At 45.8% G+C, this 144,179-nt stretch overlaps 4 protein-coding genes across 4 annotated transcripts; 1 reads left to right on the top strand and 3 right to left on the bottom strand.

Annotated features, from left to right (window-relative positions):
• Positions 1 to 33,466: 33,466 nt before the first annotated feature.
• On the bottom strand, positions 33,467 to 35,966 carry LOC124670761 (U-box domain-containing protein 52-like). The gene is made up of 2 exons (XM_047207237.1): positions 33,621 to 35,966; positions 33,467 to 33,547 (listed from the first exon to the last, which is right to left on the bottom strand). Exons 1-2 carry the CDS (start codon positions 35,964 to 35,966, stop codon positions 33,467 to 33,469), a joined length of 2,427 nt encoding a protein of 808 aa, XP_047063193.1.
• Positions 35,967 to 56,216: 20,250 nt separating this feature from the next.
• LOC124706506 (probable choline kinase 2) lies at positions 56,217 to 123,210 on the bottom strand. The gene is made up of 7 exons (XM_047238175.1): positions 123,148 to 123,210; positions 57,194 to 57,249; positions 56,863 to 57,058; positions 56,662 to 56,779; positions 56,489 to 56,536; positions 56,330 to 56,344; positions 56,217 to 56,242 (listed from the first exon to the last, which is right to left on the bottom strand). Exons 1-7 carry the CDS (start codon positions 123,208 to 123,210, stop codon positions 56,217 to 56,219), a joined length of 522 nt encoding a protein of 173 aa, XP_047094131.1.
• A 6,348-nt stretch (positions 123,211 to 129,558) lies between these two features.
• On the bottom strand, positions 129,559 to 131,585 carry LOC124670749. Its single transcript, XM_047207230.1, is given in 4 exon segments — positions 129,559 to 129,922; positions 129,989 to 130,600; positions 131,391 to 131,449; positions 131,543 to 131,585. Coding segments are annotated over 3 exon segments (825 nt in total). The 5' UTR covers positions 131,417 to 131,449; positions 131,543 to 131,585; the 3' UTR covers positions 129,559 to 129,735.
• Positions 131,586 to 134,022: 2,437 nt separating this feature from the next.
• On the top strand, positions 134,023 to 137,294 carry LOC124706502 (glutamate receptor 2.8-like). Its single transcript, XM_047238164.1, has 4 exons — positions 134,023 to 135,342; positions 135,424 to 135,736; positions 135,846 to 136,252; positions 136,869 to 137,294. Exons 1-4 carry the CDS (start codon positions 134,023 to 134,025, stop codon positions 137,292 to 137,294), a joined length of 2,466 nt encoding a protein of 821 aa, XP_047094120.1.
• Positions 137,295 to 144,179: the final 6,885 nt, after the last annotated feature.

Here is a 144,179-nt window from a genome sequence, read left to right as displayed (position 1 = left end):
TTGGGGATGCCCAAGGCATCCCCTTCTTCATCGACAACATTATCAGGTTCCTCCCCTGAAACTATATTTTTATTCCGTCACATCTTATGCACTTTGCTTGGAGCGTCGGTTTGTTTTTGTTTTTGTTTTGTTTGAATAAAATGGATCCTAGCATTCACTTTGTGGGAGAGAGACACGCTCCGCTGTAGCATATGGACAAGTATGTCCTTAGGCTCTACTCATAGTATTCATGGCGAAGTTTCTTCTTCGTTAAATTGTTATATGGTTGGAATTGGAAAATGCTACATGTAGTAATTCTAAAATGTCTTGGATAATTTGATACTTGGCAATTGTTGTGCTCATGTTTAAGCTCTTGCATCATATACTTTGCACCCATTAATGAAGAAACACTTAGAGCTTGCTAATTTGGTTTGCATATTTGGTTTCTCTAGAGTCTAGATAATATCTAGTATTGAGTTTTGAACAACAAGGAAGACGGTGTAGAGTCTTATAATGTTTACAATATGTATTTTATGTGAGCTTTGCTGCACCGTTCATCCTTGTGTTTGTTTCAAATAACCTTGCTAGCCTAAACCTTGTATCGAGAGGGAATACTTCTCATGCATCCAAAATACTTGAGCCAACCACTATGCCATTTGTGTCCACCATACCTACCTACTACATGGTATTTATCCGCCATTCCAAAGTAAATTGCTTGAGTGCTACCTTTAAAATTCCATCATTCACCTTGACAATATATAGCTCATGGGACAAATAGCTTAAAAACTATTGTGGTATTGAATATGTACTTATGCACTTTATCTCTTATTAAGTTGCTTGTTGTGCGATAACCATGCTTCTGGGACGCCATCAACTATTCTTTGTTGAATATCATGTGAGTTGCTATGCATGTCCGTCTTGTCTGAAGTAAGAGAGATCTACCACCTTAATGGTTGGAGCATGCATATTGTTAGAGAAGAACATTGGGCCGCTAACTAAAGCCATGATTCATGGTGGAAGTTTCAGTTTTGGACATCTATCCTCAATCTCATATGAGAATAATAATTGTTGCCACATGCTTATGCATTAAAGAGGATTCCATTATCTGTTGTCCATGTTGTCCCGGTATGGATGTCTAAGTTGAGAATAATCAAAAGCGAGAAATCCGAAATGCGAGCTTTCTCCTTAGACCTTTGTACAGGCGGCATGGAGGTACCCCATTGTGACACTTGGTTAAAACATGTGCATTGCAAAGATCCGGTAGTCCAAGCTAATTAGGACAAGGTGCGGGCACTATAAGTATACTATGCATGAGGCTTGCAACTTGTAAGATATAATTTACATAACTCATATGCTTTATTACTACCGTTGACAAAATTGTTTCATGTTTTCAAAATAAAAGCTCTAGCACAAATATAGCAATCGATGCTTTCCTCTTTGAAGGACCATTATTTTTACTTTTATGTTGAGTCAGTTCACCTATCTCTCTCCATCTCAAGAAGCAAACACTTGTGTGAACTATGCATTGATTCCTACATACTTGCATATTGTACTTGTTATATTACTCTATGTTGACAATTATCCATGAGATATACATGTTACAAGTTGAAAGCAACCGCTGAAACTTAATCTTCCTTTGTGTTGCTTCAATACCTTTACTTTGATTTATTGCTTTATGAGTTAACTCTTATGCAAGGCTTATTGATGCTTGTCTTGAAGTTCTATTCATGAAAAGTCTTTGCTTTATGATTCACTTGTTTACTCATGTCATTACCATTGTTTTGATCGCTGCATTCGTTACATATGTTTACAAATAGTATGATCAAGGTTATGATGGCATGTCACTTCAGAAATTATCTTTGTTATCGTTTTACCTGCTCGGGACGAGCAGAACTAAGCTTGGGGATGCTTGATACGCCTCCGACGTATCGATAATTTCTTATGTTCCATGCCATATTATTGATGATACCTACATGTTTTATGCACACTTTATGTCATATTTGTGCATTTTCTGGAACTAACCTATTAACAAGATGCCGAAGTGCCAGTTCCTGTTTTCTGCTGTTTTTGGTTTCAGAAATCCTAGTAACGAAATATTCTCGGAATTGGACGAAATCAAGTCCCAGGGTCCTATTTTGCCACGAACCTTCCAGAAGACCGAAAGGGATACGAAGTGGGGCCACGAGGGGCTGCCACCATAGGGCGGCGCGGCCCAGCCCTTGGCCGCGCCGACCTGTGGTGTGGGGCTCCCGTGTGGCCCCCCACGTTGCCCTTCCGCCTACTTAAAGCCTCCGTCGCGAAACCTCTGATGCGGAAAAACCACGATACGGAAAACCTTCCAGAGACGCCGCCACCGCCAATCCCATCTCGGGGGATTCTGGAGATCTCCTCCGGCACCCTGCCGGAGAGGGGATTCATCTCCCGGAGGACTCTACACCGCCATGGTCGCCTCCGGAGTGATGAGTGAGTAGTTCACCCCTGGACTATGGGTCCATAGCAGTAGCTAGATGGTTGTCTTCTCCTCATTGTGCTTCATTGTTGGATCTTGTGAGCTGCCTAACATGATCAAGATCATCTATCTCGTAATACTCTATGTTGTGTTTGTCGGGATCCGATGGATAGAGAATACCATGTTATGTTAATTATCAAGTTATTACATATGTGTTGTTTATGATCTTGCATGCTCTCCGTTATTAGTAGAGGCTCTGGCCAAGTTTTTGCTCTTAACTCCAAGAGGGAGTATTTATGCTCGATAGTGGGTTCATGCCTCAATTGACACCTGGGACAGTGACAGAAAGTTCTAAGGTTGTATTGTGCTGTTGCCACTAGGGATAAAACATTGGCGCTATGTCCGAGGATGTAGTTGTTGATTACATTACGCACCATACTTAATGCAATTGTCTGTTGCTTTGCAACTTAATACTGGAAGGGGTTCGGATGATAACCTGAAGGTGGACTTTTCAGGCATAGATGCAGTTGGATGGCGGTCTATGTACTTTGTCGTAGGATTGAGCTTCAGTGACTTTGTCAGCCCACAAAGTCACTGACTTTGTGTCACTTACAAGTGGGGCAATATGGGGCACACATAATGAAGGGTTCCACATTGCCCCACTTGTAAGTGACACAAAGTCAGTGACTTTGTGGGCTGGCAAAGTCACTGAAGCTCAATCCTTTGTCGTAATGCCCAATTAAATCTCACTATACTTATCATGACTTGTATGTGCATTGTTATGCTCTCTCTATTTGTCAATTGCCCGACTGTAATTTGTTCACCCAACATGCTTTTATCTTATGGGAGAGACACCTCTAGTGAACTGTGGACCCCGGTCCATTCTTTAATACTGAAATACAAATCTGCTCGCAATACTTGTTTTTACTCGTTTTCTCTGCAAACAATCATCTTCCACACAATACGGTTAATCCTTTGTTACAGCAAGCCGGTGAGATTGACAACCTCACTGTTTCGTTGGGGCAAAGTACTTTGGTTGTGTTGTGCAGGTTCCACGTTGGCGCCGGAATCCCTGGTGTTGCGCCGCACTACATCCCGCCGCCATCAACCTTCAATGTGCTTCTTGGCTCCTCCTGGTTCGATAAACCTTGGTTTCTTTCTGAGGGAAAACTTGCTGCTGTGCGCATCATACCTCCTCTTGGGGTTCCCCAACGAACGTGTGAAATACACGCCATCAGGCGACTCTTTTTAGTTTACAAGTTATCAACCCGAAGTCCCGTTATTTATCAATGGTAATTATAAATAACTACCAACTCTAAAAAGTATTTCATTTAGAATATTTTAGCGAACATTTTTTTATTTTACAAGCTATCAACCTGGTGCCTCGTTATTTATCAACTGTAAATATAAATAAATAATAACCCTAAAAATTATTTCATTTAGAATATTTTAGCGACTCTCTTTTAGTTTACGAGCTATCAACCCGGTGACCCGCTATTTATCAATGGTAAATATAAATAAATATCAACCATATAAATTTAATTTAATTTAAAATATGTAGCGACTCTTTTTTTGTTTACAAGTTATCAACCCGGTGCCCCGTTATTTATCAACGGTAAATATAAATACCTAGCAACCCTAAAAAGTAAATTTCATTTAGAATATTTTAGCAACTTTTGTTAGCTTACAACTTAAAACAATACTTAATTTGAGTAGCAAGTGGTAGTTCATTTGAGTTGCAAGTGGATCTTCCCACCCGTTATTTTCCCGCTTAAAAACCACTGGCCCGAAAAAGGGAATTGCAAAAGAACCCCTTTGAACATGAATTACCGTACGAAAAAAACCCAAAAGGGAATTGCAAAAAGAGAATTGAGAGTCTGTCTCGTGCTGAAGAAAAAGAGTGAGATGCTATGTGTATGCATGCAACAACTTACGAAAGCGTGTTGAAAAGTTGGCTCATTAAATGTAAATCCATGACATGATGCATGTGCATGCATGCAGTGTGAACACTCTTGGCTGCATGCAACTTGCAAAGTAGTAATACAAGCTGTTAGTGTGAACACATGTGAACGCAATTAAACACTAGGTGATGAAAAGGGAATTGATTCGCTGCGCGAGCGCTTCCGCGCCACGGAAAGTGATTGCTCGAGCGATCGATAGCCAGGGAGGGGATTCGTATATTATCTCTATCTCTATCTCTATCTCTACTATATAAAAAGGAGGAACTTCCTCCGTTTTCTGCCATCATCTTTCATCAACCATCGCTAATCCTATCGCTAATCCCGAATGGGATAATGGGCCGCATCGCTACATCCTAATCCTAACGAACCATTCCCGTGTCGTTAGCATACCGGACAGACAAAAAAAATCATATATAGTTCCTCTACACACGATAACCGCAGAAATCTCGCCATCGAGCTCTTTGCCGAGATCCCCATTTTCTTTTTGCCACCCCTTCCCGATTGCGCATCAACCTCAAATTGAGCAGCGCCGCCGTCTGAGGATGGCGTACAACCTGGCCGAACTGGTGGAGGACAAACTGCAAGAACTCGAGAGGAGTTTCCAAATCCTCAGATCGGTAGGCGCCAAAGTGGAGGAGGACAAACTCCAGATCATAGGTGGAGCGGAGGCGCGTAACCGAGCTTCTCGCCGCCGGCAGTGATAAACGAAGTCCTTTTCCCTGTCCTCTACTCATCGCCTAATTCGGGAAGAAGGGTCAGAGGAGATGGGAGATCGCGGCATCCGCCGACGGGGGGAGAGAGAGGCGCCTCAATGGCTCCAGCCGAAAGATCCGGCCTTGGAGATCTCGGATCCAAGCCGGATGGTGCTCGTGATACCGGTGAAGACGCCGGCGCCAGCCCTGCTGTAACCATCACGGTCCCGACCCCACGCGTGCACGTTCCACCCCCATCTGAGCCACTCCGCCGCCGGTCATCCAGTGGCGCGGCTGGTGGTCTCCTGCAAGGGGCTGCAGCTAGCATCGGCGGCCGTCGGAAGCTACGCAGGACATGGTAGTATTCATCGGCTTCACGGTGTGTAATCAATGGTGGAGCTTCTCAGGTGCTAGCTTCGCGGTGATCTGGTAGCATCCATGCATCCAGCCAAGATCCATCGATCCTCCATTTGCGTGCACTGGTTCTCAATGTATTGAAAATTGATTGTATTTCTTGGAGTTCTGCTAAGGGCCGGGCATGTCTCCCTGGAATAGGGAAAGAGCAGGTTTCGCCCAGTAGTGGTCTCGACGTATTTGAATTTTCCAAAGTTATGCTAATCAGTGTGATGGCTTTGCTGGTCAAACACTAGCAGGGAAGTGTTACAGGGTTTACTCTGAATCTGATTTCAGTATGATGGATTCCTGACGCCCTTTCCTGCAGATCGAGATAGTTTCAGTAAATTCAGTCAGATATATTGCTTAATGTGCAATGCAATTTTGGATCCTTCAGCAGGAAGGCAAAATAAGGAAACTCTCAGGGTGCGAGGTATTTTTGTTGGCTGCACCTACAGGCTGATCAAGTTCATGATTTAAGTTTGAGAGAGATTGATTGGTGGTTTCAGTGGATCATCCCGTATGAGCTCAGTCTGGATGTGTATATCATGTTATGCCTTTGAGAAGCCATCTACCATAGTTAGAAAGATGCAGATCATAAAGAGATCGACGGAATATCTCAATGATGGGTATCGTGGTTCAACTTTCTTTTTTCCGAATGTATTTACTTTCTAGGAAAGTATATGAGTACTGGACAGATCACTTCATAAATATAGTCCACCGGGAAACAATTTTTGGATACTAAGTCAGGAGAATTTCAGTAATTCCAATCAAGGGACATACATCAATTTTATCAATAATAAAACATGGAAAATTTGTTGTTAAAATAGGATACATGTCACTAGCGGATGCAGGCGAGGGAATTTTTCTTGAACAGAGCCTTATAATATGGTTATTGAAGTTTGATATTAACTGAATTTTGCCTACTTCATTGGAATTTATTTAGGTAACCATGGGGTAATTACTAATGGTTACTCAATTTGATGTTGGTTCAAGCTACAAATTTTGTGCACTGGTGATATTACCAAATTCTTATTAATTTAATGTTGCTTTTTGTGCCTAGATAGTATAACGAAAATAGGGTTGATTTAGACACACTTTTCTGTAAGTGATATTATGTCACTTGTTTACACTTAGCACTTGCAAATGGCATCCTTCTTCATACATCTTAAGCTAATCATACTGCGATTATTCTCCTCATGAAAAAAGCTACCACATGGTGAATCTCCATGACTAGCTTATGTTGGACGTTAGAGCAATTCCAATAGTGTAGCCAGCTGCGGGCTATAAGCCAAGTGTCATGTTATTTATAGCCAACTTAGAGCCAACATATACAATAGTGAGCTATAAAAATGTAGTACTTTATCAATGTATGACTCACCTTTCACTCTTACAAAGTGCCTAGGAGCACGTGCTAGAGCTGGCTCTTGCATAAGAGCACACTCTCCTTCTCTCTCTAACTTATTGTACTTGCTCTTAGGAAAAAACTCATTCATGCAATCTACATTATATATCCATAGTACTATATGTTCATGGTTTTGGCTTGGACGGATAACTAAGTCTCATAGCAAAGCAAAAGAGACCAACAAGAGGGCAACGAAACGATTAGGACGACCGGGACAAACGGATTTTTTTTGGCTGCGAGTTGCGTTTATATGACTTCGAATAGATCTGCTTCTTTTGTTCGTGCAGGTTCTCAATTTTTTCTGGATTGGTCATGCCCCTTGAGCTTTAGTGCTCCATATGTCATCCTGCTTTTTTCCAACACCTCTGGTCGATCACTTCATGATCTAGCATATGGCAGTTTAGAATTAGGGGAAAATGTGACATTTGTTGAAGATGACATAGAAGAAAAGTGTTATTTTGGATGATTCACTGAAGCGTTCGAATTTTTTCTCCCGGTGCAACGCACGGGCACTTTTGCTAGTATTACAGAATTGCTAAGTTTCAACTAGCTGAGACGTGCGCCACCATTGAATTTTGTTTCTACTTAAAGATTTGTGATTGCTGTTGTTTGCATTTTATTTAGGCCCGATGTAATTTGACTGAGACATAAGCGATTGAGAATTAGAGACACCCATTATATTATATATATAAGCCCTTGGGTAAACAATCAATCCAGAAACTGAAAAAGTTTAACCTAGCAAAGAACTTAATCTCACGAAATAGGGTGCCATTGGCAGAGAGATGGTGATCATTTCCTTACATTTTCACCTACATATTTGTCACTCTCCATGTATTTGTCATTACTAACTAGGACTTTCTTGTGCGGCCGGGAGTTAGCATCTCTAACAGATGCCCAAACACTGGACTAAAAAATCTGTCACATAGGGCAAAAAAGTGGCCCATCACATGCCTTAAGTCGAAAATATGGCCTACACTTTTTCGGGGGCTGCAAAGATACATCACAAACGCGTTCCCGCCTAAGGCGTGGTGCGAAGCTCAACTGGCACCTAAAATTTCCCCCGGACTAGTGCACCTTTCCCGCTGTGACTTGCCGCTGGCAAAATCCCGACACTGGATGACGACTCCAGCCCTCCCCATCCCCTCCAGGCCCTCCCCCGCTCTCCCCGTCCCTCTCGTGCAGCGGCGGACGCGTCTTCATCCCCATCTTGGAAGTGGTGGGGACGCTTGGTTTTCACAACAGACGTCACTGTTAGCTCGTCGAGGGCCATCTGGTGTGTAGAGGAAGGGGTTGGGGAACTAGACCCGCACGCTGTCGCCGGCCAAACCCGTGTCGGAGCCTACAAATCCTAGCTAGAACGAGAGGTGCACAAATCCCAGCGCCTGTGTCAAATTGAATAGCCTAGTGATTCGTCCGATGGAGATGGTAAATTATATAAACATTTAATGGTAAAGTGAAAGTATTAAAATTTGAGTAGTGATAGAATTTTGGTTTTGGCTAAGGTGGCAACATATGTGCATATTTTTTTGCCAGAGTAATGCCCATGTGGATGAACAACATTGAGTTAGTATCGTCAAAACTTTGATGAAAATATCAATAAATTAAGGAATATAGCAGTTGATTCAAAGCAGTAAACAATAGCATCAGATTTTCAGTTTTCACCGGAAGTAGTGATGTGTAACTTTTAGTGGCTAAAGACGTAGGCATGAGGTGATAGCGGGGTGTTGCATGAATGATATTGATCATATAATATAATCCTAATAACATGGCATTCATCTCTAGTTCAGTTGTGTGTAGGTGTGTGATTCAAATATAGTTATGCATACTAACCAAGAGAATTTGCATAACATCTATTTTCCTGCCTGCCCATTTCACCGAGGCCAACTTGGAACTACAAGAAATTAAGATATATCTTGTCGAATAGCCCGGAACAAAGAATTAACATTTCATGAACACACTATATCCTCAAACTATTGTATATTCACATTGTTTTACCTAAGTGCCACTTTAGGGTTCGCATGTTCAACACAATAATAGGCAATACACTTTGCAGATATATACCAAACTCATATATATGATGGGGCAATAGAATCAATACTGATATCATGTCACTTGGGTCCTACCAACAAGCATTAAACATATCAAAGATGTACCAACACTCATACAAGAATATCCTCAAGACAAATACCTCAAATCTCGATATATATGGATGATTACATGATCAATGTCATCCACTCCCTTTCCACCTCACATGCCTACATAGAACTACTCACACATGTTGATGGAGAGTGAGCACATGGTTGTTGGTGATGACGTCAGTGGCGATGATGGTGGAGAAGACCTCGAAACCCCCCTCTCTGGCGTGAAGAGCAGGACCAATCTGACCCCCGAAATGAAGATTGTGGATGTTGTGGCGCTCTGTTTTACGAAAGGGTATGTGATTTTGGATACCTAGTTTTTCCAGGTATATCTGGGGTACACCAAAGAAGAGGCCGAGATGATGCTCCAAGATAGAAAGGGTCTAGGTGGCGCGCCTAGTAGAGGGCACCTGTGCTCTTTGGGCATTGTGGCCCCCTCGTGTGATTCCAAAGCCCTAGGATCCTTGTTTTGGTGAAAAAACCTGCGTGGTATTTTTTCTCGCTTTTATTTCTGGAGAAAACAGACAGAAAGAAGACTTTTGCTAAAAATAGCGTCAGATACACCGTTTTATTCAGGTATGGTGAGATTCGAGAGAAAATCATCGAGCAAAATACTTGGAAAAGTAGATACATTTGAGATGTATTAGTCTAACAATTATTTTATACATGCTATGTTGTTCTATTTGACTACTAGAATGATTAAAGTTTGCAAGTGTAACAGTTGTTGTGCCATTCTATTTATGTGTAGGTACAACTGGTGTTAGCATAGCATCCGTTTATGACATACTTGGTAAGGAAGGCCTCTCAATTTCATCAGGTAATTAACTTGGTGAGGAACTCGTTGGGTAACTTGTAGCTAGTTTGGTTTCTTATTTCATTGTCCATTTCTAATGCAGATAATAGTTGACAAGTTGCGGAACTGATGTCATGGACATTCCCGGAATGGAGCTACGGGGTTATAGTTCATTTTTATTGAAATGTCCATGTTTGAAGCCTTGGGTTGTGCATGGAAAAGTTGACGTGAAATCTGTCATTTTGATACTTGTCTCTCATGTGCATGGACTATTGTTGATGTGTAATCTGTCATTTTAAAACATGTTTGTCATGTGCATGTTGGATTGATTGTGTGAAGTTTGTCATTTTGAAACTTGACTGGAAACTAGTCCTTCATTTTGAATATCCTTGTGAATTCTTAACTTTGTTAGCAAATGTCATGTGCATTTTTCTTTTGTAATTAGTGCTCCAGTTTTCAAATCAAGCTTTCTAAATATTTGCCATCGTTACATACTGTTAAAAATGGTTTGGTCCTAAATAACCAACGGTTAACCATTTAAACCTTTTTCACAAAATGGTTAACCATTTAAACCTTTTTCACAAAATGGTTAAATAGGTTCATATCCAAAAAAAAATGGTTAACCATGTCCCATTTATACTTATAGTCCTCTAGAAAAGGAAAACTCCAAGCAATCTAGACTTAAGAATTAACAGAGCATAGCCTTAGGTACTTTGATATGATGTTTGAATAAAAAAAATGTGCTACCTTGAACAAACAAGATTATCATAGCTGTCACTAAATAATTATAGCACATGCAATCACTTAATCCCTAGTGAGGTAACAAAAGATAGGTCAAAACCATAGTAGATCTCAAATTTCTTGTTACTATTCAATCACTACTACCACCATGTTACTCCAACTAATACACACGTTCCCCCACACATGTTCTATTATAAAAGTTGGATCAAAACAAACACTTAAGAACGGGTACATGATATGCATTTACTCATACATCTTACACATAATTGGGTTCCAATCTCCAATTTCAACTCATAGAATAATCCACAACATAGGAATTACATATATGACCATAATCATGTTGAGCAGCTCATCTGTTACTAGATCGATTAATGATATAACACGAGAGATATAGATCAAGCTACTGCCACAAACCCATAGTCTAGAGGTGGACTACTGATACATGCATTCTACATCATTAATATTGTGACTCATATGATTAGTTTTGAATGATATTTGCCATTATTCATCATTATTTATGCATTTTTAGTTGATTTACGGGACTTTCCTACAAAGTCCCTTTCTTTGGTATTAAATTTTTGGGGGTCAGAAAACCTCCTTTTTCATATTTTGCTATTTCAAGAACCTTCTAGAGACCTAAAAATTGAAGGAAAAATACCTGATCAGGTTTTCACTGGGAGAAGGACCGTGGGCCAAAGAAGCACGTGAGGGGAGTCACGAGGGCCAAACGAGCCTAGGTGGCACTCCCTACATCATTGGGCGCGCCCCCATGCCTGTTTGGGCCTCGAGCATGTCTCGACTCCCCCTTTTTACAGACGTCTCCGTCTCGCCAGAAAACCTAAGCCATATTTTTTCCGAGATTTATTGAGGCGGCGGCGGAGGCGAAAGTCCTCTCCTACTCACGGAGACGGCAGATCCTACCTCACCGGAGCCTCCAGTGAAGGGGAAATCGACGCCATTGTCATCACCACTCCTCCTTGATGTAGGGGGAGGCGTCTCCATCATCATCTCCATAAGCTCCATCATCACCACCATCACCTATTCGAGATCAATTCCATTCCCCCTCATAGTTTGTAATAGATTGAACCCTGGATATTGTTTTAAATGCTATTCCATGATGTGATAGGCATCTTGTCTTTATTTGGTGGAGAGATTACATTTTAAGATTGTGTTGTAATCATTATGCCTCTGGTCCACATCATGTTTGGCACATGTGAGTAGTTCCTTTGTTCATTAGGGCATAGGATGATCTGGCTATGATTCTATATGATGTGCAATGAGTATTTGGTCAAGTTTTTATCTTTTATGTTGTTCTATGATGGTTTTATGCAAACTTCGACTGCATGTTACTTCACCTATATGGACTCACAGGGCTGCACTTTAATGCAATGATGAGGGTTGGAAGGGATGGGATGATAGAAACCGTTTTCCAATACTTTGAGTTGCATTAGAGGTGTTCATGTCGGGGACCCATGAAATTATTGCTATGATGGGACATTTATGTCTTAGTGATTCCTACACTTTCTCAAGAAAATGGCTCTAAGACCCATCATAAGGGATGTATTTTCTCATATCTATGGCTGCACCTAATTTAGGCTCTTCCCCTAATGGAATGAAACTTGACAAGATATTCACCATGTTGTGTAGAAATCTAAATGCTAGTGAATCTGATGTAGCCCGACTGAAAGGACGAGATGTCGCCTAGAGGGGGGGTGAATAGGCGTTTAAAAACTCTTACGGATTTGGCTTGAAAGAATGCGGAATTAAACTAACATTTAGTTTACAAGCACAACCCCTAAATATGCTAGGTTCAACTAAGTGCAACAACAACAACTAGAGCTAAGCAAGATAGGCACAAGATATATGTAGCACAAGTGATAGCAAGATATATGTACTTCAAGCACGATGACTATCACAAGGAAAGAAAGCTCGGGTATAAAAATAACCGAGGCACGCGGAGACGAGGATGTATTCTCGTGTTTCCTTCCTTTGCAAGAAGGTACGTCACGTTTGGAGGAGTGGAGGTCCCACGAAGGATTCCTCAACTCCACGAAGGCTCACCCTATTCTCCGAGCCAAACCCACGAAGGATAATGGCCCTTTCCTTATGGTTAGCTTTTCCTCCACTCCGGAGATGGCAAGCTCTGATGTCTACGGGTGCTTCTATTCTTGTAGACAGTGTTGGGCCTCCAAGAGCAGAGGTTTGTAGAACAGCAGCAAGTTTCCCTTAAGTGGATCACCCAAGGTCTATCGAACTCAGGGAGGAAGAGGTCAAAGATATCCCTCTCATGCAACCCTGCAACCACAAAGCAAGAAGTCTCTTGTGTCCCCAACACACCTAATAGGTGCACTAGTTCGGCGAAGAGATAGTGAAATACAGGTGGTATGAATAAGTATGAGCAGTAGTAATGGCACCAGAAAAGTGCTTGCTGGCGTGTAGTTGATGGTGGTAATATTGCAGGAAGTACAGATGCAGTAAAACAGTAAACAAGCAGCGGTAGCAGTATTTAGGAACAAGGCCTAGGGATCATACTTTCACTAGTGGACACTCTCAACTTTGATCACATAACAGAATAAATAGATAGATGCTAGACTCTACACTCTCTTGTTGGATGATGAACACCACTAACTGTGTAGGATTACACGAACCCTCAATGCCGGAGTTAACAAGCTCCACAATATTCGATGTTCATATTTAAATAACCTTAGAGTGCACGACAGATCAACATAACCAAACCAAGTACTAACATAGCATGCACACTCGTCACCTTCACGCTACGAAAGGAGGCATAGATCACATCAATACCATCATAGCAATAGTTAACTTCATAATCTACAAGAGATCACAATCATAGCCTACGCCAAGTACTACACGATGCACACACTCGTCACCCTTACACCGTGCAGGAGGAATAAACTACTTTAATAACATCACTAGAGTAGCACACGGATAAATTGTGATACAAAACACATTGCAATCATAAAGAGATATAAATAAGCACTTCACTATGCCATTCATAACAGTGAATAAGTATTCCGTGAAATATAGCCTAAGAGACCCACACGGTGCACACACTCGTCACCTTTACACACGTGGGACAAGGAGTCTCCGGAGATCACATAAGTAAAACCCACTTGACTAGCATAATGACATCTAGATTACAAGCATCATCATATGAATCTCAATCATGTAAGGCAGCTCATGAGATTATTGTATTGAAGTACATAGGAGATAGATTAACCACATAGCTACCGGTACAGCCCCGAGCCTCGATGGAGAACTACTCCCTCCTCATGGGAGACAAGCAGCGTTGATGAAGATGGCGGTGGTGTCGATGGAGGAGCCTTCCGGGGGCACTTCCCCGTCCCGGCGGCGTGCCGGAACAGAGACTCCTGTCCCCCAGATTTGGCTTCGCGATGGCGGCGGCTCTGGAAGGTTTCTCGTACCGTGGCTTTTTCGTCTCGATGTTTTAGGTCAGGGACCTTTATATAGGCGAAAAGGCGGCGTCAGAAGGTCAACGAGGCGACGACACAACAGGGGGGCGCGGCCCCCCTTGGCCGCGCCGGCCTACTGTTTGGTGGGCATGTGGCCCCCCTCTGGCGGCTCTCGGGTGTTCTGGAAGCTTCATGCAATCCTAAGATGCTGGGCGTTGATTTCGTCCGATTCCGAGAATATTTCCTTACTAGGATTTCTGAAACCAAAAACAGCAGAAAACAACAACTGGCCCTTCGGCATCTCGTCAATAGGTTAGTTCCGGAAAACGCATAAATATGACATAAAGTGTGTATAAAACATGTAGATATCATCAATAATGTGGCATGGAACATAAGAAATTATCGATACGTCGGAGACGTATCAGCATCCCCAAGCTTAGTTTCTGCTCGTCCCGAGCAGGTAAACGATAACAAAGATAATTTCTGGAGTGACATGCCATCATAACCTTGATCATACTATTGTTAGCATATGAGATGAATGTAGCGATTCGAAGCAATGATGAAGATAATGAGTAAACAAATGAATCATGTAGCAAAGACTTTTCATGAATAGTACTTTCAAGACAAGCATCAATAAGACTTGCATAATAGTTACTCATAAAGCAATAAATTCAAAGTAAAGGCATTGAAGCAACACAAAGGAAGATATAAGTTTCAGCGGTTGCTTTCAACTTCAACATATTTATCTCATGGATAATTGTCAACACAAAGTAATATAACAAGTGCAATAGGTAAACATGTAAGAATCAATGCACACAGTTGACACAAGTGTTTGCTTCTGAGATAGAAAGAATGGGTAAACTGACTCAACAATAAAGTAGAAGATAGGCCCTTCGCAGAGGGAATCAGGGATTAAATCATGTGCTAGAGCTTTGGTTTTGAAAACATAAAGAGAGCATAAAAGTAAAATTTTGAGAGGTGTTTGTTGTTGTCAACGAATGGTAGTGGGCACTCTAACCCCCTTGCCAGACAAACCTTCAAAGAGCGGCTCCCATGAATTATTTTTATTTTTGGGTGACACTCCTTCCAACCTTTCTTTCACAAACCATGGCTAACCGAATCCTCGGGTGCCTGCCAACAATCTCATACCATGAAGGAGTGCCTTTTTATTTTAGTTTTATTATGATGACACTCCTCCCCACCTTTGCTTTCTCAAGCCATGGCTAACCGAATCCTTCGGGTGCCGTCCAACAATCACATACCATGGAGGAGTGTCTATTTAGGTTAATTAATTTGGGACCGGGAATCCCATTGCCAGCTCTTTTTGCAAAATTATTGGATAAGCGGATGAAGCCACTAGTCCATTGGTGAAAGTTGCCCAACAAGAATGAAAGATAAACACCACATACTTCCTCATGAGCTATAAAACATTGACACAAATCAGAGGTGATAGATTTTGAATTATTTAAAGGTAGCACTCAAGCAATTTACTTTGGAATGGCGGAGAAATACCATGTAGTAGGTAGGTATGGTGGACACAAATGGCATAGTGGTTGGCTCAAGGATTTTGGATGCATGAGAAGTATTCCCTCTCGATACAAGGCTTAGGCTAGCAAGGTTATTTGAAACAAACACAAGGATGAACCGGTGCAGCAAAACTCACATAAAATACATATTGTAAACATTATAAGACTCTACACCGTCTTCCTTGTTGTTCAAACTCTTTACTAGAAATTATCTAGACCTTAGAGAGACCAATTATGCAAACCAAATTTTAGCAAGCTCTATGTATTTCTTCATTAATGGGTGCAAAGTATATGATGCAAGAGCTTAAACATGAGCACAACAATTGCCAAGTATCAAATTATCCAAGACATTTTATCAATTACCACATGTAGCATTTCCCGTTTCCAACCATATAACAATTAATGAAGCAGTTTCAACCTTCGCCATGAACATTATGAGCTAAGAACACATGTGTTCATATGCAACAGCGGAGCGTGTCTCTCTCCCACACAAGCATGTATTTATTCAGAGAATGAAAATAAAAAAACAAAAATAAAAGCACACAGACGCTCCAAGTAAAGTACATAAGATGTGACCGAATAAAAATATAGTTTCAAGAGAAGAAACCTGATAAGTTGTCGATGAAGAAGGGGATGCCTTGGGCATCCCCAAGCTTAGACGCTTGAGTCTTCTTGAAATATGCAGGGGTGAACCACCGGGGCATCGGGGCATCCCCAAGCTTAGAGCTTTCACTCTTCTTGGTCATAGTATATCATCCTCCTCTCTTGACCCTTGAAAACTTCCTCCACACCAAACTCAAAACAACTCATTAGAGGGTTAGTGCTCAATTAAAATTTACATGTTCAGAGGTGACATAATCATTCTTAACACTTCTGGACATTGCACAAAGCTACTGAAAGTCAATGGAATAGAAAAATCCATCAAGCATATCAAAACAGGCAATGCGAAATAAAAGGCAGACTCTGTCAAAACAGAACAGTTCGTAAAGACGAATTTTATTGAGGCACCAGACTTGCTCAAATGAAAATGCTCAAATTGAATGAAAGTTTCGTACATATCTGAGGATCACTCACGTAAATAGGCATAATTTTCTGAGTTACCTACAGAGAATTCAGCCCAGATTCGTGACAGACAGAAATCTATTTCTGCGCAGTAATCCAAATCTAGTATCAACCTTTCTATCAAAGACTTTACTTGGCACAACAATGCAATAAAATAAGATAAGGAGAGGTTGCTACAGTAGTAACAACTTCCAAGACTCAAATACAAAATAAAAGTACTGTAACAAAATAAACACATGGGTTATCTCCCAAGAAGTTCTTTCTTTATAGCCATTAAGATGGGCTCAACAGTTTTAATGATGCACTCGCAAGAAATAGTATTTGAAGCAAAAGAGAGCATCAAGAGGCAAATTCAAAAAAAATTTAAGCCTAACATGCTTCCTATGAAAAGGAATCTTGTACACAAATGAATTCATGAAGAACAAAGTGACAAGCATAAGAGGATAAAACACGAGTAACTTCAAGATTCTCAACATAAAGAGGAGAAACTTAATATTATTAAGATGCATATACCCATGTTTCCCTCTCTCATAATAACTTTCAGTAGTATCATGAGCAAACTCAACAATATAACCATCACATAAAGAATTCTTATCATGAGTCTCATGCATAAAATTATTACTCTCCACATAGGCATAGTCAATTTTATTAGTAATAGTGGGAGCAAATTCGACAAAGTAGCTATCATTATTATTCTCATCATCAAATATAGGAGTCATATTGTAATCATAATCAAATTTATCCTCCATAATAGGCGGTACTAAAAGACTACTATCATTAGAATCATCATAAATAGGAGGCAAAGTATCATCAAAGTAAATTTTCTCCTCAATGCTTGGGGGACTAAAAAGATCATGCTCATCAAAACCAGCTTCCCCAAGCTTAGAACTTTCTATATCATTAGCAACAATGGTATTCAAAGTGTTCATACTAATATGTTCCATGGGTTTTTTAATTTTCGCATCAAACCATCCATGTCTTAAATCAGGAAATAGAATAAGAAGCTCATTGTTGTCCATTATGCCAAACTAGTGTAAACAAGAAACAAAAAGATGAAATTGCATGATCTAAAGGAAATATCTTCGAGTACTTACAACGGTGCCGGAAAAGTGCTTAGTAGCCGAGATCCGGAGTGTGAGTACCTTTTACCTTTCCTCCCCGGCAACGGCGCCAGAAAAGTGCTTGAGGTCTACGGGTGCTTCTATTCTTGTAGACAGTGTTGGGCCTTGATGGCGTGTAACTCACACGTTCGTTGGGAACCCCAAGAGGAAGGTATGATGCGCACAGCAGCAAGTTTTCCCTCAGAAAGAAACCAAGGTTTATCGAACCAGGAGGAGCCAAGAAGCACGTTGAAGGTTGATGGCGGCGGGATGTAGTGCGGCGTAACACCAGAGATTCCGGCGCCAACGTGGAACCTGCACAACACAACCATAGTACTTTGCCCCAACGAAACAGTGAGGTTGTCAATCTCACCGGCTTGCTGTAACAAAGGGTTAACCGTATTGTGTGGAAGATGATTGTTTGCAGAGAAAACAGTAAAAAACAAGTATTGCAGCAGATTTGTATTTCGAGTATAAAAGAATGGACCGGGGTCCACAGTTCACTAGAGGTGTCTCTCTCATAAGATAAAAGCATGTTGGGTGAACAAATTACAGTCGGGCAATTGACAAATAGAGAGGGCATAACAATGCACATACATGTCATGATAAGTACAGTGAGATTTAATTGGGCATTACGACAAAGTACATAGACCGCCATCCAACCGCATCTATGCCTAAAAAGTCCACCTTCGAGGTTATCATCCGAACCCCTCCAGTATTAAGTTGCAAACAACGAGACAATTGCATTAAGTATTGCGCGTAATGTAATCAATAACTACATCCTCGGACATAGCATCAATGTTTTATCCCTAGTGGCAACAAGCACATCCATAACCTTAGGGGTTTCGTCACTCCCCGCATTCACGGAGACATGAACCCACTATCGAGCATAAATACTCCCTCTTGGAGTTACTAGCATCAACTTGGCCGGAGCCTCTACTAATAACGGAGAGCATGCAAGATCATAAACAACACATAGGTAATAACTTGATAATTAACATAACATGGTATTCTCTATCCATCGGATCCCGACAAACACAACATAGAGTATTACGGATAGATGATCTTGATCATGTTAGGCAGCTCACAAGATCCAACAATGAAGCACAATGAGGAGAAGACAACCATCTAGCTACTGCTATGGACCCATAGTCCAGGGGTGAACTACTCACTCATCACTCCGGAGGCGACCATGGCGGTGAAGAGTCCTCCGGGAGATGAATCCCCTCTCCGGCAGGGTGCCGGAGGAGATCTCAGAATCCCCCGAGATGGGATTGGCGGCGGCGGCGTCTCTGGAAGGTTTTCCGTATCGTGGTTCTTCGTATCAGGGGTTTCGCGACGGAGGCTTTAAGTAGGCGGAAGGGCAACGTGGGGGGCCACACAAGGGCCCCACACCACAGGTCGTCGCGGCCAAGACCTGGGCCGCGCCGCCCTATGGTGGCGGCCCCTCGTGGCCCCACTTCGACTCCTCTTCGGTCTTCCGGAAGCTTCGTGGCAAAATAGGACCCTGGGTCTTGATTTCGTCCAATTCCGAGAATATTTCGTTACTAGGATTTCTGAAACCAAAAACAGCGAGAAAACAGAATCGGCTCTTCGGCATCTTGTTAATAGGTTAGTTCCGGAAAATGCACGAATATGACATAAAGTGTGCATAAAACATGTAGGTATCATCAATAATATGGCATGGAACATAAGAAATTATCGATACGTCGGAGACGTATCAGCATCCCCAAGCTTAGTTCTGCTCGTCCCGAGCAGGTAAAACGATAACAAAGATAATTTCTGAAGTGACATGCCATCATAACCTTGATCATACTATTTGTAAACATATGTAATGAATGCAGCGATCAAAATAATGGTAATGACATGAGTAAACAAGTGAATCATAAAGCAAAGACTTTTCATGAATAGTACTTCAAGACAAGCATCAATCAGTCTTGCATAAGAGTTAACTCATAAAGCAATAAATCAAAGTAAAGGTATTGAAGCAACACAAAGGAAGATTAAGTTTCAGCGGTTGCTTTCAACTTATAACATGTATATCTCAATGATAGTTTGTCAACATAGAGTAATATAACAAGTGCAATATGCAAGTATGTAGGAATCAATGCACAGTTCACACAAGTGTTTGCTTCTTTAGGTGGAGAGAGATAGGTGAACTGACTCAACATAAAAGTAAAAAAGAATGGTCCTTCAAAGAGGAAAGCATCGATTGCTATATTTGTGCTAGAGCTTTTATTTTGAAAACATGAAACAATTTTGTCAACGGTAGTAATAAAGCATATGAGTTATGAAAATTATATCTTACAAGTTGCAAGCCTCATGCATAGTATACCAATAGTGCCCGCACCTTGTCCTAATTAGCTTGGACTACCGGATCTTTGCAATACACATGTTTTAACCAAGTGTCACAATGGGGTACCTCCATGCCGCCTGTACAAAGGTCTAAGGAGAAAGCTCGCATTTTGGATTTCTCGCTTTTGATTATTCTCAACTTAGACATCCATACCGGGACAACATGGACAATAGATAATGGACTCCTCTTTAATGCATAAGCATGTGGCAATAATTATTATTCTCATATGAGATTGAGGATATATGTCCAAAACTGAAACTTCCACCATGAATCATGGCTTTAGTTAGCGGCCCAATGTTCTTCTCTAACAATATGTATGCTCCAACCATAAAGGTGGTAGATCTCTCTTACTTCGGACAAGACGGACATGCATAGCAACTCACATGATATTCAACAAAGAATAGTTGATGGCGTCCCCGTAAACATGGTTATCGCACAACAAGCAACTTAATAAGAGATAAAGTGCATAAGTACATATTCAATACCACAATAGTTTTTAAGCTATTTGTCCCATGAGCTATATATTGCAAAGGTGAATGATGGAATTTTAAAGGTAGCACTCAAGCAATTTACTTTGGAATGGCGGAGAAATACCATGTAGTAGGTAGGTATGGTGGACACAAATGGCATAGTGGTTGGCTCAAGGATTTTGGATGCATGAGAAGTATTCCCTCTCGATACAAGGTTTAGGCTAGCAAGGTTATTTGAAACAAACACAAGGATGAACGGTACAGACAAAACTCACATAAAAGACATATTGTAAACATTATAAGACTCTACACCGTCTTCCTTGTTGTTCAAAACTCAATACTAGATGTTATCTAGACTCTAGAGAAACCAAATATGCAAACCAAATTAGCAAGCTCCAAGTGTTTCTTCATTAATGGTTGCAAAGTATATGATGCAAGAGCTTAAACATGAGCACAACAATTGCCAAGTATCAAATTATCCAAGACATTTTAGAGTTACTACATGTAGCATTTTCCAATTCCAACCATATAACAATTTAACGAAGAAGAAATTTCGCCATGAATACTATGAGTAAAGCCTAAGGACATACTTGTCCATATGCAACAGCGGAGCGTGTCTCTCTCCCACACAATGAATGCTAGGATCAATTTTATTCAAACAAAACAAAAAACAAAAACAAACCGACGCTCCAAGCAAAGTGCATAAGATGTGACGGAATAAAAATATAGTTTCAGGGGAGGAACCTGATAATATTGTCGATGAAGAAGGGGATGCCTTGGGCATCCCCAAGCTTAGACGCTTGAGACTTCTTAGAATATGCAGGGGTGAACCACCGGGGCATCCCCAAGCTTAGAACTTTCACTCTCCTTGATCATATTGTATCATCCTCCTCTCTTGATCCTTGAAAACTTCCTCCACACCAAACTCGAAACAACTCATTAGAGGGTTAGTGCACAATAAAAATTAACATGTTCAGAGGTGACACAATCATTCTTAACACTTCTGGACATTGCATAAAGCTACTGGACATTAATGGATCAAAGAAATTCATCCAACATAGCAAAAGAGGCAATGCGAAATAAAAGGCAGAATCTGTCAAAACAGAACAGTCCGTAAATATGGATTTTATTAGGGCACCAGACTTGCTCAAATGAAAATACCCAAATTTAATGAAAGTTGCGTACATATCTGAGAATCACTCACGTAAATTGGCTTAATTTTCTGAGTTACCTACAGAGAATTAGACCCAGATTCGTGACAGCAAAGAAATATATTTCTGCGCAGTAATCCAAATCTAGTATTTACTTTACTATCAAAGATTTTACTTGGCACAACAAAACATAAAACTAAGATAAGGAGAGGTTGCTACAGTAGTAAACAACTTCCAAGACTCAAATATAAAACAAAAATACTGTAGTAAAAACATGGGTTGTCTCCCATAAGCGCTTTTCTTTAACGCCTTTCAGCTAGGCGCAGAAAGTGTATATCAAGTAACATCAAGAGATGAAGCATCAACATCATAATTTGTTCTAACAATAGAATCATAAGGTAACTTCATTCTCTTTCTAGGGAAGTGTTCCATACCTTTCTTGAGAGGAAATTGATATTTAATATTACCTTCCTTCATATCAATAGTAGCACCAACGGTTCGAAGAAAAGGTCTTCCCAATATAATGGGGCAAGATGCATTGCATTCAATATCCAAGACAACAAAATCAACGGGGACAAGGTTATTGTTAACCATAATATGAACATTATCAACTTTCCCCAAAGGTTTCTTTTTAGCATTATCAGCGAGATTAACATCCAAATAACAGTTTTTCAATGGTGGCAAGTCAAGCATATCATAAACTTTCTTAGGCATAACAGAAATACTTGCACCAAGATCACATAAAGCATTACAATCAAAATCTTTGACCCTCATTTTAATGATGGGCTCCCAACCATCCTCTAGCTTTCTAGGAATAGAAGTTTCAAGTTTTAGTTTCTCTTCTCTAGCTTTTATGAGAGCATTTGTAATATGTTTTGTGAAAGCCAAGTTTACAGCGCTAGCATTGGGACTCTTAGCAAGTTTTTGTAAGAACTTTATAACTTCAGAGATGTGGAAATCATCAAAATCTAAATCATTACAATCTAAAGCAATGGGATTATCATCCCCAAGGTTGGAAAAAATTTCAGCAGTTTTATCACAGGCAGTTTCAGCGAGTTTTAGCAGTTTCGGGTAATTTTGCGCGCTTTGCACTAGGAGTAGAAACATTGCCAACACCAATTATTTTATTATTGATAGTAGGAGGTGCAGCAACATGTGAATCATTAGCATTGCTAGTGGTGGTAATAGTCCAAACTTTAGCTACATTTTTCTCTTTAGCTAGTTTTTCATTTTCTTCTCTATCCCACCTAGCACGCAGTTCAGCCATTAATCTTATATTCTCATTAATTCTAACTTGGATGGCATTTGCTGTAGCAACAATTTTATTTTCAATATCCCTATTAGGCATAACTTTCGATTTCAAAAGATCAACATCAGAGGCAAGACTATCAACCTTAGAAGCGAGAATATCAATTTTATTGAGCTTTTCCTCAACAGATTTGTTAAAGGCGGTTTGTGTACTAATAAATTGTTTAAGCATAGCTTCAAGTCCAGGGGTGTATTCCTATTATTGTTGTAAGAATTCCCATAAGAATTAGCATAACCATTACCATTATTATAAGGATATGGCCTATAGTTATTACTAGAATTGTTCCGATAAGCATTGTTGTTGAAATTATTATTTTTAATGAAGTTTACATCAACATGTTCTTCTTGGGCAACCAATGAAGCTAACGGAACATTATTAGGATCAACATTAGTCCTATCATTCACAAGCATAGACATAATAGCATCAATCTTATCATTCAAGGAAGAGGATTCTTCAACAGAATTTACCTTCATACCTTGTGGAGCTCTTTCCGTGTGCCATTCAGAGTAATTAACCATCATATTATCAAGAAGCTTTGTTGCTTCACCAAGAGTGATGGACATAAAGGTACCTCTAGCAGCTGAATCCAATAAATTCCGCGAAGAAAAATTTAGGTCTGCATAGAAGGTTTGGATGATCATCCAAGTAGTCAGTCCATGGGTTGGGCAATTTTTAACCAAAGATTTCATTCTTTCCCAAGCTTGAGCAACATGTTCATTATCCAATTGTTTAAAATTCATTATGCTACTCCTCAAAGATATAATTTTAGCAGGGGGATAATATCTACCAATAAAAGCATCCTTGCATTTAGTCCAGGAATCAATACTATTCTTAGGCAGAGATAGCAACCAATCTTTAGCCCTTCCTCTTAATGAGAAAGGAAACAATTTTAATTTTATAATGTCACCATCTACATCTTTATACTTTTGCATTTCACATAGTTCAACAAAATTATTGAGATGGGCAGCAGCATCATCGGAACTAACACTGGAAAATTGCTCTCGCATAACAAGATTCGAGTAAAGCAGGTTTAATTTCAAAGAATTCTGCTGTAGTAGCAGGTGGAGCAATAGGTGTGCATAAGAAATCATTATTATTTGTGCTAGTGAAGTCACACAACTTAGTATTTTCAGGGGTGGCCATTTTAGCAGTAGTAAATAAAGCAAACTAGATAAAATAAATGCAAGTAACTAATTTTTTTGTGTTTTTGATATAGCAAACAAGACAGTAAATAAGGTAAAGCTAGCAACTAATTTTTTTGTGTTTTGATATAATGCAGCAAACAAAGTAGTAAATAAAAAAAGCAAGACAAAAACAAAGTAAAGAGATTGAGAAGTGGAGACTCCCCTTGCAGCGTGTCTTGATCTCCCCGGCAACGGCGCCAGAAAATATGCTTGATGGCGTGTAACTCACACGTTCGTTGGGAACCCCAAGAGGAAGGTATGATGCGCACAGCAGCAAGTTTTCCCTCGAAAGAAACCAAGGTTTATCGAACCAGGAGGAGCCAAGAAGCACGTTGAAGGTTGATGGCGGCGGGATGTAGTGCGGCGCAACACCGGAGATTCCGGCGCCAACGTGGAACCTGCACAACACAACCAAAGTACTTTGCCCCAACGAAACAGTGAGGTTGTCAATCTCACCGGCTTGCTGTAACAAAGGGTTAACCGTATTGTGTGGAAGATGATTGTTTGCAGAGAAAACAGTAAAAAACAAGTATTGCAGCAGATTTGTATTTCAGTATAAAAGAATGGACCGGGGTCCACAGTTCACTAGAGGTGTCTCTCTCATAAGATAAAAGCATGTTGGGTGAACAAATTACAGTCGGGCAATTGACAAATAGAGAGGGCATAACAATGCACATACATGTCATGATAAGTACGAGTGAGATTTAATTGGGCATTATGACAAAGTACATAGACCGCCATCCAACTGCATCTATGCCTAAAAAGTCCACCTTCGAGGTTATCATCCGAACCCCCTCCAGTATTAAGTTGCAAACAACGAGACAATTGCATTAAGTATTGCGCGTAATGTAATCAATAACTACATCCTCGGACATAGCATCAATGTTTTATCCCTAGTGGCAACAACGACATCCATAACCTTAGGGGTTTCGTCACTCCCCGCATTCACGGAGACATGAACCCACTATCGAGCATAAATACTCCTTCTTGGAGTTACTAGCATCAACTTGGCCGAGCCTCTACTAATAACGGAGAGCATGCAAGATCATAAACAACACATAGGTAATAACTTGATAATTAACATAACATGGTATTCTCTATCCATCGGATCCCGACAAACACAACATAGAGTATTACGGATAGATGATCTTGATCATGTTAGGCAGCTCACAAGATCCAACAATGAAGCACAATGAGGAGAAGACAACCATCTAGCTACTGCTATGGACCCATAGTCCAGGGGTGAACTACTCACTCATCACTCCGGAGGCGACCATGGCGGTGAAGAGTCCTCCGGGAGATGAATCCCCTCTCCGGCAGGGTGCCGGAGGAGATCTCCAGAATCCCCCGAGATGGGATTGGCGGCGGCGGCGTCTCTGGAAGGTTTTCCGTATCGTGGTTCTTCGTATCAGGGGTTTCGCGACGGAGGCTTTAAGTAGGCGGAAGGGCAACGTGGGGGGCCACACGAGGGCCCCACACCACAGGTCGGCGCGGCCAAGACCTGGGCCGCGCCGCCCTATGGTGGCGGCCCCTCGTGGCCCCACTTCGACTCCTCTTCGGTCTTCCGGAAGCTTCGTGGCAAAATAGGACCCTGGGTCTTGATTTCGTCCAATTCCGAGAATATTTCGTTACTAGGATTTCTGAAACCAAAAACAGCGAGAAAACAACGAATCGGCTCTTCGGCATCTTGTTAATAGGTTAGTTCCAGAAAATGCACGAATATGACATAAAGTGTGCATAAAACATGTAGGTATCATCAATAATATGGCATGGAACATAAGAAATTATCGATACGTCGGAGACGTATCAGGCCTCCAAGAGCAGAGGTTTGTAGAACAGCAGCAAGTTTCCCTTAAGTGGATCACCCAAGGTTTATCGAACTCAGGGACGAAGAGGTCAAAGATATCTCTCTCATGCAACCCTGCAACCACAAAGCAAGAAGTCTCTTGTGTCCCCAACACACCTAATAGGTGCACTAGTTCGGCGAAGAGATAGTGAAATACAGGTGGTATGAATAAGTATGAGCAGTAGTAACGGCACCGTGAAAAGTGCTTGCCGGCGTGTGGTTGATGGTGGTAATATTGCAGGAGGTACGGATGCGATAAAACAAGTAAACAAGCAGCGGTAGCAATATTTAGGAACAAGGCCTAGGGATCATACTTTCACTAGTGGACACTCTCAACTTTGATCACATAACAGAATAAATAGATAGATGCTAGACTCTACACTCTCTTGTTGGATGATGAACACCACTAACCGTGTAGGATTACACGAACCCTCAATGTCGGAGTTAACAAGCTCCACAATATTCGATGTTCATATTTAAATAACCTTAGAGTGCACGACAGATCAACATAACCAAACCAAGTACTAACATAGCATGCACACTCGTCACCTTCACGCTACGAAAGGAGGCATAGATCACATCAATACCATCATAGCAATAGTTAACTTCATAATCTACAAGAGATCACAATCATAGCCTACGCCAAGTACTACACGATGCACACACTGTCACCATTACACCGTGCAGGAGGAATAAACTACTTTAATAACATCACTAGAGTAGCACACAGATAAATTGTGATACAAAACACATTGCAATCATAAAGAGATATAAATAAGCACTTCACTATGCCATTCATAACAGTGAATAAGTATTCTGTGAAATATAGCCTAAGAGACCCACACGGTGCACACACTCGTCACCTTTACACACGTGGGACAAGGAGTCTCCGGAGATCACATAAGTAAAACCCACTTGACTAGCATAATGACATCTAGATTACAAGCATCATCATATGAATCTCAATCATGTAAGGCAGCTCATGAGATTATTGTATTGAAGTACATAGGAGAGAGATTAACCACATAGCTACCGGTACAGCCCCGAGCCTCGATGGAGAACTACTCCCTCCTCATGGGAGACAGCAGCGTTGATGAAGATGGCGGTGGTGTCGATGGAGGAGCCTTCCGGGGCACTTCCCCGTCCCGGCGGCGTGCCGGAACGGAGACTCCTGTCCCCCGCATCTTGGCTTCGCGATGGCGGCGGCTCTGGAAGGTTTCTCGTACCGTGGCTTTTTCGTCTCGATGTTTTAGGTCAGGGACCTTTATATAGGCGAAAAGGCGGCGTCAGAAGGTCAACGAGGCGACGACACAACAGGGGGGCGCGGGCCCCCCTTGGCCGCGCCGGCCTACTGTTTGGTGGGCCTGTAGCCCTCCTCTGGCGGCTCTCGGGTGTTCTGGAAGCTTCATGCAATCCTAAGATGCTGGGCGTTGATTTCGTTCGATTCCGAGAATATTTCCTTACTAGGATTTCTGAAACCAAAAACAGCAGAAAACAGCAACTGGCCCTTCGGCATCTCGTCAATAGGTTAGTTCCGAAAAACGCATAAATATGACATAAAGTGTATATAAAACATGTAGATATCATCAATAATGTGGCATGGAACATAAGAAATTATCGATACGTCGGAGACGTATCAAGCTCCACAACCACTTCACAAGCTCTACGAAGGAGAAACCCGTGCCTCTTCACAATCTTCCTTGAAGAGATCACCGGAGCACCAACCGCCAAGCCAACTAGGAGGTCTCCCTCCAAGAGTAACAAGCTCACGGTGTCTCACTCGAACTAATCGTGGTGGAGAGCTTAACACTATGCAATGATGCAAAGCAAGAACACTAGAGGTGTTCAAATTCTTCACACTCAAATCTCACCAAAGCAACAAATGCTAGGATGATATTAGAGAGGAAGAACAAAGAGGAAATCAACAAATGACTCCAAAATCTAGATCTAAAGAGTTCCCCTCACTTAGAGGAGAGATGGATTGGTGGGGACTGTAGATCTAGATCTCCTCTCTTAGATCCCTCCAGAATGAGCAAGAATCATGGGGGGAATTAAGAGAGAGGGCAAGTTCTTCAAAGTCAACAATGGAGGAGAGAGAGTGGAAGAACTTATGAAGCCCAAGGTGGAAGAAGGCCTATTTATAGTCTAGGGAGAAATATAGCCGTTGGGTGAGTTTCAGCTCAGCACACTCGAGGAGGTCGATCAACCGGGCCTGGGGCCGGGCCGTCCGGTCTAGGTGCCAGTCAGACCGGGCCACAGGCCGGACCCAGTCGGTCCAAACCGGGCCTATGACCGGGACATGACCGTGACACTTCTGTGTCTTACAGTACATGGCCCGGTTGGCACCAGTCCACGGGCCGGTTTGAACCGGGCCAGCCGGTGGGACGGCCGGTCACGCTGGGCGAGAAACCGGGCCAGCAGGAAAACATGTTATACAAAAACTATGATAACTTTTGTGTCCGGACCCCGATTGACATGAAACCAATTTTGTTGGAAAGATAACGACGAATAGAACCCCACAGGATATTTTTAGATGTTTTTAGAGAGGGAGTCTCCCACCGTCAAGAAACGGTGAAGACGTCCAAACTCGAAAACGCAATAGAAGATGCATGCGGATTCCGTTTTCGATGAACTTGGGCTTGTTGTAAAGCTAGCAACAAGCTCAAGAACCTCTCACAGAGAAACACCAAAAAGCAATATGGATATGAAAAGTATGCAAAGGATTGAGCTCCCTAAGACGATGTGATCAAGTTACCCAACCAAAAGCCCCTCTTGATAGTGTGGCTATCTATCCTATAATCCGGTCTTCCATCAATCACCTTGAGACCGGTAAAAGGAAAACCTATCAAGGCCATACATTTGCCTTGCGCACCCCGCTTGATCTTGATGATAACTCTTCAAGCTCCACTCAAGCCGGAATGCCTCACTTGATCATTGTTGCTTCGTGAAGACTCACAAATGCTCCCCCATACACCATGATGGGAAAGCTCCATTGATGCACATCTTCACATGTCCATTATCACCAAATGGACGGCAAGCTTCAAGCATATGATCCTCTTGAGATGCTCAACTTGAACTTGCCCAACTCAATCTTGATGACGATCACCACTTGACGTCATCCTCTCATGGGCTATATGAGATCTCACTTTTGATGCATGCCCATGGAAAGATACCTAACCCACATAGACAACACAAGGGAGCATATATGATAGGTTAGTTCATAAAGCATGATTGACACGGCTTACCATACCACGTGACTTCTCGTGGCACATTCTTCATGCTTCATGTGTTGACCAATCTTGAATCTATTCTTCACTCTTTGTATTGGTCAACCTTGTATCTTCTCATGCTCTATCATACTATCTTGAGGTGTATAAAGAATTTTTCACTTGGAATCAAGCACTCAAGATCTTGATCATTCGTTGCTTATCACATAAGCTAGAGCATGGCTAATATTGAGTTCCACATAAGAACTATATCTTCATTTCTTCTTCTTGATCATATCACATATATATCTTCAAATCGATGATCTTGATGCCAATATACAAGGTATATCTTTATCTTTATGGCATCCATAATTGAATCCAACACATGGAATACAAGTAGTACCTATGAAATATTCCTTCATATAAACTCAATGAAAACATTAGTCCATAGGGGTTGTCATTAATTACCAAAACCACACATAGGGGCAATATACACTTACACCGACCTTTGGTCTTCACCACATCATGCGCGTCACCGCCGACACGTCACGTAAATGTGAATATTCTCCTTTATGTGTGCCTAAATTTTTCTATGTGGAATGGTATGCTACTTCATACTTCATCTTAGGTCTATCATAGGGACACATCGACAAGTGTAGAGGGAAGGGAGGATGCCAGAAGACTCAAGGCCGAGGTTACGGAAGCATGGAAGAGGATACGGAAGCATGGAAGAGGATACGGAAGAAGACCTTGTCAAACCGGCGCACAAACCGGCGCCGCCGCCCCCCCACGCCAACCCAACCGGCGCACAAACCGGCACGCCGAAACGCTCGCCGAACCAGATCGGCGCCAAGGCCAGCACCGTCGGTCTTATCGCTAGAATGCCCTGAAGGTGCTACTTTATCCCTTTTGTCTTGTACCTAAACTGCCCCTCCTTAGTGGCTCCCTATATATATGCCCCCCTCCCCACCTAGGAACCATAGAGTTGATTGATATGAAACTTGGCTTAGGCCTCCACCATCCCTAGTGGATTAGGCAAACCCCCTCCTCTCTTAGACACAAATCTATGAGTTGTATCAAGGCCCTCTTTATGTGATTGATATCTCACTTATGTGATTCTACTTCGGTCTCTCATATGACTGATTCCATCAATTGCATACCGATCTCTTTCTCGTGCATTCTACCTCGTGTCTTTCCTCGAGAGATTCTATCAGAATGGTGGTTCGGGCCATTGAGAGCAAACCAGATTGTATCGGGTTATTTGTGTGTGCGTTCATTGTGTTCTTGTTTGTTCTTTGTGTTCTTCCCTCTCCCCCTCTTGTTCTAGGTCAAGTTGTGAGATTGGGCCACACATCGAAGGCTTAGCCCTTTTCAGAATCCATTTCGCCCTCGGGAACACTTGTCTCATATAAGTTCGCACACACACTTGAGCTTCTCCTCTTGCTGCATAGAGGATTGTGCTTTCTCTCATTGAGAGCATTTACTTATTGCTATTTACTTTTAGTACTTTATTTCATTACAAACTATACACTCAAAACACTAAAAGTATTGCATACTTTTTATTGTTTACTTGTCAAATCTGCTAACCAATACCTTCAACATTTTTTTGATAGTGTAACCATAGGGAAGCCCCTATGGTGTGATTTTTTTATTTATATTGATATGCACGTAGGTAAAAACAAACAGAATTTTACATCAAGGGGGGTAGAAATGGCCAATACCTTCAGCTCCTTGTGGGTTAAACAACCTTTCTTATTGAAAAGCACTACAATTGATCTCCTGCACTTGGGAGCCATCAAATACTCCCTCTTCATCATAGTGATGATGGTGGAGATGCTGTAAAAGGTAGACATCCCTCCGACGGAGTTTCCCCCTCTAATCTTCGCTGGTCGTGTCTCTGTTTTGGTGTTTTGGTGTTTCTGCGGCTCTCTCCTCCCGAGATGCGCATGGGACCCTTTTATATGCGTTTTTCCTAGAGACGAAGACGAACGGCTAGCAATGCTGGAGGGGGGAAGCGGGCAGGTGGCACGGTCCCCTCTTGGGCCGCGCCACCGGGGTTCTATCGGGCCTTAGGCCCCCTGTCACGAGGATCCAGTGCTCTAGGTCCTTCTCTTCACGAAACATTAAGCCTCGTAAAATCGTAGGTCAATTTAACTTTGTTTAGGTCCCTCAAAGTTAAAAATACACAAAACAAGATTTTCTGTTCTACAGGGGATAATTGGTAAATCCCCATAAATTAATATAAAATATGGTTATAACATTATACAAGATACAATTATGTGGGAATATGTATGAATAAACTAAAAATTTCATGTATGAATTTTACATGCATCAATGCTCGAGGGGGCAAAGAGCATGGGTGCCGCGGTCCCCCTCCTGGGTAGCGCCACCTATCCTACTTTATGCCTCCGAGCCCCGCTCGTGAGGTTCCAGTGCTACGGGTCATCATCTTCGTGAAATATTAACCCTCGAAAAATCTCATGTCAATTTGAATTTGTTTAGATCCCCAAAAGATAAAAATACACAAAATAGAGAATTCCTGGTCTGCGGAGTTATTCCAAAATAAGGGGGATCATTTGCAAATTCCCAAAAGTCAATACAAAACATGGATATAACATTATACAAGATGAAAATATGTGAGAATGTGCATCAATATACTACAAACTTCATGCACAATTCACCTTGAAGAAGTATTCATACTATATTTGGGCTTAGACCGGAATGGAACGAAGTAATCAAACATGGTTTCCCTTCCTTTTACAAAATACCTCCAATTACATTTAGGCATCGGTCCGAATGACACCAATCAAAAATTAGTTTCCATTTCTGTTAAAACAGACCAACTTTAATTAACTTCACATTACATACATATACAATGCCTAATAAAATTGTGAATAACTATACTAAACGTACTCCTTGTTAACGGTAAAGACATTGATGACATCTACGCCATTTCTGGTGTCTAATGCTTTGGCATCACCGACGGCTACGCGCTCTTTGGAGACTGATTCCTCAACATCGTAGGCGAACTTGCCACTAGAGCCTGATGCCTCTGCTCGGTCATCCGCAGCTCCGCAAGCTTGTCGGCGGGAAACTGCGGAACACTCATTGTGCGACTGGCCTTCTTAGCTTTCTTCTTGGTGCGCGACCATGCATGCAGACATTCCTCGTGGAGAGTCTCAAAGGAGGCCTCTACTATGCGATGCTCAACTTCTTGATCATGGCGCGCTGACGCGATGGACTCCTCCATCACTATATGCTCCTCCAAGTCCTCCTCCTGCAACTCGGCCATATCCTACTCCTCTGGAGCGCGTTCCTCCTGCTCTGGAGCTTGCTCCTCTTCCGAGTCAGGCCTCGTGAGGTTGATGATGCTTCCCCCAACACTGTTGTGTTGTGATGAATGCTCCTTCTCCTCATCTAACGGCGTGAGATTGATGCAAACTAGAGGATTTGCAGGGAGGCATGGTACAAATGTGGAGAGGCGGACGAGGTGAAGAGTGAGCAATGCATTTTATGGGTGAGGATGTAAACGGCGTGAATCTTTCGAGTTTGCATTTTGAATAAAAACGGTGAACTTGTGTGAATATTTCATGACCAAAATATTTACAAACGTTTTTCTATAGACTCAATGTTTGTGATACTTATCATTGCATATGGTTCCATATAAGAAAGCGTGTGATCTTCGTGACTTCATCGTCCTCCTAATTCCTTTCCAGGAATAGCAAAATGGGTAAGAAAAATATTAGGCTTTTATTGTTACCTCCCTTTTTTGGTGAAGTGATCAACCTAATAAAAAATTATCAACTGACCAAATGGAACATCATTTGTCAATCTAAGGATCAAATGCTTCTAGGGGTTGAGTATTAAACATAAAGAGCAAATGTTTACTGAAGCTAATGGCTTTTAAATTTTTTAATGAGGAGGGGTGTAACAAGAGTTTCTGCATAATAAATACCTAAGAAATAAAACCTTATCCCAGATTCAAACGAAAAAAAGTACAGATTGTCAGATTCACACATTACAACGCGGGCACACATCAATGGCATACCCACATGGTTCTGTATTAGCAATAGGTTTTACATGAAGAATTTGCACAAATCCTTTTCTAATTAGTGTTAGAAAAAACCCAGCTCCAGCACCCCCCACCCCTCATGCTAGGCAGCTACACTTAAACCAGTAGAATTACCCATCTCAGTTGTATTTTCGGTCCCCTTCCCACCCTGCTTGCACCTGCAATTGCAAGTACTAACAGAATGACGGCAATGGCCAGTTCATCGTCTTGGAGGCATGGGTGATTCGCTCGGTCTTGAGCTGAATACGGACCTCATGGGGTATGAATCGTTCACCACATCCTGCAAAATTTGCAACAGATTACTGTGGTGCCTGTCAAATTAGTTAAGATGTGGTGGGATGACGAAAGCTTACGGCGGCGCGTGACGCTGTGACGTTGCTATGGTACGCCGAGCTGTACATGCCTCCGCCGCCACCTCCCCGGATGGTGCCGCAAAACTCCATGTTGTCCTCGCCGAGAGCGCGCAGGCGGTCGAGCTCAGGGAGCACGACGTTGCCGAGGTCGGGCCGGTCCTTGCGCCGGAGCTCGCAGCACCGGATCGCCATCTCCGCGAGGCACTGCGCCTCCTCCACCGGCCAGTCCGTCACGGCCGGGTCGAGCAGGTCTGCCAGAGAGCCCCGCTCCAGCGCGCGCCCGACGTGGTGCGACAGCCCCATGGGCGGCTTCGCCGTGATGATCTGCAACAGCATCACCCCCAGCGAGTACACGTCCGATTTGGTTCCCAGCATCCCTGTCTGCTGGTACTCCGGGTCGATGTAGCAGAATGTCCCCGCCGTCGATGTCATCCGGTACTGTGTCACGCTGTCCGCCACGTTCGACGGCACCAGCCGCGCCAGCCCGACGTCGCTGATCTTGCTCACGTAGTTCCTGTCGAGCAGGATGTTCCCGGGCTTGAGGTCACGGTGCACAAGCGGCTCCGGCTTCTTCTGGTGCAGGAACAGGAGTCCCGTTGCGATCTCCGCGCAGATGCGGAACCGGTGCTGCCACGGGATGACAGGCCCGCCGGTGGCGCCGCCGCGACGGAAGAGACAGTCGTCCAGGCTTCCGTTCGCCATGTATTCGTACACAAGGCAGCCGTACTCCGGGCAGGCGCCGAGAAGGAGCACCATGTTCGGGTGCCGGATGCAGCTCAGCACCTCCACCTCCTGCTGGAACTGCGACCTCCCCTGCGCCGCGTCGGGCCGGAGCACCTTGATGGCGACCTGCGTGTGGTCGAGATGGCCCCGGTACACGGGACCGTAGCCCCCCTCACCTATCTTGCGCGCGTCGTCGAAGTTCCCCGTCGCGTGCTCAATCTCCTCGATGGTGTACCGGCGGTACCGGATCTCGCCGCCGCCGCCATTGCCGCGGTGCTTGCGGTCCTCGGCTTCCTTGAGCAATTTCTTCTCCGCGCTGATCCGCTTCTGCACCTCCATCTCGGCGATCCGCTGCGACGCCTCGGCCGCCTCCATGGCCGCCTTCGCCTTGGCTTTCTCCCGCTCGATCATCTGAATCGCAGACTCCTCCGTGATGTTCTGGTCCTGCCTCTTCTGCTCCTCCTCCGCCTTCCACCGCTGCAGCTCCGTGGCCTTCTGCTTCGCGTTCAGCGCCTCCTTGCACGCGGTGCTGTACATGTCCATGGTCTGCTTCAGCTCCAGCCGCAGCCGCTTCATCTCGGACTCCACGTCGTCCATGCCGATGGAGGAGAAGGAGGAGGTGCTGGTCTGCGAGAAGGACAATAGGTCGTTGGCGCCACCGCCGGGGAAGGAGTCGCCCCATTTGCTCGGCGTCCGCATTTCGAAGCTGTGGTCGTAGCAGTCGATGGACGAACCGTTGGACATCCGCGGCGCCGACTGCTGGTAATGGTCGACGCTCCGGCGGCCACCGCCACCGCCGCTGCTGCTAATGAAGGATATATCCGACGAGTCTACCGTGCTTCGGCGCCCATTGCTGACGAAGGAAATGTCCGCCGAGTCCGGCATCGGCATGTGGCTCAGGTCGGCGTACGACTTCCTTGTTGGCCCCATGGACCCGCGCGCGAACGGCGAACGGATGTAGCTGTCTACCTTGGGCGTCTCCCCGTGGTCGCTGCCCCTGGACGACGTCGACCACCTCTGGTTCGCTGGCACCGGCAACGCTGGCTCCGGCGGCTTCGCGGCCGCCGCGTTACTGAGGTTCTGGATCTGCGACCGGAGCGGGGACACGCGCGGCGCCTGGCGGATGGAGTTGCGCTGCGACGAGACCTTGTTGCCCTTGTTGATCACGTACACGGTGCAGAAGTCCGGCGCGCCCTTGCAGATGGTGGTCGGGATGTCGGCCTTGAACCGGACGAAGCCGCCGCGCGTGCAGGCGCCGACGACGAGCTTCTCGATGGCGCCGTGGGCGGAGAACTCGATGATGGACTTGGCGACGTCATTGTCGTCGAGCACCACGTCCTTGCACTGGATGTCTTTGCGGGTGCAGAAGCATCGGAACGGGAGGAAGAGCTCCTTGAGGTGAGGGTCGGTGGGCTGCTTGAACCCGGCGGCGTCCTCCACGCCGCCGGAGACGCCCTTGGTGTTGACGTGGACGAGCACGATGGTCTGGCCCTTCCCCACGATGGTGTCGATGGCCCACTTGAGCGCGTTCTGGCTGTTCTTGTCCTTGTCGATGCACACCGCCACCAGCGGGTAACCCAGCTGCGTGTCCGCCGCCTCCTTCCCGCCGTCGTACCTCCCCATCGATCCTCCTCGATCCTAATACCTCCTCCGCCTGATGATTGTGTAGCTCCCCTAGCTAATGTTATGAATGTCTATTTCGCCATCGTCGTCGTCGCGACGACCGTCTACAGGGGAGCCCGGCGAGGAGGGCAACGAGACCGAGGGTTGCCGTGAGCCGAGGCTCTTTAATTTTGGAGATCTCTTAATTCTGCTTCTCTTCCTCGTCATCTCTATTATTAAGCACTGTCTTTTTTTGAAGTGGTGGCTGTTGTTTGAATTGAGCCATGTGTGTTCTGGAGGTCCTCAAGCTCTTTCATCGGGTAACCATTGGATCTTCAATGATGCACGTGCTAAACTAGAAAACATATATGTACATGTACTGTATAAGACTATGTATATGAACATTGAACATCAGAAACTCCCCTTGCAGGCTCAGCTACATGTAACCTTTTTATTTTGAACTTTTCAAAAGTCCGAACAAAATTTTAAAAAATCCTGGGAGCAGAAAATAATATATACTCCGTCCCAACATTCTCACGCCACCGCTTCCTCTGATCCGCTCACGCCGCCATCACCGTACCTCTAACCTATGTGCTCTGCCTCCACCTTGCTCCCACAAGTCGTTGCCGCCGTCATGGAGGTTGTGTCGGTCGAGGCCGATGAAGGGACCTCTTCCGGAGATTATGTTGCCGAGGAGCGACTTGGCTTCCTCCTCGGCGTGCCTCCCTCGCGGTCGAGATCAAAGGCAACGCAGGGAGGAGGGCAACGCGCCGATTTGTCACCGGAATGGGAAGGTGATGTGGGGCCGGCCTTCTGACGGCGATGGTGGGAAGGTGCGGGGGAAGAACAAGGATAAGCAGAGGAAGGGGAAGCTTCTCGCCGGCGACGCACATCGACAGAAGGAGATATCTCCATGATATTCTTCCTTCTAACCTAAGTATTTTTCCTTCGTGATGAATTTGTGAACGATATTGGTAGTTTTTAGAAGAGATGTGAGGAGAATCTGTGATGCATTTTAGAATCGTGTGCACCGGATGAAATCTGAGGATGATGTGTGATGAATTTTAGGAGAAATCTGAGGAGAATATGTGATGAATTTAGTACTCCCATTATAGGACGAAATCTGAGGAAATTCTTGCATAATGTTGTGCATTGGTGGGTCTCCAGCCGGTCGCGGGTACCCATCACGGGGTGGGTAAGGTGGCGTTCTTGACCCGCCGACGGTATGGAGGCGGGTGGCGGTGGCGGGGAGAGGTGGGCGGGGCGGGTATGGAGGAGGCGAACCCGCATCCATACCCGGCGGGTGCCATCCGGACTTGAGGGCATCCAAGCCTAGACATTCTGCACCCCGGTGCATACCACCATTTATTTAAAATGCATTTTAAATGTGTGTAGAAATGTTAAACAGATATAAATATAAATGTCGTGTATATCTTGATATTTTACATGCTCACAAAGTTCAATTCCCATTGGTGGAAGCAGCATTTTGACTCTTTTTTCCGGCTAGACGGTCCACTCAACTCTCTTTTGCATGTGATATGTGATTCCTCGGGCTAACATTTAGTTGGTCGCTTCGGTTAACACTAACTTACCATGCATTATCATGATTTTGAATCATGCCATCCGAGAGGGTCCAGAGAATTTCTATCCCGTCGGAGGGGCAAAATCCTCTCAGTTATTCATATCACGCAGCTTGATTTTCACGTGACCGAACTCTCCTTTATAACTATCCGGCAATGAAACATTGTTAGACATAATCTAAGTTCGCCGATCCACAACTTAGACCATGCAATCACCGCATATCTAAGGATTTCATTGATTGAGATATACAAATAACGACTTTCTCGTTGTATCTCAATATGGTCTTGTGTTTAGTATCATAGATGAGTACGTCATAGAGGGTACCTCACAACATAAAGATAGACAATACGTTGAACCTAGTGAACGTGACTGTAAGACATACGGTTTACCCAGGTTCAAAATCAACGATAGTGGTGGATATCTACTCCTGATATAATTCACTACTGTGGAACAATGACTCGAGTTACAATGAAGATGTGTTATGTCCTAAAAGTCCTTAGGCTCTGGGTTCCTATCTGGTTCCGTTATGGGCTAAGCCTAGCCGGCCTGGTTTTTCCTCCATGGGCTTCATGTCGACGAGTAATTTTAGTGGGCTTCTGTGATCCTCCCTCCATGTGAGCCACCTAGGTCCACTAATACCCATAAAATATATCCACAACAGTTAATATGACTTGCTAAACACTTTATTCGAGTCTGTGTAAATCAGATTGGCATCACCATGTCCATGATAAGTGGAACCGAGTATTCAGCCGAGTTGCATATTAGTCTTAGTCGTGTTTTCAACATAACCGCAACAACTAAGGAAAGTTTAGTATAAACAACATTAATACATAGTTGCATAACCAAACCATATATTCCATGGTACACATAAAATGCTAATACATGGATGACTTAATGTTAATGAATTCAATAGGAAATACATCATCGATGATTGTTTCTAGGGCATATTTCCAATAGTTATATCTTTAGATTATGTTGTAACCATTATGCCACTAATAATATCCATGTTTCAATGTTGTGAGTAGCCCCCATGTTTCTGATGACATAGACGACTTAGCCATGATTTTGTATACAATATGTTCTGGGTATTTGGTGATGTTTTCTACTTTGTTATGGTTCTATGATGGTAATATGTGAACATCGACTGTCGCTCACATATACGGCATCATATGAGTGCACATTAGGGCGAGGGAAAGATAAGGAATAGTTGGAGATGACATAAATTGTATCCCAATTCTTAGACTTGCAATAGGTTTTTTCTAATCTAGGATCGTAAAGTATAAAGCGGTGATTGAACTTTTATCTTAATAAATCTTATGATTGCTCACAATTTTTACCGTAGAATCAATCACTAGTGGTGTGCTTACTCATATGTATGGTTGCACCTACTTCGGGCTCCATCCATTAGGAATAAAACTTCACAATGTATTCACAATGTTCCCTCTAGACATATATGTGCTTCAAATCCATGACATTCGTTTGACTCACATAAGAGCACGCCAAGCTTATATATTCTCCTAATGCGTAAAGTATTGGGTTTTCTCTAAAAATATTTATTTACTTCATTATTTGCATTTTACCTTTCACGTGTTTTACCTTTCAGTAACTTATACACCAAAACTCCAAAACCTATGCATTTTTTTATTGTTTACTATTGTCAAACTAATGAACTAGTTCCTCAGCTCATTTTGGGTTCAACACTCATTACTTATCGAGAGTTACTACACTAATCCCTACACTTGTGAGTTATCAAAACATTTTTCTAATGCTGTTGCTGGAGAGCAGTGCGCTTTTGGTAAGGTTACGAAGCTCTTTTTACTGCTTTCAGTTTTGTTTTATTCGTTTACGTTGATACGCTTCTAGTAGCTCAAACGGAAAAGTAGTCTTCAGAACACAACTTTGATAGTTACGGACTAACACTAGCACTAGTGGACACAGGCCTTCGGTCCCGGCCCATAACAGGCACTGGTTCTAGTTGACCAACCGGGACTATACAGGTGAGACTAAGGGCATCTCCAACTCGGCGATCCATTCCGCGCCCGCGTGTTCGGATGGGTCTAGCCGGACAAAAACGTGACCTAATGCAGCGACGCACCGTAAATGCGGATGGCCACGGCGTCTGGAACGACACACACCCGGCCTAAATCTGGGCCAGGTTTGCGTGGCCGTGGATGTCACGCGCCGTCCGGACGCGTCCGGCTGCTGGGCTGCTCGTCTCCCTTGGGCCCACCTGTCGGGGACCGGGAGGCTTATTAAATGTGGACTGGAGGGATCTGTCCCTCCAGTCCACTCCCCTTTCCACTGTCCACTCCCCGAGCGCAACCGCCGCCATGGCCCCGAAGCGACGGTTCGCTCCCGGAGCCAACGACGAGGAGGCCAGCAGCAGAAGCCGTCCTCCACCGGCGCTGCGGGCCGGAGGAAACCGCGGCGGCCTCCACATCGGAGAGGCCGCCCGCGGCAGCGCGGGATTGGCGCAACCGGCGCCGCTGCTGCTCCAGCCCAAGCCGGAGTCCTCGGAGGAGGACCCCGACCTTCGCGCCGCGCTGCTCATCTCGGCGGCGGAGGAGGAAGCGAAATGGCCGCAACTCCAAGCGGCCATTCGCACCTCCGCGATGGAGGAGGAGGCCCGGCAGGCGGTGGAGGATGCCGAGGCCTGGGAGTTGTTCGCCCAGGCCCGCGCGGCGCGACGACAGGAGGAGGAAGCGGCGCGGCGGCAGGAGGCCAGGCGCCGCGCGGAGGAGGAGCGGCGTGAGGAGCAGATGCGGCAGGATGCCAGGCGCCGCGCGGAGGAGGAGCGGCGCCTCACCTTGCAGGAGAGGGAGACGTAGCTCAGTGCTGACGCGGCGCCGCTTCCGCGGGCGGCTCCGGACCCCCATTCCGCCTGGGAGGAGGTCCTGTGGTCTCCGTGGCCGGAGTCCCCGGCGCGGTCGAGCCACAACAGTGCCTCGCCGCCCGGAGACGTCCTCAACGCCGACGCCGACGACGCCCACAGGGACTAGGCGGCACACCGACGGCCACCGCGTCATCGACCAAACCCTAGCTTAGGGTTTTTTAATTTCTTTTAAATTTTAAGCCCATATAGAGGGCTTCTTTTGTTAGTTATTTGCCCAAAATAGGGTTATGTACAAATTTGCCCAAAATAGGGCATATGCTTAATCAAATATCATTTAAATTTACATTTTAAATTTCTTTTTTATTTTATTCAAATATGCGCTGCGTCCGCGTGTTGGGCGCAGCGTGCGACCCAAACGGACACGCGAACGCGAGCCGCTGTCCGGGTGTCCGCGCGGCCACCCAAACGGTCCAAAACGGACGGCACATCGCGTCTGTTTGGGTCGCATGGTTGGAGATGCCCTAAAGCCTCGGTCCGGTTATCAGCTGGGATAAATGGCACTCCACGTGACCGCGATATAGAGTTTGGGCATGAGAACCTTTATCAAATAATACATGCATATTATGGTCAAATAATTAATATCTTTAAATCGCAATTGGACAAATAATATATGCTATATTATTAGAAAAATGTGAGGAATTTGAATAGGAAATAATTATGTTTTTATTCATTATTATTATTATCAAATAATATATGCATTATTCATATAATATGGCCAAATAATTAATATCTTTAAATTTGTAAATCGCAATTGGACAAATAATATATGATTTATTATTAGAAAAATGTGAGAAATTGAATAAGAAATAATTATGTTTTATTTATTTATTATTATTATCAAATAATATATGCATTATTCATATAATATGGCCAAATAATTAATATCTTTAAATCTGTAAATCGCAAGACAAATAATATATGTTTTATTATTAGATAAATGTGAGGAATTTGAATATAAAATAATTATTTTTATTCATTTTTTATTATTAATATCAAATAATATATGCATTATTTATATAATATGGTCAAATAATTAATATCTTTAAATCTGTAAAGCACAATTAGACTAATATGCTTTATTATTAGAAAAATGTGAGGAATATGGATATGAAATAATTATGTTTTTATTCATTTATTATTATTATTATCAAATAATATATGCATTATTCATTTAATATGCACAAATAATTAATATCTTCAAATATGTAAATTGCAATTAGACAAATAATATATGCTTTATTATTATAAAATGTGCGGAATTTGAATATGAAATAATTATGTTTTTATTCATTTATTATTATTATTATCAAATAATATATGCATTATTCATTTAATATGGAAAAATAATTAATATCTTGAAATCTGTAAATTGCAATTGGACAAATAATATATGCTTTATTATTATAAAAAAGTGAGGATTTTGAATATGAAATAATTATGTTTTTATTCATTCATTCATTCATTCATTATTATCAAATAATATATGCATTATTCATATAATATGGCCAAATAATTAATATATTTTAATCTATAAATCGCAATTGGATAAATAATATATGATTTATTATTAGTAAAATGTGAGGAATTTGAATATGTAATTATGTTTTTATTCATTTATTATTATTATTATTATCAAATCATATATGCCTATAGGTGGAGTGCCGGGTGCAGCCGTCGGTCCTGGGCGCTGGTAGATACTAGACTGATCGCGGAGGAGGAGGGATGGTCGGTGCAGCTAAGGGCTGCTGCATCCAAGGGCATCGCGAGTTACTTGCAGCATGTGAAAATGATACACGCGGCCACTAGGTTGGCAATGGACCGGTATGCGCATATTAGTCGTGTGCCTATATGTGGGAACACTGTGGATATGTTCTGGACACAAGTACAGACGGGTCCTACCTATTAGTCGCGTGCGATACGCTCCGGTGCGCTACCAATGAGGATCCCCTATAGCGTTTTCCCTACTAGTATGTCGAGTGCGCTCCCAAGTTATCTCCATATTCATTTTTTAGATTATGGCCACAATGTCATAACATGGAGTAAAGCATAAACATGCTATCACATGTCACATTTCATACAAATATAGAAGACGATTCATAGAAAGACACAGATTTCATACACATAGTTTGATATATTGAAGATGATTTATAGAAAGACACATAGTTTATACACATAGTTCTTTAAATGTTGAGACGATCAACATGGCTATTGTAGGGAACCAGCTCCCAATAACTCCTAACCATCTCGAAGCCCAGACGAGCGTCCAGAGCGACATAGCACACTTGCTCGTAGCTCAATGGAACATTAGCCCTCCCAAATATCAGTTCATCTTATTTTTCTTCCGCGGCGTCCTTCTTCTTGTACTTCTTCCTCTTCTTCTTCTCAAGATTTGTCCCAATAATAGAATTCGCCAGATCATATAGACTCGGACTGGGATTTTTGGCTCATGAGTATCTTCTGGAGGTACGCAGAAGTAATATGAATAGTGTAGGGACTCAACATTTCCACATCTTTATCGATAGCCGCGCCGCAGGATCTGATGGTATTGTCCTACAAGAACTCCTTGAGAACTTTTGGCACTTCATCAACCTAATAAATCTGGAATACCAAATTCTCGGACGCCACCGAGAGTTGAAAGACGGCGGCACGCTGATCACCCTTGCGAGGGTTGGTGAACTCGTAGTCCAAGCCGACACACTTGATTGGTGCGTTGTCGAGATAGTCCCTCTTGATGGCGCGGATCCACTTGTCCACCCTTCTTGCACGGAGAGCGACCGTGATCTTGAAATACATCCCTTCGGCCATGAGGTGGTATATCCGAGATGGAGGAGCCGGGTCGCGCGCGAGGTGCTCCATTGTGGCCAAAACATCGATGGAGCACTACTAGGAAAAGGCTTAGCCGTAAGACTGCCAGCAGTGGCGCACCATGACTTCCGTGCGCCACTACTACTTAGCAGTGGCGCACCACAAAACGGTGGGCCACTGTTACAAAAGTAGTAGTGGCGCACCTTGATTGTGGTGCGCCATAAGTAAGTGGTGACAGGAGGCCAGCTCCTCCCCCAACCTAGTAGTGGCGCACGTCACAGGGGTGCGCCACTGCTACATTCCTTACCTATGGCGCACGTTGGTGAGGTGCGCCACTGCTAGGAGGTGTCCAGAGCCCGTTTAGAGATGATAGGCTTAGCAATGGCGCACTTCGTCGGTGCGCCACTGCTACATAGGTTACCTATGGCGCATGTCGGTCGGTGCGCCACTGCTAGGGGGTGGCCAGAGCCCATTTAGAGATGAGAGGCTTAGCAGTGGCGCACCACTTAGCAGTGCGCCATTGCTAAGTCACCCTAGCAGTGGCGCACGGCTAGGTGGTGCGCCACTACTAACCTGGGACCATTTCCTGCTTTTAACCCCTCCACTCACACATGTGCCACCCACTTTCCCCAAACACTCTTCCACCACCACCTCGCACCAAATCTGGATCTGGTCGTGTTGCCCCTCCTTCCCACCTCATTTTCACCTCTTCATTCACCAAAATTAAGTTGGTAAACTTAATTTTCTTCATAGGTAAGTAATGGTGAAGCTTTCTTAGCTCAATACCCTACTCAATCTCAATTTTTTACCTCATCCAACACTCTAGGTCTCGCCGTATCGGTAACTTTGTTGGTTTTATGCTTTGTGTGTGACCGGTTCCATCGTCTTGCACACACGTCACGTACACGTGTATGTGCACATATGTTATATGCGAAGCTCGATGATCATGTGTTGTGCGCATGCGCGAAAAGCGTCACGTGCATGTGTGTTGTATGCGAAGCCTCCGGATCCACATGTGTTGCATATGCGAAGCCTCCACACATGTGTTGCATGTGTTTTTGTTTGCAGGGATTTGAAATGCGATGGAGTTGCCAATATTTTGCCGAAACGTTGATTCATTTCCGTTTCGGCGAATGTTGGGCATACTACGCATATACATGTCCTATTTTTAGGGAAGGTCATGCCAAAATTTTCTTTTGGTATGCTAAGATATCCATTTTCTCTATATCCGCGAGCGACCATGGTCCGCATGATGAGCGAAGGCGTTGTGGCTAGGTTTTTGAAAGCCGCGACAGCCGAGATGATTAGAAATAACCAAAAGGAGATAAGATGTCCGTGTCGAAGATGCAAGCTGACGAGCCTTATGGATCCTAAAGCCGATATGGTGCGGGACCATCTTCTCATGCGTGGTTTCATGGATGGCTATCGGTGGGAAGGCGACGAAGATGATTATGAATTTGTCCATGCGAATTCAACAAGAAATAAGGAAGATCCCGGGCATGATCAGGATGTAGAAGATCCCGGAGATGATCATGATCAAAATGTAGGAGATCCTGGACCTGATGATGAGGAAGATCAAGATGGAGGTCATCATGACGATCATGAAGATGAAGACGATGGACCATCGTCGATGGACTGGGTGCAGGACCCTTATCTTCAAGAGCTGCTTCTCAAGCGGACGAGTAACGCAAGAGCTGCCGCCCGAGAGAAAGCCAAGATGGATCAACCGGAGGTAGACGCGGTTACTCCATTGTATGAAGGATGCAGGCCGGAGGATACCCGCCTGAAAGTAACGCTCATGGCTCGGAGATGAAGGTAAAGCACAAAATGACCGACACATCCTTCAACGACAACATGTCATTCGCGCAGGAACGTCTTCCCAAAGGTAACACGTGTCCGACTAGTATCGAGGAGGCCAAGAAAATCGTGTGTCCTCCGGATTTACCGCATGTGAAATACCATGTGTGCTTGAACGATTGCATCATTTATCGGAACGAGCACGCAGAGTGTACCATATGTCCGGAGTGCGGCGTCGGTCGGTACAAGAAGGGGAAGAAAGCTCCTCGGAAGGTGGTGTGGTACTTTCCGATCACTCCTCGTCTGCAGCGGTATTTCGCGGATCCTAAGCAAGCAAAGCTAATGCGCCGGCACGCGGAGATGAGGAAGGGAGAAGATGATGCGAGATGATCCGAAGAAAAAGAAAAAGGACAGGATGTTGAGACACCCTTCGGATGCTAGCCAGTGGAATGCGTTGAACCTCGAGTACCCAGAATTTGGGGACGATCCTAGGAACATAAGGCTGGGCGCGAGCACCGATGGAGTCAATCCGTTTGGCAGCCGAGCAGCACGCATAGCACCTGGCCCGTGTTTGTGTGGATGTACAACCTCCCCCTGGTTGTGCATGAAGAGGAAGTACATTCAAATGAGTATGCTAATTGAAGGGCCGAAACAACCAAGGAACGACATCAATGCTGTATATGGGGCTTCGAAAGAAGAGCTAGCCACGCTATGGGACACGCCCGCCAATACGTGGGACGCCGCCGCGGAAGAATATTTCCCTATGAGAGCCGCACTTGCTCACGACGGTGCACGACTTTCTCGGTTACGGATATGTCGCGGGGCAGGTGGTCCACGGATTCAATGCATGCGTAAGGTGCATGGACGACACAACGTACCGCCGGCTAGATAGAGATCCCGGGTCCTCGAAAACGGTGTTCATGGGACATCGAAGGTGGCTTCGCGAGGACGACGCATGGAGGAAACGCAAGGATCTGTTCGATGGTCAAGACGAACCCCGAAGACGGCCACGTACGAGAAGCGGCGAGCAAATAGACGAGCTATTGAAAAATTGGAAAGAGTGCCCACTGCCGGGAAAGAAGCGAAAGGCGCCGGAGCCGCTGCTTAAGGTATGGAAGACGAGGTCCGTTTTCCGGGACTTGCCATACTTGGAAGATCCTCCGTGTGCCTCACAGCCTTGATGTCATGCACATCACGAAGAACGTGTGCGAGAGTCTGCTTGGTACCCTCCTCAACATGCCAGAGAAGACCAAAGATGGGCCGAAAGCAAGGTACGACTTGCAATCAATTGGGATCAGGGAGGAGCTTCACGCGGGACGCCCTAATGATGATGATGATGACGATGACGATGATGAGGCGGAGGACACGCAAAGTCGTCGCAAGGGCAAAAATGCCAAAAAGATTGAATATTACTACCCCCCGCGTGCTTCACTCTAAGTCAGAAGGAGATCGAGCAGTTTTTCGACTGTCTCCTAGGAGTAAAACTTCCTTACGGTTACGCGGGGAAGATAAGCAGATACCTAGACAAAGCGAAGCAGAGGTTCAGCGGGATGAAGTCTCACGACCGTCACGTGCTGATGACGCAGATACTTCCGGTTGCAATCCGTGGGATCATGGACGCGCACGTCCGTGAAACGCTTTTTGGCCTATGCAACTTTTTCGACGTCATCTCTCGGAAGTCTGTTGGCGTGAGGTGATGACCCACAAGTATAGGGGATCGCAACAGTCTTCGAGGGAAGTAAAACCCAAATTTATTGATTCGACACAAGGGGAGGTAAAGAATACTTATAAGCCTTAACAACTGAGTTGTCAATTCAGATGCACCTGGAAAAGCACTAGTAACAGGGGTGATGTGAAAGTAGCAGTGATATGAGAGCAGTAGTAAAAGTAACACAACAGCAGTAATAGTAACACAGAAGCAATGGCACCAGAAGATAGTTGATACTACTTCCAATGACATGTAGAACGAGTATATAATGATGAAAGATGGACCGGGGTTCCCAGCTATCTACACTAGTGGCAACTCTCCAATAACAAGTGTTGGGTGAACAAATTACGGTCGGGCAATTGATAGGATTGAAATAGCATTAAGACAGAATATCAAGATCATTAATCATGTAGGCATGTTTTCCAATAATAGTCGTACGTGCTCGCAATGAGAAACTTGCACAACATCTTTTGTCCTACCAGCCGGTGGCAGCCGGGCCTCAAGGGAAACTACTTGGATATTAAGGTACTCCTTTTAATAGAGTACCGAGCAAAGCATTAACACTCCGTGAAAACATGTGTCCCTCACATCACCGCCATCCCCTCCGGTTGTCCCGATTTCGTCACTTCGGGGCCTTCGGTTCCGGACGAGTGACATGTGCATACAACTTGTAGATACAATCTAAGCAATAAGTATAGAGCTCAAATCTAAGATCATGCCACTCGGGCCCTAGTGACAAGCATTAAGCATAACAAGATTGCAGCAACAATAACTTCATAAACTTTGTAGATAGACAATCATAATGTAACAATCCATCGGATCCCGACAAACACAACACCAATTACATCAGATGAATCTCAATCATGTAAGGCAGCTCATGAGATCATTGTATTGAAGTACATGGGGGAGAGAATACCAACTAGCTACAGCTAGAACCCGTAGTCCATGGGGGAACTACTCACGAAGCATGATGGAGGCGATGGCGTTGATGGAGATGGCTTCCGGGGCACTTCCCCGTCCCGGCGGAGTGCCGGGACAGAGACTTCGTCCCCCGAGTTGGAGTTTCGCGATGGTGGCGGCGCCCCGGAGTCTTTCCGGAGTTTCGTCAAGAGTTACGGTGTTTTTAGGTCGAAAGGGATTTTATAGGCGAAGAGGCGGCGCGAGGGGGCACACTGGGGCTCCCCACCACGGGCCGGCGCGGGCCCGGGCCGGGCCGCGCCGCCTTATGGTGTGGTGGCCCTCGGCCCCTCTCCGACTCTTCTTCGGTGTTCGGATGCTTCGGGAAAAATAGGAGGTTTGGTCTTCGTTTCGTCGAATTCGAGAATATTGCCCGAACAGCCTTTACGGAACCAAAAACGACGAAAACGAGAACTGGCACTGTGGCATCTTCTTAATAGGTTAGTTCCGAAAAACGCATAAAAACATTATAAAGTGCAAGCAAAACATGTAAGTATTGTCACAAAACAAGCATGGAACGACAGAAATTATGGATACGTCGGGGACGTATCAGCATCCCCAAGCTTAGTTCCTGCTCGTCCCGAGCAGGTAAACGATAAAAGAATAATTTCTGTAGTGACATGCTACTTACATAACCTTGATCATACTATTACAAAGCATATGAAATGAATGAAGTGACTCAAGGCAATGATCTATAGTTGCTAACAAATAGATAACATATAGCAAAACTTTTCATGAATAATACCTTCAAGACTAGTATCAAAAGTCTTGCATAAGAGTTAACTCATAAAGCAATAAGTTCAAAGTAAAGGCATCGAAGCAACGCAAAGGAAGATATAAGTTTCAGCGGTTGCTTTCAACTTGTAACATGCATATCTCATGGATAATTGTCAACATAAAGTAATATGATGAATGCAAATAAGCAAGTATGTAAGAATCAATGCACAGTTGACACAAGTGTTTGCTTCTAAGATGGAAGGAAATAGGTAAAGCTGACTCAACATAAAGTAAAAGAATGGCCCTTCAAAGAGGAAAGCATCGATTGCTATATTTGTGCTAGAGCTTTGGTTTTGAAAACATAAAGAGAGCATAAAAGTAAAGTTTTGAGAGGTGTTTGTTGTTGTCAACGAATGGTAGTGGGCACTCTAACCCCCTTGCCAGACAAACCTTCAAAGAGCGGCTCCCATGGATTATTTTTATTTTTGGGTGGCACTCCTTCCAACCTTTCTTTCACAAACCATGGCTAACCGAATCCTCGGGTGCCTGCCAACAATCTCATACCATGAAGGAGTGCCCTTTTATTTTAGTTTTATTATGATGACACTCCTCCCCACCTTTGCTTACACAAGCCATGGCTAACCGAATCCTTCGGGTTCCGTCCAACAATCACATACCATGGAGGAGTGTCTATTTTTGTTAATTAATTTGGGACTGGGAATCCCATTGCCAGCTCTTTTTGCAAAATTATTGGATAAGCGGATGAAGCCACTAGTCCATTGGTGAAAGTTGCCCAACAAGATTGAAAGATAAACACCACATACTTCCTCATGAGCTATTAAACATTGACACAAATCAGAGGTGATAAATTTTGAATTGTTTAAAGGTAGCACTCAAGCAATTTACTTTGGAATGGCAGGAAATACCACATAGTAGGTAGGTATGGTGGACACAAATGGCATAGTGGTTGGCTCAAGTATTTTGGATGCATGAGAAGTATTCCCTCTCGATACAAGGCTTAGGCTAGCAAGGCTATTTGAAGCAAACACAAGTATGAACTGGTACAGACAAAACTTACATAAGAACATATTGCAAGCATTATAATACTCTACACTGTCTTCCTTGTTGCTCAAACACTTTTACCGAGAAAATATCTAGACCTTAAGAGAGATCAATTATGCAAACCAATTTCAACAAGCTCTACAGTAGTTCTCCACTAATAGGCTTAGACTACATGAAAAAACTTAATCATGATCTACTTGAGAGCTCAAAACAATTGCCAAGTGTCAAATTATCCAAGACATGATGAGGCATTTTCTGTTTTCAACCAAATATAAATAAGTGCAATAGCTTCCAACTTTTATCATTGAACATTAAAAGTAAAACGAAGAACACAAGTGTTCATATGAAAAAGCGGAGCGTGTATCTCTCCCACACAAGGATTGCTAGGATCCGAATTTATTCAAACATAAACAAAATGAAAATAAACACACAGACGCTCCAAGTAAAGCACATAAGATGTGACCAAATAAAAATATAGTTTCAGGGGAGGAACCTGATAAGTTGATGAAGAAGGGGATGCCTTGGGCATCCCCAAGCTTAGACGCTTGAGTCTTCTTGAAATATGCAGGGATGAACCACGGGGGCATCCCCAAGCTTAGACTTTTCACTCTTCTTGATCATATATCATCCTCCTCTCTTGACCCTTGAAAACTTCCTTCACACCAAACTTCTCATAAACTTCATTAGAGGGGTTAGTACTCAAAAAATTTGAATCCACCTTGGTCCTGTAGTGGCACATTGCAAGAACTCAATAAAACATTAGCTACAGCTCTCTACGTCTAGAAAACCTCGCTTAAAGTCCACAAGAGACAATGCAAAAAACAGAGACAGAATCTGCCAAAATAGAACAGCCAGTAAAGACGAATTTTAAATAAATACTTCCGTTGCTCAAATCATAAAACTCAAAACTAATGAAAGCTGTGTACATATCTGAGGAACACGCACGTAAATTGGCATATTTTTCTGAGTTACCTACAGAGAGAACAGCCCAGATTCGTGACAGATAGAAATCTGTTTCTGCGCAGAAATCCAAATCTAGTATCAACCTTCGATTAGAGGCTTCACTTGGCACAACAAAACACAAAACTAAGATAAGGAGAGGTTGCTACAGTAGTAAACAACTTCCAAGACACAAATATAAAACAAAGTACTGTAGCAAAATAACACATGGGTTATCTCCCAAGAAGTTCTTTCTTTACGGCCATTAAGATGGGCTCCGCAGTTTTAATGATGCACTCGCAAGAAATAGTATTCGAAGCAAAAGAGGGCATCAAGAGGCAAATCCAAAACACATTTAAGTCTAACATGCTTCCTATGCAAAGGGATCTTGTACACAAATAAATTCATGAAGAACAAAGTGACAAGCATAAGAAGATAAAACAAGAGTAACTTCAAAATTTTAAGCATATAGAGAGGTGTTTTAGCACCATGAAAATTTCTACAACCATATTTTCCTCTCTCATAATAATTTTCAGTAGCTTCATGAACAAACTCAACAATATAGCTATCACATGCAGCATACTTTTCATGATTTCCAAACACATAATTTTTATCAAGTTCAAGAACAGTGGAATTAAAACTTTCAAACTTACTTTTATTAATAATATAACAAGGTAGGTGATCAATCTCAATAGATATGGGACTCATGGAATAAGTCAAGAACTCTCCAATCCCATTTTCATTAGTAGTACAATTAATATTATCAAGTAACATAGGACCATCATCTAGAGCTTTATCATAGACATTTGCCAAACAAAATTCTTTAGTACCATGCATTTCGACATCAGGCACAAACAAAGCATTATCATAAGATTTATCAAAGTAGCATGGATTATCATATGTAATAGTAGCATAATTATTCTCACAAGTATTACTCATAGGTACTATTTCAAGAGAATCCACAGGAACATAACATTCAACCTCTTCCGGTAAGCATGGAGGACAATCAAATAGTGTAAGAGATAAAGAGTTACTCTCATTAGAAGGTTGACATGGGTAGCTAATCCATTCTTCCTCCTTTTGTTCGTCGCTCTCCTCTTCTTTTTCATCCAATGAGCTTTCAAGTTCATCAATTTCCTCCTCTTTTTCATCCAATGAGCTTTCAGGTTCATCAATTTCTTCTTCCACCGGTTCCTGCAAATTGTGAGTGCATTCTTGTGCATTAATGTGTCTCTCTTTATAATCAAGGATATAAGGATTCCTACTGTAGCATTCTATGCAAGAATTAAGGATAGTGAGACATAATCTTTAAGGCCCTTACAAACAACACAAGTTTCATAATTCTCAACCATGAAGGATTCTATCTCGGAGGCTCCCATAAATAAGACAAATTGTTCTACCTCTTCGAACCCATAATGAATATAGCAATTCCGATTATAGTTCTTAATTAAAAATTCCTCACTAAAGCCACATTGAAATTTAAGATGTTTAGTATCCTGTTGAGAGCAACAGTTTATATTATGGCGTTCAAGCAAGATTTCAGCAATTGTATTCAATTTTTCTATCATAGCACTCATTATTTTACCAGTTCTTGATTCTCTATAATTATTATAACATTCTATAAGCTCCAAGTAGGTTGTAGGTTCTCCCATAACAGCAGTTTTTAATTTTTTGGTTTTTCAAATTTTTATGGATTTTTGGATATATAGGAAAAGTAAAACAAGACAAAAATAAACTAGACAAAAGTAAACTAAGCAAACTAATACTAGATGGAAATAAACTAAGCACAAATAAACTAGACAAAATTAAACTAAGCAAAACAAAATAAAATAAAACAGAGAGAGAGGTAGAGTGTACTCCCCAGGTGAACTTATGAGTAGAGCTATGCCTCCCGGCAACGGCGCCGTGAAAATAGTCTTGATGACCCACAAGTATAGGGGATCGCAACAGTCTTCGAGGGAAGTAAAACCCAAATTTATTGATTCGACACAAGGGGAGGTAAAGAATACTTATAAGCCTTAACAACTGAGTTGTCAATTCAGCTGCACCTGGAAAAGCACTAGTAACAGGGGTGATGTGAAAGTAGAAGTGATATGAGAGCAGTAGTAAAAGTAACACAGCAGCAGTAATAGTAACACAGAAGCAATGGCACCAGAAGATAGTTGATACTACTTCCAATGACATGTAGAACGAGTATATAATGATGAAAGATGGACCGGGGTTCCCAGCTATCTACACTAGTGGCAACTCTCCAATAACAAGTGTTGGGTGAACAAATTACAGTCGGGCAATTGATAGGATTGAAATAGCATTAAGACAGAATATCAAGATCATTAATCATGTAGGCATGTTTTCCAATAATAGTCGTACGTGCTCGCAATGAGAAACTTGCACAACATCTTTTGTCCTACCAGCCGGTGGCAGCCGGGCCTCAAGGGAAACTACTTGGATATTAAGGTACTCCTTTTAATAGAGTACCGGAGCAAAGCATTAACACTCCGTGAAAACATGTGTCCCTCACATCACCGCCATCCCCTCCGGTTGTCCCGATTTACGTCACTTCGGGGCCTTCGGTTCCGGACAGTGACATGTGCATACAACTTGTAGATACAATCTAAGCAATAAGTATAGAGCTCAAATCTAAGATCATGCCACTCGGGCCCTAGTGACAAGCATTAAGCATAACAAGATTGCAGCAACAATAACTTCATAAACTTTGTAGATAGACAATCATAATGTAACAATCCATCGGATCCCGACAAACACAACACCAATTACATCAGATGAATCTAAATCATGTAAGGCAGCTCATGAGATCATTGTATTGAAGTACATGGGGGAGAGAATACCAACTAGCTACAGCTAGAACCCGTAGTCCATGGGGGAACTACTCACGGAGCATGATGGAGGCGATGGCGTTGATGGAGATGGCTTCCGGGGCACTTCCCCGTCCCGGCAGGTGCCGGGACGAGACTTCTGTCCCCGAATTGGAGTTTCGCGATGGTGGCGGCGCCCCGGAGTCTTTCTGGAGTTTCGTCAAGAGTTACGGTGTTTTTAGGTCGAAAGGGATTTTATAAGCGAAGAGGCGGCGCAGGGGGGCACCTGGGGGCTCCCCACCACAGGCCGGCGCGGGCCCAGGCCAGGCCGCGCCGCCTTATGGTGTGGTGGCCCTCTGGCCCCTCTCCGACTCTTCTTCGGTGTTCTGGATGCTTCCGGGAAAAATAGGAGGTTTGGTCTTCGTTTCATCGAATTCCGAGAATATTGCCCGAACAGCCTTTCTGGAACCAAAAACAGCAGAAAACAGGAACTGGCACTGTGGCATCTTGTTAATAGGTTAGTTCCGGAAAACGCATAAAAACATTATAAAGTGCAAGCAAAACATGTAAGTATTGTCACAAAACAAGCATGGAACGACAGAAATTATGGATACGTCGGGGACGTATCATGAGGCAACTTAGAAGGCTACAGGAAGAGATCGTGGTGATACTGTGCGAGCTTGAGATGTACTTCCCGCCCGCATTCTTCGACGTTATGGTGCATCTATTGGTACATATCGTGGAGGATATCATCCAACTGGGGCCGACGTTCCTGCACAGCATGATGCCGTTCGAAAGGATGAATGGTGTCATCAAAGGGTACGTTCGCAACAGGGCATGTCCAGACGGAAGCATAGCCAAGGGCTTTTTGACCGAAGAGTGCATCTCCTTCTGCACGAGTTATCTAGAAATCGAGAACCCCGTTGGCCTGCCCGTAAACAGGCATCTCGGGAAGCTCGCTGGATGGGGTCACCGCGACGGTAGCCGCGAAATGCATGTCGACTTCAAGGGTCGAATCACCGACTTTGAAAGAGCAAACCTAGTCGCGCTACAACACATAGACGTGGTCGATCCTTGGGTGGTAGAGCACAAAACCTTCATCGCAAAGACGTACAGTGATCAGAGCCAACAGAGGACGGACGGAGATATAATCAAAGAGCACAACTCAACCTTCACGCGGTGGTTCAAGGACAAGATGCTGACGTACTCTATAGACGAGGATTCTTCTGCGGAAGAAAAACTCATATTCGCCTTGTCACAGGGCGCCGAACACAACCTGATGACATTTCAGGCGTACGATATCAACGGCTACACATTCTACACCGAGGAAAAGGACACGAAGAGCGATTATCAGAACTCCGGGGTAACGATGGAGTCCTACACCGGTGACGTCAAGCAGAGATACTACGGAAAGATCGAGGAGATCTGGGAGCTGAGCTACGCCGGAGAGAATGTGCCGATGTTCCGTGTCAGGTGGGCCAAGAACGTCGTAAAAGAAGACCGGCATTTCACCACCATGGTTATACCCGAAGCCAAATGCAAGACAGCGGGCGCAAAGGTCACCGCGAAATATGAGCCATGGGTACTAGCTTCCCAAGTGGACCAATGCTTCTTCATTACTGACCCGCAAAAGCCCAGCCGTGTTGTCGTGAGGAGAGGCAAAAGGAGCATCATCGGAATGGATGGAGCCGCCAACGAGCTAGACTTTGACCAGTACGACGATCCGAAGATGGAAGATGACGACGACGATGATGAAGAACCATACACAACAAGAAGAAGCAGGACCACCCTACCTAAAGGCCGTCCATTCAAGAGAAGAAGTCTAGGAGTTCCGGGGCTAAATTATTCAACCGCGAGAAAGAAGGGCAAGAAGATTGTGAAAAGATAATTATGTATCATTTTCTTGTATGAATAATGGATGTCATATTGTTAATCTACACATTGTACCGATCAAAATAGACATATAATTTATATTTTTGGATATTTTCTAGATTCTCTAGTATTTTTAATATTCTACATAATTCTAATTATTTATGCCTTTTATTTTGGTGTATTATGCTATTTTGGATGTTTATTATAGTGTTAAATCAATTTAAAAAGAAAAGGAAAAAAATGGGGCCGCCAGGGTTCGAACCTGGCCGGCAGGGGTTTGGCACAAACCAACCAAGCGACAGAGCCAGTGCGGTACTAAGCGGGATATGTCAATCCCCCCCGCGTTATTGTTTTGACCCAGACATAAAGTGGCAGTGGCGCACCTCTAGAGGTGCGCCATTGTTAAGCCTCATAGTGGCGCACCACTAGAGGTGCGCTATTGCTAAGTGTGTCTGGGGACTTCGCCAAAATTCCCCTTCTCTTCCCCGTCCCGACCAGATCCTCTTCTTCGCCCATTCACTCCTGCGCCCTCCTCTCCGCCGGCGACGCCCTGCGCCCATTCACCACTGCGGCCTCCTCTCCGACGCCACCTCACCGGCGACACGAGCGACGCCCTCCTCTCCTCGCCACCCCGGCGACGCCCTCCACTCCTCGCCACCCCGGCGACGCCCTCCTCTGCATCTCGTCACCGACGACCCCTCGATCTTGATCTCCGACGTCGCGCAGGTACGTCCCCCTCGACGGCGGCCGCCTCCCCCTCGATTCACCTCGATCCCCACCCGCCTCACGTTCTCTCCCCCGCGGAGCAGATCCTCTCAAGCTCGCCGCGGAGCAGATCCTCTCAAGCTCGCCGCGGAGCAGATCCTCTTCGAACTCCGCCCCATCGAGCTGCTGGCCAACCCCGTGCTCACCTGCGCCACCGCGACCGACGCCGGCTACCCCAGCAACTTCGTCGCCAACCTGTTCCTCTACGTGCAGGTGAGCCACCTCCTCCTTCTGTCATTATGCTTCTGCATCAAATGCCTCTCCTTCATAGTTTAGATGAAACAATATAGCTTACTAAATTGACTAGGCAAGATGCTCTGTATATTTTTGAGAGAAAAACACAAACATTTGAGTTTAGCTTAGTTTTCTTTATATGACTTGAGCACTGGCATTCATTGATGCAGTTAGTTAGTGTAATGCACATCTATTTTGCTATGGTGTAACTGAACCCGAAAGTAATTAACATAATTACATCCTGCTACTAATTCTGAAAGTGAAAAATTAAGAGGCAAAAATTAGTCTGAAACATTAACAACAAACTTATAAACATCGGCTAGTTAGTGGCATTCTGAGTACACTGGCATTCGGCTAGTTAGTGGAACAAGAGGATCATGAAAAGCTTTCTGCTTACCTGGAGAGATCAGGTAGGTCTGCACAAACCTCTTCCGCTCATCGAAATCTGTTGACAGCAGGAGCAGTAAGCAACGGTGAATAGACAGTGTAGCCTAATCAACATATCTAAAGATAAAAATTAACAGTGCACAGAAAGCAGTAGCTTTGACAAACAACAGCCATGCAAAATACCTGGATATTTTGTGTAGTCCAGTAGATGAGGCTCTTCTGAATTGTAGTCCGCAGCCATCTCGCAGAAATGGTTTGCGATATCATAGGCAACTGGGTTAAAGCTTGAATACTCGTAGTCCTGTAGATGCACAGAGATAAGCCCGGGAGATGTATTTTCCAGTTAGCAATGACTCAAACATACACCAGTTAGCAATAACTTACAATGATGGTCAGTTCTTTGGTCTCTTCATCAATCATGATGTTGCCATACTGGAGATCATTGTGGCAAAATCCTATGCACTGGTCTTCCCCTGAAAATTCACTCTCCAATGCAGTGATCTCCTTCTCCAAGCTATCCAAACGGAACTCTTTCGCTTCGTCAGAGGGGCACACACCCTTGGCAGTTTTGAGCCAGTTTCTATGAAAGATAAAGATGTGTATTGTCCAGTTAGAACTTAACTTTGATGGTATGTTTAGTTTTAGGAAAAGTGTAATACAAAGATAAGTATGTGAGTTAAGAAAAATAATTGAGTAACTGAAGATTCAGCAGTACCTCAATCTATCCCACAGGATTTTTGCGAATAGTAAAGCAAGGTCATTCTGAGTACACTGCCATGTAAACATTAACAACAAACTTATAAACATCGGCTAGTTAGTGCTTAGCCTTAATGTGGTTGCTTTCTGCTTGCAGTTTGGATATATGCCAAATATTAGCAGTATTAGTTATACTGAAGCAAAATAATGAGGCTCTGTTCTGGAACATTTGATCTCTTTGGATGAATGTTGCTGTTCTGGATGAATGCCTCATATTCTGTGCACTAGATCATAAAGCATTATGTTCTGCTTATGTGTAGCCCTGTAGCCATTTGCCTGACATAAAAATGACAGCACACAAGACAAAGTTTAATTAGCATCAGGTTTCCTTTTGATTTTCTCTATTTGAACTCCACAATACCATGAACAAGCTTACTGAATTTTTATTTTTATGTTTTTCAAGGCAGAGTTGAGCACCTGACCGCCGCCCTCGCATCTTCCTCGACCCGGAGCAACAACTCACCTCTCGGAGACTCCACGCGACTCACGGTGAGCTTGATGCTGCTAGCTACTGCCGCTAGCTGCTAACTGCTACTGCCGCTAGCTGCTAACTGCTGCTGCTTGCTAGCTGCTTGCTGCTGCTGCTAGCTAGCTGCTGCTGCTAGCTGCTGCTGCTAGCTAGCTGCTACTGCTTGCTAGCTGCTTGCTGTTGCTGCTAGCTGCTGCTTGCTGCTGCTGCTTGCTAGCTGCTGCTGCTTGCTAGCTGCTGCTGCTGCTGCTTGCTGCTTGCTAGCTGCTTGCTGCTGCTGCTAGTTGCTGCTTGCTACTTGTTGCTGCTTGCTGCTTGATGTATGCCCATGGTTAGCTGATGCATATAGCTAGCTGATGCATGCTGTTGAGTGCTCAGCTGGTGGAGGATCAATTGTATATGTGCCATGGTGTATATGGAGGAACAATTGTATATGTGCCATGGTGCTCAGCTGGTGGATAGTTTTCCTGGTGTATTTGTGTCATTTTCTTGTGCGGGGATCGACGAGTTGCCCATTATCGCCGAAATGTTGATTCATTTCCGTTTCGGCGAAAATGGGGCACTCATATGTCCATAAATTAGCATAGGTCATGCCCAATTTTTCCGTGAAATCTTGCGCTAACTTTATGCATTTTTTCCTACTTAGTTCGAACATGGCCAACAACGAAGAGGCCGGCGGCAGCGGTAGCAAGCCATTCTGGATGCTAACCGATGAAAGGGAGGTGATGGAGTCACAACCTCGCCGCGACGACAGCGAGGATGATGGCACCGATCCAGAGTACCGAGCGGACGATGCCGCCGAGGATGACATCACTGATGGTGCCGGCGAGGATGACACCACGGATGGTGCCGGCGAGGATGACACCGGCGCACCGAAGAAGCTACGGAGGGAGCGTCGCCCGAATGTGCTCAGCACCGTGAAGCAGGCATTCACCGAAGTGAACGCCACTGGGCTTCCAATGGCGCCCCCTGATTTAGTCAAAGGTTACGCTGCCCAACTCGGGTGCATCCTCCGGAGAACGGTCTCGATCAACACCGAGAACCTCAGGCATCCTGACCGAGCGAATTTGCGCACCCTCCTCTTCAAGAAGCTGCACGAACGATACGAGTTCCCGGTGGACTGCTCAGAAAAGAGGTCTCATGCGGAACAAAGTGCACAATGCCGCCCTCACGAAGATGAGCACCGCCCTCGCTAGTTGGAGGAACCGAGTGAAGAAAATGATTAATAGTGGTGAGAGTTACGAGAAGATCAAGGAGTCAAATCCCTCGATCACCGAGCAAGACTACGCTGATTTCAAGATCAAGTGCGAGAGCGAGTCAACGTCGGATTCTAGTCAGTGGGGGAAGGACATGCGAAAACTGAACTTAGGCACCCACAAACTTGGTCCTGGCGGTTTTAGGGTGGCGCAACCGAAATGGGACGCCGCGGATAAGGAGCGTGTGAAGAACGGCCTCGAGCCCCTCTTGCCGCAATACAAAAACAAGCAAACCAGGAACTTTCTCCTGGCCCGGTACCGTATTGACCCGGAAACAAAGGAGCTCACCACCACTCCGGATGTGAAGGAGTTTGAGGCTCTTCTGGTAAGGAATGCACCCGCTTAATTAGCTCCTTTATGGTTGCATTCTTATTGATGAATCCAAATTTCTAAATGGTTCATGCATGTTCCTCCCGTAGGCTAAGGAGGTTGCTGCGGAAAGTGAAAAGGAAGCTAGTAGCGGCGCGGGGTCCACGAGCTCCTCGCAGTGTGCTCCTTGGGACAACCCTTTAAATAGGGCGTTGAATGCCCACAAGAAGAGGGATCCATTGAGTAAGCCGACGTCGGCTGGTCGTGTGGTCGGCGAAGGATGCTCTATGAAATGGTCAGAATACTATAAGTCGGGAAAAAAGGAGAAAAAGGCCACCATCGATGAGAAGGAGGTCGCACAGCTCAAGGCACAAGTTGCGCAGATCCCGACATTGGTCCAGGAGCAAGTGCGGCAACAAGTGCAACATATCGTGGAGACCCAACAGAGGACGCAACGACAACAAGTGGAGGACCAAGTGGGCACGACGCTTAGCTCCATCATCCCTACCTTGGTTGCCGGTCTGGACGCGTGGTATAGGGGAGGAAAAAAGGGGCCTCCCCCGGTTCCCAGTTTCACGGGCAGCAACTCCCACAACGTGGAGCCATCGGTGAGTCCGCAGGCGGGAACAATGGTGTCTCCGGCGGCGCCAACATTGGTGGCTCCCGCAGCGCCAACCTTGGTGGCTCCCGCGGCGCCAACCTTGGTGGCTCCCGCGGCGCCAACCTTGGTGTCTCCCGCGGCGCCATTACTTCAGCTCAATGCACCCGTCGCTGCGGATAATACGCCGCCCGGCACCGCGCCAACAAGCAGCCACTCCATCAGTGGCACGCCCGCCTCCGGCGGTGCCTCGACCTTAGCCGAGCTGGACGCCATCACGGTAACCAACCCTCGTCTCCGATGACTTCCATATCCTTGCCTTTGACTACGCTAGCCATCCCTAACGCCCTACATGTTTTCCGCAGGGTGCCGCCGCCGACGTCCCATGCACTCTCCTGCATTTTGTGAACGGCGAGTTGATCGATGTTGCCAAGGCCAAAATCGTTCAACCGAGCAACCGCCAGTTACACGGTGTAACCATGGCACCCGACGTGTATAGGATTCAACTGGTTCGGGTGCTTAGTGGCCACGACGATGTGGTACCTCCCTTTCAACCCCATGGCGCCGACGCAGATGAGGTCCTTACCCTCCACCAATGCTTCAATTGGTCCATGGTTTGGCCAAAGAGCCAGATTCGTTTGGGGGCGAGCGACACCACCCCACGGACAGCACCCCAAGCCGTGCCGGCGCCAAGCCATGGCAAGACCACCCCAACGGTGCCGCCATCAGCCGACGAGGACATGCATATGGCACAGGATCCGAACGATGGTCCGGACGAGGACAGTACGATCGCCAACCTGGACTGCAAGTTCGATTTTGGGGTGATGGACTACGATCTCAGTAGCCAACCCTCTCAAGCTGCCGCCGAGGGGAAAACCTATTGCAACAAGCGGCGCATATTCTGTTCTCAGGAGACGCCTCCAGCTGCCGACTTCACCGAGACTCAGCCGATAGCCGAGGTGAGAAGTGTTATCAGTCCTAACACACCGAAGAAGGCTTGCGAAGAGGAGAATGCAGTCCCGGTAAATATAAAGCCGAAGGGACGGAAAAGAAAGAAGAAGGACGACAAGTCCGCCAGCCAGCCGGCACCTATCCGTGCTCGGGACGGGCCACCAGTGCCCAAGAATATCGAGGCGAGGGTGCATGTGTCGGGTGACCGGATGCTAATTCAAAGATTGTACGATGCTGCACCCGGTCCTATGCGATCTCTGGTTGACGGTATTCAGTTTATGGAGGAGCGGCGTCTCAGGGAGAAAGATAATGGATACCCAGTGTATATTGCCAAGGTGCCCTCGGGCCATGGCTTTGTCGATAGTGGCTTCGCGGAGAAGATCTTCCTGCGGTATGATGACATCTTCGCCATGCTGAACAGTTATCCGCTGCACTACACCTTCATTCGCCTATACTCGCTCAGCAAGGCGATGCGGATCATTAGACACAACATCCCGGACATCGCGATAGCCGACCCCTTCTACATGCGTGCCGTCCACTTGGCCACCGCCGGAGACCGGGCAGTCGCGAGTGGATACCTCAAAGACTTCTTTCTAGCGAACCAGAAGAAGTGTAACATCCTCCTGCATGTATTTCCCGAGTAAGTCACCCCCTCATCGTACCGGTCTTAACTCATGATTTTTTTAGATTTCAATCGTCATGTTCTTAAACATTATGTGTTCTACGCAGAGACAAAACCTGCACACTCATCTCCATAACCCCGAAACATTCCGTGGCCACATACCTCGATGCGGACGGTAAGTCAACCACGGACTACACGAATGTCAAGGGCGTACTTGATGATGCTCTCAATGCCTACGTCAAAGCGAAAAGCAACATGCAGAGGCCAAATGTTAGGTACGGGAAGCATGTGTTCAAGCACCAAACAAAGTTTCCCTGCGTCAAGAAGCCGCCTTCTAGTAACAAGGATGCCTACTACACCCTCTATCACATGGATAAGTTCATACGGGACCAGCAGCAGCTTACGCTACCTGAGCATCTCAAAGACTGGGCCAACAAATTGTCGCGGGTCCCTGACGACGGCATCAAGCAAGACTTCTTCCGCATCCAAGTAGAGTTTTGTGAAATCATCCATCAAGATGTCGTTAGAAACGCGGGGGAGTTCTTCGCCGGCTATCAGCCGTCAAACAGTGACATAGACACAATGCTCCAAATGCAGGGTGACGACTACCGCTCATGGATGTGCTTGAAGAAAGGCGGCGGTTTTATCCACGCTCCGAGAAAGTCTTGATGTGCGAGCCTAGTTATGTAGTTGTGAACTAATGACGAGCTTGTGTTGTAATAAACTTTATCCAGCACTTTACTTGCATGTCTGTTTAATTACTAGTTCGGCTATGTTTGTGAACTTATATATATGGCTCTGTCGTTTTCCGCACTTGATTTGGTCCTTAATTTTGTTTGCATATGCCGATGATTAGAATGGTTGGTCACTTGTACACTCGGGGGTGGAGCAAGCGAGCCTGGTGTGATGGCACAAATATCCATGTCTTGTGCATCCTACCCGGCCTCGCTTACTCCATCCCGGAATGTTAAAATTTGTTTTGACCAACAATGTATGAGGCCCTCGTCATTCCATTTGCTTTGGTTTTTCAGAATGCCGATGATTAGAATGGTTGGTCACCTGTACACTCCGTGAAGGCATCAGCGAGCCTGGTGTGATGACACAAATATCAATCTCTTGTGCATCCTACCTGGTCTCGCTGACTCCGTCACGGAATGTTAATATTTGTTTTGACCAACAATGTATGAGGCATATGCTCTTTCTTCCATTTTAGTGCCGATGATTAGAATGTTCGGTCAACTGTACACTCCGGGGTGTCGCCAGTGAGCCTGGTGTGATGGCACAAATATCAATCTCTTGTGCATCCTACCTGGCCCACTGACGCCATCCCGGGATGTTCATATTTGTTTTGACCGACAAAGTATGAGGCCCTTGTCATTCTTCCATTTGCTTTCGTATTTCAAAATGCCGATGATTAGAATGTTTGGTCACCTATACACTTGGGGGAGGGGTCAGTGAACCTGGTGCAATGACACAAGTATCAATCTCTTGTGCATCCTACTTGGTTTCGCTGACCCCTTCCCTAAATGTTAATATTTGTTCCGACCAACAATGTATGAGGCATATGCTCTTTCTTCCATTTTAGTGCCGATGATTAGAATGTTTGGTCAACTGTACACTCCGGGGTGTCGCCGGTGAGCCTGGTGTGATGGCACAAATATCAATCTCTTGTCCATCCTACCTGGCCTCACTGACGCCATCCCGGGATGTTCATATTTGTTTCGACCAACAATGTATGAGGCCCTTGTCATTCCATTTTGCTTTGGTATCTCAAAATGCCGATGATTAGAATGTTGGTCACCTATACACTTGGGGGAGGGGTCAGTGAACCTGGTGCGATGACACAAGTATCAATCTCTTGTGCATCCTACTTGGTTTCACTGACTCTGTCCCTAAATGTTAGTATTTGTTCCGACCAACAATGTATGAGGCATGCCTTTTAGTTCATACTACTTGGATCGTTTTTGAGTTTGCTCTTATTCGTTGCAAACATCTATGAGCGTGCACTAATGTTTCTTTGGCTTGTGCATATGTACGCAGATATGACGTGGTATGTCGTGTACAAGGGCAAGGTTCCCGGAGTCTACAACGACTGGGAGGAGTGTCGGAGACAGGTTCACCATTTTAGCGGTAACAGCTACAAAGGGTACACCACTAGAGCGGAGGCCGAAGACAGATACGCACGCTATTTGGCGGGAGAGAGGAGGGAGCGGAGGAGGAACCGGATGAAGACCACTTTCATCGGGACGGTGCTAGTAGTGACTCTAGCTCTCTTCTATGTGATTGTACTTTAGATGATCGATCTTGTGTAACCACTAGCTCATTTGCGACTTTGTAACCCCGTAACTTGCATTGTAACCTCGTAACTTCTCTAATGTGAAATCTTGTGAATCATGTGGGGCTAATGTGAAGAACTATGTATGGATAAGTTGTGCTGTTGTTTATATGTGTTATATATCCTGTTTATATGTGCTCATGTGTTATATATCCTGTGTTATATAGTACCTGCCAGGATAAAAAAAATCGAAATCGTAGCAGTGGCGCACTAGTGGCCCATCAGTGGCGCACGTCCACTAAGTAGTAGTGGCGCACTATGCTGGATCCAGTGGCGCACTGCCCTGTGATCCCCTCCGAGACTAGAGTGGCGCACCAGGAACCTCAGCAGTGGCGCATGTCCTGGAGACAGCAGTGGCGCACGTCCACACGCAGCAGTGGCGCACCACCTGGCTGAAACAGTGGCGCACGCAAAACGGTAGCAGTGGCGCACCTCGTCTAGACAGTTGTGGCGCACGCCGCGACCAACGGTGGCGCAGCACTTTGGAGTAATAGTGGCGCACTGCTGGACATGTCAATGGCGCACCATGCGGTGCGCCACGCGGTATCCAGGCTAGTAGTGGCGCACCCCTAGTGCGCCACTACTAGGAGTTAGCAGTGGCGTGATAGCAGTGGCGCACCACCAGTGCGCCACTGAAGGCTATATGTGGTGCGCCACTGATTGCCTTTTTCCTAGTAGTGGAGAGAGAGCTTTTTGGTAGAGGAGATGATGGAGATGTGAAGAATGTGTGTGGCAATGGTGGAGAAGATGTGAGGCATATAAAGGAAATGAAGATGAAGATGAATAGGCCAGCCACTGGGTGATCAATTCCCGTGGCTGGCTACCAGCACCGGTGGCCCATATTCCCGTGGCGACGCTCGATTTCGACACCAGTAATGGCGATGCGACGATTAGCGTCCACATGGGGAACAAACCATTTGACTTTAAGTCCATGCTCGTCTCACAAGCCGGGTCTAAAGGGTGTACCGCAGGAGCAGCGGGCCGCAAAACCCTTTAGCCCCGGTTTGGGATACAAACCGGGACAAATGTGTCTTCACAAACCGGGACCAATGGGTGCCGTATATGTGGCCAGGTCTTTATTCCCGACCCAGGACACGGCTGGGACCAAAGAGGCCTGACGAAATGCCTGTTTTCTACTAGTGTCACTTTCATGTGAATATTGCGATACAAAATTTTATTACTCCGATCCAAATTAATTTTCTGTAATATAGATATATTATTTTAGTTCTAAAAACTGTAAATGTATTGTTTTGATTTAACCTATATGGCCATAAACTATGTAAGGTACGTCGTGGATGTCAGAGCACCCCCACCGGCGACCCCTAATTACTAGCCAACATCACACATGTCAGCTCCGCATTGGGGTTGCCGGCACAAAACGCCGGTCAAAAGAATTAGAGTGTCCACACCGGTTATCCCTCATAGCATATGTGCCGATAGTAACGGCATTGTAGAGATAGTATTTGAATGGTAGGTGGGGAATTAAAATGGGAGAGAGGGGTAGGTGGGGGGAGAGAGAGGTTGATCGTGGGCTGGCGGGAATCTTCCACGTGGAGTTGTCGTGGAGTTGCTTTCGGCGCGCTAGATAGCCTCCATTTCTGCTGGGATCCTTTGGGGTTTTCCAGCGTTTTTATTGAGCTCGAGCTGGCGTGGATTTTCTATTGAGAGCATGGCGTGAGCTTTTTTTTTTTTTTTGCCCCAGTAACCGTTTGGGGGTTGCGGGTGGGGGCGTTATTGGAGTCAGTGGTGGAGGTGCTCTCAATTGTATATTATGCACGGTTCATGGTCAACAGTCAACAGATGAGTTGTCTTATCAGCTATTGTGGGATATGTTTATTTGCAGGACTTGTATGAAACATAATGAAGTTCACAGATTCCTTCCACGGGCAGTAGACCGTCTCGCGGTGGCCTGATGTGGTTTTCCTTCTGGCCTGAAGCCAAGGTCGCCAACTTAGCCATCATGCTTACCCTGAGACTGCTATGGATGGAACGGAATTGCTCGGTGTTTAACGACACCCGACTTTTGCCTCTAGAGTTCTGTTATCACCAGAATTTGACTGGATTAGAGGTGGGCCGCGATTAAGATGGACTTGAAGAATACACGTGCAAGAAATACATGAATCGGCCTTGTTACAAAGTTTGGGCTAGTTTGCCCGTGTATCTGTAAATATAGTAGGATATGTGTCGGTTAGATAGAATTTGGCTCGTACACGGTTGGGATTATTCCCACGTTAGAAAGTCTACGGACTATAAATATGTATCTAGGGTTACTGAAATAAACAACAATCGACGTTCACCACAAACCAATCTAGGCGAATCGCCAACTCCCTTGTCTCGAGGGTTTCTTCCGGGTAGGCATCATGCTGCCTAGATCGCATCTTGCGATCTAGGCAGTACACGTTTATTCGCTGTTCATGCGTTGCTCGTGCTGAAGCCTTGTTGATGGCGAGCAACGTGGTTATCATAGATGTGTTAGGGTTAGCATTGTTTCATCGTATCATATGCTTTCGTCCGTGCAACCCTTAGACGTCTAGCCGCCCTTACACCTATCTTAGGTGTAAGGGCGGCACCCCGCTTGATCATTATTTAGTAGATCCGATCCGTTATGATTGCTCCTTGTTCTTCAAGAATTAGTTTAATATCTGCATAGTTAGGCCTTACAAACGGGTTGAAGGATCCAGTGGCACGTAGGGTGTAGTTTGCTAGCCCTAGACAGGATGTTCCGGGGATCAACTTCATGTTGGTTTTTAGGCCTTGTCTAGGGTCGGTTTATGATCACCGTGCGTGGCCGCCAGGCTCAATCACGCGTAGGATGTTCCGATTATGTGGTGAAAACCCTAAATCGTAGTAGGTCGTTTTAGCTTTATTTCGATCAAGCAGGATGATACGTCTCCGACGTATCGATAATTTCTTATGTTCCATGCCACATTATTGATGATATCTACATGTTTTATGCACACTTTATGTCATATTCGTGCATTTTCTGGAACTAACCTATTAACAAGATGCCGAAGAGCCAGTTGCTGTTTTCTGCTGTTTTTGGTTTCAGAAATCCTAGTAACAAAATATTCTCGGCATTGGACGAAATCAACGCAGGGTCCTATTTTGCCACGAAGCTTCCGGAAGACCGAAGAGGAGTCGAAGTGGGGCCACGAGGCGCCGCCACCATAGGGCGGCGCGGCCCAGGCCCTGGCCGCGCCGACCTGTGGTGTGGGGCCCTCGTGTGGGCCCCCACGTTGCCCTTCCGCCTACTTAAAGCCTCTGTCGCGAAACCCCCAGTACGAAGAACCACGATACGGAAAACCTTCCAGAGACGCCGCCGCCGCCAATCCCATCTCGGGGGATTCTGGAGATCTCCTCCGGCACCCTGCCGGAGAGGGGATTCATCTCCCGGAGGACTCTTCACCGCCATGGTCGCCTCCGGAGTGATGAGTGAGTAGTTCACCCCTGGACTATGGGTCCATAGCAGTAGCTAGATGGTTGTCTTCTCCTCATTGTGCTTCATTGTTGGATCTTGTGAGCTGCCTAACATGATCAAGATCATCTATCCGTAATGCTATATGTTGTGTTTGTCGGGATCCGATGGATAGAGAATACCATGTTATGTTAATTATCAAGTTATTACCTATGTGTTGTTTATGATCTTGCATGCTCTCCGTTATTAGTAGAGGCTCGGCCAAGTTGATGCTAGTAACTCCAAGAGGGAGTATTTATGCTCGATAGTGGGTTCATGCCTCCATTGATATCCGGGGAGTGACGAAACCCCTAAGGTTGTGTTGTGCTTGTTGCCACTAGGGATAAAACATTGATGCTATGTCTAAGGATGTAGTTGTTGATTAGATTATGCACCATACTTAATGCAATTGTACTGTTGCTTTGCAACTTAATGCTGGAGGGGTTCGGATGATAACTCTGAAAGTGGACTTTTTAGGCATAGATGCGGTTGGATGGCGGTCTATGTACTTTGTCGTAATGCCCAATTAAATCTCACTTGTACTTATCATGACATGTATGTGCATTGTTATGCCCTCTCTATTTGTCAATTGCACGACTGTAATTTGTTCACCCAACATGCTTTTATCTTATGGGAGAGACACCTCTAGTGAGCTGTGGACCCCGGTCCATTCTTTTATACTTGAAATACAAATCTGCTGCAATACTTGTTCTTTACTTGTTTTCTTGCAAACAATCATCTTCCACACAATACGGTTAACCCTTTGTTACAGCAAGCCGGTGAGATTGACAACCTCACTTGTTTCGTTGGGGCAAAGTACTTTGGTTGGGTTGTGCAGGTTCCACGTTGGCGCCGGAATCTCCGGTGTTGCGCCGCACTACATCCCGCCGCCATCAACCTTCAACGTGCTTCTTGACTCCTACTGGTTCGATTAAACCTTGGTTTCTAACCGAGGGAAACTTGCCGCTGTGCGCATCACAGCTTCCTCTTGGGGTTCCCAACGGACGTGTCAATTACACGCATCAAGCAAATTTACGGCGCCGTTGCCGGGAGATCAAGACACGCTGCAAGGGGAGTCTCCACTTCCCAATCTCTTTACTTTGTTTTTGTCTTGCTTTATTTTATTTACTACTTTGTTTGCTGCATTATATCAAAACACAAAAAAAATTAGTTGCTAGCTTTACTTTATTTACTGTCTTGCACGCTATATCAAAAACACAAAAAAATTAGTTACTCGCATTTACTTTATTATCATGTCTAGTCCCGTAGTTGTTACTCTATCACCTGAGGAATCAATCTTCACTTTTAAACAAGGAGGTGAAGAGAATTTTAAAGAAGCATGGTCTAGAATTTTTGATTCTTATAGTAAAACTGAACCTAAAATGACCTTAAGCTTGCTCCTTAGTAATTTCTATTTTGGACTTATTCTTCGTTATAGATATGCCTTAGATGCTGTAGTGGGAGGAGATTTCCTTCATTGTGATGGGGATCAAGCTTTTAATGCTATAAGGAAATTGATTACATCATTTAGCTCGATAATAATTTTGATCCATCTCATGCTAGTATGCATAATAGATTAAACACTATTGAAACAAATATATCTTTTTTAAAAGAAGTGTATAACCGAATTCGCGAATACTATGATTATGTTCCATTAAGCTTCGAACCTTCAATGTGGGTGCCTACCATTAAAGCTACTATTGGTGGTGAAATTTTTCTGCTCGTTGTGATATTATGTCTGAGTTTTGCCTTATGCCTGAAAATATTTATAAATCTTTGACACTTTGGGAACTTACTGAAGGAGGAGAGGAAATAACTCTTACGGATAACTCTATTGTAATTCCTAAGGGTATAGCTGAAGGTGTTTTCACAACCTTTCTTGGAAGGACGGTATCCACTGATTATCTCGTTATTGAATGTGTGGGAACGGGACAAATCACGTTTGGAAGATCCCTGCTGAAACTCATGGGAGCAGTCATAGATGTTGGGAAAGGCACTCTAAATTTTACCTCTACACCCGGATGCGGTCATGTATTCCCTAGACCAAAGAGTAAGAATAAGAGTAAGAAAGGTAAGAGCAACACCCCTGGTAAGGATGCCGATGCACCACCCTTTGATAATACTTGATATACACTTTCTGCGCCTAGCTGAAAGGCGTTAAAGAAAAGCGCTTATGGGAGACAACCCATGTTTTTACTACAGTATTTTTGTTTTATATTTGAGTCTTGGAAGTTTTTTACTACTGTAGCAACCTCTCCTTATCTTAGTTTTATGTTTTGTTGTGCCAAGTAAAGTCTTTGATAGTAAAGTAAATACTAGATTTGGATTACTGCGCAGAAACAGATTTCTTTGTCTGTCACGAATCTGGGTCTAATTCTCTGTAGGTAACTCAGAAAATTAAGCCAATTTACGTGAGTGATCCCCAGATATGTACGCAACTTTCATTCAGTTTGGGCATTTTCATTTGAGCAAGTCTGGTGCCCTAATAAAATCCATCTTTACGGACTGTTCTGTTTTGACAGATTCTACCTTTTATTTCGCATTGTCTCTTTTGCTATGTTGGATGAATTTCTTTGATCCATTAATGTCCAGTAGCTTTATGCAATGTCCAGTAGTGTTAAGAATGATTGTGTCACCTCTGAACATGTTAATTTTTATTGTGCACTAACCCTCTAATGAGTTGTTTCGAGTTTGGTGTGGAGGAAGTTTTCAAGGATCAAGAGAGGAGTATGATACAATATGATCAAGGAGAGTGAAAGCTCTAAGCTTGGGGATGCCCCGGTGGTTCACCCCTGCATATTCTAAGAAGACTCAAGCGTCTAAGCTTGGGGATGCCCAAGGCATCCCCTTCTTCATCGACAACATTATCAGGTTCCTCCCGTGAAACTATATTTTTATTCCGTCACATCTTATGCACTTTGCTTGGAGCGTCGGTTTGTTTTTGTTTTTTGTTTTGTTTGAATAAAATGGATCCTAGCATTCACTTTGTGGGAGAGAGACACGCTCCGCTGTAGCATATGGAAAAGTATGTCCTTAGGCTCTACTCATAGTATTCATGGCGAAGTTTCTTCTTCGTTAAATTGTTATATGGTTGGAATTGGAAAATGTTACATGTAGTAACTCTAAAATGCCTTGGATAATTTGATACTTGGCAATTGTTGTGCTCATGTTTAAGCTCTTGCATCATATACTTTGCACCCATTAATGAAGAAACACTTAGAGCTTGCTAATTTGGTTTGCATATTTGGTTTCTCTAGAGTCTAGATAATATCTAGTATTGAGTTTTGAACAACAAGGAAGATAGTGTAGAGTCTTATAATGTTTACAATATGTCTTTTATGTGAGTTTTGCTGCACCGTTCATCCTTGTGTTTGTTTCAAATAATCTTGCTAGCCTAAACCTTGTATCGAGAGGGAATACTTCTCATGCATCCAAAATCCTTGAGCCAACCACTATGCCATTTGTGTCCACCATACCTACCTACTACATGGTATTTATCCACCATTCCAAAGTAAATTGCTTGAGTGCTACCTTTAAAATTCCATCATTCACCTTTGCAATATATAGCTCATGGGACAAATAGCTTAAAAACTATTGTGGTATTGAATATGTACTTATGCACTTTATCTCTTATTAAGTTGCTTGTTGTGCGATAACCATGCTTCTGGGGACGCCATCAACTACTCTTTGTTGAATATCATGTGAGTAGCTATGCATGTCCGTCTTGTCTGAAGTAAGAGAGATCTACCACCTTTATGGTTGGAGCATGCATATTGTTAGAGAAGAACATTGGGCCGCTAACTAAAGCCATGATTCATGGTGGAAGTTTCAGTTTTGGACATATATCCTCAATCTCATATGAGAATAATAATTGTTGCCACATGCTTATGCATTAAAGAGGATTCCATTATCTGTTGTCCATGTTGTCCCGGTATGGATGTCTAAGTTGAGAATAATCAAAAGCGAGAAATCCAAAATGCGAGCTTTCTCCTTAGACCTTTGTACAGGCGGCATGGAGGTACCCCATTGTGACACTTGGTTAAAACATGTGTATTGCGATGATCCGGTAGTCCAAGCTAATTAGGACAAGGTGCGGGCACTATTAGTATACTATGCATGAGGCTTGCAACTTGTAAGATATAATTTTCATAACTCATATGCTTTATTACTACCGTTGACAAAATTGTTTCATGTTTTCAAAATAAAAGCTCTAGCACAAATATAGCAATCGATGCTTTCCTCTTTGAAGGACCATTCTTTTTACATTTATGTTGAGTCAGTTCACCTATCTCTCTCCACCTCAAGAAGCAAACACTTGTGTGAACTGTGCATTGATTCCTACATACTTGCATATTGCACTTGTTATATTACTCTATGTTGACAATTATCCATGAGATATACATGTTACAAGTTGAAAGCAACCGCTGAAACTTAATCTTCCTTTGTGTTGCTTCAATACCTTTACTTTGATTTATTGCTTTATGAGTTAACTCTTATGCAAGACTTATTGATGCTTGTCTTGAAGTACTATTCATGAAAAGTCTTTGCTTTATGATTCACTTGTTTACTCATGTCATTACCATTGTTTTGATCGCTGCATTCATTACATATGTTTACAAATAGTATGATCAAGGTTATGATGGCATGTCACTTCAGAAATTATCTTTGTTATCGTTTTACCCGCTCGGGACGAGCGAGAACTAAGCTTGGGATGCTGATACGTCTCCGACGTATCGATAATTTCTTATGTTCCATGCCACATTATTGATGATATCTACATGTTTTATGCACACTTTATGTCATATTCGTGCATTTTCTGGAACTAACCTATTAACAAGATGCCGAAGAGCTAGTTGTTGTTTTCTGCTGTTTTTGGTTTCAGAAATCCTAGTAACGAAATATTCTCGGAATTGGACGAAATCAACGCCCAGGGTCCTATTTTTCCACGAAGCTTCCGGAAGACCGAAGAGGAGTCGAAGTGGGGCCACGAGGCGCCGCCACCATAGGGCGGCGCGGCCCGGGCCCTGGCCGCGCCGACCTGTGGTGTGGGGCCCTCGTGTGGCCCCCCACGTTGCCCTTCCGCCTACTTAAAGCCTCCGTCGCGAAACCCCCAGTACGAAGAACCACGATACGGAAAACCTTCCAGAGATGCCGCCGCCGCCAATCCCATCTCGGGGGATTCTGGAGATCTCCTCCGGCACCCTGCCGGAGAGGGGATTCATCTCCCGGAGGACTCTTCACCGCCATGGTCGCCTCCGGAGTGATGAGTGAGTAGTTCACCCCTGGACTATGGGTCCATAGCAGTAGCTAGATGGTTGTCTTCTCCTCATTGTGCTTCATTGTTGGATCTTGTGAGCTGCCTAACATGATCAATATCATCTATCTGTAATGCTATATGTTGTGTTTGTCGGGATCCGATGGATAGAGAATACCATGTTATGTTAATTATCAAGTTATTACCTATGTGTTGTTTATGATCTTGCATGCTCTCCGTTATTAGTAGAGGCTCGGCCAAGTTGATGCTAGTAACTCCAAGAGGGAGTATTTATGCTCGATAGTGGGTTCATGTCTCCGTGAATCGGAGGAGTGACAAGAACCTCTAAGGTTATGGATGTGCTGTTGCCACTAGGGATAAAACATTGATGCTATGTCCGAGGATGTAGTTATTGATTACATTACGCGCAATACTTAATGCAATTGTCTGTTGTTAGCAACTTAATACTGGAGGGGGTTCGGATGATAACCTGAAAGTGGACTTTTTAGGCATAGATGCAGTTGGATGGCGGTCTATGTACTTTGTCGTAATGCCCAATTAAATCTCACTGTACTTATCATGACATGTATGTGCATTGTTATGCCCTCTCTATTTGTCAATTGCCCGACTGTAATTTGTTCACCCAACATGCTTTTATCTTATGGGAGAGACACCTCTAGTGAACTGTGGACCCCGGTCCATTCTTTTATACTCGAAATACAAATCTGCTGCAATACTTGTTCTTTACTCGTTTTCTTGTAAACAATCATCTTCCACACAATACGGTTAACCCTTTGTTACAGCAAGCCGGTGAGATTGACAACCTCACCTGTTTCGTTGGGGCAAAGTACTTTGGTTGTGTTGTGCAGGTTCCACGTTGGCGCCGGAATCTCCGGTGTTGCGCCGCACTACATCCCGCCGCCATCAACCTTCAACGTGCTTCTTGACTCCTACTGGTTCGATTAAACCTTGGTTTCTAACTGAGGGAAACTTGCCGCTGTGCGCATCACACCTTCCTCTTGGGGTTCCCAACGGACGTGTCAATTACACGCATCACAGGACCACCATATGATCGTACACCTCGTACGAATCATGGGTGGATCGGCTCTTTGAGCCGATCCACAGGACAACCTGAGAGCCGATCGAGGCTCGTATTTAATGTTTACGTGTATGCCATGCAGGAAACTAAGCGAGGCAAATCCATCACCTTCCTGACCAGGTATAGGTCAGGTGGCACGCCCTTGCACCAGCATCGGACGTGCGTGCCGAAGTCTTTGCGGGCCGTCGCTCGAGGGACCAGGGCCAGCCGCAGTCCTGGGAGCCTCTCGGCTCTACTGTGTTGCCCGTCGCTGCTCGCCGGTGGGTTTCTGACCGCAACACATTCTGGCACGCCCGGTGGGACAGTCTTCGACATCAACCGCATCGCCATCTACATCTGAGATGGCGGAAGGCACTCCGGTCACGTACGAGGATCTGACCGAGGAGCTCAAGAAGAAGTATGACGAGGTCAAAGCGATCCTCGAAGCCGACCTCATCGGCTCTTTCCGGAGAACCCGCTCACACGGCATCGGGTGGAAAGGGTTCTCACCTGAAGGCGCGCTCGATGGAGTGTACCTGTCCGCCCCGTCGGAAGAACGCACCGGGTCTCGCGTCAGGAGATTAATTTCATGGTAGCTCATTCGCTGCACCGCCATTCTGAGAGCCTGGTGAACACTTTGGAGCGTGTCGCTCTTCGGGTGATCCAGGAAATCATGAGGCATCAGTACTCTCCGACAGGACCAGCTCTAGGGATTCACCAAGGAGAGATGCCACTCCAGTCCCGACCACCGCTGCCATTCGCGTTGGCAGCACCAGAAGTGCCGAGTTCACCGGCATACGTCAACTACAAGATCGGTGGTGACCCTAGTGATTACCAGTTCTTGCATGAGGCGCCTAAGGAGATCCCTCACGGATACACGTGCACATACGTGCCGGACTGCAGTAACTGGGCACTCACAAACCAGGACCGCAACGAGCAGGGACTTCGGAACGGCAGGAGGAACTTCGGGAACAGATCTTGAGAAGCGGACGTGGCTAGCTAAGTATGCCACTCCGATAAACCTCCGAGCCCAACTCCTGCAGTTGGCTCGGAGCTTGAGAAGCAAGCATGGCTGGCTAAGTATGCCACTCCGGCAAATCTTCGGAGTTCGACTCCTGCAGCCGGCACCGCGGATCAGATCAGTACAATCTTGAGAGACCAGTTCGGCATGGTGCCGAAAAGGAGGGCAATCGGCTATTCCAAGCCGTACCCCAACGAGTACGAGTTGATCCCACTACCACCCAAATGTCGGCTCCCTGAATTCTCCAAATTTAGCGGATCAGATGGTTCCAGCTCAATCGAGCATGTGAGCCGATATTTGGCACAGCTGGGCACGATCTCAGCATCGGATGAGCTGCGTGTGAGGTTCTTCGCACGGTCCCTCACGGGATCGGCTTTCGGGTGGTACACATCGCTGCCACCGGACTCAATCCGGACTTGGAAGCAGTTGGAGGAGCAGTTCCACATGCGGTATCACTCGGAGGCTTCCGAGGCCGGCATTGCCGATCTAGCACAAGTACGACGAAGCGCGGAGAAACGAGTGTCGGAATACATCCGGCGCTTCAGGACTATTAGGAACCGATGCTATTCGGCTCGTGTGACCGAAAAAGAAGCGATCGAGTTGGCGGTGGTGGGTCTCGCATCACCGATCAAGGACGTGGCCTCCCAAGCAGACTACCCTTCACTGGCGCACATGGTGCAGAAGCTGTCATTATATGAACAGCGCCACCCAGATGTATACCAGGATAAATTCAAGCGTGCGGTGGTCCTGGTTGAGGCAGATGAAGATGAAGGCTCCGTGGGAGATCAAGAGGTAGCAGTGGCTGAATGGACTCGGGGGGTAAGCCCCGTGTCCTGCAAGTGGGTTAAGCCACAAGGTCCTCCAAGAGGGTTTGACTTCGACGTGACCAAGGCTGAGCAAATTTTTGACCTCTTACTTAAGGAGAAGCAGCTAAAGGTACCCGAAGGCCACAAGATCCCCACGGCGCAGGAGCTGAATGGAAAGCCATACTGCAAGTGGCATAACACGTTCACCCATGCCACCAACGACTGCAGGGTGTGGCGTCAGCAGATCCAAATGGCGATAGAAGAAGGGCGTCTAATTTTCAGCCAGTACGCCATGAAAGTCGACACACACCCCTTCCCCGCCGTTAACATGGTGGAGTACACTTACCCTGGGAGGTGCCAGCCAAGTTTCTCGTTCAACATCAACATGGTAGGACCTGGGCACCACTCTGGTAAGGACAGAGACGAGGGCAGCTGCTCTCATAACGAGGACAAGGAGGAAGCCGTTCCACGCGATCGGCTCCGGCACGATGGCAAGCGCTACGTCACGGAGGGAGAAGTGGAGAATGTGAGATATCAGCGACCTCTCTCTGATCACCTCCTCAACAAATACGTGAGTCAATACGACCAACGCCGACGATACGACAACGATGACGAAAGAGATCGTCTGGCTAGGGACGCCAGGAGACATCGTCGGCATGATCGCGACGAGGAGAGATATGAGCGCCACGCCAAGGAAAAGTCAAGAGAGCAAGACGACGTGGATAGGCACTGGGACTGTCCCTTCTTCAGACACTGCTGGGATTCAGGAATGAGCCGATTGCCTACAATCGGCAACTGCCCAGAATGTAGACAGAAGAAGAAGGATGCAGCTAACGTGTCCGTGTTCAAACGTCTAGGGCCTCTCCCGCCTCGGAACAGGCACGCTGAGTCCTCTCGGGTGGAAGATCTCGAGGAACTAGAGGACGATGATGAAGAAGAAGAAGATAAGTACCACCGGCCAAGGTGGTGCCCTGATGGACTCAGCCGTTCCCAAAAGCGTAGGGTTCAGCGACTACGTGGTTTGGAGGAAGCCGAAAGGTTATACCTGCACACGTTAAGGAAGGCGCGGCCGAATCTGGCCGCGAAAATTCAGCGAACTCTGGACGAAGAAGGACGGCCACAAAAGAAAGAGTGGCGCCCCGGACAAAAGAAAGCCGATGATGAGACATCGGCTGGCACAAACATGGTGTTCATCCTTCCGACGGAGTTTAGTGCTCCGAGATTAGACGAAGCACCTGTGGCACAACTTGACTGCGGCCCACGGCCAGTTATCTTTGAGAAGCCACGAGAAAGAAGCTACATACATCTGAAGGCCCTGTACTTGCGAGGTTATATCAATGGGCAGCCTGTCAACAAGATGCTGGTGGACACTGGAGCGGCAGTCAACATTATGACATACTCCATGCTACGTCGGTTGGGACGCTCTAGCTCGGATCTGATCAAGACCAACGTTACACTGAGCGATTTCAACGGCCAAGCATCTGATGCACAAGGTGTTCTGAACGTGGATCTGACCGTAGGAAGGAAAACCATCCCTACGACGTTCTTTATTGTCGATAGCAAGAGCACCTATGCTGTCCTGCTAGGGAGAGATTGGATCCACGCCAACTGTTGCATTCCATCCACGATGCACCAATGCTTAATACGATGGGATGGAGATGAAGTAGAGGTCGTCCACACGGATGACTCAGCCGAGATTTCAACGGCTGGCATGAACGTTTGGGAGACGACAGGCCCGGAGCCACTCTCGGGCATCAATTTGGACGACTGCGAGCGCATCGACGTGACGAAGGACGGGGTTAGGCTGGTCTTATCCACCGGCCTGACCGTATAGCAAGAACAAATCTATGGACGAACGTGGCGAGGCCGATCCTTGTGATCGGCCCCAAAGATCTATGGGCGAACGTTGCAAAACCCTCATTGAGCGATTCAATCAACATGGAGGCCGATTCCAGCAATCGGCCAAAATTATCCTCACCATACGTTCTGCCTATGTTCAATGTCGATCTAACGGGCAACGGGTTTACGTCGGCTGATGAGCTGGAAGAAATCAACATTGGTCCTAACGGAGCCGACGTTCAGATACAGTGCCTTGGCTAACTACAGAGCCGATATCCGCAGTTACTCGGCGGATTCGGCTCGGGGGCACCTAATCAGATGAACATGTGCGATACATGTGCAGTAAAATATTGGGGGCCGATAGAAAAATAGGCCAGTAAAAAAAAATTCTCACGATGTACAGCCGATGCACAGACATCGACTTTAGAGCTAAGAAACAAAGCCGATGCACAGACATCGACTCTAGTACAAATTACACAGGTTCTACCAGCTGCGTGTTCAAGGCGCAGATTTCGACCAAGTCGTTCTTCAGCTCAGTTTTGTTGCCCGAACCTTCTCTTCGAGGACCTCCAACCCTTTGCGCAAGGTCGCCAGTTCAGCAGTGCTGCCAGAGGTGTCAGTTTTGGCGTACAAGGCAGCCTTTTGCTCATTAAGCCGTTGGTATTTCGTCCGCAATATCGGCTTTCAATGGAAGAAAAGGTGATCGGCTCTGGTGTGTCTACTGTCGGCTTGGCCAAGTGGGCCATCTTCTCAGCTACACTCATAGGAATTGCTGGGACCAGAGTGGCGGACCTTCTCTGGGAGGCCGATGATGGCAAGTTTGGCTGGCTCTGCGTGGTGTTTCTCTCAGATTTGCTCGAGCTCGGGTCCATTTGTCTGAATTGTGTGTCCTCACCGCCGTTCTCGCCTTGACTGAGGCTCGGGGGGCAGCTGACCTGGTAGATACTCTGTTTTTAGAAGCCGATTGGGGTTTCATCGGCTGACCCTGCATCATAACCTGCTTCAAAAGCGGTGAGTTGTTGCAGAAGAAGACCACCAGAGCTGCTGAAAGGAATCCGAAAGGGAAGCCGTCATCATCTACAGGGTCAGGGCCGTTTCTGTTGATGCAAAAAGATAGAGCAAGGCGCTATGTTCGAACAGCAAGGAGTGGTTAAGGATCACCTTCAGGCCTGAGACTATAGCGTGGGCGTTGGATGATGTTGCCTTTGGGTCCGTTGCAGTTGCGAACCTGCGCGATTGACATCTGAGGTTCATATGGCCGTGGGTTGGATCTGTTCAAGCGGCGATTTGGGGATTTGAGTTTTTCTCTTTCGGATAAGTCGCAGGTTACCATTTGAATAGACAATAGAGTTGGCCTTGCTCGCGTTTTATGGCAAGGGTCGATGCAATGCCATCGGCTCTTAATGTGTTGACTCACTTTAACAATCGGCAAAGTTGGAGAAGGGACAGAATCAGCTGAGAAATGTCTTCTTCATTAATAAGAGGGGTCTTTTACAATGAAGAGTCGATTGCTCAAGAAAGGAAGAACAAAAGAGGAGCCGATTGCTCAGGGGCTACTAATCCTACATTACTAATCTTCGCTGGCCTCGTCGTCGGCATCATAGCTGCCGTCGGCGCTGCTTCCGGAGAGTTCCTCGTCGCTGCTGCCCCAGCCCTCGGCCGGAGCCTCTTCTTCCTCGTCATCATCATCGTCCTCGCTGTCCGCCCAAGCGCGGAAGCGCTTCGCCGGCGGATACCCAGCGGAGGAGGAGGAATCATCCTCCTCCTCTTCCTCCTCTTCCTCCGCTTCTTCTTCTTCCTCCTCCTCGTCGGAGGAGGTGGAGTTCGCCCAGGAGTGGAGGTCGTCTTCGCTCTCGCTCTTCAGCTCCCCTTCGATGAGGAACTGGAGGTCGTCCTCCCCATCGGTCAGAGGTAAGTCACCATCTGACCCGACGAGTGCCTCGGGTGGGCCATCTGGCACGTGGTCAAAGTTCCACTCCTGCTCGCTCGAGGAAGAAGATTGGAAAGAGAGGCCTGATGAGATGGAGGAAGAGGAAGACATTGCTACAGGGAAAGAGGGTTTTTTAGGTGCCGATGGCCAGAACAGAGCAAGGGGATGAAGTGGCAAACCGTTCGGCACAGTTAAATAAAGGGGGTATAGTGGAGATTTAATGCCATTACAGTTTCCGAGGAAGTGATGTTAAAGCTATCAAATCTTGCAAAGAAGTTGTGAGGGCACGGCATCATTGTCGTCGTGGTGAACGAGCAGATGCCATAGGATGGCTTAAGTTGGGGCCGAATGGACGTATGAGGATTCGGGGGAGGGTTTGCGATTAGATGGGAAGAACTTCCGGATGCTTTCCTCAAGAACACTACCAAAGGCCGGTATGCAAGAAGAGAGACAAGAGGAAGAACTCTTTACTAGATCGCTAGCTTCATTGATCTCAACATGGTTACAAGTTTCTCGGTACACAGATCTCTCTCTCTAACTTGTAGATCGCGCCCGTATAGAGGGCTGCCCCCTCTCCTTATATAGGGGAGAGGGTGGCTTACACTCGGAAGAAACCCTAATGGCATCTTTGACTAGACACACTACTTTACAAAGCTACTTTAATCATAGATGACACCGGAGTCCTCTTTAATCGGGGCGCCGACGTCCTCCGGCTTCTTTGACCGTCACCCTTCTCTTTATCGTCGACCCTTCGTCAAAAGTCACTTTGCTTAGCTCATCTTGTCTTCTAGCTCCGGAGAGAATCTTTGACCAGTCCTGCCGACGAGCTCTCCTTTCCGGTATCTTCTTTACCGGATTCCGGTATACCCCTCTTGGGGATTCCGGCTTAGCTCCACTTAGCTAAACTCTTAACCTCGGGCTCCGGTATAAACATTAAACCGGTATTCTGATGGCACAAGCCATCCGGTTTGGCATGCCTTTGGCATACCGGGGGTCATCCCCCCAACATTAGTCCCCGAAGCTGGTATAGCCTGGAGGATTCTATCCTACAGGCCATGCCAGGTTCTCATTTTCCTCGGATACCGGTTTGAGTACTCATGTCTCGAGCCTAGTTCCGGCACCTTTACCCTTGTTCTTTTCCTTTCTTTGCAAAGCTTGTTCCGGCATCTCTTTTGTCCGGTATCATGTATCTTTATTGCTTCCTCGGCGAAGTCGAGAATATCTTGGGCCTCGCGCCTGACAGAGACATGCGCACTGTGACTGACGCGCCAGTGTCAGGGGTCACTTCCCTTCGACTCTCGCGCGCTCATTTAATGCACCGCAGCTGATCCCACTACCTGTTCGCAGTCCCGTGTGCGCCTCCGTGTGGCTCCGTGCTTCTTCGCGTGTACTCCCTCGCCACGTGGCGGCCCAAGGCGCGAACCGTCGTGGGCCGCGAGGCGAACCGCCGCGGCCCAGCGGTTCCCTGCTCACTTTCTTTCTCTTATATAAACGCAACTGCCCGTTCCTCTTCATCTTCTTCGCATTCTCCTCCCTCGCGCACAGAGCCCCAAGCCTTTGCGCCACCGCCGTTTTCCGTTCGCCGTCGCCCGTTCAAGCTTAGGCGCCCGGCGAGCTCGCGCCGCTCCCCCGTTGGACTTCGTCGTGCGGAGATCTTCTGCAGCAACTCTGTTGTGCCCGCCGCATTCGCGTTTCTTTGCGAGCTTCTCCGCCTCGCCGTCGACGGTGGTCTCCGGCGGTCACAGGTCCACTCCGCCGCCAGCAAACGACTCCTTCAGCGACTCCGCCGCTTAAGGTAGGTACCAATCTTGCTTCACTTGTCCTCTGGTTGCCTTCCAGATCTTGGGCGTTTGGTGTTCTTATTTCCTCTTTTTCCTTGATTTTCTTCTTACTCGTAGATCTTCACGCGGGGTCCAAGTCTGGGATTCGTGTTTTTTCGCTTCTCTTCGCAATGTCTGGCGAGGAGTCCACCTCTGCATCTTCTTCTTCCCTTTCTCACAAGCGCCGTAGACCCTCTTCCGGCGAATCCACGGCCTCTGACCCGATGGAAACCAATTCCGGCAACCAGCAGGAATCCGGTAGCCACCAAGAGTCCGGTGGCCCCCTAGAATCCGGTAGCTTTAGCCAAGCTTCCGGTAGCGCAACCTCCAGCAGCTCTAGCCACTCTTCCGGTGAGGAGCCTTCCCCAATTACCCGCGGAGCCTGGATGGGTTCCAGTGTCACCCAATTCGAAATTGACTGGTTGTACCGGTCTCGACGGATTCCGGAAGGAGTTTCTTGCCGGATTCCGGATGACGAAATCGAACCGGATCCCGAAGATGACGAATATGTTGTCTTTTTAGCTCACTTTGAGCGTGGCTTCGGCCTTCCTGCCTCTCCCTTTTTTCGCTCCTTTTTAGATTTTTACAAACTCCAACCTCACCACCTTCCTGGCAACGCCATTTTCTACCTCTCTTGCTACGCCACCTTCATGGAGGCCTATATCGGCATTCGTCCCATTCGTGAGACGTTTGCTCGCTTCTTTGGTCTTCGGATTAACTCCGTTCAGGGCATAGATATTCCTAAACCCAAGCCCCCCGTTCAGTGCGGGTCTTGCATTGTCGGCTCCCGTCAAGGGAGCCCCTTTTTTAAGTTCTCCGGCCTCGAATCTTGCCGGTTGTGGCAAGGGACTTTCTTCTATGTGAAGAATACCGGCCGCGCCGACCTCATCGATCTTCCTCCCTACGAAGCCGGGCCCCCCAGCAGGACCAACTGGAGCTACAACCCGAAGTCTGGTCATGCTGAAACCAGCCGGGTGGTACGCTTCTTGGCCTCTTTGAGGAAGGAGACCAAGATCTGCTCGGATGACATCATCCGCACCTTCATTTCGCGCCGGGTGCTTCCTCTACAGCGCCGCGCTCATAGGATGAGCGAGATGTACGGCCCAGGCGATCCTACCAAGATCACAGGCCGTCCTCTTAGCAAAAGGGATGTTGTTCGCAAGGCTAAGCAGATTTGCCAAACTGCTATGCCCTCTGATTGGGAATGGGGCCTCCTTCCCCTCTGCACTGATAATCCTCCGACCCAAGAAGTAAGGGATTACACGACAGGGGTTGTCTCTGATCGGTAGCTTTCTGCTCTTGCTAATCTTGCTTTTTCCTGTTTCAGGCCAAGGACCGCTTCCCCCTCATCGAGGCAGAGCGACGCGGACCTTGCCGGCCTCGCGCCCTCGACTCCTTCGACCCGGATCCTTACGTCTTCTGGAAAGACTTGAAGATGGGTAAGACCCCGGCAGCGCGCCTTGGCCGGTCTCCGCCGAAGCCAACCGGGTCCGCCGACGACCTGGTCACGCTTGAGGTATTTTCTCTTCCGGTTTCTTTTATTTATCCGCTACCGCTTTTCTGCGAACCGCTTCTTAGCCAAACTTAACTCACAGATCCACGAGCGCGTGCCGCCCCTGCGCGCTGAGGCCGGCTCCGAGTTCGTGGACAAGCTCATGGCCCAGGGCCAGAAGAACAAGCAACCGGCACCTGATGCCGGTACCAGCCAGGCCCGCCCCTCCAAGCGCTTCCGGACCGAGCCCGTGGGGGAGAAGCAGGTGGGCATGCGTCGCTACGGGCGCAAGGCGATGCCAACCTCTTCCGGGTAAGTTACTCATTTTCCGGCTTGCCTCTTTTTCGCCAAGTTCTTTTTCCGGTTTCTCTTTTCCAACCGCTTTTCTTTCTTTTTCTCAGCCCTGCGCTCAAGCTTGGCCCAAGGCCATCGGGCTCTGAGGGTTCCGCAAGGACCTCAACCCCTCCTCCTCGCTCAAGCCCGGCATCACCTGGTGCCGGCAACATCTCTGCCTCCCTTTCGGGGGCACAACAAATTCGGGGCGTGCGGCCCCTTCATCATCGGATCACCGCACGGAGGAGGATCCTTCCTTCCCTCCGGAACACCAGGACACCGGCGCCAGCAACATCGGCGCCGGAGAAGAAGAAGCTGCCGGGCGGGCGGAGCCTCCTGCTCCTCCCGTCCTTGAAAAGACAACTTCCGCGCCGGAATCTTCCGCGCCGGAAGGCTCCAACACGGGTGACGCTCCTAGCGCTCCCCCTTCTCCACGCACCATCCTCATGCCTCCGCCAGACGCTCCTCGCACCAAGCCCCTCGGGGCCGCTTCCAATGCGCCGCCGCCCAAGCCCTCCAAGCTTATCAAGGGGAAGGCGACGGCGCCCAGCGCCTCCTCCGGCGGCCAGCAGCCCTTGGTGCTGCATGTCTCCAAGGCCGCCAAAGATGCCGCCATGAAGCCCACCGGCCTCCTTGGCCGTATCACAGAGTTCAAGCGCCAAGGCCGGGACCCGGGGCACCTCCCTGCCCTATGCCCAAAAGTGGAACGCCGCGGACATAAGTCCGGCGACCCGCGGCTTGGGCAAGGACAGAGCTACCGGCTCCCGATCCGGCTGGGGATCGGTCGTCCGAGGAGCACTTTATGCGGCTCCGCAATGCCGTGAAAGAGCTTGACAGTGCGTGGTATGATGCCACAAACAACTTGATGGTATGTTTTGCTAACTTTTCTCAATCCTTACCGGTTTCTTTATTTCCGGCTTGGTTTTATCTTTTCTTTGGTTTCATGCCGGTTTCTCTCTTGTCTATCCTCCCAGTCCCCGAGTTTTGTGGTGAGAGCGCAGCTCTTAGTACAAAACTTAACTTAAAAATTCAGCATGAAACCGGCACTGCCAATCCCGAGTTTCGGGTTAAGAACTTTGTTCTTAGCGCAAAACTCAACTTAAAACTTAGCGCGAAACCGGCACCGCCAGCCCCCGAGTTTCGGGTTAAGAACTTTGTTCTTAGCGCAAAACTCAACTTAAAACTTAGCGCGAAACCGGCACTGCCAGTCCCCGAGTTTCGGGTTAAGAACTTTGTTCTTAGCGCAAAACTCAACTTAAAACTTAGCGCGAAACCGGCACTGCCAGTCCCCGAGTTTCGGGTTAAGAACTTTGTTCTTAGCGCAAAACTTAACTTAAAACTTAGCGCGAAACCGGCACTGCCAGTCCCCGAGTTTCGGGTTAAGAACTTTGTTCTTAGCGCAAAATTTTACTTAAAACTTAACGCAAAACCGGCACTGCCAGTCCCCGAGTTTCGGGTTAAGAACTTTGTTCTTAGCGCAACACTTTACTTAAAACTTAGCGCGAAACCGGCACTGCCAGTCCCCGAGTTTCGGGTTAAGAACTTTGTTCTTAGCGCAAAACTCAACTTAAAACTTAGCGCGAAACCGGCACTGCCAGTCCCCGAGTTTCGGGTTAAGAACTTTGTTCTTAGCGCAAAACTTAACTTAAAACTTAGCGCGAAACCGGCACTGCCAGTCCCCGAGTTTCGGGTTAAGAACTTTGTTCTTAGCGCAAAACTTAACTTAAAACTTAGCGCGAAACCGGCACTGCCAGTCCCCGAGTTTCGGGTTAAGAACTTTGTTCTTAGCGCAAAATTTTACTTAAAACTTAACGCAAAACCGGCACTGCCAGTCCCCGAGTTTCGGGTTAAGAACTTTGTTCTTAGCGCAAAACTTTACTTAAAACTTCTTTTTGTTGAACAGGTCACGGCTGACGCTCGGAAGGCCCTCTTCGAGGAGCTTTTATGGGAGCATCGGGAGCTCGCTGAGGCACACGATAAGTGCCAAGGTAAATTTTCATTTTGCCGGCATCCTTCTTTCCGGAAACCTTTCCCTCCTAACATTTTCAATTTCTGCTTAACAGTGGTTCCGGAAGCTTCCATCGATGCTCTCAAGGAGCAGCTGGCTACCGCCCAACGTATGATTCTCTCCTTGGTTTCTTTTCCATTTTTTACCAGTATAACCTTGTTAACACTTTTCCGGTTACAGGGGAGAAGGACCAGCTCATCCGGCAGCACAAAGAGGAGTTGGACGCCCTCCAGACCAGCCACCGGGAGCTCAAGACTCAGCTCATCCAACTGGGGCTTGACCATGCCAACGCCCTCAAGGCCGCTGAAGCTGACGCGGCGGCCAAGATGGAGGAGGCACTGGAGGATGCCAGTAACGCCAACGTGGTGCTGCTGGCTGAGCTGGAGGAGGCGGCCAAGGGCCGGAAGGCTGCCGAGGAGAAGGCCGCGCGGCTAGAGGAGGAGCATAAGGAATGCGACCAGTTGATCCTGCAGACCGACGCCCTCGCCTATCGTAAGTTCTTTTATTTTTTTCTTCCGGACTATTTTCCTTCCGGTCTCTTTTTCTTCCGGACTCTTTCCTTTTCAGTCTCGTTTTCTTCCAAATTCTCTTCCTTAACCTTTTTCTTTCTTCACACAGGCCTCTTTCCGGACTCGCAAAGGTACGCCGTCAAGAAGGTTGACGCACCGCGCACGGACAAAGGCCAAGCGGATCTTGCCGTGCCATGGACGCCCAAGGACCATCCGGTCGCGCTTAACGCGCGGGTGTCCCATATGCGCTGCATAGACCGCAACCTCTCGGACATCCCTGATGTAGCTACCCAGCTATACAGGACTTTATGGCCTCGGCGAGGAGGTGCCGGACACCTTCTCCCTCATCGGCGATCGCCTCAAGGGTGCTGGCCGGAGGATCCGTGAGTGGCGGTGCTCCGCTGCCCGCGCCGGAGCCGACTCCGCCCTCCGCGTCGCCTGCTCCTGGTACCCGGAGCTCGATCCGGACGCCCTCACCGGCGTGCGTGAAGACGCGAAACCGATCCGGACCCGATCCTTTCCGCTAAGCGGCAGGATTGCGCGTACCGCATCGCGGAGTATGCCGACATGCGCACCTTCATCCCTCCCCCTCCCGGCGTCAAGGATTATCTCGACGAGGAGGAGGATGAAGCCGAAGAAGAGCTCCTGGGCGATGCTGGTGTCGGCGATGCTCCTCCGGAAGCCCTCGCTGCATGATGATTTCCTTTGAAGTGTTTGCTCATTATATCCGTTGGTCCTGTTGCTTTAAGACAATATCTCGTTAAATTCTGCCCCGGAATGCCGGGGCTTATGATGTAAAACTTAAGTTTGCCTGTGGTTGTGCTACAACATTTCCTGCCGGTAAGTTATACCGGTAGCTAAGTATTTATGAGCTTGCCTTAGCATAATTTGCTTTTGGTTTTGATTTTATCCTGCACTGCAAAGATTTCTCCATTGCTCCCGCATCCAATTTGATGCGTACTTGGTTCTTTTGCCTTGGCTCTGCCTGCCTTCTCTGGGCGTTCTTTGGCGTGTGAGCACAAGGTTCTTTCACCAAACAAGCATCTTCTTGAACTTAGAAATAACTTTGAAATTTTGCAAAAAACCGGTCTAACCGGGGTTAGTTAAACTTTCCGGATTGTTCTTTCCTGCTCTCCCTTTTCGCAGTTCATGTGCTTATCTCCTACCGGTTTATCTTGCTTGCCATGAAGCCGGTTTGCGGACAGCAGCGAGTCGAAGACTCCGGTAGGATTTAGCACACTACTAAACCGGAAAGAAAAAACATTCAATAAGCAACCGGTAAACTGAAAAAATAGACAAGTTACATGCAACTTAAGTTGGGGTAGTCCCCGAGATTCATTCCAGGTTCCGACATCTTTTATTCATAGCATATAAGGTACAAAAAAGGAACTTCTTACACCACCACTTCAAGAGTAGAAAGGACGCAACAGAGCTACGTTCCATGGACGCTTGCTCTCCTCTCCTGACTTGTCCGCCTTTCCTTTTTTCCACTCCTGTGCATCAATTAGGTAATATGCATCATTGTGAAGCACCTTGCTTACAATGAAGGGACCTTCCCAAGGTGGCAAAAGTTTATGCCGGCCTTCAGTGCGCTGCACTAGGCGAAGCACAAGATCTCCTTCCCGGAAAACTCTTGGATTGACTTTCCGGTCATGATAGCGTCTTAGGTTTTGCTGATAAATGGCTGTTCTTGCCAACGCTAGCTCTCTTGCTTCTTCTAGCAAGTCCACATCATTTTCTCTGGCCTCTTTGACCTCTTGCTCAGTATAGAGCTGTACCCTTGGTGAATCATGGATGATGTCGGTTGGTATCACCGCTTCTGCCCCATAAACCATGAAGAAGGGAGTGTACCCGGTAGACCGGTTTGGGGTTGTCCTTATGCTCCACAGCACTGATGGTATCTCATCAAGCCAACACCCCGGTGCTCTCTCCACTGCGTCAATGAGTCTTGGTTTGATACCGGATAATACCAAGGCATTCATTCTTTCCACCTGGCCATTGCCTTGCGGGTGTGCCACTGAGCACAAATCCAACCGGATATTCTTATCCTCGCAGAATCTTTTGAACTCCCCTTGAGCAAAGTTGGTTCCATTGTCGGTGATGATGTCTGTGCGGGTATCCATACCGCAAGATGATATCCTTCAAGAATTTCACAGCTGTATGCCCATCACACTTTGCGATAGGTTTTACTTCTAGCCATTTGGTGAACTTATCCACCATGACCAAGATGTGAGTCATGCTGCTCCTTGCGAGTCTTGAATGGGCCAACCATGTCCAGGCACCAAACAGCAAATGGCCATGTCGGCGGTATTGTCTTTAAACCGGACGCTGGGGTATGATTCTGCTTGGCGTACCTCTGGCACCCGTTGCATTTCCTTACCAAATCCTCAGCGTTCGCCAAAGCAGTGGGCCAATAAAACCCATGCCGGAACACTTTTGCCACCAGCGCCCTTGACGAGGCATGGTGCCCACATTCTCCTTGGTGAATTTCCTCAAGCATTTCCTTCCCTTCCTCCGGTTCCACACATCTTTGAAGGACACCGGTAACGCTTCTCTTGTACACCTCACCATTGATGAATGTGTAAGCTTTGGACCTTCTCTGTATCCTCCTTGATTCATTTTCGTCAGCCGGCAAAGTGCCGTTGATCAGGAATTCCTTAATAGGTTTAACCCAAGATGGTATTTCCCGAACCAAAAATACGGGTGCATCTATCTCCATGTTATCCACCTGCATCATCTCTTCCGGCACGGTAGTCCCCGAGCTTGCCGGAATAGTCCCCGGGTTCGCCGGAGCAACCCCCGGGTTCGCTCCATCGATATCCATTGGCACAATGTGTAACTCCGGAACAAAAATTGATTCCGACTCAGGACTTGGCTTGATTGATGGTACTCTCAGGTGCGCGAGAGCTATCCCGGGAGGAATTTCTTGTCGGGATGAGCCTATCTTGGACAAAGCATCCGCAGCTTCATTTTCTGCACGCGGTACATGGTGAAACTCACAACCTTCGAAGAATCCGGCAATCTTTTGTACGTGAAACCGGTACGAGGCCATGTTGGCATCTTTTGCATCCCAATCTCCGGAACACTGCTGTACCACAAGATCTGAATCTCCATAGCAAATGATCCGGTGTGCACCGATTTCTTTTGCGACCTTAAGCCCATGGATCAAAGCTTCATATTCAGCGACATTGTTTGATGCCCTGAAATGTACTTGCAAAACATACCGGAGGTGATCTCCTTTTGGTGAAGTAAGCACCACACCGGCACCCAGACCCTCCTTGAGCTTGGATCCATCAAAGTGCATTTTCCAGTACTCTATCTTCTGATCCGGCGGTTTGTATTGCATCTCCGCCCAATCAACAAGGAAATCAGCCAGAGCTTGTGATTTTATGGCATCTCTCCTTTCGTACACTGGTACGTATGGTGATATCTGAATTGCCCATTTCGCAATCCGGCCGCTAGCGTCTTTGTTGCACATGATGTCTGAGATGGGTGCTTCACTCACCACCTTCATAGGATGTTCCTCGAAGTAGTGCTTGAGCTTGGTGGCGGCCATAAACACGCCATAGGTCATTTTCCGGAAGTGCGGGTAGTTTTGTTTTGAGAGGGAGAGCACCTCGCTCAGGTAGTATACCGGCCTCCGGACGGTTTTTCCTTCCTCTTCTCTTTCTACTACCACAACAACACTTACGACCCGGTTGGTTGCTGCTATGTACAACAACATGGGTTCTCTTTCCAACGGCGAAGCCAATATTGGCGCGGTAGCTAACATTGTTTTCAGCTCTTTGAACGCTGCATCTGCCTGAGGGGTCCAGATGAACTTATCGGATTTTCTCATTAAGGCATACAACGGCAAGGCCTTTTCTCCCAACCTGCTTATGAACCGGCTCAGTGATGCTAAGCTCCCGGTAAACTTTTGTATATCCTTCAAATCCTGTGGTATTGTCATTCTTTCGATTGCCCGGATCTTTACCGGATTGACTTCAATGCCTCGGCTCGAGACAAGGAAACCCAGCAGCTTGCCGGCAGGGACACCGAAAGTACATTTTGCCGGATTGAGTTTCATCCGGAACCTCCTTAGGTTATCGAATGTTTGCCGGAGATCATCGATTAGGGTATCTTTTACCTTAGTTTTTATCACGATGTCGTCCACATACACCTGCACATTCTTTCCTATCTGATCAAACAAGCATTTTTGCATACAGCGCTGGTACGTTGCACCAGCGTTGCGCAAACCAAAAGGCATAGTGATATAACAATAAGCCCCGTGCGGGGTAATGAACGCAGTTTTTATTTGATCTTCCTTTTTCAAGGGAATCTGGTGGAAGCCGGAATAGGCATCCAGGAAGGACAACAATTCACACCCAGCAGTTGAATCAATCACTTGATCGATTCGTGGCAAAGGAAAAGGGTCTCTTGGGCAAGCTTTGTTGAGGTTAGTGTAGTCGATGCACATGCGCCACACCTTCGGAGCTTTTGCCTCCAGGTTCTCATCTTTTTTCTTTTCAACCATTACCGGATTGGCCAGCCATTCTGTGTGCGTGACCTCCACAATGAATTTGGCAACAAGCAGTTTGGTTACCTCTTCTCCTATGATCTTTCTTCTATCTTCAGCGAACCGGCGCAAAGGTTGTCGCACCGGCTTGGCATCTTTGCGAACGTTTAAGGAGTGCTCAGCCAGCTCCCTCGGAACACCTACCAAGTCTTCAGTTGACCAGGCAAAGATATTCCGATTCTCACGGAGGAAGCTGACGAGCGCGCTTTCCTATGCTTGATCAAGGCCGGCACCGATACGAACGGTGCGGTCTGGGTAGGCCGGATCCAGCACAATGTCCTTTGTCTCATTTGTTGGCTTGAATGCCGGGGCACTCGGACTTGCACTCATTGCCGCTAAACTCAGCTGTGAGGACTGAGCCAGCGCAACGGCTGTTTGCATCCTTCTCTTCTCCTCCGCGATCACCAGCGATTCCGCTAAGTTCGATCCGGCAGATGCTGTTTCCAGCGAGACTTTGTAGTTTCCCACCACAGTTAGTGGTCCACCAGGTCCCGGCATCTTCATCTTGAGGTAAGCCGTATGGGTTGAGGCCATGAAAGCTGCCAATGCCGGTCTTCCCAGCAATGCATGGTAGGGACTGTCTAGATCCACCACCTCAAACTCTAGATTTTCCACCCGGCAATTGTCACGTCCTCCAAATGCCACGTCCACCCGGACCTTTCCAACCGGTGCGCAGGACAACCCCGGAACGATTCCATGGAAGGTTGTGCGCGTTGGCTGAAGCATGTTTTCTGTTATGCCCAGCGTATGCATGGTATGCTTGTACATGATGTTGATGCTACTGCCATTGTCTATCAGCACCTTGCTGAACTTCACTCGAGTTTGTGGCCCTTTCATGATTGGGTCCACAACAAGAGCATATCCACCCGGATTCGGCATGATCTTGGGGTGATCCTTGATTGACCAAGTAATTTCCTGGTTGGACCACTGCATGTACTTGGGCACTGCCGGCATCACGGCATTTACTTCCATGGAGCGGCGATGTAGGCTTTGCCTGTCTGTCGGCTCAGTGACAAAAACAACACAGCATACATGTGGGTCTTCGTAAACATTCCGGCCTAAAGGTGGCGGTGGAGGTAGCTGGTTACCATCTTGTTCCACCCGGTTAACTTGCTGGTACTGCTGTCGGTTTGGCTGCACCGGTAGAGCGTTTGGCCCGGTAAGCGGCGGTGGTGGAGGCATCTGCTGCTGCCGCGGCACGTCTGGAGGTGGCATCATTGCATTGCCTCCTCGCCCTTGGGCATCTTTTACTGTCCCTTTTTCCATCAAGTACTTGGTCCAGGTACAATCCTTCGTCAGATGGTTTGACGGGTGCGCCGGATTCGGTGTGTGCCACCCGCAAGGTTGGTCCATGGCCGCTTCCATGGTGTATTTTGCGGGTTCTTGCCAGTTTCTTTTCTGGACCCAGGGTTTCTTTTCCACCCATTGTTTCTTTGGACCCGCCCATGGCTGCGATCCGGTTCTCTGCCTCTGGCTGCCACTGGCATCAGAGTCCTCCTGCACAGCAGCAACTTGCTGCGGACCGTACCTTCGATCCGGAAAGTCTTCTCTCCTCTTGTTGTTCCGGTTGTCCCGGTGTTGCTCTTGGCGTAGCTGTTCCGGTTCAGGCTGCAGTGCCGGCTGCGTTGGGTCTCCCAACGCATAGTTATCCGCCACACGTATCATCTCTGCCAACGTTGTCGGCATGTTCCGCTGCAGCCTTTGCCACAACGGCGAACCTCTTTTGCAGCCACTGCTGAACCAAGCAATGGCCTGCGCCTCGATTATTCCTTCGCAAGAGTTCCTTATGGTGTTCCACCGGGCCAGATAATCCCGGGCTGTTTCGTTCGGGCGCTGCAGACACAGAGCAAGTTGCTGCGGCCTGTTCGGCCTCCGATAGGTACTTGCTGAAATTGCTCACAAAAGCTTCCTCAAAATCCAGCCAGCCGTTTATGCTTCCTGCCGGCAAGTTGTTTAGCCGATTCTTGCTGGCCCAACCGGAAACGACGGTATGATCCTTACGGCCCAGCGCCGGTTTCCTCCTCCGGCTACGGTTCCTCCGCCTCCAGCGACATACACCGCGGTCACGTAATCCGCGAGCCAATCTTCCGGCTTCGTAGTGCCATCGTATGTTTTCGTGTCACGGGGCAACGTGAAGTTGCGAACTGGTGGTTTTTCTCTCATGATTCTTGGGCCGAAGCACTTTGGACCCGGAGGACCTTCCTCCTCGATCATTTCGACAAGTATACTCTATCCGGACGGTGCCTCGCATCCCGTTCCGGTAAGTATCTCTCTCCCAAGCGTTCTCCCAGAGGGTTCCGGTATGCTGCCGGTCTGTTAGAATCAGCTTCATCGTAACGTTCCGGTGCCGCGGCCCTTGCCTGCCGGTACCTTGGTGGAGGCATTTCTTCCTCATCTTCATCATACGCTGCCCTTGCAGCCGGATAGTTTTGCCCGGTTTCATGTTTACCGGCATGTTTGTTTCCGGCATAGCCTTCTTTGGCGTAGCCTCGCTCTGCCCCTTGGCTTTTTCTTCCGGCATCGTGTTGCCCGGCTTTCTTTTCCCGGCAAGGACCGGATCATACACGATCATCCGCCGTGCGTTCACTTCTTTTTCTTTTCTTCTGTCCGGATGGGGGGACGAGGCCTGCCCCCGGGACTTGCTTCCGGCATTCTTTGTTGAACGCGCGGATTTCGAGGCTATTGCTTTGTTCAGCCTAGCCAGCTGCTCTGCGTTCTGCTGCTCTACAGCGTCAAGCAGCTCTCTGACACGCTCTTGTTGTTTTGCCAGAGCCTCTCCGGTAAGCGAATCACACAGATCTACGGCAGCCTTAGCAGCTTTTATTGTTTTATCCGGACTGCTGTACTTAGGTTTCTCTACAATGCTAACGGATGCGGAGGTACTCTTGCCGGTAAGAATCTCTTTACGCAAATCTCGATCTAGATTGCGAGCCTTAAGCCGGTTTTCCGGTATCCTAGCAGCATGAGCGCTAACGAAGCAAAGCCATGGGCAGCGTTATACTCACGTACGGTTAGGTTCAGCTCGCGCTGCGCCTTGACAACATCTTTGCCGCTCTCGAGTATCCTCAGGCGCTGCGCCTCCAGCTCCGCTTGAGCCGCAGCCGGGTCGATGTTCTGCGCGATGGGGGTTGCCAGCGCGTTCATCGCCGTTTGGAGAGGCGTTGCCGGTGGCGCGGATGATGCTCCTGCTGCGCCTGCGTCGCGCTCCAGCGGTGGCTTAGCCGCACGGGTCGAAACCGCGCGACCAGCACCTTCAGCCTCCACCTCCTTTCCTGCACCAGCCACACCGGTCATCATTACCTCGACGCTGCCGGGCGCGCGACCAGCACAGAGCCATCTTGGCGGGTCCGGCGCCACCAGCACCGGCGAGAGGCGCTGGCGCACGGGGACGGTGCCGAAGTAGATGCGGTGGCTGCCGATCTCGATGATGCGGCCGTTCTTGGGGAAGATGCCGCCGTTGGCGAAGCAGCCCGCGTTGTCGTTGATGAAATCGACGGAGTAGAAGTTCTGCACCAGCGCAGACACCGTCCGCTCACCAGCGAACTCGAGGAGGCCCGCCCGAATGTGAACTCCAGCATGCGCCACTTCATGCCCCACGGTGGGCGCCAACTGTCGTCGTGGTGAACGAGCAGATGCCATAGGATGGCTTAAGTTGGGGCCGAATGGACGTATGAGGATTCGGGAGAGGGTTTGCGATTAGATGGGAAGAACTTCCGGATGCTTTCCTCAAGAACACTACCAAAGGCCGGTATGCAAGAAGAGAGACAAGAGGAAGAACTCTTTACTAGATCGCTAGCTTCATTGATCTCAACATGGTTACAAGTTTCTCAGTACACAGATCTCTCTCTCTAACTTGTAGATCGCGCCCGTATAGAGGGCTGCCCCCTCTCCTTATATAGGGGAGAGGGTGGCTTACACTGGAAGAAACCCTAATGGCATCTTTGACTAGACAAACTACTTTACAAAGCTACTTTAATCATAGATGACACCGGAGTCCTCTTTAATCAGGGGCGCTGACGTCCTCCGGCTTCTTTGACCGTCACCCTTCTCTTTATCGTCAGCCCTTCGTCAAAAGTCACTTTGCTTAGCTCATCTTGTCTTCTAGCTCTGGAGAGAATCTTTGACCAGTCCTGCCGACAGGCTCTCCTTTCCGGTATCTTCTTTACCGGATTCCGGTATACCCCTCTTGGGGATTCCGGCTTAGCTCCACTTAGCTAAACTCTTAACCTCGGGCTCCGGTATAAACATTAAACCGGTATCCTGATGGCACAAGCCATCCGGTTTGGCATGCCTTTGGCATACCGGGGGTCATCCCCCCAACAATCATGATGAAGGATACTGCGGCGGTTCTGCTCTGCCACGCCATGACCCGACGAAGAAAAAGCAGAGTGATTTTGGAATTGTCATTTCCAAAACCAGGGGGGCATGTGTTATCACCAGAATTTGACTGGATTAGAGGTGGGCCGCGATTAAGATGGGCTTGAAGAATACACGTGGAAGAAATACATGAATCGGCCTTGTTACAAAGTTTGGGCTAGTTTGCCCGTGTATCTGTAAATATAGTAGGATACGTGTCGGTTAGATAGAGTTTGGCTCGTACACGGTTGGGATTATTCCCACGTTAGAAAGTCTACGGACTATAAATATGTATCTAGGGTTACTGAAATAAACAACAATCGACGTTCACCACAAACCAATCTAGGCGCATCGCCAACTCCCTTGTCTCGAGGGTTTCTTTCGGGTAGGCATCATGCTGCCTAGATCGCATCTTGCGATCTAGGCAGTACACGTTTATTCGCTGTTCATGTGTTGCTCGAGCTGAAGCCTTGTTGATGGCGAGCAACGTGGTTATCATAGATGTGTTAGGGTTAGCATTGTTTCATCGTATCATATGCTTTCGTCTGTGCAACCCTTAGACGTCTAGCCGCCCTTACACCTATCTTAGGTGTAAGGGCGACACCCCGCTTGATCATTATTTAGTAGATCCGATCCGTTATGATTGCTTCTTGTTCTTCAAGGATTAGTTTAATATCTGCATAGTTAGGCCTTACAAACGGGTTGAAGGATCCAGTGGCACGTAGGGTGTAGTTTGCTAGCCCTAGACAGGATGTTCCGGGGATCAACTTCATGTTGGTTTTTAGGCCTTGTCTAGGGTCGGTTTATGATCACCGTGCGTGGCCGCCAGGCTCAATCACGCGTAGGATGTTCCGATTATGTGGTGAAAACCCTAAATCGTAGTAGGTCGTTTTAGCTTTATTTCGATCAAGCAGGACCACCATATGATCGTACACCTCGTACGAATCATGGGTGGATCGGCTCTTTGATCCGATCCATAGGACAACCTGAGAGCCGATCGAGGCTCGTATCTAATGTTTACGTGTATGCCATGCAGGAAACTAAGCGAGGCAAATCCATCACCTTCCTGACCAGGTATAGGTCAGGTGGCACGCCCTTGCACCAGCATCGGACGTGCGTGCCGAAGTCTTTGCGGGCCGTCGCTCGAGGGACCAGGGCCAGCCGCAGTCCTGGGAGCCTCCTGGCTCTACTGTGTTGCCCGTCGCTGCTCGCCGGTGGGTTTCTGACTGCAACGAGTTCTTGACGACGTTGTCGAAGAATGGAGCCTTTGGCTATCGTGTGGATTTTTTCTATAAAAAAATATATTAATATTAAGGTCATAGCAGTTACATGCAGCATTTGCAACGACATACTGTGTCGAGCAAGTCTAGACACTAGGGATGCACACTGCCGAAGAAGAAGAACAAACCCTGCCGACTTGAAGCAGCAAAAGCACCACCAATGGTGATGACACCTATACTTCAAAAAAGGTTCTCCGAAAAACGACACATCCAGGAAGGTAATAGTGGACAACCACCACTCTCGCCTGGTCTAACAAGCATGATCATATGTTTTCATCTGAAAAAGGTACAATCTCCAGACAATGCCTTCAACAAGGAAACAGTTAGTAAACCCTCATTGTCAAGACAACCATCAAAGTCCAACCTGGAGGTTTTCACCCTGAAAACTGAGACCGCCATGAACGAAGTCTAGTGGCACGCCCCACTGGCCGAGAACACTTCTGCAAAACGCCGATCTTCCGACATACATCCTTCTTCGATCTGGTCCGCTGCAAGTATTGTCTGGAACCTTCACCAGCTCTCGACTCTAATTGAACATGCGAGATGGGACCTCCAGAGCTATCCAGTCTTCTTCAAACACGACCATATGATGACCCCCAACAACACCTTGAAAACCGCTGCAACGAAGGTGCCAAAGCTGATCCAAAGTGAATAGGATTCCCACAAGCCACGGGAACATGTATCATCTAATCACCATCGAAAGGCAGTGGCAGACTGGCCGATCTTCCATGGCGGAAGCATTTTTAGAACCAAGCATGCACGACACCTGGCGATTTGTGGTGCGGTTCCCGAACGAAGCAGTCAACAATGTGGGGTGTCTGGGAGACATCGATATCCAAGTGGCGATTTGCACAAAAATAATCCAAAAGTGAAAGAAAAGCACAGACTGATCCTCTGGCGAAACTATTTCACCCATCTAACCCTTTTGTGTGGCGCCCCTCCCACGGGCGCCACACATGCCCATGTGGCGCCCCTGCTGCCGGCGCCGCAAACCCATCCGACATAGCCCGTCGACGCTGAGCTGGCTAGCCGATCCGACATGGCAGGACGTGTGGCGCCGCTCTCGCCGGCGCCACACTTTGAAAGTGTGGCACCCGTGGCAAGGGCGCCACACGTCCACTTAAGTTTGGCCGCGCGCGCCCAGCCAGCCCGACCCTTCTTCTTTCTTTCTCCCTCTGTTCTTCTTCACTCCTCACAGAGGCGGTCGGCTCTCTCTCTCCCCCCCTCTCCCCCCACCAAATCCACCACCAAATCACCAGATCTGTCCATGGAGATCGTTCCCCATCCATTTCTCAAGGTAATCCCCTTCGAATCTTCTCCATTCATCCACTAATTTCATAGATCTTGCTAGATTTGCACATGAACCCTAGACATGGAATTTTGTTTGTGCACTCTATATTGTAGTGTTTGTGTTGGAGATGGTAGCCTCATGTATGCATGTGTTTGAACCATAGATTTGTTGAAACCTAGATATGAAATTTCACATGTATGTGTATGAACCCTATGTATGTATGTGTTGAAATGTGTAATATTTACCTAGGAAATGCATTCAAATGTGTTACATATGCCTAGTATTTGTGATGGAGTAACTCATATTTGTTAGTGGAATGGGTCATAATATGGTTCAAACATGTAAACATGTAGGATGGCCGGTCCCGGTGGCCGGCGAGGCGGTCGAGGCCGCGGCCCTGGGCACCCCCGGGGCCGGGGAAGGGGCCGCCGCGGTGGAGCAGCAACGGCTCCACGCTCACCGTCAACTGCATCCTCCTCGTCTTCGCATGAGGAACGTTGCTTCGAGTTCCTCCTCCGCATCGACGACGACCCACTCGGCATCAAGCGGCTACCGGACAAGTTCGCCGAGTTCGTCGATGGCGTCGAGCCGGCGCAGTTGCAGCTACGGGAGGCTAGCTGCAACTTCTGCCGCTGGCCCGTGGAGGTCCTGTTCGACGGGCAGGGCAAGATGTACCTGCACACGGGGTGGGACAAGTTCGCCCGTGACCTCGCGCTCGAGCCCGGCTGCCAGCTCACCTTCCTCTACGAGGGGGACGGCGAGATGATCGTCAAGGTGTTCGACGACACAGCCTGCCGCGTGCACTACCACACCGGCGAATCCGGCTCGGACACCGATAGTTAGAACTTAGAGTGTTGTGAACTCTATCTTCATTGCTACGTGTTGTTTGAATTCTATCTTACATTGTATGAAACTATGTGCTACGATGTTAGCTATGATGATGTTATGTCTATGATGTGTGTACGAAATTGCTGTTGATATGATGTGTGTATGAAATAGTTGTTGACATGATGGCAGTTTTGCTGGAATATGGTAGGATTTTTCATGGTTTTACACAAGTCAATGTGTGGCGCCCTTCCCACTGGCGCCACACTGCACTGTGTGGCGTCCCTCCCATCGGCGCCACACATCCCGACACATCCATTTGTAATTGCCCAAAACATACTGTAAGACAAATCGTCTGGGACTTAGCCGTTTTGGCGAGGCTCTATGTGTGGCGCCGATGCCACGGGCGCCACACTAGCATGTGTGGCGCCGATGCCACGGGCGCCACACAAAGAGGCTCGCCAAAACGGCTAAGGACTAATCGTCCGGAGCCCCTGGATGTTTTCGACCCAAAAGTTGATATATGTTGGCATGTGTGGCGCCGATGCCACGGGCGCCACACAATGCAGTGTGGCGCCAGTGGGAAGGGCGCCACACATTGACTTGTGTTAAAACCATGAAAAATCCTACCATATTCTGACAGTTTTGACTACAACATTGCACATATGTACGACACAACATAATGGTTCAAACGACAAATAAGGTTCGACGACATCAAGGTTCCAATTACAATAAGGTTCAACGACATGAAGGTTCGAGAAGATCAAGGTTCACACAACATCATGGTTCGACAACATAAAAGGTTCGACAACAAGAACATAGCCAAAGGGACATCACTGCGTGTGATACGTCTCCGACGTATCGATAATTTCTTATGTTCCATGCCACATTATTGATGATATCTACATGTTTTATGCATACTTTATGTCATATTTATGCGTTTTCCGGAACTAACCTATTGACGAGATGCCGAAGGGCCGCTTCGTTGTTTTCGCTGTTTTTGGTTTCAGAAATCCTAGTAAGGAAATATTCTCGGAATCGGACGAAATCAACGCCCAGCATCTTAGGATTGCACGAAGCTTCCAGAACACCCGAGAGTCGCCAGAGGGGGGCCACAGGCCCACCAGATGGTAGGCCGGCGCGGCCAAGGGGGGGCTCGCGCCCCCCTGTTGTGTCGTCGCCTCGTTGACCTTCTGACGACGCCTCTTCGCCTATATAAAGGTCCCTGACCTAAAACATCGATACAGAAGAGCCACGGTACGACAAACCTTCCAGAGCCGCCGCCATCGCGAAGCCAAGATTTGGGGGACAGGAGTCTCTGTTCCGGCACGCCGCCGGGACGGGGAAGTGCCCCCGGAAGGCTCCTCCATCGACACCACCGCCATCTCCATCAACGCTGCTGTCTCCCATGAGGAGGGAGTAGTTCTCCATTGAGGCTCGGGGCTGTACCGGTAGCTATGTGGTTAATCTCTCTCCTATGTACTTCAATACAATAATCTCATGAGCTGCCTTACATGATTGAGATTCATATGATGATGCTTGTAATCTAGATGTCATTATGCTAGTCAAGTGGGTTTTACTTATGTGATCTCCGGAGACTCCTTGTCCCACGTGTGTAAAGGTGATAGTGTGTGCACCGTGTGGGTCTCTTAGGCTATATTTCACGGAATACTTATTCACCGTTATGAATGGCATAGTGAAGTGCTTATTTATATCCCTTTATGATTGCAATGTGTTTTGTATCACAATTTATCTTTGTGCTACTCTAGTGATGTTATTAAAGTAGTTTATTCCTCCTGCACGGTGTAATGGTGACAGTGTGTGCATCGTGTAGTACTTGGCGTAGGCTATGATTGTGATCTCTTGTAGATTATGAAGTTAACTATTGCTATGATGGTATTGATGTGATCTATGCCTCCTTTCGTAGCGTGAAGGTGACAAGTGTGCATGCTATGTTAGTACTTGGTTTGGTTATGTTGATCTGTCATGCACTCTAAGGTTACTTAAATATGAACATTGAATATTGTGGAGCTTGTTAACTCCGGCATTGAGGGTTCGTGTAATCCTACACGAGTTAGTGGTGTTCATCATCCAACAAGAGAGTGTAGAGTCTAGCATTTATCTATTTATTCTGTTATGTGATCAAAGTTGAGAGTGTCCACTAGTGAAAGTATGATCCCTAGGCCTTGTTCCTAAATACTGCTACCGCTGCTTGTTTACTGTTTTACTGCATCTCTACTGTCCGCAATATTACCACCATCAACTACACGCCAGCAAGCACTTTTCTGGCGCCGTTACTACTGCTCATATATATTCATACCACCTGTATTTCACTATCTCTTCGCCGAACTAGTGCACCTATTAGGTGTGTTGGGGACACAAGAGACTTCTTGCTTTGTGGTTGCAGGGTTGCATGAGAGGGATATCTTTGACCTCTTCCTCCCCGAGTTCGATAAACCTTGGGTGATCCACTTAAGGGAAACTTGCTGCTGTTCTACAAACCTCTGCTCTTGGAGGCCCAACACTGTCTACAAGAATAGAAGCACCCGTAGACATCAAGCACTTTTCTGGCGCCGTTGCCGGGGAGGAAAGGTAAAAGGCATTCATACTCCGGTCCCAGGTAAAGTACTTTTCTGGCGCCGTTGTGTGTGTGCTCGAAGCTATTTCCTTTAGATCCTGCAATTGCATCTTTTTGTTTCTTGTTTACACTAGTTTGGCATAATGGACAACAATGAGCTTCTTATTCTATTTCCTGATTTAAGACATGGATGGTTTGATGCGAAAATTAAAAAACCCATGGAACATATTAGTATGAACACTTTGAATACCACTTGTTGCTAATGATATGGAAAGTTCTAAGCTTGGGGAAGCTGGTTCGATGAGCATGATCTTTTTAGTCCCCCAAGCATTGAGGAGAAAATTTACTTTGATGATACTTTGCCTCCTATTTATGATGATTATAATGATAGTAGTCTTTTAGTACCGCCTGTTATGGAGGATAAATTTGATTATGATTACAATATGCCTCCTATATTTGATGATGAAAATAATAATGATAGCTACTTTGTTGAATTTGCTCCTACTACAATTAATAAGAATAACTATGCTTATGTTGGGAGTAGTACTAATTTTACGCATGAGACTCATGATAAGAATGCTTTATGTGATAGTTATATTGTTGAGTTTGCTCATGATGCTACTGAAAGTTATTATGAGAGAGGAAAATATGGTTGTAGAAATTTTCATGTTACTAAAATGCCTCTCTATGTGCTGAAATTTTTGAAGCTACACTTGTTTTATCTTCCTATGCTTGTTACTTTGCTCTTCATGAACTTGTTTATTTACAAGATTCCTTTTAATAGGAAGCATGTTAGACTTAAATGTGTTTTGAATTTGCCTCTTGATGCTCTCTTTTGCTTCAAATACTATCTCTTGCGAGTGCATCATTAAAACTGCTGAGCCCATCTTAATGGCTATAAAGAAAGAATTTCTTGGGAGATAACCCATGTGTTTATTTTGCTACAGTACTTTTATTTTGTATTTGAGTCTTGGAAGTTGTTTACTACTGTAGCAACCTCTCCTTATCTTAGTTTTATTGCATTGTTGTGCCAAGTAAAGTCTTTGATAGTAAGGTTCATACTAGATTTGGATTACTGCGCAGTAACAGATTTCTTTGCTGTCACGAATTTCGACCAGCCCCTCTGTAGGTAGCTCAGAAAAATATGCCAATTTACGTGCGTGATCCCCAGATATGTACGCAACTTTCATTCAATTTCAGCATTTTCATTTGAGCAAGTCTGGTGCCTCAATAAAATCCATCTTTACGGACTGTTCTGTTTTGACAGATTCTGCCTTTTATTTCGCATTGCCTCTTTTGCTATGGTGGATGAATTTCTTTGTTCCATTAATGTCCAGTAGCTTTATGCAATGTCCAGAAGTGTTAAGAATGATTGTGTCACCTCTGAACATGTTAATTTTTATTGTACACTAACCCTCTAATGAGTTGTTTCGAGTTTGGTGTGGAGGAAGTTTTCAAGGATCAAGAGAGGAGGATGATACAATATGATCAAGGAGAGTGAAAGCTCTAAGCTTGGGGATGCCCCGGTGGTTCACCCCTGCATATTTCAAGAAGACTCAAGCATCTAAGCTTGGCGATGCCCAAGGCATCCCCTTCTTCATCGACAAATTATCAGGTTCCTTCTCTTGAAACTATATTTTTATTCGGCCACATCTTATGTACTTTACTTGGAGCGTCTGTGTGCTTTTGTTTTTGTTTTTGTTTGAATAAATGCTTGTGTGGGAGAGAGACACGCTCCGCTGGTTCATATGAACACATGTGTTTGATGCGTGTAGCTGACACGTCCGTTGGGAACCCCAAGAGGAAGGTGTGATGCGCACAGCGGCAAGTTTTCCTCAGTAAGAAACCAAGGTTTAATCGAACCAGTAGGAGTCAAGAAGCACGTTGAAGGTTGATGGCGGCGGGATGTAGTGCGGCGCAACACCGGAGATTCCGGCGCCAACGTGGAACCTGCACAACACAACCAAAGTACTTTGCCCCAACGAAACGAGTTGAGGTTGTCAATCTCACCGGCTTGCTGTAACAAAGGATTAACCGTATTGTGTGGAAGATGATTGTTTGCAAGAAAACGAGTAAGAACAAGTATTGCAAGCAGATTTGTATTTCGAGTATAAAAGAATGGACCGGGGTCCACAGTTCACTAGAGGTGTCTCTCCCATAAGATAAAAGCATGTTGGGTGAACAAATTACAGTCGGGCAATTGACAAATAGAGAGGGCATAATAATGCACATACATGTCATGATAAATATAGTGAGATTTAATTGGGCATTATGACAAAGTACATAGACCGCCATCCAACATGCATCTATGCCTAAAAAGTCCACCTTCAGGTTATCGTCCGAACCCCCTCCAGTATTAAGTTGCTAACAACAGACAATTGCATTAAGTATTGCGCGTAATGTAATCAATAACTACATCCTCGGACATAGCATCAATGTTTTATCCCTAGTGGCAACAACACATCCATAACCTTAGAGGTTCTTGTCACTCCTCCAGCATTCACGGAGACATGAACCCACTATCGAGCATAAATACTCCCTCTTGGAGTTACTAGCATCAACTTGGCCGAGCCTCTACTAATAACGGAGAGCATGCAAGATCATAAACAACACATAGGTAATAACTTGATAATTAACATAACATAATATTCTCTATCCATCGGATCCCGACAAACACAACATATAGCATTACAGATAGATGATCTTGATCATGTTAGGCAGCTCACAAGATCCAACAATGAAGCACAATGAGGAGAAGACAACCATCTAGCTACTGCTATGGACCCATAGTCCAGGGGTGACCTACTCACTCATCACTCCGGAGGCGACCATGGCGGTGAAGAGTCCTCCGGGAGATGAATCCCCTCTCCGGCAGGGTGCCGGAGGAGATCTCCAGAATCCCCCGAGATGGGATTGGCGGCGGCGGCGTCTCCGGAAGGTTTTCCGTATCGTGGCTCTCGGTACTGGGGGTTTCGCGACGGAGGCTATTTGTAGGCGGAAGGGCAGGTAAAGAGGCGGCACGAGGGGCCCACACCACAGGCCGGCGCGGCCAGGGCCTGGGCCGCGCCGCCCTGGTGTGTCGCCACCTCGTGGCCCCACTTCGACTCTCCTTCGGTCTTCTGGAAGCTTCGTGGCAAAATAGGACCCCGGGCGTTGATTTCGTCCAATTCCGAGAATATTTCGTTACTAGGATTTCTGAAACCAAAAACAGCGAGAAAACAAGCAATCGGCTCTTCGGCATCTTGTTAATAGGTTAGTTCCGTAAAATGCACGAATATGACATAAAGTGTGCATAAAACATGTAGATATCATCAATAATGTGGCATGGAACATAAGAAATTATCGATACGTCGGAGACGTATCAGCATCCCCAAGCTTAGTTCCGCTCGTCCCGAGCGGGTAAAACGATAACAAAGATAATTTCTGAAGTGACATGCCATCATAACCTTGATCATACTATTTGTAAACATATGTAATGAATGCAGCGATCAAAACAATGGTAATGACATGAGTAAACAAGTGAATCATAAAGCAAAGACTTTTCATGAATAGTACTTCAAGACAAGCATCAATAAGTCTTGCATAAGAGTTAACTCATAAAGCAATAAATCAAAGTAAAGGTATTGAAGCAACACAAAGGAAGATTAAGTTTCAGCGGTTGCTTTCAACTTGTAACATGTATATCTCATGGATAATTGTCAACATAGAGTAATATAACAAGTGCAATATGCAAGTATGTAGGAATCAATGCACAATTCACACAAGTGTTTGCTTCTTGAGGTGGAGAGAGATAGGTGAACTGACTCAACATAAAAGTAAAAAAGAATGGTCCTTCAAAGAGGAAAGCATCGATTGCTATATTCGTGCTAGAGCTTTTATTTTGAAAACATGAAACAATTTTGTCAACGGTAGTAATAAAGCATATGAGTTATGTAAATTATATCTTACAAGTTGCAAGCCTCATGCATAGTATACTAATAGTGCCCGCACCTTGTCCTAATTAGCTTGGACTACCGGATCATTGCAATACACATGTTTTAACCAAGTGTCACAATGGGGTACCTCCATGCCGCCCGTACAAAGGTCTAAGGAGAAAGCTCGCATTTTGGATTTCTCGCTTTTGATTATTCTCAACTTAGACATCCATACCGGGACAACATGGACAACAGATAATGGACTCCTCTTTAATGCATAAGCATGTGGCAACAATTATTATTCTCATATGAGATTGAGGATATATGTCCAAAACTGAAACTTCCACCATGAATCATGGCTTTAGTTAGCGGCCCAATGTTCTTCTCTAACAATATGCATGCTCCAACCATTAAAGTGGTAGATCTCTCTTACTTCAGACACGACGGACATGCATAGCAACTCATATGATATTCAACAAAGAATAGTTGATGGCGTCCCCAGAAACATGGTTATCGCACAACAATCAACTTAATAAGAGATAAAGTGCATAAGTACATATTCAATACCACAATAGTTTTTAAGCTATTTGTCCCATGAGCTATATATTGCAAAGGTGAATGATGGAATTTTAAAGGTAGCACTCAAGCAATTTACTTTGGAATGGCGGAGAAATACCATGTAGTAGGTAGGTATGGTGGACACAAATGGCATAGTGGTTGGCTCAAGGATTTTGGATGCATGAGAAGTATTCCCTCTCGATACAAGGTTTAGGCTAGCAAGGTTATTTGAAACAAACACAAGGATGAACGGTGCAGCAAAACTCACATAAAAGACATATTGTAAACATTATAAGACTCTACACCGTCTTCCTTGTTGTTCAAAACTCAATACTAGATATTATCTAGACTCTAGAGAAACCAAATATGCAAACCAAATTAGCAAGCTCTAAGTGTTTCTTCATTAATGGGTGCAAAGTATATGATGCAAGAGCTTAAACATGAGCACAACAATTGCCAAGTATCAAATTATCCAAGACATTTTAGAATTACTACATGTAGCATTTTCCAATTCCAACCATATAACAATTTAACGAAGAAGAAACTTCGCCATGAATACTATGAGTAAAGCCTAAGGACATACTTGTCCATATGCTACAGCAGAGCGTGTCTCTCTCCCATACAGTGAATACTAGGATCCATTTTATTCAAACAAAACAAAAACAAACCGACGCTCCAAGCAAAGCACATAAGATGTGACGGAATAAAAATATAGTTTCAGGGGAGGAACCTGATAATGTTGTCGATGAAGAAGGGGATGCCTTGGGCATCCCCAAGCTTAGACGCTTGAGTCTTCTTAGAATATGCAGGGGTGAACCACCGGGGCATCCCCAAGCTTAGAGCTTTCACTCTCCTTGATCATATTGTATCATACTCCTCTCTTGATCCTTGAAAACTTCCTCCACACCAAACTCGAAACAACTCATTAGAGGGTTAGTGGAAAATAAAAATTAACATGTTCAGAGGTGACACAATCATTCTTAACACTTCTGGACATTGCATAAAGCTACTGGACATTAATGGATCAAAGAAATTCATCCAACATAGCAAAAGAGGCAATGCGAAATAAAAGGCAAAATCTGTCAAAACAGAACAGTCCGTAAAGATGGATTTTATTGAGGCACCAGACTTGCTCAAATGAAAATGCCCAAATTGAATGAAAGTTGCATACATATCTGAGGATCACTCACGTAAATTGGCTTAATTTTCTGAGTTACCTACTGAGAATTAGACCCAGATTCGTGACAGCAAAGAAATCTGTTTCTGCGCAGTAATCCAAATCTAGTATTCACTTTACTATCAAAGACTTTACTTGGCACAACGAAACATAAAACTAAGATAAGGAGAGGTTGCTACAGTAGTAAACAACTTCCAAGACTCAAATATAAAACAAAAATACTGCAGTAAAAACATGGGTTGTCTCCCATAAGCGCTTTTCTTTAACGCCTTTCAGCCTAGGCGCAGAAAGTGTAAATCAAGTAACATCAAGAGATGAAGCATCAACATCATAATTTGTTCTAATAATAGAATCATAAGGTAACTTCATTCTCTTTCTAGGGAAGTGTTCCATACCTTTCTTGAGAGGAAATTGATATTTAATATTACCTTCCTTCATATCAATAGTAGCACCAACGGTTCGAAGAAAAGGTCTTCCCAATATAATGGGGCAAGATGCATTGCATTCAATATCCAAGACAACAAAATCAACGGGGACAAGGTTATTGTTAACCATAATATGAACATTATCAACTCTCCCCAAAGGTTTCTTTTTAACATTATCAGCGAGATTAACATCCAGATAACAAATTTTCAATGGTGGCAAGTCAAGCATATCATAGACTTTTTTAGGCATAACAGAAATACTTGCACCAAGATCACATAAAGCATTACAATCAAAATCATTGACCCTCATTTTAATGATGGGCTCCCAACCATCCTCTAGCTTTCTAGGAATAGAAGTTTCAAGTTTTAGTTTCTCTTCTCTAGCTTTTATGAGAGCATTTGTAATATGTTTTGTGAAAGCCAAGTTTACAGCGCTAGCGTTGGGACTCTTAGCAAGTTTTTGTAAGAACTTTATAACTTCAGAGATGTGGCAATCATCAAAATCTAAATCATTATGAGCTACAGCAATGGGATTATCATCCCCAAGGTTGGAAAAAGTTTCAGCAGTTTTATCACAGGCAGTTTCAGCAGTTTTAGCAATTTCAGGTAATTTTGCGCGCTTTGCACTAGGAGTAGAAACATTGCCAACACCAATTATTTTACCATTGATAGTAGGAGGTGCAGCAACATGTGGAGCATTAGCATTGCTAGTGGTGGTGATAGTCCAAACTTTAGCTACATTTTTCTCTTTAGCTAGTTTTTCATTTTCTTCTCTATCCCACCTAGCACGCAGTTCAGCCATTAATCTTATATTCTCATTAATTCTAAATTGGATGGCATTCGCTGTAGTAACAATTTTATTTTCAATATCCTTATTAGGCATAACTTTCGATTTCAAAAGATCAACATCAGAGGCAAGACTATCAACCTTAGAAGCGAGAATATCAATTTTATTGAGCTTTTCCTCAACAGATTTGTTAAAGGCAGTTTGTGTACTAATAAATTCTTTAAGCATAGCTTCCAGTCCAGGGGGTGTATTCCTATTATTGTTGTAAGAATTCCCATAAGAATTAGCATAACCGTTACCAGGTTCTCTATATTAAGAAATTTGCTTGTGCATGTAGTTGACACGTCCGTTGGGAACCCCAAGAGGAAGGTGTGATGCGCACAGCGGCAAGTTTCCCTCAGTAAGAAACCAAGGTTTAATCGAACCAGTAGGAGTCAAGAAGCACGTTGAAGGTTGATGGCGGCGGGATGTAGTGCGGCGCAACACCGGAGATTCCGGCGCCAACGTGGAACCCGCACAACACAACCAAAGTACTTTGCCCCAACGAAACGAGTGAGGTTGTCAATCTCACCGGCTTGCTGTAACAAAGGGTTAACCGTATTGTGTGGAAGATGATTGTTTGCAAGAAAACAGTAAGAACAAGTATTGCAGCAGATTTGTATTTCAGTATAAAAGAATGGACCGGGGTCCACAGTTCACTAGAGGTGTCTCTCCCATAAGATAAAAGCATGTTGGGTGAACAAATTATAGTCGGGCAATTGACAAATAGAGAGGGCATAACAATGCACATACATGTCATGATAAATATAGTGAGATTTAATTGGGCATTACGACAAAGTACATAGACCGCCATCCAAGCATGCATCTATGCCTAGAAAGTCCACCTTCGAGGTTATCGTCCGAACCCCTCCAGTATTAAGTTGCTAACAACAGACAATTGCATTAAGTATTGCGCGTAATGTAATCAATAACTACATCCTCGGACATAGCATCAATGTTTTATCCCTAGTGGCAACAGCACATCCATAACCTTAGAGGTTCTTGTCACTCCTCCAGATTCACGGAGACATGAACCCACTATCGAGCATAAATACTCCCTCTTGGAGTTACTAGCATCAACTTGGCCAGAGCCTCTGCTAATAACGGAGAGCATGCAAGATCATAAACAACACATAGGTAATAACTTGATAATTAACATAACATAGTATTCTCTATCCATCGGATCCCGACAAACACAACATATAGCATTACAGATAGATGATCTTGATCATGTTAGGCAGCTCACAAGATCCAACAATGAAGCACAATGAGGAGAAGACAACCATCTAGCTACTGCTATGGACCCATAGTCCGGGGGTGAACTACTCACTCATCACTCCGGAGGTGACCATGGCGGTGAAGAGTCCTCCGGGAGATGAATCCCCTCTCCGGCAGGGTGCCGGAGGAGATCTCCAGAATCCCCCGAGATGGGATTGGCGGCGGCGGCGTCTCTGGAAGTTTTTCCGTATCGTGGCTCTCGGTACTGGGGGTTTCGCGACGGAGGCTATTTGTAGGCGGAAGGGCAGGTAAAGAGGCGGCACGAGGGGCCCACACCATAGGCCGGCGCGGCCAGGGCCTGGGCCGCGCCGCCCTGGTGTGTCGCCACCTCGTGGCCCCACTTCGACTCTCCTTCGGTCTTCTGGAAGCTTCGTGGCAAAATAGGACCCTGGGCGTTGATTTCGTCCAATTCCGAGAATATTTCGTTACTAGGATTTCTGAAACCAAAAACAGCAGAAAACAACCAATCGGCTCTTCGGCATCTTGTTAATAGGTTAGTTCCGGAAAATGCACGAATATGACATAAAGTGTGCATAAAACATGTAGATATCATCAATAATGTGGCATGGAACATAAGAAATTATCGATACGTCGGAGACGTATCAGCATCCCCAAGCTTAGTTCCGCTCGTCCCGAGCAGGTAAAACGATAACAAAGATAATTTCTGAAGTGACATGCCATCATAACCTTGATCATACTATTTGTAAACATATGTAATGAATGCAGCGATCAAAACAATGGTAATGACATGAGTAAACAAGTGAATCATAAAGCAAAGACTTTTCATGAATAGTACTTCAAGACAAGCATCAATAAGTCTTGCATAAGAGTTAACTCATAAAGCAATAAATCAAAGTAAAGGTATTGAAGCAACACAAAGGAAGATTAAGTTTCAGCGGTTGCTTTCAACTTGTAACATGTATATCTCATGGATAATTGTCAACATAGAGTAATATAACAAGTGCAATATGCAAGTATGTAGGAATCAATGCACTGTTCACACAAGTGTTTGCTTCTTGAGGTGGAGAGAGATATGTGAACTGACTCAACATAAAAGTAAAAAAGAATGGTCCTTCAAAGAGGAAAGCATCGATTGCTATATTTGTGCTAGAGATTTTATTTTGAAAACATGAAACAATTTTGTCAACGGTAGTAATAAAGCATATGAGTTATGTAAATTATATCCTACAAGTTGCAAGCCTCATGCATAGTATACTAATAGTGCCCGCACCTTGTCCTAATTAGCTTGGACTACCGGATCATCGCAATACACATGTTTTAACCAAGTGTCACAATGGGGTACCTCCATGCCGCCTGTACAAAGGTCTAAGGAGAAAGATTTTGGATTTCTCGCTTTTGATTATTCTCAACTTAGACATCCATACCGGGACAACATGGACAACAGATAATGGACTCCTCTTTAATGCATAAGCATGTGGCAACAATTATTATTCTCATATGAGATTGAGGATATATGTCCAAAACTGAAACTTCTACCATGAATCATGGCTTTAGTTAGCGGCCCAATGTTCTTCTCTAACAATATGTATGCTCCAACCATTAAGGTGGTAGTTCTCTCTTACTTCAGACAAGACGGACATGCATAGCAACTCACATGATATTCAACAAAGAATAGTTGATGGCGTCCCCGAAACATGGTTATCGCACAACAAGCAACTTAATAAGAGATAAAGTGCATAAGTACATATTCAATACCACAATAGTTTTTAAGCTATTTGTCCCATGAGCTATATATTGCAAAGGTGAATGATGGAATTTTAAAGGTAGCACTCAAGCAATTTACTTTGGAATGGCGGATAAATACCATGTAGTAGGTAGGTATGGTGGACACAAATGGCATAGTGGTTGGCTCAAAGATTTTGGATGCATGAGAAGTATTCCCTCTCGATACAAGGTTTAGGCTAGCAAGGTTATTTGAAACGAACACAAGGATGAACGGTGCAGCAAAACTCACATAAAAGACATATTGTAAACATTATAAGACTCTACACCGTCTTCCTTGTTGTTCAAAAACTCAATACTAGATACTATCTAGACTTTAGAGAAACCAAATATGCAAACCAAATTAGCAAGCTCTAAGTGTTTCTTCATTAATGGGTGCAAAGTATATGATGCAAGAGCTTAAACATGAGCACAACAATTGCCAAGTATCAAATTATCCAAGACATTTTAGAATTACTACATGTAGCATTTTCCAATTCCAACCATATAACAATTTAACGAAGAAGAAACTTCGCCATGAATACTATGAGTAAAGCCTAAGGACATACTTGTCCATATGCTACAACGGAGCGTGTCTCTCTCCCATACAGTGAATGCTAGGATCCATTTTATTCAAACAAAACAAAAAACAAAGACAAACCGACGCTCCAAGCAAAGCACATAAGATGTGACGGAATAAAAATATAGTTTCAGGGGAGGAACCTGATAATGTTGTCGATGAAGAAGGGGATGCCTTGGGCATCCCCAAGCCTAGACGCTTGAGTCTTCTTAGAATATGCAGGGGTGAACCACCGGGGTATCCCCAAGCTTAGAGCTTTCACTCTCCTTGATCATATTGTATCATACTCCTCTCTTGATCCTTGAAAACTTCCTCCACACCAAACTCGAAACAACTCATTAGAGGGTTAGTGGACAATAAAAATTAACATGTTCAGAGGTGACACAATCATTCTTAACACTTTTGGACATTGCATAAAGCTACTGGACATTAATGGATCAAATAAATTCATCCAACATAGCAAAAGAGGCAATGCGAAATAAAAGGCAGAATCTGTCAAAACAGAACAGTCCGTAAAGATGGATTTTATTGAGGCACCAGACTTGCTCAAATGAAAATTCCCCAATTGAATGAAAGTTGCGTACATATCTGAGGATCACTCACGTAAATTGGCTTAATTTTCTGAGCTACCTACAGAGAATTAGACCCAGATTCGTGACAGCAAAGAAATCTGTTTCTGCGCAGTAATCCAAATCTAGTATTCACTTTACTATCAAAGACTTTACTTGGCACAACGAAACTCAAAACTAAGATAAGTAGAGGTTGCTACAGTAGTAAACAACTTCCAAGACTCAAATATAAAACAAAAATACTGTAGTAAAAACATGGGTTGTCTCCCATAAGCGCTTTTCTTTAACGCCTTTCAGCTAGGCGCAGAAAGTGTATATCAAGTATTATCGAGAGATGGAGCATCGGCATTATAAGTTCCCCCATCTGTGGTGGCACTAAGGGCTTTGTCAATTTTAGGCCTATAATAATATTTCTTTGGTTTAGGCATTTTAGAGACATACATAAACTTTTGCTCCTTTCCCACATAAGCTTTCTCTCTAAACTTTAAAGATGAAAAGGTTGAACCCAAGGTTCCCATAGCTTTTTCAAGTTCGCCAATCCTATTAATTTGATTATCATGGTCAACACAAGTTCCTAGGACACTAATTTTTTCATCAATTCCTCCTAAGGATTTATCAAGTTCATCAGTTTTATCAAGTAACATTTCCAATTTAGTTTCAACGCTTGGGAAATTTTTCTCTATGGTTTCCAATTTTTTCATAACATCTTCAAGAGAGGTTTCGATTTTAACTTCATTAACAGGCGGTATTCCAAATAAACTCTCAATAATGCAACTAGCTTCTAAGGCAGGAGCGCCTAGGAAGTACCTCCCGCGAGACAATCAAGAACATATCTATTCCAGCTAGAGATACCAACATAAAAATTCCTGAGTAGGATAGTGGTGGAGTGTTTCCTAGTGCACCTATTATGGGCATCACTAATTCTATACCAAGCATCTTTTAAACATTCCCCCCCTTGTTGCTTAAATGAACGAACTTCAACTTCAGGATTACTCATTTTAGCAGTAGTAAATAAAGCAAACTAAATAAAATAAATGCAAGTAACTAATTTTTTTGTGTTTTTGATATAGCAAACAAGATAGTAAATAAAGTAAAGCTAGCAAGCTTGATGCGTGTAGCTGACACGTCCGTTGGGAACCCCAAGAGGAAGGTGTGATGCGCACAGCGGCAAGTTTCCCTCAGTAAGAAACCAAGGTTTAATCGAACCAGTAGGAGTCAAGAAGCACGTTGAAGGTTGATGGCGGCGGGATGTAGTGCGGCGCAACACCGGAGATTCCTGCGCCAACGTGGAACCTGCACAACACAACCAAAGTACTTTGCCCCAACGAAACGAGTGAGGTTGTCAATCTCACCGGCTTGCTGTAACAAAGGATTAACCGTATTGTGTGGAAGATGATTGTTTGCAAGAAAACGAGTAAGAACAAGTATTGCAGCAGATTTGTATTTCCAGTATAAAAGAATGGACCGGGGTCCACAGTTCACTAGAGGTGTCTCTCCCATAAGATAAAAGCATGTTGGGTGAACAAATTACAGTCGGGCAATTCACAAATAGAGAGGGCATAACAATGCACATACATGTCATGATAAATATAGTGAGATTTAATTGGGCATTACGACAAAGTACATAGACCGCCATCCAGCATGCATCTATGCCTAAAAAGTCCACCTTCGAGGTTATCGTCCGAACCCCCTCCGGTATTAAGTTGCTAACAACGAGACAATTGCATTAAGTATTGCGCGTAATGTAATCAATAACTACATCCTCGGACATAGCATCAATGTTTTATCCCTAGTGGCAACGAGCACATCCATAACCTTAGAGGTTCTTGTCACTCCTCCAGATTCACGGAGACATGAACCCACTATCGAGCATAAATACTCCCTCTTGGAGTTACTAGCATCAACTTGGCCGAGCCTCTACTAATAACGGAGAGCATGCAAGATCATAAACAACACATAGGTAATAACTTGATAATTAACATAACATAGTATTCTCTATCCATCGGATCTCGACAAACACAACATATAGCATTACGGATAGATGATCTTGATCATGTTAGGCAGCTCACAAGATCCAACAATGAAGCACAATGAGGAGAAGACAACCATCTAGCTACTGCTATGGACCCATAGTCCAGGGGTGAACTACTCACTCATCACTCCGGAGGCGACCATGGCGGTGAAGAGTCCTCCGGGAGATGAATACCCTCTCCGGCAGGGTGCCGGAGGAGATCTCCAGAATCCCCCGAGATGGGATTGGCGGCGGCGGCGTCTCTGGAAGGTTTTCCGTATCGTGGCTCTCGGTACTGGGGGTTTCGCGACGGAGGCTTTAAGTAGGCGGAAGGGCAACGCGGGGGCCACACGAGGGCCCCACACCATAGGTCGGCGCGGCCTAGGGCTGGGCCGCGCCGCCCTAGTGTGGCGGCGCCTCGTGGCCCCACTTCGACTCCCCTTCGGTCTTCTGGAAGCTTCGTGGAAAAATAGGACCCTGGGCGTTGATTTCGTCCAATTCCGAGAATATTTCGTTACTAGGATTTCTGAAACCAAAAACAGCAGAAAACAGACAATCGGCTCTTCGGCATCTTGTTAATAGGTTAGTTCCAGAAAATGCACGAATATGACATAAAGTGTGCATAAAACATGTAGATATCATCAATAATGTGGCATGGAACATAAGAAATTGTCGATACGTCGGAGACGTATCAGTGTTCTTAGCTTTTATTTTTCATGGCGAAGGTTGGAACTGCTTCGTTAATTGTTATATGGTTGGAAACAGAAAATGCTACATGTAGTAATTGGTATGATGTCTTGAATAATGTGATACTTGTCAATTGTTGTGCTCATGTTTAAGCTCTTGCATCATATACTTTGCACCTATTAATGAAGAAATACATAGAGCTTGCTAAAATTTGGTTTGCATTATTGGTCTCTCTAAGGTCTAGATAATTTCTAGTATTGGGTTGAACAACAAGGAAGACGGTGTAGAGTCTTATAATGTTTACAATATGTCTTTTATGTGAGTTTTGCTGCACCGGTTCATCCTTGTATTTGTTTCAAATAACCTTGCTAGCCTAAGCCTTGTATCGAGAGGGAATACTTCTCATGCATCCAAAATCCTTGAGCCAACCACTATGCCATTTGTGTCCACCATACCTACCTACTACATGGTATTTCTCCGCCATTCCAAAGTAAATTGCTTGAGTGCTACCTTTAAATAATTCAAAATTTATCACCTCTGATTTGTGTCAATGTTTTATAGCTCATGAGGAAGTATGTGGTGTTTATCTTTCATTCTTGTTGGGCAACTTTCACCAATGGACTAGTGGCTTCATCCGCTTATCCAATAATTTTGCAAAAAGAGTCGGCAATGGGATTCCCAGTCCCAAATTAATTAACCTAAATAGACACTCCTCCATGGTATGTGATTGTTGGACGGCACCCTAAGGATTCGGTTAGCCATGGCTTGAGAAAGCAAAGGTGGGGAGGAGTGTCATCATAATAAAACTAATATAAAAAGGCACTCCTTCATGGTATGAGATTGTTGGCAGGCACCCGAGGATTCGGTTAGCCATGGTTTGTGAAAGAAAGGTTGGAAGGAGTGCCACCCAAAAATAAAAATAATTCATGGGAGCCGCTCTTTGAAGGTTTGTCTGGCAAGGGGTTAGAGTGCCCACTACCATTCGTTGACAACAACAAACACCTCTCAAAATTTTACTTTTATGCTCTCTTTATGTTTTCAAAACCAAAGCTCTAGCACAAATATAGCAATCAATGCTCCCTCTGCGAAGGGCCATTCTTTTACCTTTTATGTTGAGTCAGTTCACCTATCTCTCTCCACCTCAAGAAGAAAACACTTGTGTGAACTGTGCATTGATTCCTACATACTTGCATATTGCACTTGTTATATTACTTTACATTGACAATATCCATGAGATATACATGTTATAAGTTGAAAGCAACCGCTGAAACTTAATCTTCCTTTGTGTTGCTTCAATACCTTTACTATGAATTTATTGCTTTATGAGTTAACTCTTATGCAAGACTTATTGATGCTTGTCTTGAAAGTACTATTTATGAAAAGTCTTTGCTTTATGATTCAGTTGTTTACTCATGTCATTACAATTGTTTTGATCGCTGCATTCATTACATGTGTTTACAATAGTATGATCAAGGTTATGATGGCATGTCACTCCAGAAATTATCTTTGTTATCGTTTACCTACTCGGGACGAGTAGAAACTAAGCTTGGGGATGGTGATACGTCTCCGACGTATCGATAATTTCTTATGTTCCATGCCACATTATTGATGATATCTACATGTTTTATGCATACTTTATGTCATATTTATGCATTTTCCGGAACTAACCTATTGACGAGATGCCGAAGGGCCAGTTGCTGTTTTCTGCTGTTTTTGGTTTTAGAAATCCTAGTAAGGAAATATTCTCGGAATCGGACGAAATCAACGCCCAGCATCTTAGGATTGCACGAAGCTTCTAGAACACCCGAGAGTTGCCAGAGGGGGGCCACAGGCCCACCAGATGGTAGGCCGGCGTGGCCAAGGGGGGGCCGCGCCCCCCTGTTGTGTCGTCGCCTCGTTGACCTTCTGACGCCGCCTCTTCGCCTATATAAAGGTCCCTGACCTAAAACATCGATACGGAAGAGCCACGGTACGACAAACCTTCCAGAGCCGCCGCCATCGCGAAGCCAAGATCTGGGGGACAGGAGTCTCTGTTCCGGCACGCCGCCGGGACGGGGAAGTGCCCCCGGAAGGCTCCTCCATCGACACCACCGCCATCTCCATCAACGTTGCTGGTCTCCCATGAGGAGGGAGTAGTTCTCCATTGAGGCTCGGGGCTGTACCGGTAGCTATGTGGTTAATCTCTCTCCTATGTACTTCAATACAATAATCTCATGAGCTGCCTTACATGATTGAGATTCATATGATGATGCTTGTAATCTAGATGTCATTATGCTAGTCAAGTGGGTTTTACTTATGTGATCTCCGGAGACTCCTTGTCCCACGTGTGTAAAGGTGACAGTGTGTGCACCGTGTGGGTCTCTTAGGCTATATTTCACAGAATACTTATTCACTGTTATGAATGGCATAGTGAAGTGCTTATTTATATCCCTTTATGATTGCAATGTGTTTTGTATCACAATTTATCTTTGTGCTACTCTAGTGATGTTATTAAAGTAGTTTATTCCTCCTGCACGGTGTAATGGTGACAGTGTGTGCATCGTGTAGTACTTGGCGTAGGCTATGATTGTGATCTCTTGTAGATTATGAAGTTAACTATTGCTATGATGGTATTGATGTGATCTATGCCTCCTTTCGTAGCGTGAAGGTGACGAGTGTGCATGCTATGTTAGTACTTGGTTTGGTTATGTTGATCTGTCATGCACTCTAAGGTTACTTAAATATGAACATTGAATATTGTGGAGCTTGTTAACTCCGGCATTGAGGGTTCGTGTAATCCTACACAGTTAGTGGTGTTCATCATCCAACAAGAGAGTGTAGAGTCTAGCATTTATCTATTTATTCTGTTATGTGATCAAAGTTGAGAGTGTCCACTAGTGAAAGTATGATCCCTAGGCCTTGTTCCTAAATACTGCTACCGCTGCTTGTTTACTTGTTTTTACTGCATCTCTACTGTCCGCAATATTACCACCATCAACTGCACGCCAGCAAGCACTTTTCTGGCGCCGTTACTACTGCTCATATATATTCATACCACCTGTATTTCACTATCTCTTCGCCGAACTAGTGCACCTATTAGGTGTGTTGGGGACACAAGAGACTTCTTGCTTTGTGGTTGCAGGGTTGCATGAGAGGGATATCTTTGACCTCTTCCTCCCTGAGTTCGATAAACCTTGGGTGATCCACTTAAGGGAAACTTGCTGCTGTTCTACAAACCTCTGCTCTTGGAGGCCCAACACTGTCTACAAGAATAGAAGCACCCGTAGACATCAGCGTGGCAAAGGCTCCCTCCCCCCTCGCCTTCTTTTTCTTACATTCTTCAGCCAATTCTTCCTTCTCCCTTATGTCACGAGCCAACTGAACGACCGAATCGAAGAAGTGGTGGCGCTCCTCCGTCTTTGCATCTTCCGTTTGAGCTCTTTCCTCCTTGATGCGTTCAGCCTCCCTAGCCACCTCTTCTAGGTGCATCCTATTGGCCCTCTCCCTCGCTATTTGCTCAAGTTGGCAGCTCCTCAGGAATTTTGCCCGTGCCTCGCGGTCCCGTTCGGCCTTCAGCTTGTCATTCCTCCTCTTGTTGCGCAATAGGTATTCCTCATACCCCCTTTGCATACGATCATCTTCCTCCTTCTTCTTAGCTATCTCCTCCCGCCTCTTCCTCTCAAGTTCTTCCTTCTCCCTCTTCCGCACCGTCCTTACCGCCTCCTCCCAAACGGACTCCTCCTTCTCATTGCCCTCCCATGCCCCCTTCCCCTTGGTGGGTTGAGTTGCCATACCTGAAAACCAAATTGAAAAACCAAAGTTAGTCATGGAATAGGAAAATAGAAAGTACAATGCAATTAGTAACTTGGAGACACATACGGATAAGGCCCCGTTAGGTATCCTAGCATACTAGTACCCCGACGGCCACCATGCCGACCTCTACTAAGCCCAATGTGAATCCTTGGTTGCCTTGGACCTTGTCTCCATTGTGTTTGATGCCTTGCGGCTTGTTGCCTTGGAGCTTGTTGCGTAGGAGCTTGTTGCCGTGGGGCTTGTTGCCTTGGAGCTTGTTGACTTGGAGCTTGTTGCGTTGGAGCTTGTTGCCGTGGGGCTTGTGTGCTTGGAGCTTGTTGCCGTGGGGCTTGTGTGCTTGGAGCTTGTTGGCTTAGAGGAGGTTGACGCGGAGACGGTTGGCTTGGAGCTTGTTGGCTTGGGGTTTGTTGGCTTCGAGGTTGATTTGAAGCTTGTTGGCTACTTGATGCTTGACTTGTGCTAGCATCATTGCCCTTTGATTTTTTGCCGGATGTGCACTTCCTTTTATTGTGGCCCTTACTATTGCACGATTCACAATTAGTTGGCTCGCGAGCTTCTTGGAATAAACTGTTTCCCGAATGACCCCATCTATCCATATCTCCGTGATACCTCTTTGTCTTTCTTCTTCCACGTTTCACAACCTTCCATTCCGGATCTGGCCAAACTTGCACACCATGATACTCCGGCCATTGTGATTGATCCAAGTAAGGAGAAAACCTTGGAGCCCATGTCCTCTTTGTTGCTTCAATTGAGAACTCGGTCTCCCGAACGGTGAGCGGGTTATTGTAGTCGACACGTCTAGTGCGTGTCGCTGTTAGCAAGTGGGAGCAAGCCAAATGAAGCAAAGAGGGCCTCCTACATGTGCATTCACATGTCTTTAGGGACACACGGAAAGCCCGGCCTCCGTGTTGGACACCACCTTGTGTGGTGCCTCCCGGCTCATTCACTTGGTAAACCCAGTCAACATTGTCATAACATGTGGCCGTTTGGGAGTCGGCCTTCCTCGCCTGAAAATCCATGAACTCTTGAACCTTCGTTGGGAACTCGCAATTCATAGCAATTTCCTTCTCCGTTTCATCGGTGTAGTTCTGGAAATAGACATTCAACTTCTCGAATGTGTATTGAATGATTGCCGTCACGGGCAATGCACGGACACCCTTCAACACATTGTTGAAGCACTCGGCCATGTTGCTTGTCATTTGGCCATATCTCCTCCCATCCTCATCATAAGCTCTCGCCCACTTTGAGTTATATATGAGGTGTCTATGAAGAAACCCTTGACCACCCGCGTTGAGGTCTTTGTGCTTCAGCAAGCCGTTGTATAGGTTTGCAAAGCGGCGCTCCGAATAAGCGAGGCAACAATCTTCAAGAAGGTCAGACAACTCTTTGCTCTTGCATGCCCGGTAGAAGTTTGCACAAAAATGCCTCATGCACCATCGGTGATGCAAGGGAGCATGCCCGGGGATTGCAAGCTCCACCGCATTGAGAATTCCTTGATGACGATCGGAGATGACACACACTTCCTTTGAGGGTGGTATGACCCTCGTCGTCAATATGTGGAAAAACCATTGCCAGTTATCATTGTTCTCAATCTCTACCAATGCAAAAGCCAGTGGTACTAAACGGTTGCTCGCATCATTTGCTATTGCCACCAATAGTGTGCCCTTGTACTGCCCGGTCAAGAAGGTACCATCCACGGCTATGACGGGCCTACAATGTTCGAATGCCCTCGTGCATTGATGGAATGACCAAAATGCATGGTGAAATACCCTCACTCTTTTACCATCATGCAATGTCATTTTGGTTGCGGAAGGCTCCACCACATGCACCATGCCCGGGTTAGTTGCGGCCATCGGTAACAACAACCTAGGGACTCGGTTGTATGCTTCCTCCCAATCACCGTACAACATCTTAAATGCGGCTTGTTTGGCCTTCCATGCCTTCCCGTACTTGACGTCGTAGGCAAACCGGGATTTGACCGTATCTTGCACGGACCTAATGCTCATGATAGGAAGTGATGATATCTCCGCCGAGAGCTTGTATGCAATGAACTCGGATGTGAGTTGACGGTGGTCCGGCTGCGCATCCTTGCCATCAAGCTTCGGCCCCCGGCACATGTGAGTGGCTACACAACTTGTTATGTGCCAAGAGGGCCCTTTTTGAAAGGTCTTGCACGGACAACCCATGGGCACCTTTTATCCACACATTTTAGCGTGTACCGCGTCTTCAAGTCCGAGTGAACAACAATGTAAGGGCGATGATGCTTAATGGAGAACTCCTTCAACCATATCTTCAATTCCAAGAAGGAATCAAACGTGAGCCATTTAGAGATCATAGCCGTCCTAGCATCCACATCTCTCTTGGATATTGGCCTAGCTCCAAGAAGTAAACTTTTGCCACCATCAACCACGGCTCCATCCGCAAGACTAACATCACGGAACAATGGTACCCGGATATCCCGTCCGGTTACCTTCTTGAAGATCTCGGCTCTTTCGGCTTCCTTAGCCGTCAAGCCATCCTCGTCAACCTCCTCTTCGGGTCCATCATCATCCGAGTCCGACGCATAGCATCGGGAATAAGGAATGGAGTGGTCCATCTCCTCTTGCGTCCAATATTTATCCAAATCACCGACATTGTTGCCATTCATCTCGAAACCATCATCACCATCGTCATGCTCGTCATACTCATTATCCAACGGAGGTTGTTGGGCAATGGGAGATTGGACAATGGGAGATTGGGTGGCTTCTTCTTGGCTCATGGGTGGTGGACTCCTCTCTCGAACGGGGGAGGAGGGCCGGTTAAGATCAAGCTCGATACGAGCATCAACCGTCTTGGTTGCAAACAACTCCAAAGCCTTATCTTGTGACCCGGCCACCGTCTCCTTGTAAACGGACCAACATTGCTCGGAGTTGATACGCATTGTATTCCAACGGGTGTGCATTCCAAACCCCACATTATGCCTTCCCTCTAGCTCAACACCATCATTTGGCTCATTCCAATTCAACTCAACCCTCACTTGAGCTACCACCTCCGCAAAGCTAGGGCTAAGGTCAAACACCAAGTCAACCTCTTCCGGGTCCGGCTCTATGTTTCCCTTCAAGTAAGCATCCTTGTCCACATGATGAACATGAACAATTCTTTCCATCCCCCTAGCATAATGGGAACAACACATACACACATGTGTTCATTAGTTACCATAATCAACATAATCTACCCATACAAACTAGCACACTACCATTTCTCCTACTTCAACAACCCTAACATCCAACCAAATCCATCTCCACCCTCAAATCAACCAAATCCACATCTAGGGTTTGACATTTAGATTCAACCAAATACACAAAATCAATGGATGAGAAGAAGGGGAACGGAGGAGATTACCTCAAGGAACGAGTTGGGAATGATCTCCACGGACAGATCTGATGATTTGGTGGTGGATTTGGTGGGGGGAGAGGGGGGAGAGAGAGAGCCGGGCGCCTCCTGTGGAGAGGACGAACAGAGGGAGGAGAAAGAAGAAGGGTCGGGCTGGCTGGGCGCGCGCGGCCAAACTTAAGTGGACGTGTGGCGCCCTTGCCACGGGCGCCACACTTTCAAAGTGTGGCGCCGGCGAGAGCGGCGCCACACGTCCTGCCACGTCGGATCGGCTAGCCAGCTCAGCATCGACGGGCCACGTCGGATGGGTTTGCGGCGCCGGCAGCAGGGACACCACATGGGCATGTGTGGCGCTCGTGGGAGGGGCACCACACAAAAGGGTTAGATGGGTGAAATAGTTTCGCCGGAGGGTCAGTCTGTGCTTTTCTTTCACTTTTGGGTTATTTTTGTGCAAATCGCCTATCCAAGTCCCTCTGGATCATGTGTCATTTCCTATGCTTACCATGTCTGGTAGCACGCAACGAAAGATCGGCTGTGTTTGGCAGCTGCACGCCACGAAGAGCGGCTATGTTGCAGCGCAACAGGCCATGAAGAGCAGCCATGGTGGGCAAGGTCGAGATATGAAGTAGGGGCGCTAGGCGCGCAACGTCTGCCTCGACCACAGTCGCACGCGAGGCTCCAAGTGTAGGACGGCAACATCAAGACGACACGTCCCTCCGACGTCGATGCCTGACGACGGTGGCCAAAGAAGAGCGGTTGCACATGGCAGTGGTGGTGGAAAAGAATACTAGAGCTAAAGAAAGGAGACAAAAAATGACTAAAAGAAATGGGGCACCCCACCGCTGCCGTCTGCCGGTGGCCTCCTTTAGCCGCGGCAGGGTGAGCAGGGCGATGGGGAGGTGGATTTCTGGGAAGCGGGGGGTCTCTGGAGTCGCACAGGGGTGACCCGAGAGTTTAGGGACGAGAGGTTTCTTGGTTCGTATGTTTGATCTAAGACCGGTCTTAAAAATGGGGAGAATTGCACAATTCTTGACCTCTGCACCAACTCATACAACCATTGAGCATGAGTACTAGGATTTTAAAATATTGGTTAACATTAGAGCTTTTTGTAGGCAAATTAATATTAAAGCTTAGTCCTTAAGATAAATTGCGTAAGTAACAGGAACATCCTATGTGTGTGTGGATATGGGCGCCTAAGACAAATTAAGTAGGGTGTACGGTGCCACTTCTGGGTGCCGTGGTGGGTGAGTGGGTTTGGGAGGAAGTGTAACAATCTCCGTAATCCTTTTCAAGTTTAATGAATTGTAATGGGCGGCGTGTTTTTCAAAAAAAAAAACTTTTCTAAGTGTGAGTGAACCTTATAGAAATTTTAAGCATTTCTAAGCATTTTATTTTATATGAAACTTTCATTGACTCTTTTATGTTCAATACTCTCTCGTTCACAAGATGACATCTCAACTTTATCTAAATTTACATGTATCTCACACTAAAACATATATAGATACTACATGCTTATTCTGATAAAGTTAAGACATCCTTTTGTGAACTAATGAAGTACTGATGAAGTTCAATTGAACAAGCATCGGTGCAAATTCGATCATACACTCCAGTAGGCATTACCGAACTTGTGTTCTCTTATTTTTGTTATGAGAATCCGGTGGATCAAACAAGGTTGTTTACCTTTCCAGCAAATGAAAAATATTTTCCAGGTCCAAGTCGAAGAGTCAAACTTCAAACTTCAAAGTCAAATCAGAGATTTTTCCCAGAAATGAGGTGATGAGTTGAGCAGAAGAGACGGTCTATTTTAGTGATGACAGCAACAGAGAACCTGACTCGACGAGATCGTCCCCTCGAGGCTTTCCACGGGCGTATACAATAATTCCGCGCCGGAGAGATTTCCGCTTAGCTTTCCGGCCGCGGCCGCAACTCTCCATGATGGGTCGCTCGACGATCGCTCTTGCTTCCTTCGTGGCGGTCTTCCCTGTACTCGTTCTTTCGAACGCCGGTGGCTCGCGGCTGTCTGCGCAAGTGACCGTGGGCGTGCTGCTAGACCTGACGAGCGACGTGGGGAGGCGGAGCCTCACCTGCATATCCATGGCGCTGGACGACTTCTACGCGGCGCATGCTGACTCCAGCATCACGCGGGTCGAGCTGCGCGTCCGGGACTCGCGGGGAGAGGTCGTCGCGGCGGCGCAAGCCGGTAAGGCCGGTTTTGACTTATGACACACAAGCGTCTTAATTTTTTTTCGCGGCCATCAACCATACTGCCGTAATAAAGCGTACTTACATAGAAAGTTAAAATTAGGCTTTACGTTACGGTTTAAGAATGGAGCAGTTAAGGTTTCCGATACTGTATGCACACTATAGAAATTTTATTTTCATTGCTCGTTTGTACTTCTATTATTCCAGTGAAGAAAGATATGGCGTACGAATATAGTTAAAAGTCATCAGGTATATAAACAACTATATGAAGATCTAGAATGTCAATTCAATATCAGTAGATCCAGAGGATATATTTTCATCATATAGTTATTCAATATTATACTTAGTTATTGATGTTTCCTTCTATATATTTGACCAAACTCAGTAAACTTCAGATTTTGACTAAATTACTGCACTGTGTAATTTGGGACAGATGGACTATAGTCCCTGATCATAGTCCCTCGTCTCTAGTACCAAAATCGGTCCCTTCAACCAGTAAACTAATTTTGATAACGGCGTGCTAGTGGTTAGGCACACGGCAGACCAATGAGCGCAAAAAGACTGCAAAGAAACAAAATCATTAATTTAGGAAAACATAAATAATCTTACAACATAAAGGTTTTAGGAATTATAAACACATGTAAAAATCATAAATTCTCCAGAAGACCACACAATCTGCACATTCTATTTTGTAATTTTTCTACACCAACTAAGTTACCACGAGCACCACGATGCAAAAACACATCCGGGCTCATGATTTGTTTGAGGTCAACTCGAGAAAAAAAAAGATATAAGCATTATTTAGTTTTGTTATTCTTTGAGGTTAAGTTAGGTCACTCTATTTTACTCGATATAGCTTGAATGGGCGTAATATAATGTCTATATCACGGTGCATTAGGTGTAATTATACACTATAATATTTGTTTGAGACATATATTGTTATATCTATCCTAGTATGGATCTATATCGTAGTTTGTTTTTTATAAATAATTATATTACATTTAGCAAAAAAGAGTGAAACTACTTATACGATTTAAGCTTTCTATTTTTTTTATCTCGTTGTCATTTTCAATGATGGAGATGTTTTCTTGTGTGGTTGTTTAGTTTTACGTCCAACAAGCAATGTTTGCAAGCGAATCATAGAAAATGTTGAACTTTATCTGGCTAAAATGTCGCTTGAGACCCGTGCATTTTTTTTAGGCAACTAAGCAACTTGAGGTAAACTGAGGTTGCTCTTTGTATAATACAAGTTTAACCCAGATAGGTCTAGATCTTTTAAATTCGATGCGCTCATGTGTATAAGCCTGAAATTAACACTGCTAAATCGGTTGTCCTTGAAGTATGGCAATATACTAAGAGCATCTCCAACAGGGCGACCCTTTGCGGCCGCGAAGTCGAAAAATGCGCGTGTACCCAGACCCAGCGGCCCGACACATAGTGACCGGGTTGTCCGCAGAGACGCAAACGCTACCCAAATATGCGTCTCAGATGTGTCTCGGCGGATGCTGCGCGGTCACGCCGAGTGTCCGCTCGCTTCTCCCACGGCCCGTCTGGCGACCTGTGTCGATGCGTCTTCTTAGGCGTGCTAGTACTGGCAACGCGGCATACCACGTTAATGTGATGCCTCACCTGCCGAGCGGTTGCCGCCCACCTCTGCCAACGAAGTTATGGCGATGTCCTGTGTGTCGCGCTCCTCGGTTGCCTCTAGCGTATATAAAGAGGGGCGCGCGCTCAGCTGCCTCATCATCACCTCCACACAAACCCTATAGGTCACAATCTCCACCGTAGCGCCCCCCCCCCCACACACAAACCCTATCTACCACAACCTCCACCATAGCCCCCCCCCCCCCCACACACACACACACACGCACACACACAAACCCGCGAGGGAATCCATGGTCGGCCGCGGCCACCGACGCAGGGGCCGCCGTGCTGGAGCAACATCACCCCGCCGCTCGTCACCGTCTTCGCAGGAGGCAAGCTCCTTCTAGTTCATCCTCTGCATCGACGAGGATCCCCTCGCCATCAAGCGGCTGCCGGAAAATTTTGCCGAGTTCGTCGATGGCGCCGCGAGTCGGCCGAGTTGCAGCTACGGGAGGCAAGATGCGGCTTTTGCTAGTGGCCCGTGGAGGTCTTGTTCGATGGGTAGCAAGATGTACATGCACACCGGGGGACAAGTTCGCACGCGCCCACAACCTTGAGGCCGGCTGCCTGCTCACCGTCCTCTACGAAGGCGATGACGAGATGATCGTTAAGGTGTTTGACAAGACATCCTGCTGGATTCACTACCACACGGACGAGTTCGACGAGGACACCGACAGCTAGTGTTGTTCGAGTGTTCTTTCTTTACAGCGAAGATGACCACTGGCCAATTGAAGCCACTAGTGTAGTTTTCTGGATGTTCTTCCTGCATATCTAAACATAGGCACATAGAAGCCAACTATTTTTTCTAGTTTGGGCGACTGATGTCTGAGATTGTTTTTTCTTGACAGCGAAAGAATGAAACCGCGAGTGTAACACTAGTTAGGTTTTCTTATTTTGTAATTTTTAAATCATGTTCCAATGTAGTAGTTTGTGTAATGTTTCTATCTATTGTTAAATGAAAAAGTGAAAAAATAGGTAAAAATATTTTTGTGTCGGCCCGCTGGGCACCTCAGGAGCAAACGGACACAAGGTTAAAAACAACCATTTTCGTATCCACGGTCTAGAGCAAACAGACACGCACGACCACTTTAAACGTTCGATATACTTCGCCCTATTATATATGCACTAAACCTATATACTAAACCTACAGCGTGTTTGGCAACTATGGAGAATGGGAGTGGGAGTTTGGAGCGGGGAATTTGCTTGGGGACTAGCTTAGGGAATTAGACTATTAATCCCAATCCCACGTTTGGTGACTCCTGGGAATTATGGATAGGAATTAGAGGTTCGTGGCTTTAGATGTTGCGTCCTCTCTGTCGTTGGCAAGTATCTCTGCCTTGACAGGAGCAACCGATGGCTAGCTAGCCAGTCGAAACGAGAGAAGCTTAGATTTTTGCTAGTCACCTCGCTACGTAGTACGCAATACAGCTTTGCAACGTTGCTAGCTCTAGCCGTGAAAAGCAGTTCGACGAGTCGTATCAGGTCGATGTCGGGCGAACCTGCGCCCACACACCACCGGCAGGAAGCCACGCTACTCATCAGCGTAGGGCTTGCGGATATTCACCAAGGCGTCGTGGCCGTACACGACGGTGCTCTTGTAGCAGCCGGACTTGACGGCATGGGCGCCCACGGCAATTGACGAAGACCCCGTAGCAGCAAGAGGAGCTCTGGCATAGATGAGAAAGAGGGAGTTCTTGCGTGGCTTTCCATGACGACAAATGCAAGGTGCTCGCAGAGCGTGTTGAGTATTATTCAGACTCCACGGTTTGTCTTGATCGACTAGATCCCAGTCATGTAGCATCAGCGCCATACACACTTGGTAGGCCATCAAACAAATGAAACGATTTTTTCCGTCTAATTCCCTATCCCCGATCGAATTACCTGGTCACCCCAGGGAAGAAATCGAAGGGAGTTTACTATCTTAATTCCCCTTCCCAGTCACTCCTCAACTCCCATTCCCACCAAACGATCAACGGACTATATGTCCCCCACACCTCAAACTCCCACCAAAGAGTATCCTTCTCGTCCACAAACCCTATCCGTCAGGAGAGTCCTTGGAAGCATGCCCTCCCAAACCTGTGTGCTTACCGGTTTGCCCGGGTAGGAGGCCTTCGTTGCTTTCGGAGATGAGACGGATTTTGGCTCCACGCCAACAGGCCAGGAGAAGGTCATAAATCTATGTAGGTTAGGTTGGCCTGGCGAGGATGGGGAAGTCCTCACTGCTCTGCCCTCGCTCCAATGTTGTTCGGTCCAGTTCAAACGAGAGCTTGTGGAGGGTTCAATCCACCAGTTCTTTATCAGATTTTGTGGATTGTTCAGGAGTCGTCGTCATCTAACGCTTAGGCTGTTTGCAGCAGTGGTAGTGTCCCTTCATATAAACTTGGGAGGGGCAACTATTATAACTTCAGGTATGCGACGAGTTGTGTCAAGGGTGTGTTTGGTTGGTTGGGTAAGCTCGTATATTCTAAACTCAACAAACTTTTTCTTGTTCTGGTGGGGTGTAAATAGATTGGATCGGATCGGATTTGTTCGTACCATATCCTTTACCACATATTTTTCTCGGATTCAGATCGAAACGGATATTGATCGGTTTCGGATTCGAAAGCGGATATATCGGATTGCGGATTCGAATCGGAAATAGAGCGGACTCAGACCGCAAACAAAACTAGTCGAATATATGATCTCATCGGTAGATAGTTATAGTTATTGAACATCTTAAGAGAGATTTAAACTTTTAGTCTTCTGTAGTTAAAAAAAAGAAACATAATCCACCAAAACTCAAGCATTCATAGGAATTTAGAGCTAAACATCCTCGCTAAACGAGTTTAGTAACTCAATATCTACTACCATTGTAAGATTGGTCGTAGCTTTTGACTCAAAATCATCCGGTTAAAAACCTTTGGATTATCTTAATTAAATTTTGGATGATTCATATCCTCTATTTTCTATACTATATCATATACCGTATTCGGAGCACAAGTTCGAAATCGGATATCCTTATCCACCGAATTCTTTAAAATCGGATATGAATACCTTAAAATGAATTCAGTGCCGGTTTCGGTGCTGAAACTATCCTATACGTTTACACCCCTAATTGGTAGCCCGTGTTTGGTGTCTAGGCTATGTCCACCTCATATGAAAAATGACCCTCAGGTCTACCCACCTCGGCATGGACTCCCCTCTGAAATTTCTCCCGCCGCTGACCCCAAAAAGTTCACCGTTGCTGGTTCCAAGCCCGCTAAGGGCACGTACAATGGGGTGATATCAGTCTTCCCTTAGAGATGACACGTTAGATTTTTTGCTTAGTCGGAGGTGAGGGAATAAAGAGAGAGAAGGTTGTCTTTCCTTGGCTAAGGGATCATCTCTTAGGAAATAAGGGAAGACTATTTTCACCATTTTATCACATATGTCTTCCCTTAACAACAAAATTTCCAACCAAAATTTATTATTAATATCAATTACTAGAGATGGCTATAAGAGAAAATGCTTATATCTATTGTCTTCTCTAGCTGATGTGGCGGTGTAAGAAAAGCCATGACTTCCCTTGCATTGTACGGTCCCTAAGGTCACCCTCCCGCATGTTTCCAACCAACCATTCTCCACTAGAACTTGTCTCTATGTACTCTCCAGCACTAGACGACCTCCCACCGCTGCCACGGTGCGCCGCTGCGGCCGCCTATTCGTGCCACCGTGATCGACACCTAGAGCCTCAACGGCAACAACCAAGTGTTGTCTCCTCGCACCGCCATGGATCTGATTGTTTTTTTTCCTTTTTCCGTTGAAGGATCTCATTGGCCTTGATGTCCGGGCTAACCTTCAACGCCGTCCACCCCTTGTCTCCCAACTGCAGCCGCCCGCTCTGGTCTCACACACCTTCCCTTGACCTCGTCTCCCACCTGCAGACATAATCATCCGTTGTCCTCATATCCCACCTACACCCCCACCTCGAGACCTATCTCTTCTGGTCGCCACCTAGTTCATCCCATGGCTGCCGCCCAGCTGCTCGACGCACGTCTCCGCCCAACTCCTCGTCGCACGCCGGTGATCAGCTCCTTCATGAACACCACTGACCACCATGAGCGCAGGGACCCGATTACTTTTCTTCTTCTCTGTTCAAGGTCTTTTTACAAGAAATATGGACCTATTTGTGAAATACATATATAATAAAATATTTGAGTATACCAATCAGGTATGGCTAACTAGATCTATTCTCAACTTTTCTCCAATATTATATTACTGCTAAAGTCACAACAAGATTGTGTAATCAATCTGATTTTATCATTTATCAATTCTTGTGTTATATATTCTCACCGAAGATGAGGTAATCCAGCTTAGCTTAGCTAGGATCAGCATATATAAGGAAGGATAGACATTCCAGATTGGGAAAATTAGATCCATACCATTAAAAGATCCAAACTTTAGAAAAATACCACTGAAAGTTTTTGAGATGGAAAAATGCCACTCAAATCTTGCTCTGATTGTGGAAGCATATAACATGAAATCTGAAATAAATTTTTAGCACGAATTCAACAATACAAGATGGTATACATCACTTCATTCAGCCAAAAATTTCAGCATATAAGTGAACACTTTCAACAACAGAGAACACAACTTCAGTACATATTAGAATTCATAACAAGCTAGCACACTTGCAGATGTACCAATACAAAATGGAGTTCACGGCAAAAGCGGAGTTCACAGCAAAAGCCATAACAAATCCATCCTTAGTACTACACCTTGTTCATAATAATAAGAGCCTAAGACACCTAATTTATCTACTCAATGATGATCCTACGACTGATTCCTCCTGGTGAGATTGCAGCCATCCTTCTAGTAGCTACACCTGGGCTAGTTGGAGAAAGAGAAGCCATCCTTCTAGTTGTTACACCTAGGCTTGAATGAGGCATTGGAGAGGGTTCAACAACTATTGTGGAGGCTTCAACATCTTCCGATTTAGTTTTCCTATGAGGCAGTGGGTTAGGGAAGGAAAATTGCAGCACAAGTAAGAAAAAAAGAATAGTAGAGTACCTTGACTTTTTTGCTTTCTTTGGACGAGGAGGTGGTAGCTCTTGTTCTAATTCAGCTTGAGTAGCATTGCACCCCTTCTCTATATGTCCAAACTAATAGCACCTTTTGCATTGATATGGTCATCTTTTTCCAGGCTCTCCACTAGCCTTAATTCTTTGTTTCCTTGGCCTACCAGTAGCCCTTTGTAGTGGTGGAGGAATCATCTCAAAACCAACATCAACCTTTGGCAATCCAGACCTATCATTCATTGGATTGATCTGAAATTGATAAGCCATCTTAAACCTCTCAACCGAATAGTAGTCATGCACAAAGTCATCGGTCTTTAGTTGTCTAACTTTGCCAATTAGGTATATAGCATGAGGGCATGGTTTTCCGGAAACCTCCCATTGTCCACAACCACATTCTCTTTTCTCATGGTCAACTGCATACCGCCAAGTCTTACATTCTTTTGTTGTTCCTGATATTTCGGCTGCCATAGGACCACTTCTCTGGATATCATAGTACAACCCTCGGCTCTTCATGTTCAAATCGTGCAACACACTTGGGAGGATTAGGCCTTCAAGTCTATTGGCTATCTCTCTCCTTGTGTACATCTTCTCCAAGTTCATGACCCTAATTTTGTCCATCAAATGATCAACGGGAAGGTCTTTGTAATCCTTAATCCAATTGTTTAAGCATTCTGATATGTTGTTGTTCACATAATCAACTTTGCAGACTTTGGAGAATTTGGATCTACTTCATATTAGATTGTGATGCTTATCTAAAAAGGGAATTGCTTTAGGACAATCAGTTGCAATTTTGTCCACCAATGTGTCATGCGTGTGGGATGTACATGCCCATGCACAAGGCCACATATACTTTAGCACCTCACCCTTGAACTTCTTCCGAAAATTAGCCATTAGGTGTCTAAAACACTCACGGTGCTCTACATCAGCTTCGAAAACTTTCTTCACACCATATGATAATCCCTTAAAAGCATCAGTGTGGATCGTCAAGCCTGGTGGAGTGCCAACTACTATCTTTAGGTTGCTCATGAATCATGCCCAAATGTCATTGTTTTCCTTGAATCAACAACCCAAAAAACTGCCTTTTGGTTGCTGGCCCATGTGAAGTACGGAGCAATATCCTTCTCTAGATCATTGACAGTATACTCTTCAGAATCAACAACCCAGGTTATTGTACACCTTTTTGCCATCTATAATACTAAAGTAGGAGTTGACAATGATCTCTATTCTAGATGAAAATTTTGGATCAATCTTGCAATATGAAATACAGAGACACAAGGAGAGATAAAAAAAAAACATGAGGACCTCCTTTTCTCTTCACGCAGCATGTGTCACACACAAATACAAGCAAAATATATACAGATTGGAGAAATATAGAGAGATTCAGAAGAGATTACCCATCTGAAACTTCAGCAGCATCCATCCCCGCTCAAATTCACGACCCCTTGTCCCAGCACTGCATAATCACCAAAAGCTAGGGTTCAGACCCTAATCAAGAGCACGAGAAGGAAAGGGATCCAGAGGGAAAAGGGATGAAGAGCGCGTGTACCATGGACGAGCGCTCGAGGAGGAGCCGCCGTCGCCGGGAGGCGCGTCGCCGGCAGAGGGCGCGACCTCGGGGAGGCTCGCTGCCTGGTGTTGTTCGGCTTGGCCTGGGTGTGGTCTGGCTGATGCGTGTTGTCTGACTGATGCGTATGCGTGTGTTGAGTTTAGTTCAGGTAACCTGCGTTAGTCAATCTGATCGATTCGTGCACTTCATGGTGGTGGCAGAAGCAATAACGGAACAAGATTTGAGTGGCATTTTTCCATCGTAAAAACTTTCAGTTGTATTTTTCTAAAGTTTGGATCTTTTAACGGTGTGGATCTAATTTTCCTTTCCAGATTCACATGACCTACCAAACACATCGTAAGTATCTTCCTCGTTGGTGGCTCAGATCTAGTAATACAGAAGCACGAGGCACGTACCTGATCTTGTTCCACTAATAAAATTTTCGATCCCGTCTTAGAGGTGCTGAAGGTAGCTGTATACTCCATGTATTTGTATTGTTTTGTACGTTTATTTTATGACAATTAATACCATATATATTTACACTAGTAAATAGTATAGGAAAGAGATACATGAGCTATATCTAGCAATTAAAAATAAATTCTAAAAGAAAACAAGCAAAGTTTCAGAGATCTTCAAATTGTTTCTTCTTTCACAATATAATCATGTATTTTTCTGAAGACAGCAAAAAAAATCACATATACCTGTAAATACCAACTGTAATTATTTTATATGTAGTATCTTTTTAATATAGATGCGTACACTATGGGCTCGTATGTGAGAAAAACATGAAAGAGCTTAGGATTGATATATGAAGGGACCAAATCTGAACTTTTGTAAGTACTTCATAGAAAAAAAAAAATTGCCCATTTTTTTGGAGCTTTCTCCTGCACCTCTCCAATTCCGGTCTGAGAATGGGAGCTGTGCCTGGAACTTGATTGGCGGATCTGAGGGTGTGTTTGGATTGCAACCAAAACATACCTTACCAATTATTTGGGCGTGGCCAAAAGATTGGTCCTTGTTTGGATGGTTGCCAACTTATTTGGCTTGCCAGTACTCCACTACCAACTCTAGTTTATTTTTTAGCCAGTACTTACCAACTTGTGGGCAAGGAATAGTTCAACCAAAATTTTGGTAGGGCAATCTTGGGCACAAACCAAACGCACCCTGACTCTTTTGGTTGAGGTTTAGGTTTTCGTTTCCTAAATCACCAAAATGTATGGTGGCCGGGGAAAAATCTTGGGGTGAGAGTACGGATTGCTATTGGTGTTCTTGTGCGGCGATGATCCAAATCCCAAGGCGATTGGTTTCGCCAAGCTTCTCGGTTTTGCCCATGGTGAGCATCAAGGTCAGCCGCAATGTCGCGGTGATGCTACCGGGGAGCGACAGCCACCCATCCCTTCCTCAAGGTCGTCAGGATATCTTCTTGGTATTCCTTGTTTAGGTTCGTTTTCATCTCTCCATCATTGTTTTAGTAATAATCTTATTTTTAAGCGGAGTATAACATATGGATGAATCTCAAATGTTTCTCCACATGGAAATCAATGTGTTTAACATTAAGATTTGACATCTATGTGTGTCAGTGTTGGTTGGTTGTTGTGATGATGCATGTGCTTTCTTGTTTTTAGAGCAGCTGTAGATTGAATCAGCATTGTTAAGAACATGTTTGATGTTTGGAAGTTGTAGATTTATACAGCTTGCAGTTTACAGGACGCAAGCTCAAAATTTTCAGAAAGGAGAATAGTGCTGGGCGGCACAAAATTTAGACTATATCACAGCAGAACAATAGAGTTTCACATGCAGAAAGGATAATAGAATTGGGGCAGCTCATCCATTCTCCAGCAACATTTGATGTTTCTTTTTCGCCGTGGCACTCAAAGCTCCAAGTTCTCATTCTGGAGCTTCCTAGATAATACTATAACTGTAACTTCTTAATCAGCGTGCCCAGTGAAATTAAATGAACTCAGTGGGCTGTGTACTTCTTTTGTTCTCTAAAACAGAGCTCTTTTATGATAATTACGTTGAAAAACATCAGCTTCCAGTTTTATAAAGGAAAGTCTGTGAACTTATAGTATATGATTGGGTTGTGTAGACCAGAATGCTCATAGGACAGCTAAGACTAGCCCAATGGGAGTATCATAAGTAGTATCATAGATGTCATGTTGGCAAAAATCTGATGTGTCATATCAATTAATGAGGTGAGAGATGAGAGTAGTATCATAATATGATACCGTATCATGACACATAAACCTAGAAAACTTCATAAAAAATACATCATGTACACACATTTGCATTGAGATTCTACAAAACATTAAATATGACATAAGTATGATACAATTTTATGATACTATGCATTGTCACAAACTAGTATCATGTAGTATATGATACTAGTGTATGATACTTCCCATTGTGACTAGTCTAAAGCCATCGTATGCTCTCAACCAGAATGCTATGTGACTTACTGCAGATACTACATACTAGGCATGCTTCATGGTGGCAACTTTTGGTGCATCTCTGATTCAGTCAATATTGGCTCAACTAATTTGTGTGATATGCATTTGCTTGCAGCTGATGAGCTGATCAGAAAACATAGAACACAAGCCATCATTGGGCCTCAAACTTCAGCTGAATCCGAGTTTGTCGCCTACCTTGGGAATCACACGCATACTCCTATACTCTCCCTGTCACCAATCTCTGCATCATCGATGCCCTTCTTTCTGCACACTGCACCTGATGAGTCCTTTCAGGTTGCGGCAATTGCTGCAATCCTTGATATGTTCACATGGCGCACTGCTACCGTGCTGTATGAAGACTCACCATATGGAGCTCACATCCTCCCGGCACTCTTTTTCGCTCTTCAGGGTTACAATTTACATCTCATGGATAGTATAGCTTTGCCGGTTGGTATGACTGGGGACTACCTCAATCAAATACTCTACAATATCAAGGAGACGCCCACAAGAGTGTTCATTGTGCATATGCTCCCGGATTTAGCTGCTCGCGTCTTCTACCAGGCGACTGTCGCTGGCATGATGTCTGATGGGTATATCTGGATAGCCACTTCCAGTATTGGCACTGTCGTGGATAGCCTCAGTCCTGACAAGATTGATCATATGCAGGGGGTCGTCACCCTCCGGCCTTATGTGGAGGCAACAGCTCATGTCATGAACTTCACTGCAAGGTTCAATGCAAGGTTTAGATTGGAAAATCCAGGCATTAACGATGTACACAACCCAAGCACGCAGCTGCTCTGGGCTTACGACACGGCATGGGCTCTTGCCAAAGCAGTACATATTGCCAGAGTATCCAGCTCAACACCTGGGAGAACACTTCTGGGCGCTATGCTCAACACAACATTTGATGGCATGGCTGGGAGGTTCATGCTGGTAAATGGGCACCTTCAGCTATCGTCGTATGAGATTATTAACATTGTTGATAAAGGTGCAAGGACGGTCGGTTTCTGGACACCTGAGTCTAGGATCATCAAGAACTTGAAAACCAGCGGGGCGAAAGGGCTGAAACAAATACTCTGGCCAGGTCATCTAGCCACTACTCCAAAAGGGTGGGATGTGTCATCGAATAGATCGCCTCTTCGTATCATCGTGCCTGAAAAGCAGGGTTTTAACCAGCTTGTTGAGGTCTCCTACAGCCGTGCAGCCAACAGTTTTACTGTCAGAGGCTACTGTATTGATATTTTTGACATGCTCATGAAGAACTTGCCCTATCCAGTGGCCTACCATTATGTGCCAGTTATTGATAGCTCAAGCAGTTATGACAGTCTTCTTAGCCTCGTGCGTGAAAAGGTTTGTATGGATTTGATAATTGTAGATATGAGGGAAATACTAAGCGATATATGAAAAAATAACTCGTGGTTACAATTGCAGAAAGCTGATGGCATGGTCGGTGATACGACCATCACAATGAGCAGGATGAATAAGGTGTCCTTCACGATGCCCTTCACTGACACGGGATTATCAATGGTAGTGGTAATGAAGAAAGAAACGGATGTGGGCATGTGGATATTCCTGCAGCCACTGACAACTACCCTCTGGATCGCCAGCCTTGGCTTCTTCTGCTTTACTGGTTTTGTTGTGTGGGTTATTGAGCACCGAATCAACCCTGAATTCTATGGCACACCTTCGCAGCAGTTTGGCACTGTCTTCTACTTTGCTTTCTCAACTCTCGTCTTCTCCCAAAGTATGCATCCCATCATTGTTCACTACAGTTTCATTTTCCTTTTCTAGTATTGAAGGTTCACAAAAAGGATTGGTCAATGGTAACCTAAAGTAAATCATGTTAATTTCAGAGGAGAAGCTACAGAGCAACCTGTCAAGGTTCATGGTTATCATATGGGTATTTGTCGTGCTTATTCTAACATCAAGCTACACGGCGAACTTAACGTCCGTGTTGACAGTCCAGCGGCTCCAGCCGACAGTGAATAGTGTGCAAGATCTCCTAAGAAGTGGTGATTACGTGGGGTATCAGAAGGGCTCCACTGTAGCATACTGGCTTGAGGGAATGGGCTTCCGCCAGGAAATTTTACTGGGCTATAACACCGTGGAGGAGTATGCTGACGCCCTACAGAGGGGATCTGGCAATGGAGGGGTATCTGCAATATTTGATGAAATCCCTTACCTAAAGGTCTTCCTTTCAAAGTACCGTGAAGGTTACACCATGGTTGGCCCGACCTACAAGTTGGGAGGCTTTGGGTTTGTAAGTTCCTTTCCTAGGTTAAAGATTTATTCTTTTTTTTTTACGGTGAACGGCAGAAGCTCAGCCTTTGCATTATGGAAGAGGAAAATTTGTCCAGTTAATAGGAAAATCGGACCCACAAACCGTATATTGCACGGTTAATTCATGGAAACCAGCAAAAAACCACACACGACTCACGGCACATCATCTGTGCTGGATACAAGAGCCCCTAGACCTAAGAATAGAGGCCACACCTTATATCCAACACAGACAAACACCGGAAACACACAAGTACTCTCGCCACTGGCAGCGCACCGATGTGCACCCTCACAACAAAAGTGTTCAAGCATTGACCTGTACTAAGGCGCGCATCGCCTCTATCGCCTGAGGCGTGTGTTGCTTCTTGTACATCTGCAGATAATGTTGCATCATATCATTCATGACTTCTTCATTGGCTTTTCCTTTGCCCTTGATTTTTGGAACCTCTCCAAAAGCCTCCGCCTGTGCGCGCTTGGCTACAGAAATGTCACAATCTCTGTTTTTGTTGTCCAAACAGCTGATGCGTCGCATGAAAGATTTATTCTAACGTAGTAGTATAGAATGATCATGCTTTGACTTTTGTTACATGTAATTACAGGCTTTCCCTATAGGGTCACCAATGGTAAACGACGTATCACAGGCCATCTTTTTTCCTGAAGTACAGGAGGAGATGGAACGAATAGAGAAGAAATGGTTCGGTGACCCGGGAGCTTCTCAGAGCAAGAGCCGCAACATCGACTCGTCCAGCCTTGGCTTCAACAGCTTCGGTGGGTTGTTCCTCATCAGTGGCACTGTGTCAGGCCTTGTGCTCCTTATCCACCTCTTAAGTTTCATCTACCATGATGGTGGCAAGCTTTGGGCCACGTCATTGCATAAATGGCTGGATTTCATTGCCGTCGCCAAGGACTGGAGGTTGCCGATCTTCAATGGGCAATATATCTGTTCTTCGAGGAATGGTGTCGATGTGAACCAGCATCATGGAGCTACAACAGAGGCTGCTGACATGCGTGACTCACACTTCTGACTCCACTCCACAACAGAGGCTACAATAGAGGCTGCTGCAATGTATCGGTTCTTCGAGGCTGACCCTTGGGTTTTATAGCATTTTGCAGCACTATCGGATAGACTTTTGTTTGCAGTTCTCTTTTTTACAATCTGTGCTGGTGTTGCGAGAAAACCAGTTTAAAGTTGTGAAATTTTCGGATCATGTACAAATTAGTCAAAGATTAAAATGTGATGCATATGTTTGATAGGTTCCATCTTGGACAGTTAGATGTGCAGAGATTAAACTATGGAGTGTTGCCTAAGTTGAATGATGCTAATAAAATCCAACAATTTTGCTCCATTTGTCTCCATGTATCTACAAGCTGATTACTAAAACCTTATCGATGGTACTATGGAGTATATCCTTATGCTGATAAGCTTTTCAGCGTTCAACAAAATGCTTCTATTAAGAAAAATATATTATTGATGGTATTATGTTTGTTCATGAATTAACTCGTCATACTCTCATGTTAAGAAGAAGACTAAAGTTTGAACTTACGAATCAGTGGAAATACATTCTAGAAGGAGCTAGAAAGTTTCCTATTTCTGTGGATAAAGATATTATTTCTTGGTCACTTAATAGAAAAGGGGTGTTTACAACAAAATCCATGTATCAACATTTTGAGAGAAGTTTATATGATCCAAACAATAAATGGATTTGGAAATCCAAAATTCGTCTTAATATAATTTTTTTCTTATGGAAATTGATGCAAAATTCAGTGTTGACTACGAATAACTTGAAGAAAAGAAATTGGTCTGGGAATCCTCTATGTTATTTCTATGATCAGAATAAGGATATGAATCATCTTGTTGTTTGGGGTATTATGGGGGGGGGGGGGGGAGAGAGAGAGAGTGGGTGATAGTATCCTCTGTTGATTATCTTTATTGTGGTGATACTACCACAAGGAAAAAAAAAAAACTTTTGAGAAATATGTCTTGAGTGTTGACCCAGCCCAAAACGCCGTGTACTTCCGACGTAGACGAAGACGATCCGGCGAGACGTAACCTGCACACGCACAGCAAACAAGCCAAGCTATATGCAAACAACAGCAATCCACGCACGTGCTCAACCAGCTAGCTCCTTGATGACTTGATCGATCTTTGAGCTAGCACAACTCACGCACACGGAAAAACAATGTATCGCCACAGGCCCGTATCGAGCCTGTTGTTTTCTTTGTATTGATTCTCGATGTGATGTTACAAGCCTAGCTATTACATAGATTATATAGTACCTAGACTAGCTAACCGACTCGGGGCACAACTCCTAGATCAGAACGGAACACGTACACTACTCGTATACGTGCGGCACACGTCGCCGTGTCGGCGACGGAGTGATTATCGCTAACAATCACCCTCCTAAGCACGATGTGCCGGTCTTCACAGCTTGGACGCCGATCCTTCGTCGCATCTCCAAGAACTTCAGTCGATCCAAAGACTTGGTCAGAATATCTGCAAGCTGATCATCGGTGCGAACATAGTTGACTTCAATCTTGCTCTCCTCTACACACTCCCGTATGTAGTGATACCGCGTATCAATGTGCTTACTCCTGTCATGGTGCACCGGATTCTTGCACAAAGAGATTGTAGACTTGTTGTCAACATTGAGCACCACCCTTTCCGCTTCCTCCTCCTTGAGGTCACCGAGTAGCCTCCCTAGCCACACACCTTGACACGCCGCGGTTGCAGCTGCTATATACTCAGCTTCACAGGAAGATAATGCAACTACCTTTTGCTTTTGTGATAGCCAACTTACGATGCTATTTCCAAGGAAATATGCCACGCCCGAGGTACTCTTACGGTCGTCAACATCGCCTGCCATGTCGCTGTCACTATAGCCAAGTATCTTCACCTTCCCCTTCTCCTTCAAATAGACAATACCATAGTCAGTTGTCCCTTTGATGTACCTGAGTATATGCTTCACCGCTGCCCAATGTTCTGTTGTGGGTGCTTCCATGTAGCGACTCACAATGCCAACGGAATAGGCCAAGTCCGGTCTTGTTCACGAGATACCTCAAACTTCCGACCACACTCCTATACTCCGTTGCATCAACCGCGGGTGCTTCGCTCTTCTTGCTTAGTTTAAGCCGAGGTTCCATTGGAACTTGAGTTGGATTGCAATCTTCCATGCCACAATTCTCGAGTATTCTCTTCGCATATGCCTCCTGGCATAGTGTGATCTCGCCCAGCTTTTGTTGCACCTCGATCCCGAGATAGTAGGTCAACAAGCCTAGATCACTCATCTTGAATAACTCCTTCATCTGTAGCTTGAACTTAGCAATCTCCTCCTCATCCGCTCCGGTTATCAATAGGTCGTCGACATAGATGCCAACTAGTAGACGATCCCTTCCTTCACCTCGCTTATACATAGCATGCTCCAGTGGGCTCTTCTCGAATCTGAGAGAGATCAATGTACGATCAAGCTTGATGTTCCACGCCCGAGGGGCCTGCCGTAGCCCGTACAACGCCTTGTGTAGCTTCAATACCTTGTGTTCCTCTCCTCGCTTGACGTATCCCGGTGGTTGCCTCACATAGACTTCTTCTTCCAACTCCCCATTCAAAAACGCGGATTTCACATCCATGTGATGCAATTTCCAAGATTCTTGAGCCGCGAGAGCGATAATTAATCTCACCGATTCCATCCTTGCAACGGGAGCGAACACTTCTTCGAAATCCACACCTTGCTCTTGCACGTAGCCCTTGGCCACTAGCCTTGCTTTGTGTTTCACCAAATTCCCTTCGGCATCCTTCTTGATCTTGTACACCCACTTGAGCCCTATGGCTTTTTGGCCGTTGGGTAGATCGACAAGCTTCCATGTATTGTTGTCACGGATCGACACCAACTCCTCATCCATAGCATGACGCCAACACTCCTCCGTGTTTGCGTCCTCGAACTTCGTCGGCTCCTCGGTGAGTAAACACCGACCTTGTCCTCTCCCTCGCGCACGCGTTGTGCCAAAGGTCTCCGGCGGATAGAACTCCAATACGCTTCGGAATTTTTCCGGAGTAGGCGGACGTCTCCTTTCTTCCTGTGCACTTGGAGGAGACGCGGAGGCTGACGTAGTACTTTTTTCAGCATCAGTATCTGCTGAATCTTCAGTAGCTCGCGGGGAAACAGGACGATCAGAGCCACCCTGTGATTCCCATCCATGTCCTGGTGATGGAACAGCACCACGCCCAGCTGGGCTAGCTGGCCTGCTGGGTGAAGCATTAAAGCCACCTCGTGGCGTGCCTGGTTCTTCATCCGGCCTCCCTGGCTCTTCCCAGTCTGGGCCGCGCGCCAAGTTCCCTGAGCTGCTGCTCGCTCCAGGACTCCTGTACGGAGAGCTTCCTGGCGGCTCGGTCGAGCGAGCGCTCGACTCGCTGCCGTTCCGCGTGCTGTTCCGATCGCTAGCACCATCAGACGTAGCGCTGCTGCTGCTCGCGCCCGGACCTCCATCTTCTGAACCAGAACCAGCGCCTGAATCCGTAACGCCCCGCGACGCTGTTTCTTGATCATCTACATGTGAATCACTATAAACCACAGTAAATATCTCATCTGAGATCGACTATACCGGTTTCGCGGAGCCCCAATTTCATGATTTCTCCTCCTCAAAGACGACGTCGCGTGTCACCACCAACTGTTTATTCACTGGATTGTACGCGCGATACGCCTTCGAACCGGCTTCATAGCCGATCATGACCATTGGAGTACTTCGATCCGCCAACTTGCTAGTATGCCCGGCTACCGTCTTCACATGCGCCACGCACCTGAAAGTGCGAAGATGATCAACCGAGGGCTTGCGTCCGTACCATGCTTCGTACGGAGTCATACCAACCACGCTCTTAGTTGGTGCCCTGTTCAGTAGATAGACGTGACCACCTCGCCCCAAAACCTGGCCCGCACGCCTTTGCTTTTCATCATGCTACGTGCCATGGCCACCACGGTTTGGTTCCTTCTCTCCACAACACCGTTTTGCTGCGGTGAATATGGCGCGGTAAGGTACCGCTGGATCCCATGAGCTTCACAAAACGCCTTGAATTCATTGGATTTGAACTCCCCACCCCGATCGGTACGGAGGGCCTTCAACTTTGCCTCGGACTCCACCTCGGCTGCCATCTTCACAATCCTGAACGCTTGCAAAGCTTGATCCTTACTCTTCAGCAACACAACCCACATGTATCTACTGAAGTCGTCGACGATGAGCAAAAAGTACTTGTTCCCGGCGGGGGTCGCCGGCGTGATTGGTCCGCATAGGTCTCCATGCACCAACTCAAGAACCTTGCTTGCTCGATATTGTCCCTCCCTTGGAAACGGGGCTCGCCTTTGTTTCCCAATGAGACAACCGTCGCACACCTGCTCAACATGATCAACACACGGTAAGCCACGTACCATCTCCTTCTGTCCAAGTTGTCGTAGAGCCTGGAAATTAAGATGCCCGTAGCGCGCGTGCCACCTCCACACCGAGTCTTCCATGCTTGACATCAAGCATACCGGATCCACACGATCCAGATTGAGGATGTAGAGTCGATTCCTCGCCCTCTCCACCTTCATAATGAGTTGCCTTTGACGATCATACCCCCATAAGAACTCGTCCTCGATCACGATTTTGCATCCACGCTCCGCGAGCTGACCAAGACTGTTGATGTTGCTCTTCAACTTGGGGATATAGTACACATCTGTGAGTACCTTGTGACCGCCGTTCTTCAACTCAAACAGGATAGTACCTCGCCCTGCTATCCCAACGGTCGATCCATCGCCGAACCGAACCGTTCCTCCCACCGAGAGGTCTAGCTCAGAAAACTGAGCCTTGCCGCCGGTCATGTGGTTGCGTGCGCCTGTGTCGAGGTACCAGACATGCCTCGCTGTCCTCATCCTCGCCTTGTCATGAAGGAAAACCTTGTCTTCCTCGAGCGTGACGATCTCCCTAGCCGGCACCTGCGGAGTTGATCCAACGTTGTCCATCAGCTCGCATACTTCGAGCATCAACATCATTGGCGCATCATCTCCTTCCTTCGCCAAGAGAGCCTTCTTCTCCGGAGAGTTGCGACACTCCGATTTGAAGTGACCGAGCTGGTTGCACTTATGGCAGCGAAGATTCTTTTTATCGAACTTCTTCTTTGGCTTCTTTGGCTTCTCATCCGACTTCTTCGCCGGGCGGGAGGCTTCTTGATAACCACCGCTGCTTGATGCTCCATCGCTCCTCTTCTCTCTTGCCGCCATTGCCTGCCACTGGGCGCGCGTAAGCATCACGTGCTCCTCCACTTTTGCTTCGCCGCCGTAGGTGATCTTCATCCTCTCATCATGCGCCTTGAACCGTCCGACCAAATCGTCCATCGTGAGAGTCTTGAGATCGACGCACTGCTCGATCGCCGAAACAACGGGCAAGTAACGCGGCGGCGCCGCGCGTAGGAAACGCCTTACGATCGAGATCTCCTCGAGCTTCTCGTCCAGCGCGCGAATCCCATTGACCAATGTAGCGACCCTCGAAGCGAAGGCGTCCAGCTTCTCATCTCCTCCCATCTCCAGGTTCTCGTACTCGCTTCAGCAAGGTTTGTAGGGCCGCCTCGCGGACACGTGCATGACCAAGGTTCAGCGTCTTGATCGTCTCCCACGCCTCCTTTGCAGATGTCTTCGAGATTAGGTGCTGCCTCACGTCCATCGGCATCACCGAGCAGATGGCCGTGAGTGCCTGTCGGTCCTTGCGGTACATCGACGCGCCCTTCTTGAACTCGTCGCCGCCGGGATCAACAGCCTCCCAGATTTCGTTGGACTCGAGTGCCCACATCATCGTGGTCGCCCACACCGTGTAGTTGTCGCGGATGTACTGCGGATACTGCGTCGACACCGGCGCCGCGGCGCCGGAAGACTCGCCCACTTCCTTCGTCATGACCTCCCGTTACTAGGAGATCCTCCACGAGGCTCTGATACCAATTGTTGACCCAGCCTCAAAACGCCGTGTACTTCCGACGTAGACGAAGACGATCCGGCGAGACGTAACCTGCACACGCACAGCAAACAAGCCAACCTATATGCAAACAACAGCAATCCACGCACGTACTCAACCAGCTAGCTCCTTGATGACTTGATCGATCTTTGAGCTAGCACAACTCACGCACACGGAAAAACAATGTATCGCCACAGGCCCGTATCGAGCCTATTGTTTTCTTTGTATTGATTCTCGATGTGATGTTACAAGCCTAGCTATTACATAGATTATATAGTACCTAGACTAGCTAACCGACTCGGGGTACAACTCCTAGATCAGAACAGAACACGTACACTACTCGTATACGTACGGCACACGTCGCCGTGTCGGCGACGGAGTGATTATCGCTAACATTGAGATCACATGTGTTAATTATCTTTATTTTGTGTGCTTTTCTGAAACATTGGGCAGGGCTTTATAGAGAAGAGGAGAAGAATGTGATTGTTTAGTGGAAGTTTATTTCTAATTTGATTAACTTGAACCAAATATCATGAACAAATGCAAATATAAGTGACTGAAATCTGGTTTTTGTTTCAGGCAATTGCACAATAACCAATAAATAAATGCAGCTGCAAACTAAAATTAGTGGTATTTTGTTTAAACAAAATCTAGCTGCTCACTAATATGTTTCCAAACAAGACTTCGGTACAAAAAATCTTGTTTTCTGCTACCTATGTATAACATATGCAGAAAACAAGGTTCTGTCGGCCCAGTTTTCTTCTCCTATCTAACATAACACATGCAGTTATCCTGCATGGCTTGAAAAAAAGATCTAGCATTATATATTTTTTAAAATTCAACTTTGGTGCGGTAGAACCTAAATCAGAGATCGCTCGCATTAGTTTTGACCATACCTCTTTATAGAATTGGTTGTGAAAAAGTACCGCACGTGATGTTCA

The sequence above is a fragment of the Lolium rigidum genome, chromosome 1 (assembly GCF_022539505.1).
Source record: "Lolium rigidum isolate FL_2022 chromosome 1, APGP_CSIRO_Lrig_0.1, whole genome shotgun sequence".
NCBI lineage: Eukaryota > Viridiplantae > Streptophyta > Magnoliopsida > Poales > Poaceae > Lolium > Lolium rigidum.
This window is presented reverse-complemented; position numbering and strand designations above follow the sequence as displayed.

Coding starts and splice junctions, on each gene's coding strand:
- LOC124670761 (XM_047207237.1), bottom strand. CDS start 35,966: ATGGGGAGGTACGACGGCGGGAAGGAGGCGGCGGACACGCAGCTGGGT. Junction 33,548..33,620: donor TCACAGCGTCACGCGCCGCC/GTAAGCTTTCGT, acceptor CAAATTTTGCAG/GATGTGGTGAACGATTCATA.
- LOC124706506 (XM_047238175.1), bottom strand. CDS start 123,210: ATGGATATGCAGGTGAGGCTCCGCCTCCCCACGTCGCTCGTCAGGTCT. Junction 57,250..123,147: donor GGTCTAGCAGCACGCCCACG/GTCACTTGCGCA, acceptor TTTACATGGCAG/TGTACTCAGAATGACCTTGC. Junction 56,780..56,862: donor CCAAAGAACTGACCATCATT/GTAAGTTATTGC, acceptor GTGCATCTACAG/GACTACGAGTATTCAAGCTT.
- LOC124706502 (XM_047238164.1), top strand. CDS start 134,023: ATGCTTCATGGTGGCAACTTTTGGTGCATCTCTGATTCAGTCAATATT. Junction 135,343..135,423: donor TTAGCCTCGTGCGTGAAAAG/GTTTGTATGGAT, acceptor TTACAATTGCAG/AAAGCTGATGGCATGGTCGG. Junction 136,253..136,868: donor AGTTGGGAGGCTTTGGGTTT/GTAAGTTCCTTT, acceptor ATGTAATTACAG/GCTTTCCCTATAGGGTCACC.